This window comes from Eretmochelys imbricata, chromosome 9 (genome assembly GCF_965152235.1).
Source record: "Eretmochelys imbricata isolate rEreImb1 chromosome 9, rEreImb1.hap1, whole genome shotgun sequence".
In the NCBI taxonomy this organism is placed as follows: domain Eukaryota; kingdom Metazoa; phylum Chordata; order Testudines; family Cheloniidae; genus Eretmochelys; species Eretmochelys imbricata.
Window position 1 is genome coordinate 11,376,744 of NC_135580.1, and position 108,235 is coordinate 11,484,978.

General features: G+C 41.2%; 1 protein-coding gene across 2 annotated transcripts; it reads left to right on the top strand.

The window, feature by feature from the left end:
* The first annotated feature begins 19,836 nt into the window (after positions 1–19,836).
* On the top strand, positions 19,837–91,191 carry PEX5L (peroxisomal biogenesis factor 5 like). 2 transcript variants are annotated; one of them, XM_077826174.1, is made up of 14 exons: positions 19,837–19,899; positions 21,369–21,473; positions 38,432–38,543; positions 42,473–42,682; positions 44,953–45,076; positions 47,751–47,847; positions 58,895–58,990; positions 78,919–79,035; positions 81,049–81,192; positions 83,678–83,748; positions 85,034–85,231; positions 86,742–86,907; positions 87,282–87,439; positions 90,987–91,191. In XM_077826174.1, exons 2-14 carry the CDS (start codon positions 21,405–21,407, stop codon positions 91,189–91,191), a joined length of 1,767 nt encoding a protein of 588 aa, XP_077682300.1. In that variant the 5' UTR covers positions 19,837–19,899; positions 21,369–21,404. The 2 variants fall into 2 exon arrangements, with proteins under 2 accessions (XP_077682300.1, XP_077682301.1); XM_077826175.1 differs by lacking the exon at positions 42,473–42,682 and having other exon boundaries at positions 19,843–19,899.
* The last annotated feature ends 17,044 nt before the right edge of the window (positions 91,192–108,235 follow it).

Sequence of the window (108,235 nt, forward strand, 5' to 3'; positions counted from 1 at the left end):
TGTGCATATGAGATGATCATATTCAAGAAGCCTTGAGACTCCAGAACAAATCTATGCAGAAATCTTTACTAAGTTCACACCATTTTTTATTTGAGGCACTTAATTATTTTCATAGTCATCCTCATTTTTCATTACCAGATCAAAAATCTCATGCTGCAGGTACTGATTCATTAATGCATTCTTAATGAAGAAAAGCACAACTTTTACTAGCCAAACTAGAATGGTTTATTTAAGGCTGGTTTAGTAGTGTGAATTTATTTTTCTGATTTAATCACACAAAAGGGCTCTCTTAGGATTTCAACTGCATGTCTAATTTTAAAGAGCTTTTGTTTTATAGACTAAAATATGTCTAGGAGAGATATTAATCACCAAACTATAAGCTAACTTTTGAAATTTAGTGATTTTGCTGGGTTATAAAAAAAGAACGTAAATTCTCTCTCTTTGATAGGGAACTGCATGCATTTTGGCCCTGCAAAAACAACAGTAAAAATTAGAAAAATTATCCTGGTTCCTGACTCAGAGCTCCTTGGTGCTCCAATAATAAAAGATCTCAATAATTATTTACACATAAGACTAAATTTCAGCAGCATGGACCAAAACTGAGTGAGTAATTGCATATTTTTGTGCACATTTTTAAAGGCCTAGCCTCAGCAGGACATTTTTATTGATAACCTGGTGACTTTTTAAGAATGCAAAATATAAATGTACTTGGGAAAAATTCAAACTGATTTGTCAAAAAGGGTTTTGTTTGTGCTTATTGCATTACATCACCTTACTTACATTGATTTTAACAAAAACCATTCTGGTGTTCAGTGCTGTGCTGGCTGAAGGGAAGTTGAAAAGGAACTATGGGCCAGGTTGTAATCTCACTTAGTGTAAATCTGGAAACCTGGCCCTTTGTGTTTAATTACTACCTAAAGTTATTAACTATAAAAATAGTTTTTGTGTTACCTGGGATAGAACTAAATCTCTCTCTAGATCTGGAAGGTATCATCTAGAATCATAGAATATCAGGGTTGGAAGGGACCTCAGGAGGTCATCTAGTCCAACCCGCTGCTCAAAAGCAGGACCCATCCCCAATTAAATCATCCCAGCCAGGGCTTTGTCAAGCCTGACCTTAAAAACTTCTAAGGAAGGAGATTCCACCACCTCCCTAGGCAACGCATTCCAGTGTTTCACCACCCTCCTAGTGAAAAAGCTTTTCCTAATATCCAACTTAAACCTCCCCCACTGCAACTTGAGACCATTACTCTTTGTCCTGTCCTCTTCCACCACTGAGAATAGTCTAGAACCATCCTCTCTGGAACCACCTCTCAGGTAGTTGAAAGCAGCTATCAAATCCCCCCTCATTCTTCTCTTCCGCAGACTAAACAATCCCAGTTCCCTCAGCCTCTCCTCATAAGTCATGTGTTCCAGACCCCTAATCATTTTTGTTTCCCTTCGCTGGACTCTTTCCAATTTATCCACATCCTTGTAGTGTGGGGCCCAAAACTGGACACAGTACTCCAGATGAGGCCTCACCAATGTCGAATAGAGGGGGACGATCACGTCCCTCAATCTGCTCGCTATGCCCCTACTTATACATCCCAAAATGCCATTGGCCTTCTTGGCAACGAGGGCACACTGCTGACTCATATCCAGCTTCTCGTCCACTGTCACCCCTAGGTCCTTTTCCGCAGAACTGCTGCCTAGCCATTCGGTCCCTAGTCTGTAGCTGTGCATTGGGTTCTTCCGTCCTAAGTGCAGGACCCTGCTTTTATCCTTATTGAACCTCATCAGATTTCTTTTAGCCCAATCCTCCAATTTGTCTAGGTCCCTCTATATCCTATCCCTGCCCTCCAGCGTATCTACCACTCCTCCTAGTTTAGTATCATCCACAAATTTGCTGAGAGTGCAATCCACACCATCCTCCAGATCATTTATGAAGATATTGAACAAAACCGGCCCCAGGACCGACCCCTGGGGCACTCCACTTGACACCGGCTGCCAACTAGACATGGAGCCATTGATCACTACCCGTTGAGCCCGACAATCTAGCCAACTTTCTACCCACCTTATAGTGCATTCATCCAGCCCATACTTCTTTAACTTGCTGACAAGAATATTGTGGGAGACCGTGTCAAAAGCTTTGCTAAAGTCAAGAAACAATACATCTACTGCTTTCCCTTCATCCACAGAACCAGTAATCTCATCATAGAAGGCGATTAGATTAGTCAGGCATGACCTTCCCTTGGTGAATCCATGCTGACTGTTCCTGATCACTTTCCTCTCATGTAAGTGCTTCAGGATTGATTCTTTGAGGACCTGCTCCATGATTTTTCCAGGGACTGAGGTGAGGCTGACTGGCCTGTAGTTCCCAGGATCCTCCTTCTTCCCTTTTTTAAAGATTGGCGCTACATTAGCCTTTTTCCAGTCATCCGGGACTTCCCCCGTTCGCCACGAGTTTTCAAAGATAATGGCCAATGGCTCTGCAATCACAGCCGCCAGTTCCTTTAGCACTCTCGGATGCAACTCGTCCGGCCCCATGGACTTGTGCACATCCAGCTTTTCTAAATAGTCCCTAACCACCTCTTTCTCCACAGAGGGCTGGCCATCTATTCCCCATGTTGTGATGCCCAGCGCAGCAGTCTGGGAGCTGACCTTGTTAGTGAAGACAGAGGCAAAAAAAGCATTGAGTACATTAGCTTTTTCCACATCCTCTGTCACTAGGTTGCCTCCCTCATTCATTAAGGGGCCCACACTTTCCTTGGCTTTCTTCTTGTTGCCAACATATCTGAAGAAACCCTTCTTGTTACTCTTAACATCTCTCACTAGCTGCAGCTCCAGGTGCGATTTGGCCCTCCTGATTTCATTCCTACATGCCCGAGCAATATTTTTATACTCTTCCCTGGTCATATGTCCAACCTTCCACTTCTTGTAAGCTTCTTTTTTATGTTTAAGATCCGCTAGGATTTCACCATTAAGCCAAGCTGGTCGCCTGCCATATTTACTATTCTTTCGACACATTGGGATGGTTTGTCCCTGTAACCTCAACAGGGATTCCTTGAAATACAGCCAGCTCTCCTGGACTCCTTTCCCCTTCATGTTAGTCCCCCAGGGGATCCTACCCATCCGTTCCCTGAGGGAGTCGAAGTCTGCTTTCCTGAAGTCCAGGGTCCGTATCCTGCTGCTTACCTTTCTTCCCTGTGTCAGGATCCTAAACTCAACCAACTCATGGTCACTGCCTCCCAGATTCCCATCCACTTTTGCTTCCCCTACTAATTCTTCCCGGTTTGTGAGCAGCAGGTCAAGAAAAGCTCCCCCTCTAGTTGGCTCCTCTAGCACTTGCACTAGGAAATTGTCCCCTACGCTTTCCAAAAACTTCCTGGATTGTCTATGCACCGCTGTATTGCTCTCCCAGCAGATATCAGGAAAATTAAAGTCACCCATGAGAACCAGGGCATGCGATCTAGTAGCTTCTGCGAGCTGCCGAAGTGAATGTTTGTTTTTTGCACTTTTATAATCAAATTTTCAGTGTCATATTAGAACAGAAAAATAAGTCCTGTACCCTGGTAGGTAGCTATGAGACAGTAATTTTTTAAAATGTGTTTATGATGTTTTTAAACAGTAGAGTCATTATAATAGCTCACTTTTAAACACTTACTTCCTGAATGGTTCCAAAAATGTGTAGTAAACCAGGAGCCAGATGCTGGCCAGTACAGGGAAAATAGCATAACCATTTACCAGATTGTCATACACATATGCTGTAAAAAACAGCATGAGAATACACCAGTGTTTCAGATAAGATCATTCCAAATTCAGGAAGCTGAGAGTAGAGGCCATTTCTGGGTCAGGAACCAAACTTGCATTAACCTGCAGACAATATTCCCTTGCCCCTTATTCCCAAATATCCCCTCTGTGATAGGGTTACCATACGTCCGGCTTTTTGGTTCTTAAATCGCCGTCTGGGAGGAATTGTTAAATATCTAAAAACGTCCGGGATTTTTCCATTATTATTTTTCCCCAAAGATCATTCAAGAAAGAGAGTGAATGTTGATCATTCGAGAAAGAAAGCGAATACTGATCACTCGAGAAAGTTCCCGCTTTTTCCCCCTAGCTCCCAGCGCTTGCGCTGCGAAACAGCTGCGGCTGGAGGGAGGAGGGGGAATGTGGCACGCTCAGGGGAGGAGGCAGGGCTGGGGCGGGGATTTTGGGAAGGGGTTGTAATGGGACGGGGAAGGGGTGGAGTTTGGGGCGGGCCTGGGGGGGCGCGAGCAAATACCCCCCCATGGCGTGTCCTCTTTTTTGAATGTTCAAATATGGTAACCCTACTCTGTGACAGCTGTTGTCTGTAGAATGGCAGTCTGCTGCTTTTCAGGGAAAGGTAATATTGGAGTAGACATCTGCCATTGTGTGGTGTTGAAACTGAGTGTTGTGTTCCAGAATATACATAACACACACTAAGACTCAGACAACTTTACAGACAAGCAAACACTGCAGAAGAGAGATAAGGGGAGATTTTAGGTCAAAGGCACTGAAGCAAACCCCTACACTTTTAAAAAGTGCAGTAGGATCTTTTGTGTCCATGCAAAGCAGAAAGAACTTTACATTTTAATGTTTTGGCTGACAATTACATTGCATGGCACCAGATGTATCCACCATGCAAAATTGAATGGCTAATTCTACCCTGGCAGGATTCAAATGTGATTCCAGCTGTTCATCTAGACAAGCCCTTAAACTTCTCCTATAAAGGCAACATTGCTTGCCTGCCTTGAGAAAATAACAGAACTTTAAAGCAAACTCAGGACCACCGCCTCTACTCACCCTGCACACCTGTTCTTTTCTTCCATCCATCCTCCAGTTGCCCATCTTTCTGTCCCACTATGCAATATACTGGTATTACATTTTTATTTTGTGATTAAGCTGTTTTATATTTTGATGTCAGGGATATTTTCCATTATTTGTGCATAGTATTTGAATGAACCTTTTAATAAAAAAATATCTGGGAGGAATTATTAAATCATCATTATGCCAAATATAAAAAAATTAACTAAACTAGATTAAACCATTCTCTGAGATTCTTGTCCTGAAATTACCACTAAATGTAATGGGCCAAGATTTTGATCAGGTACTCTGGATTCACATAACTGAGATCAGAGTCTGGCCCTATGTCTCTTCAATAAGTGTTAGTAAATACCAATGACAATATATTACTCAACTATCCTGTCTTCCAGTGTAACAATAGTGAACAACAATTGAAAGAGATCACAATTACTTTAGAAGTTGTAAAAAGAAAAGGAGTACTTGTGGCACCTTAGAGACTAACAAATTTATTTGAACCTAAGCTTTCGAGAGCTATGCTCAAATAAATTTGTTAGTCTCTAAAGTGCCACAAGTACTCCTTTTCCTTTTGCGGATACAGACTAACACAGCTGCTACTCTGAAACCTGTCATTATGCTTTAGAAGTTGTGTGTCTCTTAATTGGTTTTGAAATTAGGTGTCTAGCAAAAGGCATATATAATTCTATTTGTGTCAAGGCTTGAAAACTTGTCTCTCTCACCAACAGAAGTTGGTCCAATAAAAGATATTACCTCCCCCCCACCTTGTCTCTCAAGGCATATACAGATATTCTAGCCAATGCTGCAAAGTTTTAGGGTCCATATTTAACTGGCTTTTGAAGCACCGTACTCTAGTGTGAAATGTGCTTCTTAGTCAATGTTAAGTTTCTCTCTCCTATAGTCTAATCAACAATCCCTTCCATGACTGCTTAGTATAAAACAAGATTTAGGGAGACCTAGGTAGCACATGCTGTGTTAGTTAATCTGTAAATAACAGAACCACAGAAAGAGCTACAGGATCTGTCTGTGTCCAGCAGCTTCAGTAAACAATTCCTTTTATATTCATTACACTTGAGATCTGCCCCTTCTCTACAATGAGGGATGCTACATGTTCAGGACTGAAATTTTTTTAAAAGACACTTATTGTAGGTCCTAACTACAAACGAAACTGTGCATATGCTATATGATTAGATTAGAAGGCATCCTCAGCTTTGTTTAATATTTTGGGCCCTTTGATTTTATTCTGTTTTACGTACGGTCTTATGGGGTACAGATCACTGAGGGGCGGCCTAGCTGGAAGCTCCAGCTCTGGTTTAAATGGAGATTGGAGTGAAAATATTTACCTCTGCATTGTACACACATTTAACAGGATATGTCTATGGTAGTAGGAATTTTAGCAGCCTCCGCACAGGTGGGAAAAATGCAGTTGGAGATGGAACAATTAAACTGGATACAGGAGCCAGGTTGATCCTAGCTCACTGTACTTTAACACCCATTTCCAGGAACAGCCAGGGAGAGCAGCCAGAGATGAGCGAGAAAGGTATTAAAATGGTACTTTTAAAAACCAGTAATGATTTCTCACTGTGCCAAGCCCCTTTACTTCTCCTTTCCCCTTGTTCTAAATGTTTGATGACTCAGATGGCCAAAACTGGGTACACTTTGCCTGCTCTCCTTAATTTGAGCAGCCACCACAAAAGAAATAAGAAATAATAGGACCTGATTCTCCTCTCCCCTACCCAAATGTACAACCATGAAGTGAATGGAGTTACACCTGTGTCAAACTGGAGTCAGAGCAAAGAGTTCAGATTTGTAAAAGTAGATAATAAGGTAAATACATCTCCTACACATCGCAGGGAACTAGGCCTTGTGATTTTAACAGCTTAGGAGTGTACATCACTTTATTCTTTTTAAAAGTATATTTCCATTTACAACATACTCTACTTGAAAGAGTATATCCTGGACTCTAGGCATTTTTACACCGATTTAGAAGTAGGTCAAAGAACAATAAACCCAGCAGAGTCCTCTTGCTTCATAATTAGGAAATAATAACAAAACCAAACAGCAAGACACCCTTCCCATAAATACTAGCTCTTTTCTTTCCTAGAGGGCCAAGAGCTTGAGATTGAAGCCAATGCTCCTCAGTTATTTGAAGATAGCCCCTCTGTGCATAGACAGCCACTGGAACATTTCTGTATTGCCACACCAACGTGCATATTTTTGCCAATAGCTCAGAGCACCACTCACATATTATCCATTTTCTGTAGCAACTGGCTTTATCTTTTCCAGGGTAACCTGTGTGGTACTTAAGCTGTTCATTGACTTCCCCTCCACATCACTGTAGACCAGACATGTGTTTTGTGATATTGACAGATCTTCTGCTCAGGACTGGTCTGTGTGTGTTATCGCTTGTTATGGCAGCCATCCCAAGCAACAGATAGTCCATAGAAGTTAGAGGCCAGTTTTATAACAAGTTGCTTCACTTGTCAGGACTCCCAAACTTTGGCACATATGATCCCCACAGTGCAGAAAGCAGAGTAAGAAAGTTATATTGATATAAAATAAACATGGATCCAGACCAAAACCCAGATACTGCATTCCCCTCCCCACCCACCTCTCCCTGAACTTTGAAGTTTGACCCCCATAATGGTACTGAACTTTGCAACTCAGGCCATTCTCTAATGTAAAATAAGTGGGAAAATGTATTCACTACAGTTGAAAATGGCTATCCTGACATACCAATGAATTTCTAATTTACAGACATGTCATATAAAGCAGACTTGAAAAGTATAGTTACCCTTATAGTCATCAGGTCAATCAGAATGATGTGGGTGCTCTATAAACCGTTAACAAGACTATTTTATATTCTGGCTCTTTGATAAACCTCTCTGATCTTAATAAAGAACTTGAAAAATGCCATCTTTTTCAGCTCAATTTCATTCATAGCAAATACATGCCTGGAAATAAAATATATTCATGCTTTCTCTATTTTCACTGTCATAGTTACTCACTATAGCATCAATTCAGTGCTTAATCTAGCTATGGCATTACATCTTGAACAGCATTAGCACTAATACAAGATTCCAAATCTCCACAGATTACATATAATCCAAATTGATTTTAGCAGTATTAAACGGTTTACTCATCATTCTGGTTAATGGCCTGCCTGTGTAAAAGCACTACAGTTTAATTCTCATTTGTGGCTAAAAAGAACAAACTGCATTTAATGTCTTTTACTAAAGGGAACAAAAATGTTTCAAGATACACGTAAGGCCAAATCCTGAAATACTGAGTGTTTACCCAGGCAAAATTGCCATTGATTGTTACTGAGGGCCAAATTTTGATCCTCAGTGTGTCTGGAAAATGTACCTAATTTACTTACTAAAGTGGCAAACATGCCCTTCCCCCCGTGTTTCTTCATCTAAATCCCCGGGGACATGAACAGCAAGCAACCAGCTCTGACTGGCTTCCATTGTTCTAGACCAGTGGTTCCCAAACTTGTTCCACCGTTTTTGCAGGGAAAGCCGCTGGCAGGCTGGGACAGTTTATTTACCTGCCACGTCCGCAGGTTCGGCCAATTGCGGCTCCCAGTAGCTGCGGTTCGCTGCTCCAGGCCAATGGGAGCTGCTGGAAGCGGCGGCCAGTATGTCTCTCGGTCCATGCCAGCTTAAAATGATCAAGAAATGAAAGCAGCAAATAAGATTGCTGGAGACAAACTTGACTAGTTTCTCCATACTTCCTAACAGTTTTTATAAAATGCCAATTTAAAGTGTGGTTCTACTCCAAACCCTAACTACGTAAAAAATGGCACCATTGTACTCAATACATCTCTTCCCTGTGTTCAGTCTCAAATCTGCTGACTTGAGAAACAAAAACAAGTTTTTACTGCATCTTTCTTCTGTTAGCCCTACAGCAGCCAGCACACCTTAGGGAATGAGCTAGATTCTATATGTGCATCAACAACAGAATTGTTTACTAAATTTCAATCAATTAAATATATTTGCACATGTGTAAGACAATGGGATTGCACAGGGATCAATGAAGTCAGAATTTGGCCTACAGAGTTTTTATTACTGGTGATGTGAAAAGAACCTAGCTTGACTCTCGGAGTTCAGGATTAATCTGCTTTGATAGCAGTTAGGAAACCTGTAAAGGCAGCCCATTTGAGACAGCAGTCACTGAGATAATAAACGTGGAACTTCACAGTGCCACTTTGACAAAAGTCACTTTTCAGAGTAGAACTGCACTTTTTCTGTGCTGTTGGATAGTTATATATACATACTGTACACACAAAACACATACTTCAGTGGAAAAGCTTGTGCAATTTCATTACTTTCCTGATCGCCAATTTTCTTTGCTGAACTTCCATACACAGGGAACAAAAATTGTGTCCTTGCAGTCTGGATGACATGGATTTATTTAGGCAAATATTAGAAAGAGAGAAGAATGGTTAGGGCACTAGCCTGGGACTTGGGAGGTCTGTGTTCAGCTCATGGCACTGTCAAAGACTTTTTCCTCTGTGACATCGGGCAAGACCCCAATTATGGGGCCATATAAGTATCATGGAGAAACAGACCAAACAAAGTTTGGAAGTTTCAAAGGAGAGGCGCAGGTGCTATTGAAATTGGATTTAGGTATCTAAATCCCTTAGGCTTTTCTAAAAATCCTAGCTCAAGTCTCCCGGAGAAGGAGAATGCACAGGATGATACTTGCTGTGGAGCAGCTATCTTGAATTGGCTCACAGCTCTGCCTGCCAGCAGGGATTCTCCTTATTTTTTTAAGAGATGCAGGACCAGAAGACAGTACAAGAAGAAAGTAACTGGGGAACAGGTAGATGATGGAAAGAAAAGGGGAAGGAGGCAAAACAGAACAGAAAGGACTGAGGAGAAGGGCTGCAGGGAAGAAAGTACATTTAGACTCTATAAAAGAACTCAAGATTTTTCTAATGTTCCATAGCCACTGGAATTCTGTTGGCATCACCGTCCAGTTGTGCATTCATTTTGAGGAGGGAAAATGTTAGCACTGCATAACTTAAACAATAGAGCCATGAATGTCTCATCTCTTATTTTTAAATTCTGCAAAATACAATGATTTGTGGCACATAAATCCATTTTGAATAGGCTATTTAATTGGTACTGTAAGTCTAATACATCAGCTGCCTGGGGATCTGGACAGCAGCCAAGCACCCAGAGTGCATCATGTACAGTAGCTTGTTCTGTTCTCTTTCTTAGCACAAATGACCTTAGTTGCTATAACTTAAAGCTACAATTATGTTAAGCTTTCTATCAATTAAATATATTTTCCATAAAATCTGCCTTTAAAAAAAACAATAAAACCCTCTCAGTTCTGTTTCAGAGTAGCAGCCATGTTAGTCTGTAGCCGCAAAAAGAAAAGGAGGACTTGTGGCACCTTAGAGACTAACAAATTTATTTGAGCATAAGCTTTCGTGAGCTACAGCTAGCTTATGCTCAAATAAATTTGTTAGTCTCTAAGGTCTCGGTTCTGTGTTGCCATTTAAAACTGATTTTCTTTTCAGAAAATGGTGTACTATTCTACAGAACTAAACAATGTTTAGGCATTTTAATCTGAAAAATGGAATATGCATCACAGTCAATCACCTTTCAAAGCAAAGAGCATGAGTTGAATACCTAATGAAAGACCTATTTTAAGCTCTGGGGTAAGTCTGGCTGGACTTCCTGTTTATGCACAGCAAAGATGTCACTAAAAGTTTCCTGGACCTGACTTTTCCTATCAAACATTTGCAAGAGCTCAGTAGAGTTTGACCTTTACTGAAGTAACCACACTACACTGGCAGATGAGATGAAAGGAGGATCTGTGCAAAACCATCCTTAAAAAACCCAAACTAGGTGAAACTTGCCTAGTTGTTTGAGTTTATTTCAAACCGGAAACTTGGCAAGGTTTCCAGATGCTCACCAACCTTTGGGCAAATCTTAGCCACATTTTTCAGAAGACCCAGGCTGAGTTGCGGTTTCAGGAATTGACCATGCAAAGCCACTCTTGAGTTTTGGAGTTGGTTCAAATGCAAAACTTAGTAGGCATGGAGCCATGTGGACTTAAAGTAGGAAAAGCATTTGCCCAGAGTCCTGGGAACCCAAAAGCACTGTGTTTCATACAGCTCTAATTAAAATATATAAAAGTAAAATATGATCTATGGGGTGGATAGAAGTGTGTGCCACAGATGAATCCAAACCAGATCACCAGATGCAAAGCCACCAACATTTTTGGAAATTCATACTGGTATCTATACAGGAAATTCTACAATATTCAAGAGCTTTGGATCCAGTATATCCAGTTTGTGCTTCATGATTGACATTGTTCTCCACTGAGAACAGACTTTTCTAATAGACATCACATATTATATGAGTAACCTCTCTGCTTTGCTAAACTGTGCTCTCGGGGCCAGGCTCTGCCCTCAGTGACTCCCATGTATCCCCACCAGTTTCAATGAGGCAGTACAGATATAGGTGAGGGCAGAATTTGGCCCTCAATAAATCCTTCTCCTATTAACTGAAAATGTGTATCTGCTGTGCTTTTTAGAATAAGGTTCAGCACGCCTGATTGTAAGTAATTACACATCTCACATACATTTTTGGAAAGATAGGTTATATTTGCTCTTCCTCATTAATTTTTATGTCTATAAGTAGTTTTTTGAAGAATGTGTTTGTAGATTATGCATAAGATTCTCTACTGCTCCCAGTTTCTGAGACCAGTGGTATGCCTGCCCTGGTCCCAATGTATTTTAGCACATCATGCCAGGGTTTGATCCATCCCTCTTTGCAGCTGGGAGGGCACAGTTACTTTTACATTATCTTGGCTGGGCATTGGGGAAACGCAGTGAGGGAGGAGGCAGGGTTTCAGGAATCCTCCTCTCAAGGCCTAATGGCTAGAATAGACTCTGCCCCCCTAGTGTGCACCCTCCACAGAGGACCATGATGGGAATATCCCTCTAGGGATGGAACTCTGACAACCCAGCTCAACCCTTCATATCACCAGCATGCTGCCATGCAATGAGCCCTAGCTGAGCTGGGTTCTGTGCCATGCAGAAGTACTTAGAATCATAGACTAAGGTCAGAAGGGATCATTATGATCATCTAGTCTGACCTCCTGCACAACGCAGGCCACAGAATCTCACCCACCCACTCCTGTAACAAACCTCTAACCTATGTCTGAGCTACTGAAGTCCTCAAATCGTGGTTTAAAGACTTTGAGGTGCAGAGAATCCTCCAGCAAGTGACCCATGCCCCATGCTGCAGAGGAAGGCAAAAAAAACCCATGGCCTCTGCCAATTTGCCCTGGAGGAAAATTCCTTCCCGACCCCAAATATGGCGATCAGCTATGCATGTGCGCAAGACTAACCAGCCAGACACCCAGGAAAGCATTCTCTCTAGTAACTCAGATCCCACCCCATCTGACATCCCATCACAGGTCATGGGGCATATCTACTGCTAATAGTTGAAGATCAATTAATTGCCAAAATTAGGCTATCCCATCATATCATCCCTTCCATAAACTTATCAAGCTTAGTCTTAAAGCCAGATATGTCTTTCTTAAACATGGGAAACCAGAACTGCACACAGTATTCCAGATGCGGTTTCACCAGTACCTTGTATAACGGTACTAACTCCTTATCTCAACTAGAAATACCTAGTCTGATGCATCCCAAGACCGCATTAGCTTTTTTCAAGGCCATATCACATTGGCGGCTCATAGTCATCCCTTGATCAACTAATACTCCGAGGTCCTCCTCCTCTGTTACTTCCAAGTGATGCGTCCCCAGTTTATAACAAAAATTCTTGTTATTAATCCCTAAATGCATGACCTTGCATTTTCCACTATTAAATTTCATCCTATTACTATTACTCCAGTTTACAAGGTCATCCAGATCTTCCTGTATGATATCCCGGTCCTTCTCTGTATTGGCAATACCTCTCAGCTTTGTGTCATCCACAAACTTTATTAGCACATTCCCACTTTTTGTGCCAAGGTCAATAATAAAAAGATTAAATAAGATTTGTCCCAAAAACCAATCCCTGAGGAACTCCACTAGTAACCCCCTTCCAGGCTGACAGTTCACCTTTCAGTGTGACCCATTGTAGTCTCCCCTTTAACCAGTTCCTTATCCACCTTTCAATTTTCATATTGAGCCCCATCTTTTCCAATTTAGCTAATAATTCCCCATGTGGATTTGTATCAAATGCCTTACTGAAATCGCGGTAAATTAGATCCATTGTGTTTCCTTTGTCTAAAAAATCTGTTACCTTCTCAAAGAAGGAGATCAGGTTGGTTTGACACGATCTACCTGTTGTATTTTGTCCCAATTACCATTGACCTCAATGTCCTTAACTACTTTCTCCTTCAAATTTTTTTCCAAGACCTTGCATACTACAGATGTCAAACTAATAGGCCTGTAGTTACCCGGATCATGTTTTTTCCCTTTCTTAAAAATAGGAACTATGTTAGCGATTCTCCAGTCATATGGTACAACCCTTGAGTTTACAGATTCATTACAAATTTTTGCTAATGGGCTTGCAATTTCATGTGCCAGTTCCTTTAATATTCTTGGATGAAGGTTATCTGGACCCCCAATTTAGTCCCATTAAGCTGTTCAAGTTTGGCTTCTACCTCAGATGTGGTAATATGTACCTCCGTATCCTGCTTCCCATTTGTCGTCCTGCCATTATCCCTAAGCTCCTCATTAGCCTCATGAAAGACTGAGGCAAAATATTTGTTTAGATATTGGACCATGACTAGATTATTCTTAACCTCCACTCCATCCTCAGTGTTTAGCGGTCCCACTTCTTCTTTCTCTGTTTTCTTCTTATTTATATGGCTATACAACCTTTTACTATTGTTTTTAATTTCCTTTGCAAGGTCCAATTCTACATGGCTTTTGGCCTTTCTCACTTTATCCCTACATGTTCTGACCTCAATAAGGTAGCTTTTCTTGCTAATCCCTCCCATCTTCCACTCCTTGTAGGCTTTCTGCTTTTTCTTAATCACCTCTCCAAGGTGCTTGCTCATCCAGCTTGGTCTACAACTCCTGCCTATCTTGGGATGCAGGCTTGCTCATGTTGGTGATAATGCCAGGGAGCTTATTATGGTTGGGAAGAGATATGGCTCACATTGCAGAAGTCAGATGAGGTGGAGTTGAAACTATATTTCAGAATAATACGATTTCCCACTCCAAGAGATTCACTGTATTTAATAGCGTGAAAGGACACAGATTCTGTACAAAGGAGATCACAGACAACAAACATGGTAAATGTTTTATTTAAAAAGATATAAAAACATTGATCTGTTGGCTACTGGGCTCCTAAGCTGATAAAAGTCATTCTTTTCCCATTTACTGTACCAATCTAGAATCAGTGTCAATCTAGTTGACTATCAGGATCATGGTGTTGCCTTTATCTTAGCAACTAAAAGGACATAATTCATTATTTAACAGCTTTAAATGAGTTCATTAACATTTAAAAGAAATTCAGCCTGCAATCTACTCAACTGCATTTCTGAAGGTTATAAAAATAGAAGGTTGGGGGTTAATGCTGAGTCAGTTTCTTATGTGACTGTTTGGTGAACTTTCACAATGTAACTGGAAAAAATATTTTCTATAATAATAAATAATAATAATAATAAGCCTGTTTAGAACTTTGAAACAGACATGCAATAGGAAAATATTTTCCATGTGGAATATGTAGGTACTTATGTCCACCCTTTTGGTGATGCATTTAATTACATGCTGTAAGGGCTTTATGAAATAAGTGGCTTGTCAGCTGACTGTGGAGCCATGGGGCAGAGGAATGGGTAGGAACAGGATCTATAATTATAATTTAACAGACTCCCCCGCTTTGGGAAACAATTGGAAATATCTTGGAGGAAATCTAACAGCCCTTTCTGCATTAAAACATACCTTAATATTATTGTGTAATACTTTCTGTGTGTAATGGCATCATTGTGCTTTATACCATTACTCCACCAAGGAAAGACATTGGAATACAACTGTATCTGTTTGAGTCTTTCTTCTAGCTTACATACCTGTCAAGGCTGTAGGTCTGAAAATATGGAAATGTTATACAAACGAGCAAATGCCCTAACATGCATAATTGATGCATATGCATGACTTTATTAGCATCCCCCAGCTATCAAATTCATCAGTTTTCTTCCCTTCATCAACAGACCTATCAATTCCACCCTCATTTTTTCCCTCTTCTCACCCTCTCTCTGACTCCTCTTTCCTCCCTCTAATTTCACCTTCTTCTCTTGCTCTCCGCCTCATTATCTCTGAATCACCCCTCAACCCTTGTCCCCTGCCCTCTGAGTTTCTCTTCATTCCCACTCAAGTTTCTGGTCACCCCTGGTACAGCAGTACCCATCCTCCTAAGCTCTGAGTCTCTTTCTCCCACTTTCCTAAGGGTTATGTGCTGAGAAGTGGGTGCCAGAATCTTGCTTGCTTTCCTAGCCTCCTGTGGAAGGTTTCTTGTCTCCCTTCTGCTCCCTGCTGCAGGCTGCAGCTCCCCTCACTGAATGCTGCCTTCAGCACTGGCTCTTTCTTGTGAATAGCCACAGCTTCTGAACATCTCTTCAGTGGTAAGGGAAGGGACAACCTGCCCACTGCAGGAGTGCAGAACTTGAGCTGATTTCAGGTGCCCCTGCCTGGGTTCCTAAAAGGCTGCCCCAAAACAGGAGATTCAAGCAGTCACTCAAGAGCCCAGAAGAAGGTGCCTGAAATTGAGAGACTCCCAGAAGACTTAACAGGTCTAAGCTCACAACTTATTCTAAGTCAAAACTTTCTTGTTTAAATGTAATTTCATTGAAATACATTGTTTCAAAGCTGAAATGTTTTTAATTGAATTGTCTCGTTAGACTGACCTCACACTTGGTAAGGCAACTCTCATCTTTTCATGTATTTATACCTGCTCCTGTATTTTCCACTCCATGCATCTGATGAAGTGGGTTCTAGCCTATGAAAGCTTATGCCCAAATAAATTTGTTAGTCTCTAAGATGCCACAAGACTCCTCGTTGTTTATAAAGGTTTCAATGAAGTTTTTGTCCAGAAGTTTTCTGAGAACCAGGGCTCTCTGGTCACTTCTGATTAGAGAGAGAGAGAGAGAGAGATGCTAATCAAAATATTTGGGTTTTCAACTTGAATACAGCCATTTCAACACAAGTCCATGTTGTGAAAAGAAATATATAGGTGGCCAGAAGGGACCATTATGATTATCTAGTCTGAACTTCTGTATAACCCAGACCACAGGACTTCCCCCAAAATAATTCCTAGGGCATCTTTTAAAAAAAAATCCAGTCTTGATTTAAGAATGGTCAGTGATAGAAAAATACACCACAACCCTTAATAAATTGGTCCAATGGCTAATTACTTTCTGAGCATTCAAAAATATTCAAAAGGCTTTATCATCATGCCAGTGCTGAACGAAACAAAATTTCAAAAGTTGCAACTTTTGTCATCCTCTTGAACTCTCTACCTAATACACACCACTACCAAAATAAGCAACTCATCAGAGAAGTCAAGCACTGAGTGGACACGGAGAGTGAAGTACCCAAAATATTCATACAGCTTTCTCTAGTGGCTGAGCCACACAGAAGTTAAGAGTCTGCAACTGTTGCTAGCAGAGGAATTGCTACTTTATCTCAAATAGTAGAGGTAAGTACTTTTGGTGCAGGAAGCCTCCAGTTCTGTCCCTGTGGTGATTCATGGATATCTTCAAGTGTCAGACAGCAACTATAAGCCTCACTATAAGCCAATGAATTTATAAAATACCGAGCATTTTTCAATACAAAACAAAGTCTGACAATGAATGCAGGCATTCAACAACAGACATTTTGGATTCAGTCTTTGTGAGAAACGAATACCTGTAGCCCCTTCTAGTGCCTTTAAAATTTCATTTTGGAATGAGAAAGTATGTTTCTAGCATTGCCGATACACAAACATGCTTTTTCAGTTTAAGACAAAAACGTTTTTGGTGTTTAAATGCAGCCAAGGGGACTACATCCTCAGAGAAATAATCCAAATTGCCAGTCCAGTGGTTTTTTAGCTCCCTTGGGACCCCTAAAACACTGGCACTTTGTCCTATGGGGCCATTACATTTGAATGCAGTGGCACTGTTTGAAGAGTACCATATGGTTGATCACTCCTTTCACATTTATCTTCACAAGTAAGGGAGGAAAGTTATTCCCTTTCTCCTCAATAGGCAAGAAAAATTGCCATAAGAAATTACTAGCAGGTATTATATGTGCTTGTATTGGCCATGTCTGTATTTTACCTTTTTTTCTATAGTGTTCTTCATTAGTGAAACTGCTGTAGATTCTAGCTGTCGCAAAAGAAATGAGTTTAGGATGTATCGACACAGGCAGGTTGTGAATATTCCTAATATATCAATGAAACAGCACACAATTACTCTAGAAAAATATAAGAGTATCTCCCTACACCATTCACTGTAGACCAAATACTTCTCTCAAATAGACTGGTAGAGCCTTCCTGACTTCAAATAGAATTGCACAGGTCTAACGCAATGCTGGCTATGTGTGTGTATGTACTAGAACATAGAGAATAGTGGGGGAAATGTCTATGAACACTAGTTGATTTTGAAAATAAAACTCTCTCATGCTCATTTTTATGCAAATTCTCATACTCCAACTTCAACAGCATGAATATTCATGAAAAAAGTGAATTTTAAGCTCAAATGCTTCAATATTTGCCATAAGTGAATTTCAAAGCCCACATTAGATTAAAGTTCTTACTATGTTACATTCAACATCCAATTAGGGAGTAGACAAAAATATCATGACTTATGTAACTCCAAAGTTCAGGCTTCGTTGAAGTTAGACTATCAGATATTTGCAAAGAACTGATCACAAGCTCTTCAGACACAATTTTTTTTTTCAAATTTCAAACAAATCAGTTTATGAATTTCACTGTCTTCTCACTAACGGTAAGGCCTTTACGAGATGGCCATGTATTTGTAAGAATCATACAGCTGTCCCAGGCACTCAGGCCTCACAAATGATCTGTAGTAGAAAATGATCATGTGCTCAAATATTAAATGCTGGAAAGAAGTTTTATACAACGTGAACAAAGTTGCTAAATTATATGTTTTCACTCACTGAAAAATGCTCATACTGTCCTGAACCTTAAATTAATATTCTTTTACAGTAGCTTAATTAAATCCTCATTTAACAAGTATCACATTCTTTGTAAGTAGTGTGACTTGTACTGAATTTAATTTGGCGCTATTCAGAAACACCAGCTGCTAAACCAGTGCATTTCCCTACAGAGTGAGTTTGCAAAATCTGCACACTCCTGTGGAAATGTCTATTACCATCCATTCTCTCAGCCTGGGAGAACCTGCAGAAATCATTAGCAAGTTTTTAGCTGATCCTATTACAATATGCAAAGTGCTGTGGAAATACTCTTAGTGTATTGTTTATCTTGTTTTGGAGATATTTCCTAAAAAGGAGTGGTTTAGTCTTAATTGTACCAGACAATAAAACACTGATATACTCGTCAGTTTTACCGCTACAGTATATTGTATGAAAGCAAATCATATCTTTTCCCTGCACCAATTCACTCAAGACAGTATTCTTGCTTTATATGCAGGTTTGCATGCTTGCATCACGATCGTTAAATCTGCACATTGCTGACAAAAGAGGTATTTGTGAAACTCATTCACTGAGTGATCAAAATGCTGCATAGATGAGAAATTAATTTACCTCAGGTCGCTGAGTTATGATGAACTGTTCATTATTAGGAGCTTGCAAGTGTAAAATTAGCTTTCCAGAAGAACTATAATGCTTATCACCAAGCTACTGTAACAGACAATATGTACAGCAATCCAATATTGCTAAGAAACAACACTTAACAATGGAGAACAACTTAACAATGGAGACAGCCAAATAAATAAGTACACATTTTAAAGCAATTCTTCCATGATTATGTAAAGGGCTGGCTCTACGTTTTTTGCCGCCCCAAACAGCACAAAAAAAAAAAACAACAACCTGCCGAATGCACCGCCAGCGGAGAGAACAGGAACATTAGAGGGAGCTGCTGCTGAATTACCGCTGACGGTGAGATCCAAGTCAGAAGAGTCGCCGCCGAATTCCTGCCATGGGAAACAATGGAGAGGAGCTGCCGCCGAATTGCTACCCCATGAACAGCGCTTCCTTAGCTGGTGCCTAGAGCTGGCCCTGATTATGTATATAATAATCTCTGTGTTTAAAATATTGTAATTAGAACCCAACTGATTATCATTTCAATTATAGCTAACGAACTGCAGTGTATTAACCATTTCTGTGCCCTAGATACAGAGACTAAAATTGTTTGGCCCCTCCTTTCTACAGGAGAGGGGAAAATAATTGATTGTGTCCCGCAGGACATAATCAAACTCACTCATGCTCCTGCAAGCTGCCAGAGGTGCTGCTGCCAAAAATTTACAGACAGGCAAAATTTCAAGTATATACAAGAATGCCCTGAATACAGTGACCAAAACATTTAAACTTGGACACCTAACATTAGGCACTGAAATCCATATTTAAGCACCTAAATATGTGGCCAGGTTTTTAGAGGTATTGAGCACCTGCATCTCCCTCTATTGAAATCACTGGGAACTACAGCTGCTATATTCTGCTCCGCCTCTCCTATCATCAAATATGTCGAAAAGCTAAGTTCTGATTCCAAAATCTTTATTGTATGTCATGAGTGTACCAGTCAGAAATAAATCAACATGGTTCACCCATGCTCTTGTGGGGTTGCAGTTCAACTGAATAAATTGTGTTTTGACTTCCAAACATAGCAAATGTGAGATGAAAGTCACTGATGGAAAAGCAATACAGTATCCTAAGATGTCATTTTTACTGAGTTTCTATTCTGACTATTGCCACACTTTTAAAGTGATGAAATATGTGGTGTATGATATCAGCCATTCACTGGGCTATTTTTTTAAAAAGTTGATAGCAGGCACTAATGTGAGTATCATGACTCTTTTCAGGCAGTAGGTGAAACCTTGAAGAAAAAGTGGCTCTGTCTTCAAAAAAGTGACCTGACCTTTGCTTTGGTGGGTTTCTACTGTGCAAGAAATAAAAAGCACTGCATGCTTTCTGATGCATCCTTTTTGAGCTAATAAACTACTTCTCTATAGCATTCAACACAAAAGGATTAGGTTTCTGAAAGTCAAATAGCATGTTACTAATGCTAGCTAAATAGTAGCTCCACATATTAAAGAAAATATTTTCATGGATTTGTAACATATCAAATGAATCATGAATAAATAAATGTTTGGACAAGTACCTTTGATATGCTTAGCACTTAGAACTCTCTTCTCATCAAATAAGAGAGAATAACCTAATCTGAAGTAAACTTTACAATGCCTTTTGCAGTTCTTTGGATATCAAAGGAATTAGAAATTGAGCATGCCTATGTTTTATGACACGTATGGTATGAGAACTTCTTGCAGCATGCAAAGAACTCTCTCTAGGTTGACTGCAATGTGTTGCACAAATATGTTAATTTGACCTTGTTTTCCTCATAAACATTGTTTTAAAATTGCGATAGTATTCATGTTTTTGAGCTGTGAACGATTATATGGTATTTGTGATATAAAAATTACATCACATTGGTATCAATAAGCAGTATCCTTCTCAGGACACAGTATACAATGATATTTTAAAGTCATTCTTATTATACTGTACTGTAGTTAAAAAATACATTCAATAGACTCTTAATGAAATGTATGTAAGCTTATGGCAAAATTCTGAAGTCATGGAGCCAGATCCTTCAGTCTTTGTACACCCCAAACTCCCATGGACTTCAATGGAGTTTTGTGAGTGTAACTCAGGTCCACTACTCTTCTCTCCCTATGCCCTCAAACATTGACTGACACTTACAGAAGTTCTCTACATACAGTGAGAGCAGAGTATCAGAGACTCACGATCTACAATGTAGATCCAAGAGGAGAATTTTGCCCTTATATTTAGAGTATTTAAAGGAGAATTTAACTTTCATTTTACGTAAGCTCTAAATCTTCATAACAGTCTGATTTCTTTTTGTCTATAATCTGATTTGAGTAGAAAGCATGTATATTTCAGCTGTAAAGTTGCCGGTAACTACAATTAACTAGTGGTGAAGAAATTAAGGGCCTGATCCTCCATATATTACTCATATGAGGGCCAAGTTCTGTGAGATTCTCAACTTCCTTCACTCCTGCTGATGTACTCCTGCGAGGCCTCACAAGACGAAGGCAGTTTGTAGTCCTATTGACTTCAGTGGAGTGATTCATATGAGTAAAAGCTGCAGGACGGGGCCCCAACTTTGTTATCAATTAAGTTGTTGGGTTTTTTTGTTTGCTTGTTTGGTTTTGGCATTTTGTTTTTAACAGTATATGTGTATTTTATTTTCAACAACAATATACTTTTACTTCCAGCGTAACACCGTCATTTAATTACTGGATTGTTCTGGGGTGTATATTTTGTAACCAGTAACAAAGATTCCTCCTGACACAAGCCATTGTTGATTTCACTGTTGTAGGGGAAAGGCTCTAGGGCGGCAGATAAGGCTGTTGCCATGGTGATGAAGGAGATACCGAGGGAGGAGTCTGCAGAGGAAAAGCCCCTCCTTACTATGACATCACAGGTGGGCAGAATGTTAGGATTCCAGTAGGCAGCTGACATATGTTAATCTAATGAAGAATGTAATTTAACTAGCAGATAAGCATTAACATTCTTGAGTCAAAACTTAACAGGCAATTATAGTTTTCCCAAAAGAAAAAGCTATTATAAAATGCCACAGATATATAAAAAAGGAAATGGGGAGAAATTCATTCATTGTTTAGGTTTTCAATTGGTGTATATTAGTTTTAGTAATTCTGCTTGAGCTTGACCCTTCAGAAAATATTTTATACAAAATTAAATTTTGTGTCATCATAACGTAATATAGAAAATAATAGCTTATGGTAAATAAATTAACTGCTTGTGCTTCGGAGCTTTCGAACAAAAAATGCAAATTTTCGAATAAATTATTTGTAGTAAGCACAGTATACATATGTCAGTTACCAGTAGAGTATTTTAAATTGATTTTAAAGGGTCAAATATTATTCATGCTGTCAATATAACCTATCATAATATATATATACACACATTCATACGTACAGTATGTATATATAAAATCATATATAACAACCACTAGATAGTGGTATCATTTATAAACACATAAAATCCCTTAAGTTTTCACTAGAATTTAACTCATATTTCAAATTAGATTATTTTACATACTTCATTGTTTTTATCTTTGTAAAGCCAGTAAATGCAAGAATACAGGTCCATTACCTGAAACTTGATAGGTGGTAGACTATAAGTAATGAAAATGACACAAATGTATAATACATCTGAATTGGACAATTTAAAAAAAATCCTGTGGATAACCAGCATCTTTGGCTTAAATTTAGCAAATTTTCCCCAGCAACATACATAGTAATAGAATTTAATACAATTACTTGGTTTGATGCTTACTATTTAACATATAAGTATACAAGCTTATTCATATTCAACAATAGGTTTGATGTATGCATCACATGGCTTTTCTTACATAAAAATAATCTTCAACAAAATCCAAAAAACCTTTTTTCTATTGTAGGGTAATAGATATTTAAGCACAAGCTTACCTTATAGCCGGTATAAAATGTATTACACTAAGTCAATTAATTAATAATAGAATTTTTGATCATTAACATGTTCTTATACATTGGAAAACATTTCCGTCAATTTCCTCCCAAACCTCTGTCAAATGTTGTATTATACTTGTGATGTACTGTATTAGTTAAAACATGATTGCATGAGGGAATAGGATGCTTTGTTTAATGCATCATATTCCAATTTTACACTAACCAGTTTATGAATCACAAATATTGAAACCAGGGGTGAAACCCTGAGCCCCTTGAAGTGAATGGCAAAACTCCCATTGACTTCAATGGGGCCAGGATTTCATCCCAGGTTCATAACATGTTTGATGCACTATTTGTATTGGTTGTTTGTCAAATTCATTCAGCAATAGTTGGTGACCGTTTTTCTAAGTAAAATGCTTGTGTTTATTAGTCAGTGTAATTTTTTCCACTACACACAAGTACCTACTTCCCTGCTATGCACTATTGGGGTGCACAAGCCAAAAGGAAGCAGAATCAAGTGAAAAAGTGAGTATTTTCCATAGCCACCTCTGCATCATGTATGTGTTATGTACAGTAAATGACCATATCATATTTATCATTTGTATCCTAACTTTCTGGATGTGTTTCTGTTTTAAGATTCTTGTGTCTTTAATGTCTCTGTGCAAACCTCTTGTTCAGATCCTTCATTCAGAATACTGTGTTGCTATATGGCAATATACATTCGGCCTCTACTAATGGTATACAGATATTTGTCCTGATTCTTCACATGATGAGAGAGATGGATGTGGCTGCAGCTCACGGGATATAATATGTATATCAAATGGAAATAATTACTAATTACCACTGGCCAAACTTTCCAAGTCAGGTCAAATTTAGGTCACAAGAGTAAGGTCTAGTCTTTCAGAGGTCATCTACTAGTCACACAGAGTCAGCACTGAAGAATACTGTGTAGCTGTGTATTTTTTGTAACTGTAATGGTTATCTCAAGATGTCATTACGAGCCTGGTCTTGCAGCCCATCTCCTGTGCAACTCCCATTGAACTCAGTGGGAATTCTGCATGTGAAGTAGCTTCCAAAATATATGCAATTCCTACTTAAATAGACCCATTTGTTTTCATAATGGACAAAGTGCTCAGTGAAACTAGGACTTACCATGCTTGATTTGTGAAGAAAACTCAGATGAGATCAGTGGTGTCTACAGTATAGATATGAAACATACAGTCCCTGGATTTTGTGAGAAATTGCCAGTTATAACGTGTGAAGGTGCTTTAAGTAAAGCTTCAAGGAAGCTCCCTCTCTCCTCTTCTCCCTGGAAAATACCATATACATTCACTGAAACACAAGCTGGACACACATTCACGTTCAATTATTTTTATGCTCCTATCCAACCTCTCCTCGGAAGAGGTGACACTTATTTGTTGAGAGAAATAATCACTGTACATTTGAAATATTTTTTTTCAAATTCATGGATACAGCAAATATCACTTTACCATAAGTTACAAAATCAAATATAATCACAGATCCTCTGCTCCTATGTATTAGCATAGCTATGCTGATTTACACCACCTGCAAATCTGGCCCATCATCTCAACATTAAGGAACATACTACACTAGCAGTAGGATACACTAGATGATTTAACAGGTCTTTTCAGTCTCTACTTTCTGTGAGTCTATCTCAATTTTTTCAGTGAAAGTCCCTTTATTGGCATAAGAAGGCATTCAGAAGTATCCAAATTTAATATATCAAGTATCAATCCAGAGAGCAGGGTTTTAGTGTTAATGGGATTTGGTAGAACGTGTCTCCATTTTATTTTACTGTCTCCCTTTCTCTTGGTAAGAAGGTTCAAACAGAGAGAGAAGACAAATTTTTTAAAAGTGCATTTGTTATTCATGGAAGCTAGAAGCTAGAAAAGGGGAGAGAGAGATGTAATATATTTACAGAAAATCATATATTACTGACTGCAGCTGAGTGAATAATGGAGAAAATTGTTTATGAATATTCATGTGAATTCAAAAGTAAATTTCTATTGACCCTCTTTGCAAGTTTTGTGTGTTCACTTTTTAGAAACATTTGAGCACTTGAGAGTTATTTACTAGCAGGAATAACCATGAAAAGTTCATTTTACACTCAAATATTTTTTGTAAGGCACATTTTGAATTGTACAATCAACAGTCAGACTCACAATTCACTCTAGGTCAGTTAGAGATTTTGGCCCTGACTCAGCAAAGCACTTCAACACGTGCTTAATGTTAAGAATGCAATGAAGTGTTTTGCTGAATAGGGAAGAAGTTAAGCACATGCTTAAGTGCTTTGAGGCCTACCCTAAGTGCTTTACTGAACTGGCAGCTTAATTCACCCAATCAGGGAACAGAATCAATACCACATGATTAACTAATCAATACAATGCAATTTTTGAGTAGTCACAGTCAAGTGATTATGAACAATCTACAGATCTAGAATTATTTTTTGAGGAAATTCACTGATGGTTTTGAACAGTGAATAAATGTAACAGTCATAGAACTGGAAGGGACCTCGAGAGGACATCTAGTCCAGTCCCCTGCACTCAAGGCAGGACTAAGTATTATCTAGACCATCCCTGACAAGTGTTTGTCTAACTTTCCTTTAACAATCTCCAATGATGGAGATTCCACAACCTCCCCAGGCAATTTATTCCAGTGCTTAACCACTCTGACAGTTAGGACGTTTTTCCTAATGTCCAGCCTAAACTGCTCTTGCTGCAATTTAAGCCCATTGCTTCTTGTCCTATTCTCAGAGGTTAAGAAGAACAATTTTTCTCCCTTCTCTTTGTAACAACCTTTTATGTACTTGAAAACTGTTATCATGTCCCCTCTCAGTCTTCTCTTCTCCAGACTAAACAAATCCAATTTTTTCAATCTTCCCTCATAGATTATGTTTTCTAGACCTTTAATCATTTTTGTTACTCTTCTCTGGACTTTCTCCAGTTTGTTCACATCTTTCCTGAAATGTGGCACCCAGAACTGGACACAATACTCCAGTTGAGGCCTAATTAGCATGGAGTAGAGCGGAAGAATTACTTCTTGTGTCTTGCTTACAATACTCCTGCTAATACATCCCAGAATGATGTTTGCTTTTTTTGCAACAGTATTACACTGTTGACTCATATTTAGCTTATGGTCCACTATGACTCCCAGATCCCTTTCCGCAGTACTCCTTCGTAGGCAGTCATTTCCCATTTTGTATGTGTGCAACTGATTGTTCCTTCCTAAGTGGAGTACTTTGCATTTGTCCTTACTGAATTTCATCCTATTTACTTCAAACCATTTCTCCAGTTTGTCCCGATCATTCTGAATTTTAATCCTATCCTCCAAAGCACTTGCAACCCCTCCCAGCTTGTATCTTCCAAAAACTTTAAAAGTGTACTCTCTACGCCATTATCTAAACCATTGATGAAGATATTGGACAGAACCACACCCAGAACCCCCACTCGTTATGCCCTTCCAGCATGACTGTGAACCACTGATAACTATTCTCTGGGAACAATTTTCCAACCAGTTATGCATCCACTTTATAGTAGCTCCATGTAGGTTGTATCTCCCTAGTTTGTTTATGTCACAGACTCTTTGTGAACAATTTGCCAACAAGAAAAAAATGGCAAATTATTTGTTGAAAAATAATTGCTCCATTGTGTTCATAACTAAAGGAGATGAGGTACGCAGATGTAGTTCATGCAAGTTTTGCAGAGACACAGCTATGTATCATTTTATTATCAGAGTGCAACATACAGCTGAAACACATATGCAGATTTTTGCACAAATAAACCTATGGAAGTTCAGCATAAAACCAGAGATAACATAATATCTAATGCCAAAAGGCCAAAACCTGACCTGTATAACCAAAGAAAGCCTTAGTGGTTCCCCCAGTGTCCCCTGTCAGCTGTTCATATAAGGTATGATCCTGTTCCTGGGAACTCACAGGCAACACTTCCATTGGCTTCCAGTGGGTGCGAGATTGAGCCCATACAGAGCCTTGAAGAGACTCTTGCTGATACATGCTCTGCAGAGCTGAACCTTTCCATTGTTATCACAATGCACAGGAAGGGGAGGAAATTTTGCCTTCCGAAGGACAGGTTGATCCTGGAACAACTAAATCACAGATTTCTAAATTTTTGCTGAATAGCACCCATAAGGCCACATTCTAGTTCATATGAGGAAAGTGAAATATCCTTCCCCATTTCTTAAAAGGGCACACACCACATATTATGCATACTCTATAAGCAGCATTAGTATGTGATTTCCTTATTTCCCCTGAGAATAGCCCTCTGCACCGTCCTCTCATGGGGCATTCTATTACCACTAAGAGTAGGAATAATTTTTTGGACAAAACTACACATAGACATAATTGCTGGTCTAGTCATCTTTGTATATGTTCTTGGGTTTATATGTAGACCACACCCACTTTCTCTGTGGCTGTCCCATTATGCCTTTCCATGTTGTCACCCCCAGGTGACTTGCCAGATGGTTTGTGTGTGTCTTTTTGGAGGAAACAGAATTAGGGTTGTCCGCTTCAACTATAGACTCAAACTGCTACTGATAGGTTTTCTGCTGTGTGTACATGGCTCACCAGGAAGAATCTATCATATAATCATAGTTTTCTATTTAAAATCTGAGCAATCCCAGCTGTTCTGGATAACTCAGAACCTCTTATGAGCTTCTTAACTTTTAGATTTGCAGAATGATTTGTAGCATCCCTTGTACGAAGGAAACCACAGCACTATGGAAGTATTTAATTAATATACATTATTAACCGGCACTATGTAGAATGGCAAAAATTAAAGTCAGTAAGACTAGTTATATTGGGGTGGAGTCTCTTCTCTTACATTGGTGTAAACCAGGAATAACTCCATTGGAATTAATACCATAACAGTACTGGGATTGTTTTCACACTACAATCAGGCCTATTTACATAATCATACAGAACAAAAGTTGTCTTGAAGTGGCCAAATCTGTTCTCTTTAGAGTCAGTGGTAATTTTGCCACTATTTCAGTGGGAGTAGCATTGGACTCATATAACAGACCTTTGCAATATGCTCAATACTTATTTGTATACGATGTTTTAAAGGACTAATGACATATAGAAGATGCTATTAATGAATTTAGTACTTCAAAGCTATGTAGTCCTATCTGTTTTTAAGTTATCTACTAGTAGCAACACATTAAAAAATTAAATTAATTTTCCCCTTTATATTGTTTCATATAATATTAGCCACATAGCATAAGCTATATAACTTTAAAATGTTGTGAAAACAAAATACGCAAGTGTATGTTAGGCATAAATATTAACTGATCCTACTTTGTATCTCTAAGTTAAATATTATTACATTTATTTTAGTATTATTGTTTTTAGGCAAATATGTATGATTTCAGCACAAACATTCTCATGAGAATAATAAAAAAATGTTGCCTTGACAACATAGTTTAAAACTCATAAATTGGCTGCCTGCCTAGTTAAACAGACTTTTCCATCACAAATTAAACAGACTTTTCTGTCACATAACTTAATTTTACGTTACCAAGGGAAATAATGAGACTTTAAGATCATTTATAATATATCTTTGTATGGGACTCCATTTAACAAAAAAGGAAGAGATAAAAATAGAATGTTATGAAACAATATAATTATGTTTAAAAATGTCCTGACTGTTATTCTGTGGTCATAAAAAGATCTGAGAAAGCTATATGCAGCAAATAATATATTAGATTCTTTTAGCCTCTTTTTCTGTTCATGAATTATCTGTGAATAGGAATCAATTTTTACAGATTTGTTTGTTGATTTATTTTAAATAACAAATACTTTATGCAAGCATAATTCAGTCTCTGGGATATTGCAAACTATTTGCTATGGCTATTGCTTTGAGTATTTCTTATTTCTAACTTGCTATTTGCATTGTGCTACTGGTCACCTGAGTTGCATGGTGCAAGTAGAAAGACCCACAGAGAACTTTCAAGTTAGCCATATGACCATTTCCACTGCCAATACCTGTGCAAAGCCATCTCCTCTACGGAGAAGGGCTGTACAATTTAATAGAAAATGACAAACCTGCCATCAGTTTCTATGACAACCCTACAAAATTTAACAGAAAAGTATATTCCTGCTATAGAATTCTACAGGATGGTTAAAAAGAAAACCCATAGAAAGGGTAGTCTCTATTCATTCTATGGTTTCAGAGTAACAGCCGTGTTAGTCTGTATTCGCAAAAAGAAAAGGAGTACTTGTGGCACCTTAGAGACTAACCAATTTATTTGAGCATGAGCTTTCATGAGCTATAGCTCACTTCATCGGCTGTAGCTCACGAAAGCTCATGCTCAAATAAATTGGTTAGTCTCTAAGGTGCCACAAGTACTCCTTTTCTTTATTCATTCTATGGTCAACATTGTTATAAATGCTATACTTTACACTCATTTTGCTCAGGTGTAGATGACAACACAAGGCGCAAGACAATGGAAAAATCAAACCCGATGGGTTTTTACAGCAATTTCTATAGATGCTATTACATTGCCATAGAAACCAATTTAAACAAGACCTGTCTTTTTTTTTTTTTCTTTTTTTTCTTTTTTTTTTTTTTAAGGACCACACTGTTCCAGCTCTCCTGCCCCACAATTTTTATACTGTGGGTGCTGAGAGCCATTGAACGAAACTGTAAAAGCTGTATGCAGTGGAAACCACTTCAAGCCTGGAGATATGTCAGCACCCCCCAGCACCCTTAGTTCTAGTCCCTATGCTGTGGGGGCTACTCCAGTCCTGCAGGTGGGGGGAAGGAACCAGCTATTCCACCAATGGTGAAATTACAGTGATAGGTACATGGTTATAAATACCATACATGAGCTAGAATGAGTACAGGATAAAAGTGCCTGTGTTTAAGGAATTCACTTGCAGTATTAGCAACATTGTGAAAGATCCAGAAGGGAAAAATCTACAGCCTTTTGGAGCATTATAACAGCTGGAAATCCATGTATGTTGATTCCATAACACAAAGAACAGAATATTGTAATGTAAAGTTTACAGACATAGGTTCTAAACTCGATTGCTGGACTAAGGAATCAGCTCAGGTAGTTTAGGCAATTAAAGGAACTATGAAAGTTCCTTTAACTAAACACTAAACTGGGAGGATGACACTAAACTGGGAGGAGTGGTAGATATGCTGGAGGGTAGGGATAGGATACAGAGGGACCTAGACAAATTAGAGGATTGGGCCAAAAGAAATCTGATGAGGTTCAACAAGGACAAGGGCAGAGTCCTGCACTTAGGACGGAAGAATCCCATGCACCGCTACAGACTAGGGACTGAGTGGCTAGGCAGCAGTTCTGCAGAAAAGGACCCAGGGGTTACAGTGGACAAGAAGTTGGATATGAATCAACAGTGTGCCCTTGTTGCCAAGAAGGCCAATGGTATTTTGGGCTGTACAAGTAGGAGCAGATTGAGGGATGTGATCATTCCCCTCTATTTGGCATTGGTGAGGCCTCATCTGGAGTACTGTGTCCAGTTTTGGGCCCCACACTACAAGAAGGATGTGGAAAAATTGGAAAGAGTCCAGCGGAAGGCAACAAAAATGATTAGGGGGCTGGAGCACTTGACGTATGAGGAGAGGCTGAGAGGACTGGGATTATTTAGTCTGCAGAAGAGAAGGATAAGGGGGGGATTTGATAGCAGCTTTCAACTACCTGAAAGGGGGTTCCAAAGAGGAAGTATCTAGACTGTTCTCAGTGGTACCAGATGACAGAGCAAGCAGTAATGGTCACAAGTTGCAGTGAGGGAGGTTTAGATTGGATATTAGGAAAAGCTTTTTCACTAGGAGTGTGGTGAAGCACTGGAATGGGTTACGTAGGGAGGTGGTAGAATCTCCTTCTTAGAGGTTTTTAAGGTCCGCTTGACAAAGCTCTGGCTGGGATGATTTAGTTGGGGATCGGTCCTGCTTTGAGCAGGGGGTTGGACTAGATGACCTCCTGAGGTCCCTTCTGACCCTGATATTCTATGATTCTATGAAAGGAAGTTGGCTTCATCTTTGCTGAATTTAGATAAGTGAGTACCGGAAGGTTTGAAGAACCTTTGCACCTTATATGGTGCAAACAAAGAAAACACTAGCTCTTTGCCAACAGCATAGTTAGGAGTTCCAAAAGAAATGTACCAGATATTTCAGTATCTGGGCTGTACAAACTCATTATAAAGAAGAAAAACACCACCTTTGGAGTTTTGATTTCTTCTACAGAAAATGCAAAGCTCTACAATTAAGACACAGCACTGAATAAAAAGAGAAGAGATGAAAGAATGTGTAATTCATATTGATATAAAACAGTTTGAAAGGAAGCAGAATGCATCTATTCATCTGGGAGAAAAAAAACTCCACTGTAGAAAGAATCTAAAGTAAGTGGCCAGCATAACTAGAAAGGGGACACATCTCAACATTTAAAGTTTACAACACAACCAACAACTCACTGTCACTGCACATTTACTTTGAACATAAAAGGAGTTTCAAGGTCTGGAAAGGAAGAAAGAGTTAAGAGATACTGTAGAGCAGAAACAAAACACCTTTGCATAGTAGATATGTTACACACTACATTAGACACTTGAATTTAAATGTCCATTATTGTATCTGTTGAAATCCTAAACACACACACACACCTATCTGCTGTCAGCACTAAATTACTGGTGGCCACCATTTCACCTTTGATGTAATTTCTGGTTGTTTTGGGAACAAGGTACATAAGATAGTAGTAACCATTGATCAAAGGCAGATTGTGCAGGCTAAACGTCATTTCTACCTGCAAACATCTGACTGTTGATAAGAAGCTGGTCTTTACTCTGGTAATTTACCTGTGGATATGGGAAGTTCTCAGGGTTCATCTACCTACAAGCCTTCAGGCACTCTCAGATTTGAGCATTTCCTCAACAAACAGAGCCTTATTATAGCCATATTTTTGTTTGGTTGCTGCCTGGATGTTTTAAAACTCTTTTTATTGCAGTTACAGTAAACTGTACATTGTCAGCAAGGCAAAGCCAATTGTTTTGATATACAAGATCCTGCCACCTTTACATTCTCATCAGGCACTGTAAAATATAAGTCTGATGCCACTAGACTCACAAGAGGATCCTATATCAAAAGCAAGAACTGAAAGCTACAGAAAGAACAGTACTGGGAATATTTTTAAAGGGCAGCATAGCTGCCCGTTTTATATAGTATGTGACATTTCCAGTCATTGATGATGCTTCACTGATTCCCCTCACAAGGTCCCCAGGACTGGAGACAGCAAATATTCCCTGGGTTTGGGGAGGAGCCAGGAGTAACTGGAGGAGCTTGCTGGGAGGGATGGAGCGTGGCAGGGGTCAGTGGAATGCATCTAAGGGGGTGTCTTTACAGGATGGGATGGGCCTGTGGATGAAGCTTTGTTGGGAGTGGGAGAGCTGGAGCAGTCCAGGCAGGAGTACTGGAGTGAATCTGGGCTGGGCGCCACTACAAGGTGAGAGAGATGTGGTTGAGTGTGGGTGGGAAAGCCAGGGGTTGGTGATGGGGGGAGAGCCTGGAGCAGCCTGGGGGTTGTTTGGGGTGAGTGAGGGAGCCTGGTGGTGGCTAGCGTTAGGTGGGAGAGTTACAGCAACGTCCCTCGTCCTGCCCCTCCTCCACATTAGCCCCCCTCTCCATTCAGATAGCCATGTTCAGGTCCTATCCCACCCAGTTTGGCCTCTGGCCCCATCCTCTCAACCCCTGCCCATTGCCACTAGACCCTGTTCCCCCAGAGCTCCAACCGCAGCCCTCAACCCCACCCCGTCACCCTCCATTGGCCTCACACCTACCCCAGTGGTAAGTCACTGAGGCAGCCAGTGCATCCTCTTGCTCCCCAGCCAGCCCTCACCACAGCTCAGAGTGCCACGCAGGCTGCAAGTGAGCGAGCAGGAGTCTGGTCCAGAAAGCAGCCAGGGGGGAGGCAGAGGGGCCGCCTGGCTGCTCTTGTAACTACAGCCCAAAACAGCTCCCATTGGCTGGGAGGAGTAATTGCAGGGAAATATGGTACAAGAAGCGTCCATCGCTTCCCAGGGTTGAGAGGCACCTCACTGCTGCCTGCCCTTAGCATGAGGAAGCCTTGTCTGTGCCTGCCATCAGTCAGCTCCACCTGCCACCTGGCAACACAAGCACTCTCCTATAAAAATCTCAGACCCCACTGTTACTCTGCAGGTTGGCACACCCCAACCCTTGAGCCCTTCAAGCATCAACCTGGTCCACAGGACACTTGCAGTATTCACAGATTCACTGCTTCCAGATACACTGCTTCCAAAGAAACAGTATACCACAGTTTACCAGCTCCACCTCAGGTCACCGCTCCACTTAACACACAGTACTTATATTTAGTTTCACTATAAACATATTTATTTAACAAAACAGAGATTCACGTAGAAATATTAGAAACAAATGGTAACATATAAAAAAATTATAACGTGCGTTCTAGAGCTTAGACTTAATAAAGCAGATACTCGAGCAGACATGAGAATATTGCTCACCCAAAATTCTTGCTACACTTTACAGCCAGATTGGCTGTGACACCCTTTTAATGAGACAAGCAAATGTCAGTTGCCTCCTAAGTGAAGGATCCTGTGTGTTTTCTTGTACCCCAAGATATACAAAATATATGTCTTTATTCATAAACAGATTGCCTCCTCCTATTTGTTTCACCCTCTATATTTCCTTTCTTGTAGACTTCACAGTCTCTTATTTAGCCTTGGCTAAGTATCCATATAGGCATACATGGTGAGACATACAATATACAAACAGCCAGACACGGAGATAGGTAAAAGGAACCTTTCTGAAGTATGTCACCTCCTGGAGACCTGTCTTAACTCCAAGACCTTAAGAACCTATATCAGTATAGAGACAAACAAATATTATCTGTATACACATTTTGCAATGATTATGCTGACAAGTGAGCTACTGGTTCTCAGTAGAGATTTGACATACCACCCTTTGATGAAGTATTATGCATATATCTGACCGAAGGGATCTCTGTGCAACCCTATGCACCCCATGCCCTCTGCCAGGTGGCACCAAGTTTTTCCTGGGTCAGAGAGAGTAAAGCTGAAGTTAAGGGTGAAGAAGGTAATCAGAGGGGAAAATATAGGAAGTCAGGAAGCGAGAGAGTATAGAGCCAAGGAGCACTATCGTGCAGCAATGACAAGTGATAGAAAACTGGAAACCAGTAAATTCTATAAAAGCACTTGGTAGCTATATAAAATAATACTGTACACTTGCAGATGGGAATGATGGCACAAACCATAGCTGTTCTCCAAGCCCCACAAGCCAAAGTCCTGCTGGACATTATGGCAGTTAGTATAGCAAGATTGGCAAGAGTGTCTGAACATGGTGAATGATAGCAAGTCGTAAAATGGAAACAAGTGGATTCCATCTGTGCACTATGAAACTGCATCTGTTGTATACTGAATGGGAGCATATACTGAATGGGACAGAGAAAGGCAAAAGCACCACATCAGGAACCTAGACTCTATTTACAAAGGACTAATTTCTCATCTCAGATCGGTGCTAAAGATAGGTAAGTTATACAGTACGTTAGAGGGGCTGATGTCTGCCTCTAGACAGATATTTGTACCACTAGTACCTTCCCAAAAATACGAATATCCACACCCTCAGTCATGATTATGACAGTGGAATAACAAAAGCAAGCACGTTTTTGAAAAAAGAATTCCTTGCGAGGGGAAAAACAAGTTTTTCTAGTCTAGTGTCTGATAGCATAAGTCAGATAAATGTGCATGAAATTTATTTCAATTTAGAAGGAATATTTCATGTTATTGTTGAGCCTCCTCAGATGTGAAGCCAATAAGGAAGTAGCGCACCAGACAAGTTTGTAGACAACTTTCAGTTGAGACTATGTTTCAATTAAATGAGATTTTGGAAAGCACAATGTAGCTGTCAGGACACTGTGAATTTGTGGCACCCACTGTCTGAGTTGGGATTCAAAAAACCAATTAATGATTACACACTGCTCTATAAATGTAGTTTTTGCATTACTGGCAAATACATAATACTGGAGCGGATTATACGGTCCCCTATTAACCTATAATACTACAGTGTAATAAGAGTGCATTATCTAGTTGTTAAAGCTTAGTAATGGAATTCAGAAGATCTGGGTTATACTTCCAGTTCTGCCACATAAATTATTGCATGACCTTGGTCAACTCACTTGATTTCTCTTCTCCTCTATTTTCTTATCTATACCGTGGGGGCAATACTTCTCTATCTCTACCTCAGTGGTGTTATGAGACTAAGTTCATTAATGTTTTAAAGTATTCTGAGAGCCTCAGATGGAAGGTGTCTGTGAACCATAAATCATCATTAATATTTTACTATGGATATGAACGTTTCAGAACACTGGTGTAACTTTGAAGTCAGTGGAATTAGATCAGGCATGAATTTGGCCCAACACATGTGGCAGTAATGGAATGCAAATTATATTAACAAAATGTGAGAGAGGGGGCCTTACCAAATTGCATGGCATACTTCTCAGGGTAGTCAGAAGTCTACTCCTATACCAGCTTATCAAGGGCGTGTGGGATTCCTTATAGTTGAAGAGTCTGATATGTCATGAAATACGTTCCCCACTGCAAAATAATTACTGTGTTGCTGATATGTTGTATTACTGGGCCATATGTAGTCTGTGTTTATTAAGGTGCAAGAATTAGTAGACACTTATCATGGTTGTGTTAGCTAGACTGTTTTGAGCCCAGATCTTTCAACTGAAGGTTGATCCAGTGTGCAGTCTTTATTATAAGGAGCTCCCGCAAGATTTTAACCCTTGAGGAAATCAGTGTGTGTCACAGGGGGAAAGAGCAAGAAGATGAGGGACCTATTTGTTTTTCCAACTAAACAAAAATGCCCAAAATTCAGGAGAGGGGCAATATGACTTGGCAAACAGATCAAGTGCATTTGCTGGAAATACACTCATTGCAGAGGACAGTGGTAGGAGAGATACTCCTCAGTCTTTCTTCATTTTGGTAGCAGAATTTTAGCAAGGAGCTTCTGAGCTGCCCCTCCATCACATCACTAATATGATCCTAGTGAATGACAGTTGCTTTGTTGTAAGAATAACAAAGAAATGACTTGGACTGTGGGAACCAGCCATCTGTGAGGGTGGAAAACAACATCTCTCAACTCTTATCTCCAAACAACACCTGAACTCAGATCCATAGAATCATAGAATATCAGGGTTGGAAGGGACCTCAGGAGGTCATCTAGTCCAACCCCCTGCTCAAAGCAGGACCATTCGGATTAGAATCCTCTCTTTTCTCCCCATTCTGATTCTCAACATTGCCATAGCTGCTTCCCCAAATTTCCGCTGCCATCCTTCCTTCCCAACTCCTCAGCATTAAGCTCCTCTCCTATCAACCTATGCCCCTCCAATAGACCTGCAGATCCCTCTCTCCCAACTGGCAATTTTGACTCTCCCTATTCCCATGACTGTCAATATCCCCTTCCTTCCCCCACCCTCAACTTCCATATTTCCCTTTAAGATAAAATTCCAGAAAATGTAATAACATTTTTAAACCATCCCACATAATTTAATGGTATATTATAATCCTATTCTATAGGATGGTTTAAAAAATTACAGAAATATTAGCATTTACTATTAAATCGTATAGATTTTTAGAAATCTATAGTTTCATTCCTATCAAATTCTGTAGGACTTTTCTAAGAACCCTAGCATGTCACAAACACACCTGGGAAGATCCCATTGACCTGGGAGCTCTGACAATCTTCTGGTTGGGCTTTTTGTTCACCAGGGCACATATCTTCAGCATTGCAAAAGCCCTGCAGAAAAGCTCTTTGAGATGCTGGATCCTATAATGGGATCCTTAAATGCAAGAGGGACGAAAGGATAGAGGCCTACTTGATGATCATGACAGATGATTTCTGGTGGCTGTTACATCATTAAAAAGAAGGAGAGCCTTAAAATATTCACATAAGTTTGGACAAGCATCAGCTAAGCATCCAAGCTGGTTTTCCCCACTGGTAATGACTAAGAGTGTATTATACCTGGTAAACTTTAAGTTATGTAGAGACATGTCTGACACACCAACAATATTTGCTAGAAATGTAGCTCTAGAAACTATGTGTATAGACAGGTCCACTAATGAAGATCAAAGATCAGCATCTGGAATAAATGCAGTTTACAGATCAAGTGCAGACATTCACCTAAATTAGGAAATTACCTGTATGTGTGTTCAAAAGAGAAGAATGTGGTGTTAGACTTTGATCCCTAAATTCCATTGAGTGAATAATTTGGAAAACATTGATGAAAACCACATGATTAACTCTCTTGTAAGGTGCACTTGTAATTTGGCTATACAAATATCAGGATTCTAGTGCATGGGAATCTGTTATTGCCAAATCTTCAAACCAGCATCTGAATTTCCACATACACCCACTGGCACACACAAATTGGGCACTCATCTCACTAACCCCTTTCCATGTGTACGTCTACTTGGAGTGCACAAATGTAGGATCCTGAGCATATGAGTGGGTGCACATGCCAAACATACATGCTCACATGTAGGGGCCAGTTTGAAAATTCGACTCTTTACAGAAATGGACATGCTCCCCCATATCTCATCAGCTCCAACCTATCACTTTGTGAAGCACTTTGTCTTGCAAATTGCTGAGCACTTCAGGGGTGCAGAGTCATATAGCCTTATAAGAACAGTGAAGCTGAGCAGTTCTGTTACTCTTCATAATTTGAGATTCTGTTGTCTGGGTAAGTGCTGACGCACATCGGTGGGTTTTTTATACATTATTTAACAGACACTAACTTTCAGGGCGGCTGTTGACAGAGGTCATACACTACAGGAATGAGAAAATGCCTTTTAGCCAATTCTGAACCATTCAAACATCCTGGGCTTGAAAGTTCAACTCATGTTAAAAATATTGTGGGGTTCATGTGCCACTTAATAAAAATTTTTGAAAAGGGGAGAATAGAAAAGGGAGAGAGCAAGGGGGAGGAAGGGTAAAAATGGAGATGAAAGAGACAGAGATAAAAGGAACAGAGGAGAAAACATTCTTAAAGATAAAATAAAGTCAAACCATACCATCAAAAGGGCACCCCATTGTGTCTGCAGAGGCCCTGCCGCCGCAAAGAAAACAGCAGAGTGTCAATTGCAGCACAGAGACAATAATTGTATTCTTTTCTCCTTAATTTGTGCAGTAGGTTTGCCTTTAGCTGGCAGAAAATCTGAACTGAATCTTCCTTAAGAAACACCAGACTCATGCAATGAAAATTACAGGAGTAAACAGTTCAAAATGCAGAGTAGATTTATAATCCCTACACAGCCAAAAACCAATTCAAAAGGTTCATAAACTCCACAGAGTTCACTCTATGTCATTCATAGGTTCTTGCATTCCACAGAAGTGTCTCACGTAACAAGTTACATTAAAGGGGCTAATGCGTATTTTCTAATATAAATTGTGTTAAAGTTCTGCGTGTGAATTATTAGTGGAAAAAGGATGCCTCCCATGCACCACAAAGAATCAATTAACTGGTCATTCCCACCCAGATGATATAAAAGTTAAATTCATCCATTCATGCCACCAGGCATTCATTAATTTGGCCTATAATCAATAGCATGTAACAACTGATATAGAAGAACCATCTTGGTACTTTACCAAGACATACGTCTTATGAAATTTGAGCATAATTTTAAGATGTTCAGAAAGAGCCATTAAAAGTCTATGTTCAACCCCAAAGCTGCCTGTACCTTAGAAAAAGGTGACAATCACTAGAGTCTCTCTCTTCTCCCACAAGCAGAAACTAGCCACATTCTGTTGTAAGGATGAATTTTATTTCTTTAGATTTTGCATCTCAACAAAGTTCTTTGACCCTTGTCTTTTTCTGTTGTCAGCTGGTGAATGAGCAACAAGAAAGCAGACCTCTCCTGAGCCCTTCCATTGATGACTTTCTCTGTGAAACCAAACCAGAAGCCATTGCCAGGCCGGTAACATCAAATACAGCTGGTAACTAATTTTCTTTATCATCCCTCATTAAAGGAAGATAATTAATTTTCATTTTAGCTTAATTATGATTCTTTTTCCAGATAACATATTTGTTTCTTATTTTTAAATCAAACAAGATTATTAATTATTTTTACAAAACTGAGTTGGTAGTAAGTTACAAATGGATTAATCTGAGAGTAGCCAAAACCTTGTTGGTCACGCTTTGGTTTCGTAAAATCAGAACTTAAATCTGGGGTTGTTAGGATCCAGGTCTCAAATTATACCAAAGCTTCAGAGTTAGGGGTTGAGATACACAGCTCTGATTTCAGTCCATTGGGACAGTGATTTTAGTTTGGTAACTCCTCAGCCTGACTGTTCTTTTGCAAAAAAATTAAGCATGGATGGGTTGCATCTAGTTCTCGTTTTATCCAAACTTCCTTAGTTTGGAGTTAATGTTTTTTGATAAAGGCTTAAGTAATGGTTCAGGGCTTTGTCTAGCTATTATCTTACTTCTACAGAGTTCATTTAGTCTATAATGCCGTCTTCACCACTGGGCTTTTGTAATGAATATGACCATTCCAGTTGTGAACTAAGATTCTTCCCAAGCACAGAGGGGGGTAACCCCATTGGTGAGTATATGTTACAGATCCCCCTCTGTGGCTGATCAATGGAAGATATGAGTCTGTGTCTGTTACAGTCCTAGTTCAAGCTGTAGCAGTTCGTGCCTAGGTGGTGGCCATCACATCCCCACAAAAATCTCTCCACCAATTATGCTAGGCTGGAGTGAATTTCATTTAATGACAAAAATATATATATGTTCATCTAAATTGTGGCAAAATTCCTGATGAACAGTATTCTGTCTAATACCAGTGCTACTACTGCCAAGTTTGTTTGGAAGGCTCATTATCATTGAAACCTCTTCTTGTATAGTTTTTTCTTACCCTCACATTGACACTGACCAAAATTATAGAACAGGATTTTACTTCCCTACTTTATTGGACACAATGGAGCATTAGGTGTTTCTGTAAATGAAGAAAGTTCCTTGATGAAACACATGAGCCAAATATTACTCCATTTCTGCTTGTCAAAACCACACTGGTCTTCCTGCCGCTAATTCTTTATTACTTACAGACATGCTTTATTGAAAACTTGGGGAGAAAAAAAAGAGATACTGAAATGTTATCCCCTTCCCACTAGGAAAAGAAGTGAAAACCCGCAGCTTCAATAAGATAGAGCAAGTAATAAAAATGACATGGTAATCCTGAAAGCACTCAAAATTAAGAAAAGTATACTGTCTTGCAGGATTGGTTTTTAAGATTTTAGTGTTGCTATTCAGTGGGTAATATGAATGGTTCAGAGGTAATATGCTACTTGCGATGTACAAAGGCTAATCAAAGTAAATTAATCCATCAGTTGAGGGACAATGTATTCAACACAACTTCCCATATTTTATAAACATTTCATAAAACATCTTGCCTTGTTACAAGCCACTGGAATGGCCAAGTGGAGAATTCTAATTTGTGTTCATACATCTTGCTTTGGATACCATTTATGAATGAATTTTTCACACTGAGAAAGAGTTTCAGACAGATGGCACTTGCCAGTTGCCATGTGAAACGTGCACATAATTTGTGTGCACAATACTGCATCTGTATGCCCAAATCAGGTACTTGATATATTTGTGTTTGCAGTTACCTAATTTTCAAAGGCAATGAGGGCAATTGCCTGCAGATTAGGCACACATCTGTACATGTATTTATATGCTAACTGGGCTGACAATTTGCCTCCGTATGTTTTAACAGCTTCAGAGCTGTAAGGGGAAAAAATGCTCACCATAAGCAGGACTGGCAGCAATATTACACTAAAAGAAAAGGAGTACTTGTGGCACCTTAGAGACTAACCAATTTATTTGAGCATGAGCTTTCGTGAGCTACAGCTCACTTCATCGGATGCATACCGTGGAAACTGCAGCAGACATTATATACACACAGAGAACATGAAACAATACCTCCTCCAACCCCACTGTCCTGCTGGTAATAGCTTATCTAAAGTGATCATCAAGTTGGGCCATTTCCAACACAAATCCAGGTTTTCTCACCCTCCACCCCCCCACACACACAAACTCACTCTCCTGCTGGTAATAGCCCATCCAAAGTGACAATTCTCTTCACAATGTGCATGATAATCAAGGTAGGCCATTTCCTGCACAAATCCAGGTTCTCTCACCCCCTCACCCCCCTCCAAAAACCACACACACAAACTCACTATCCTGCTGGTAATAGCTCATCCAAAGTGACCACTCTCCCTACAATGTGCATGATAATCAAGGTGGGCCATTTCCAGCACAAATCCAGGTTTTCTCACCCCCCCACCCCCATACACATACAAACTCACTCTCCTGCTGGTAATAGCTCATCCAAAGTGACCACTCTCCCTACAATATGCATGGTAATCAAGGTGGGCCATGTCCAGCACAAATCCAGGCTTTCTCAACCCCCCCCCCTCTTTTTGCACCATAAGAGTAGGCCACTGCAGGACTACACCTCCTCTTTCATCACATCAGATTCCCTCAACCATTCACCAGCAATGAATGTTTGGCCTCTTTCAAGATATTTCTTGTTTTCATTACCTCATCCCTTCCTTACTTGGTACCTTCCCTACTCAGTTATGATATCAAGTACACCATACCCCAAATATTTTTAGAATTCCAAAGTCAAAACTGAATTCACTGAATCAAGACTTAGAAGATGAAAAAGCAACAACCTAAGACTTCATCTTGGGCATTGGAAAACTGAATTGTAAAGGTTGCTGAAATAACACTGAGTCTGAAACTAAGCCATCAAAAGCAAGGACATTCAGAATTAAGGCGGGATTATTATTTAAAGTGCTAGCACCAAAAAGACACAACCAGGTTGGGCCTTACTATGCTAGGTAGTGTACAAACATAATAAATGAGAAAGAATCGTTCTTAATTCACTGGTTAAGGCTACATATAATGGGTATCCCCCCAAAAAACTACGCTGCAACATGTGCTGTTGGGCTAGATGAACCTTTGCAAGCCCAGCAAGCTGTGCAGGAGATCCTGCATATTAGGAAGGGGATTCAGCCAAGGTATCTCGAAAGTCTTTGTAATGCCTTTGAAAATATTGACGATGATCATACATAATTCATGCTGAATTCCCAGCCTACCCACACTTCTGTTCCTTACACATGCGCAAGAAAACATTAGCTAAATCTAAGCTCATGCTTGTACAAATGTCACAACTAAAAACCCAAATGCAGTTAACAAGAAGGCAGAAACCCCACCTCAGAGTGTTATTTTTCACTGGGAGAATTGTGAAGGGAATGTTTTCAAAGCGGTTGGCTAGAGTCAGTGTGAATCATTCCGGTAACTCCTCAGATGCTTCTTTGAAAACCTACCTCTGAACCCAAAATGATTGCAAGCTGTCAGGTAAAGCTGATTCAGTCTAAAATCTTCTCCCTAATAGAGCACAACACAGAAGTAATCTCATAAATCGCTGGTAATCAAATGGGTTTTAATTGCTTTCAGTACTTTAAACTGGTGAGACTGGTCCTAATCCCGTCTCAGAGCCAAATTGCATAATACTGGGACAACCAGATCATGTGGGAAACTCTGGGCTAAGACGTTCAAAAATGACTAGTGATTTCTGCTGCCAACTTGAAACAACTTAAAAGGGCCTTTCTGAAAATTGGGCCCTTTTAAAGGTGACTCAAGACCAGCACCCAAAAAAACAAGGCACCCAAAAATCACTAGTCACTTTTCAAAATCTTGGTCATAGTCCTTACCCAGTAACCTTGTAAATCTACTACAGTCAAATACAAATGTGTTTAATTTAACTCAATTTTGCCTAGTCAGTTAAAACAAATTTAAAAGAAAAATCTAATCAAATTAATTAAAACTGAGTTCTAACATTTTGCATCTCTGATAGTATTATCTACTGGTCTGGATCTCTTGGATCTGAGTGAACCTGTCTTACAAACCCAAAGCAAGACAAAGAAGTCAGAGAATGCATCAAGAGGTGAAAACGTAAAGGCTTCAACCCACAGAAAGAAGACAGACAACTCAGACCTTATAAATGTGGATGCTGAGCAGAAGGTCCAGACTGGAAGAGCTCCAGAGAAGTCATCATTAGATTTAGGTAAGAGCTGGTTATTTCATCACTGCCACTCAGCCATGCTTAACTTTACCAATTCCTCCTTGCTGCTATCACAAAAAGCACACTGGGCCATCTTCTCCATTGCCATGCATCTTCTGTAGACATTTACACCACTGCACAGTGCAAATAAATTGTGATCTAGTAGCATTTTATACCCTCTTTACTCTCGATGTGCGCTGGGGTAAATGACTACATAGGATGAAGGGCAATGGAGAAGCTGGCCCACAGAATGGAATGTCTTGGTAAGAGGGTAAAGTGTTTTTATAGTGGAGGGGAGCTGTTAAATGCAAATAAAATCATTCTTTTTCGAAGATGCCACTCAGGGCATGTCTACACTGCAGTTAGACACCCACAGCTGGCCCATGCCAGATGACTCAGGCTCGTGGGGCTCGGGATAAGGGGATGTTTAACTGAGGTGTAGACATTCAGACTAAGGCTGCAGCCTGAGCTCTGGGACCCTTCCACCTCACAGGGTCCTAGAGCCCAGTCTCCAACCCAAGCCCAAATGTCTACACCGCAATTCAACAGCCCCTGAGCCTGAGCCCCTCGAGCCCAAGTCAGCTGGCACAGGCTAGCTGCAGGTTTTAATTGCAGTTTAGACACACCCTCGGTGTCAATTGTGAGGGTCACTTTTATGATGTGGACATTTATCTATTATAGGAGCTGGGCTCTGTCCACAAACTCATCTTGCAATGCTGATCAGACAGCCATTAGGATAATACATTTCCAAGCTGGGCTGGTTTGAAAGTAATTTATCATCTCTGGCATACTCTCTCTCTCACTAAACATTTCATATTAGCTTTTAATCAACAAGAAGGTAGCTACCAGAGAGAGGCTTACAAATGCCAAGTTTTAATTAAATATAAACCAATAACTTATAAATGGTGAGCAGTGCTTCTTGTGAGGTGAACTCTCAGAACTTAAATAAAATCATTGGGGTCAACTTTCTCAAAACTCTTTCCAGATTGTGTCTGGGTGGGATCTTCAAAGCACCTGAATGAGTTTGGTGCCTAACTCCTATTGATAGGTGCCTAGTTAACACTACTAACTCACTTAGGCCTTGTCTACATTACCTGCTGGATCAAAGGGCTAAAAGGGAGGCTGGATTTTCAAAATCTGGCCCACAATCTACAGGATAAAAAACCAAAACAACCAAAAAGCTGCTACAATCCCTGTAATGTGTATAATTTACATTAAACTAACTAAGGCTAAGATTTAGTCACGGGTATTTTAGGTAAAAGTCATGGACAGGTCACGGGCAATAAATAAAAATTCACTACCTGTGACCTGTCCATGACTTTTACCAAAAATACCCATGACTCAATTCCTACTTGTGGGGCCCCACTGCTCTGGGGGGCCCTGCTCCAGTGCTGAGGGTTGACTGCCCCGCAGCCACTGCTCCCGGGGACCGCTGTCCAGATGGCCTCCAGTTGCCCCGGGACTGCTGCTGCTTGGCCGGTCCCCAGGGCACCCCCAGGACCGCTGCTTGGGCACTCCCCGGAGTCAGCCACACCGGCCGCTGTTCCCGCAGTCCCTGGAACCAGCTGCCTGGGGCCGCCTGAGCAGTGGCTGGTGCAACTGGCCCTGGGGCAGCCCCCCAGGACCACTGCTCAGACAGTCCCCGGGGCTGCCCCCAGGACTGCTGCTTGGGTGGTCCCCAGGACCAGCCGCACCAGCCGCTGCTTACACGATCCCTGGAGTCAGCTGCCCAGGGCCTCCTGAGCAGCAGGAGCTTGTGTGGCTGGCCCTGGAGACTGCAGGAGCAGCTGGCCCCGGGTCACTCCAGCAGCAGCCACTCTGGCCAGCCGTGGGGCACCTGAGCTGCTTGGGTGGTTCTAACGTCAGCCGCACCAGCCACTGCGGAAGTCATAGGGGTCGCGGAAAGTCATGGAATCCGTGACTTCCGCAACCTCCATGAAAGAATCACAGCCTTAGAAATAACTGAGTTCAAGCACAGTCCCACTTATTTCCTGAACAAGAATCTTAAAATTTTAGTGACTATGAAAAATCAAGATTTAGGTAACTTATTGCTGGTTCTCAGATATGTCAGTTTTTCCCAGGAATTTCAACTGCCCTAAAGTTCAAGAGGATTGGGCCCCATCTAAAACATATGCTTTCCAATCACCATAGAAAACACAGGGTTTTAGTGATTTAAAGTGATTTAAAGGTGAAGTTTCCTCACCACCATTACATGGAGCTGTAGCCATAATGTTTTCTTAATTAGGTTCCCTAAAAGATTCATTTTTTTCCAGTAAATATTCAGACGCAGCTCGAGAAATGGGATGAATTGAAGTTTCATGGAGAGAAGAACAGCAAGGGTCATTCAGCTACAGAACAAAAATCTTCATCTAGAGCTCCATCAAAAGAGCTTTTATGGTAAAACACTTGATTTCCTGAGAAAATATTTCCAGCTCTGGTCTCTCAAGTCTCACTAATGCTGTGTTGATGGCGAGTCATAGTATTATTTCCTCAGTTAGGCTACATTAATAGTGCTCAAACATTTTGGACATAATGTAATAAGTATGTTAATTATAAGTTAACTTTTTTTCCCAACGATTTTTAGATGAGTCCTAGAATATAGCAGGTGGAGTTCAGCAGTGCCTAATCCTGCCTTGGAGCAGAGAGGACAGCTTGGTATGGGGGAGGCAAGCCCACCCCTCACTCACCCTGCAACGGCAGCGTCTGTGCCACGGGGCTGGACCCGGCTCCTTGCTCAGGCCATTGCCACCTGACAGAAGAGCGGCTGGGCCAAACCTCAGTGGCGCTGCAATCCAGCGTGTCAGGTCACAGTGCCTGGAATGAGGAGCCGGGCCCAGCCCCACAGGACACAAGCTGCCACAGCATGGGGAGTGTGAGGTGGTCTTGCTCTCCAGCCTCCCCTACACTAGGGCTTCCCCTCTACACTGGGCAAGGATTAGGGCTGCAGTGCCAGGGCAGAGGGTGCATGTGCGTAATGGTGGGTCACAAAAAAAGGAATAAATGGGTCACCTTTGTTAAACAGGTGGGAACCGCTGACCTAAATGATAGATTGTCACATAGCCTGGCAAAGCTCCTTCTGTCGAACACTCACCAAGCTGCTGTGTTAGGGTCCCAAAAGGCTAGACCCCTGTGCTGCAATGCTGCCCTTGGTCTGAGTAGGCCGCAGCACCGCTTCTTTCCTTGGCCTCTCTGGTACCCTGCATAGGCACAAGCTCTCTGTCTGTTACACTTTCATGGAAATGGGGCCTTCCGGCCCAACTGCCCTCGGCCATCAGGACCAGTGCTAACCCCCCACCCCAGACCTCCCAGTAGCGTAAGTGCACACCCTTTCCCAAAGCTCCAACCTTGAGGGCAGGCTGGGTTTACAGTTACCTCTTCAGGTCACCTGATGGTGAAGCAAACAAAGAGGCTTTGTAAGGGGTCCAAAAACCAATCATTCTTTAGAGAGCATGAGAAATATACAGATCTAGACAAAACAGGAAACACACCTGTACACATTTTCCTGCCTGTTTCCTCGCCACTGTTGGTCGTTTTTTGGGCATAGGCCAGAATCCTTAAGGAGTCCAGATCCCCTTTCTGCACATGGCTTCTCTTCTGAATCACAGAGTCTCTCTTTCACCTGTGTAGCCAGCTTCCTTCTTCCTCAGCTGGTCCTCCAGTTAAAAAAGGCCCCTTGCTACAAAAGCATGCCTCTTCTGCCCAAGCTTCCAGTTTCTCTGAGCTCTCTCTGAGCTTCTCAGGCTCTGGGGCTTTTAAGAGCAAGTATTAATACCTGACTTTGTTCCCCTCTATATGGATTTTCTGCTCTCCAAACCCTTTCCCTGCAGACATTCTGGTCAGACTGGTTTCCCTAGGCTTCAGGCCTCCTGTTGTCCTAAGTTACTCCCATATGAATGGGGGCCATCAAGGTGTAACAACCCTCCATTGTCCCTGATCTCAGGGTCCAGCAAATGGTAGAATCTGTGTACACTAAACCATTTGATGATACAGCAATTTCATATCAACCAGAATTCACAAGTTCTATGTAGACAGATTCCCCAAATCATTGTGTGGTTGGAGATACATGCCAGACTAAATGTGATCCAAAAACGGGCACAGGTGAATGAAAGTGTTAAAGTAATGCAACTTGTACTGCATTCAGTGGGCGTGGAAATGAGGGCAGCATACACACCAAAGGACAGAAGATGTATGTATGTATGTATGAGGAAAGCAACTAACAGGAGAATGCAAGATCAAATAGACAAGCCAAATTCTGCTTTCTCTTCTGCCCTTTGCAATACGACTGATTTTAGGTTCCAGGAGGTGTAAGTGAGGGCAGAATTGGGCCTTATATGGGGTCTTCCTTTTAATTGCTTATTTCTGCTGTCCTCCTGGCATGTAAGCGATACTCATTTTGCACACCTTCTGAATATCAAATCACTACATTATCATTTACATGCACCCTCACCAATTTTACACCACCGTTTACATCACTGCCAACTTTGCTCGGAGATTTCTGCTTGAGTTTCACTCACTCACACAAGGGCTGAATTTGGCTCAGTGTGTTTCATTTCTGCATTACCACTTGTCGAACTTAGAAAGGAAGGAAACTAGACTACTGGGCAAGGGGAGAGAGGCATGATCTGAGTAAGGGACTGGGAGCCTGGGGCTCTGGAGTGCAGATCCTTACTCACACTTTGACTCCCTCAGTGGCTTTGGGCAAATCACTTAACATTTCTGTGCCTCCGTTTACCTAGCTATAAAATAGAGAGAACAGTGCTGTGGGCCTGATTCTCCACTTCATTATACTAGGTCCATGACAATCTAACTCCATTGGCTTAACCTGTATAATGGCAAATCAGACCCCAGATCTCTTCTGTGAGTACAAGTTGTGTCGATTATTGTTTGCGTGGGGCTGAAATGTGTAACAAACAGAACCAAGAAGGAAGAACAGTCAGTGCACTATCACTATCCACCGATTAAAAACTACTCAGCTAACAGAATTAACCCAATTAGTCATAATGTATTTATTAAGCTGACAGATATAGTTTCTTGGTATACAATAATGAATATGTAAATGCATTATTTATAGGTCTACAGAGAACAGATCGCAGTCTGAGCTGACTAGTGTCAAAAGTGCCTTGGAGTCCAATTCAACATCAGATTTAGAATTAGTACCTGCAACACAGGTAAGCAATTTTATTAGGTCCAGTTACACAAATAAAACAAGCAGGTGTTGTTTCATTGTGTTATTCTTCACTATTGAGAGTACTGTAAATGGGGTGTTTTCAATGGGTTATCGGTTAACTCAGTGAGAATTATGCAGCTAAATCTTCACATACTGCATTATATTATAAAAGTAGATTATATGTATATGAAATACATTAGCATCTCAGTGTTCATTACTGCAATGAATAAGCATTGTAGCCTGAGGTTAACGCTTCTTAATTTATAAATCTCCTCAGAAGCATATTCCAGTAGACGTGGAGTATTGATGCATGACTATCATCCAAGCTATGACTCTCACCTTCTGAATAATGATAATGGTGCTGATAAATAAGAAAAATAATTAGATAAATAATTACTATTGAAACTCCAATAAAAATGCACCATTCCCTACAGATTGGGGAATTTCATAGTTACAAAATAATCATTGTCATCATCTTATAACATTCTGCTCAGGAGCAGCAAATAGAGTGCAATAATTAAAAGTGATTTGGGGAGAATCACCAGATTTCAAGAATCAATCCTTTACGTTAAAAGCATAATCCAAAAATAGAAACCCACCCCACCACTCATTACTTAACTTAACTTTTCCTTGTTTCTGATCATGCTTTTAACTATGTTGCAAAGGTCTATCTATCTGAATAGGGGAGTTAGGAATGAATGGTTTTTTGGAGAGTTTTGGAGAGGCTATTTTGTTAGAGTTGCTCTTCAGAGAGTTGACTTTTTGTTCTTGTTCTGTGGGATCTGCTGTTGCTTTCTTTTTTTTTTTTTTTAAACATTCATTGTACTTCAAGTAAAGCTCCTTGAACATAATTAGGAAGATTGTTGGCGTTATCAAGAAAAGGGGCCTTTGGAAAAACACCAGTTATTTCAACACAGTGACTTTCCATTAATATTCTTCAAAAAGCCAGACATTGCTGAGTATTTGTTGGCACACTAAAAAAAATCAATAGCACAGTAGAGCTGTTACGTTTTACTGTCACAACTACAATCAAACCACATATTGCCAACCCTTTTCTTAACTTGTATGATTTTAGGTTCTTTTATTTAAATCATTTTTGTCACTGGTAATAACCTGTGGATAAAATTCAGCCATTTTATCCTTTGTGAGCACTTTAAACCTCTCAGACTTAATATAATCCAATAAATGAATCATTTTTCCTTTACAAAAATAAAAAATAAACATAAAAGAATTACACCGGGTTTGCTAACATACTGAGGAACATTCAAAATCAACCATAAGCTCAAGGACATGAATAAGTGAAAGAGACCTATTTAAAAAAAACCAGCTATTTCCAACAAAGCCTCAAGTGAGAGAAGGAGGACTTGTGGCACCTTAGAGACTAACAAATTTATTTGAGCATAAACTTTCTTGAGCTACAGCTTACTTCATCAGATGCATTCAATGGAAATACAGTGGGGAGATTTATATACAGAGAGAACATGAAACAATGGGTGTTACCATACACACTATAACGAGAGTGATCAGGTAAGGTGAGCTATTACCAGCAGGAGTGGGGGCGGGGGGGACCTTTTGTAGTGATAATCAAGGTGGGCCATTTCTAGCAGTTGAAAAGAACTAAGCAGTTGAATAGATACGTGGACACAGTTGGCAACGGGCTTTGTTGCAAGGATAGGTTCTTGTCAACTGCTCACAGATCTTGGAAGACAGGCCAGTCCTTGCTTACAGACACCCCCCTAACCTGAAGCAAATACTCACCAGCAATCACATCAGCCACACTATCAGAGGCTCGTTCACCTGCACATCTACCAATGTGATATATGCCATCATGTGCCAGCAATGCCCCTCTGCCATGTACATTGGCCAAACTGAACAGTCTCTACGTAAAAGAATAAATGGACACAAATCAGACGTCAAGAATTATAACATTCAAAAACCAGTCGGAGAACACTTCAATCTTTTGGTCACTCGATTACAGACCTACAAGTGGAATTCTTCAACAAAAAAACTTCAGAAACAGACTCCAATCTGCATCCGATTAAGTGAGCTGTAGCTCACGAAAGCTCATGCTCAAATAAATTGGTTAGTCTCTAAGGTGCCACAAGTACTCCTTTTCTTTTTGCGAATACAGACTAACACGGCTGTTACTCTGAGACTCTAAGGAGAGACTGCTGAATTGGAATTAATTTGCAAACTGGATACAATTAACTTAGGCTTGAATAAAGACTGGGAGTGAATGGGTTATTACTCAAAGTAAAACTATTTCCCGATGTTTATACCCCCCCCCCCCACCCGCGCTGTTCCTCAGACGTTCTTGTCAACTGCTGGAATTGGCCCACCTTGATCATCACTACAAAAGGTTCCCCCCCCCGCCACTCCCACCCTCCCGCTTTCCTGCTGGTAATAGCTCACCTTACCTGATCACTCTTGTTACAGTGTGTATGGTAACACCCATTGTTTCATGTTCTCCGTGTATATAAATCTCCCTACTGTATTTTCCACTGCATGCATCTGATGAAGTGAGCTGTAGCTCATGAAAGCTTATGCCCAGATAAATTTGTTAGTCTTTAAGGTGCCACAAGTCCTCCTTTTCTTTTTGCGGATACAGACTAACACGACTGCTACTCTGAAACCTGTCAAGTGAGAGAGAGAGGCAATCTTAGACCTTAGGGCTAAACATGAACACTGCATACAGCTGGGCACATCATCAGCTGGTGTAAATTGTCAGAGTTCAGTGGAAGTCAGTGGAGCTATGGCAATATACACCAGCTGAGGATCTGCATCAGCATTTGTATTCTGTAGGGTTATTATAACATATTGCCTAATAAGGCCAATTACCACCTGGATTACTTTGGTTATATATTCTGCCCCGTTCCCCTACTCTTCATCTGGCTGTTTGCCTTTCATCTTGTAAGGTCTTTGGAGGTGGACTGAGCCTTCTTCTGTGTTTGGAGGTTGCCTAGCATATTGTGGGTGCTAGTGAAAACAAACAACAACAACAATCACCAGTAATTCATATGATTCACTTTGTGACCACCCATCCTCCAGGTAGGCAAGCTTAGTTTGGATCTACTCTGACATTTCCAAGGAAGTGGGGAGCAGCACAAAGGGCCTAATGGCCCTGAGAATCAGACTACAGGATTTGAAAAGTAAATGACTGGAAGAGTAGTCAAAAAGCAGAATGAAAGTGACTGGGAGAATGGGAAGAGACAGAATGAGGGAACTCACTGATACGGGGGAAGAAAAGAATTGAGTCATGTATAAAGAAGAAAGCTCCTGTCCTGTTCCACAGAACAGACAGATTTAAAGTAACTAACATCATTCACAAGAATGAGTCCATTCACCTCCTTCATACTGCTGCCCCAAGAATCTCCTCCCACAATGAGTTGCTCAAAGACATCAGTGCAAATTATATTCTTTACGTCCCCCACTAAATTACTGCTGAAGAAACACTAAATGTAGGTGTGCTGCAAGGATCCATTAATTTATATTTCATCTCACTTACTGCTTATGATTTAAAGAAATGGAATCCTCATTTTAGGATCCTTATAGCATCTCTTCGTTATTCAATCTGGGATCCTAGTATAGTTTTTGCAGCTCCTTGAAGGCAGTACACCCATTCCAGATGAACCTGGTTTTTAAAGCAGAAACGAATGTGCAGAAGCAGAATGGAGAGAGAGAATGAAAGCAAAGGAGAAGAGGGAAGAGCAGGATGGAAAATTCCAATGTGCAGAGAAACACTTCAGACCTCTAGCCTAAATCATTCTTCTAAATACAGTGCTGAGCATCTCAAAAGTCATATAGACAAGCCAATTCCTAACCCAGCTAATGTAAGAAGATGCTTTTACAGCCCAGCAAACACGAAAAGGAGCCAAACTTAGATACTCTGTTCTCAGCTTTTCAGCATTCTGGAATCCTATACAGTTCACTCTACCTAATAATAATGAAAAACAGTGAGAAATTTGTTGACCGAGCAGGTGAACAGATTTTTTACTTTAAACTGGATGCTTAGAATCAAATTCTGTCCTTATATCCACCTATTCAATAGCTTGGAAAGTAATGGGGTTGCATGGGTATAGTTGAGGGCAGAATTTGGGTAGATGTAATCCCTTGATTTCAAGAAGATTGCGCTGTTGTAGCTGAAGGCAGGATTTGGCCATGACACCCTGTTGTGCAGAGAGAGAGAGAGAGACTGCTGCTGTACATTATAGCTGTAGTGTCCCTCGCCCTAATCTCCTTTAGTTCCTGGGCCCTATAAGTTCCCTTCCCCTAATGATTCCTTTGCCCCCTCAAGCTTCCTTTTCCTATTAGCTTCCTATTATTATTGATAACTAAGAGGTGCTAAGAGGATCCTAAAAAGCTTCCTTTTCCCAGACTCTCCTATCCAAACTGGAGTCTCCATAGCTGAAGAACTTCTAGGGAATATAAGAGGGAATCCCTACTTCAGTGCTTATTAGCATATCCACAGATGGGTATAGCAGCCTGTCCAGTGGAACGATAAGTTGTGCTGGAGAAAGAGCTCAGCAATGGTGGACTTAGTTCTAAATTTAGGGTCTGCACCTCCATGGAGGAGGACCCGTTGTAAGATGTGTTGGACAGGGCTTTCTGGCAATGCTTAATTAAAAGATATACTAGGTAATGCATACATGCAATGTGTCAGAGGAGAGGTTGAGTGTACAACCTTCATTTGGCATTTGCTGGTTTTTGAGCTCTCAACTGCACAATTTCACTATTCTATCCAGGTCAGAGCATGGGTGGGGGTTCAAGGACACAGATAATACAGTTAATAGCAATAATTTCCCCTTATTTAGCACCTTTTATCCCGGGATCTCAAAATGCTTTGCAACACCCATGTCAGGTGGGTATTAATATCTGCATTTCACAGATGAGACACAGAGCCACTGAGTGACTTGTCCCAGGTCACACAAGACATATGTGGCAAAGCAGAAAATAGAACCCTGTTCTCCTGTCACCCATTCTGTGCTTTACTCACCAGATGATCCTTCTTTTCCTTACCAATTTTTACCTAACTGCAAAATCTGAAATTATTCTCCTGTTTACCTTAGCACTAATTCTAATAGAATGACACCTTCCGCTTCTTTATATTTTATACAATAGATTGACATGTTAGCGATAGAGAAGACCTGCTAGGTTGTGTAGTTCATTTCCCTGCATGGTATGTTGTCTACTGCTTTGGCCAGTCTAGCTTTATGTGCTTCCACACCCTCTTTTAGGAGAGTATTCTTCAGTTTAGCAGGTCTCACTGGCAGGAAGCTTATGTGTATCCTGGCAGACATTCACAGAATTTGTAATGAGTGGCATTCTGTAAGAACAGTTGCAAATTTAGTTTACAGTGTCTGTGGTTTTGCATCTGTTTCCTATTAATCTTCAAGCAGAGTACCTGCAGAAGCAAAAAAACTCCATTTTTTATGCTGCACGTGTTCAGTTAGACTAGTTTCCATAAAAGTAAAATGGCTGTAACATCAAAATAAGAAAAGGTTGAATTGACTTTGCCAACGTAAAAGAGAAATAAGGCTCGAGTTGCTGACCTGATGCCCTGTGTTTATTATTCCTGGTAAGTGGAAATTTTTTCGTCTTCTGAGTCATACTCTAGTGTGGTCAAGAAACATTACTGAACTGATGGCCAGTGACAGCCTTGGAGCTTTGTTACAAAGCATATTTCCACAAGTGTTGCAAAAAGCCTCATCATATTCACATGTGGAAAATTATCCCCAATAAAAGAAGATATTGTGGAAAGGAATTTTAGTCCCTTCTGTGGCTGCTCTTTTTCTGAAACAATTAAGAGCTCCAATACTTTATTATAGCACCAAAGTGACTGTGGAGGGACCACTCAGAGTAGTTTAATCTCCATGGCCCATTCTGTTTCATGTCCCATGTGCTGGGTAATAACATGAAAGGACTCCATGCTTGTAAAACTAGATTGGCTGTTTATTAAGAGAACTATTTACAGATGCTGCAACTGGAGGTAATAGTCAAGCCATGCGCTCACACACAGGCATACTGCTGCCTCCTCCAAATTTCCCTCCTGCAACGAGTGCTCATCCTCCAAGCTCCATGCAGGACACTGCACATTCAGTCCTGAGTTTCTCAGTTGACACTGACAAGATGTGCACTATGTCAGTTTCTGCATATGTGATGCAAACATATGTGATGTGTTCTACAAAGAACTGGACTGAGTCCACCAAACATAAATTAGTTTCAGTCAGTGCCAACATGGGTCAGGTTGCCACCAGTAGGTGAAAAGTTCTCTACCTCCTTGCAGGTCCCCTAACAGCCCTGGCCCTCTCCCATCACAAAGGTCTGAATACTCTTGTGGTAAAATAAATCTTATTGTGGCTTTTACCAGATGATACACTTGCCAATCTTGATCCACCACAGATCTTGACCTTCATATTAAAGGTCACCCCATGCATATGCAACATTGTCCAGCCACACACTGGAGGTTTTAACTTGTCAAATTTGCTACTGTTCGCCATCTGCAGCTCCTGAGAGAATCACCTTAATGCACTTCACTGTCCATCTCTGACAGTTCCAAAGCATACTAGCTTCTGTCCCCAGTGTGGAGCAGAGGGTTTCTAAAAGAATGGCTTGTGTTTTCTGCGCTTGAAGTTATTTAGGTAGAGTTACTCCATTTTCTTTACAAACAGAAAGTCCTGCATATAGCAGAATTTCAATTAACAGAACATTGTTAATATAAGTTACAATGGCACATTTTGGGGGGGTTTATTGGGTTTTTTTAATGTATCTGAAGGTCAGAATACACAACAACATTGAGGCAGTTATCGTTTGTCGACTTCTTCCTTCTCAGTATTCTACTCCTGTCATATGCTACCCAATTTTAGCTTTTGAAGCTCTGTCGCGCCAAGCTGTTTTTAGTGCCAGCTACCTTAGCAGATTCCCACTTGTGAATTTATCTGCCTGGAAATGTTCTACAGAATTTGGTCTTTTTACAATTTAGTTTTCTCCTCAATGATGAGAACTGCAAACAGAATATTTTTAATATATTTAATTTCAAATGGTACATAGTCTGCTTATTCAATAACCCAATAAACTCAATTTTCAAACTTTGGCCTCTCTTGCCCTAAACACTGGATATTGGAGCTTTCTATGTGACGATTTACTCATCCAAAGACTGACTAGCAAGACCCTGACATAAGTGCCCAGTCTTGGAAATTGGGCCTGATTCTGACATCACACCACTTTTACTGTTGGAATTTCGTGGCCCTCATTGGAATTACTACTGATTTACACTGACTTAAGGGAGATCAGAATTAAGCCTAAAACATTTATAACTCACAATTCACATCAGGAGTCCTGTGCATCACTATTTAGAATGTTTGTCAGGGACTGAATAAGGTGGTCTGGTATGTACCAGTAAGAAAAATGGGCCAGGTGAATCCATATTTGGTGTGCCAGTAACTCTAATGAGATCAAGAAAGTTACACCAGGCCTGGAACAGGCACATTACTTTGAACAGAGACCACAAAATTAGTCTATTATTTATTCCTCTCACCAACAGCACATACCCCGTGTAAACAGAGAGCGTGTGCAGAAAAGTGTGCACAAAATGATTGGTACAGAGAAATAAGACGTTCTACCCCAGAAGGTAGTCGATAGTGGGCAGCTATTGCACCTACCTCCCAACATAGAGTACTGACTTTATTGACCACATTGTGTGAAGACCCACTGGCCACTTCTCCAGTATGCCCATTCCCCTGTTAGAAAAAGCCACAGGAGAACTCTGCTCCTTGGTATGTCTGCCAGCTCTCCATTCCTGGTCCCTTTCTCCCCATCACTAATGAAATGCAGGTTTGGAAATTTCTGGAAAAAACAATAAGATTTTCCAACTAGCTCAACATAGGAGGTTTGTGCTAAAAGCAGAAGCAGAAGCCAGATGTCCTGGGTCCTAATCTTAATACTGCAGCAGCCATTGAGATCCCAGCCCAGTCATGGGTCACCATAGAGGATAATGGGGAGAGGACTACAACCCTCAGCAGGTATCTGGTCATTGTCAGCTAAATCTTAAACTCAATCCAGATGTCAAAGTCATCCAGCGCAGAGCATGAAACAGCAGTTAGGCAGAATCCCTGCTGCCCACAGCAATTGTGCCATCTTGTTCTGCACTAACAGCAGGCATTGGTTCAATATTCGGTAGCCAATACAGATTTCACTGCAGTAAACTAACCTCACCGGCACAAAGACGTGAAGAATATACACACAGTTGGACCAGACTGGAATGCATGTCATGATTCCAGTTTTTTTAAAAAAATCCCTCTGAACATGTAATCACAAGCGCAGGAATAGATTTAAGGGAGGCAAAGAAACATTCCAAACATAAGATTAGAATCTGACCCTTTGTCAGTATCCTTCCCCAAAAAGAAAAAAATATATATGTACTGAGACTGTGCATTAAGAATACTGCAAAGTGCTGCTTCTCCTGGAGATGAATTCTGTACATTTGCTTATAGGTATACTTCTGAATATTAGATTACTTCATCACAACACTGCCCATTACAGCACTTGCTGATACAACACATCGTGTCAGGTTCAAACCTGAATTTCAAAGGAGTGAAGTTACACCAGGGATGAATTTGGTTCATTGTAATTGAATATCACCACGTACAACCATCAGAAATATAATGATGTAAATTAATGCAGTTGGGACCATGTGCGGACAAATAGCTAATGAGTCTTAACCTTAGACAAGTGTGGAGGTAAGGGATTAGCGGAGTTAGAGAGCAATTTCTATTTGGCAAGGCTAGAGGTCACCATGTGGTTTTCCTTGCAGTGAATTAACATAGTTCTTTGCACTGTGCCTTTTGTACAAAAGCATAAATAGTGGAGGGACATAACTAATGTGCTTCCAGTGGGATAGATTGGAGAGAAGAGTGTGCTAGGGATGTCAAAAGAACTATCCATTCCTTCAGCTCAATCTAGGTAATAATGTAGACCAAGCTCTGGAATGTGCAAGTAGAGACAAAGAAGGAGTTATGTTTTCTAATATGTTGTTAAGACACACAAAGAATAATCTACTTAAAATTAGGGTAGCATATGCTGTAGGCAGGTCTAGTGGAAAGGGTCTTCAGGGGAAGAACAATGAAGAGGAGAATTAAAGTATGCAGGATGCTCAGGCAATAGAGATTGTACCTGTTGAACATAAAACATGGGACAGGATGTTGAGATTAAAGATACCCCAAACCTAATCCTACAATTCAAACTCCCCCACATCCCCCCAACTTTGGGAAAGTTCACATCTGGATGCAAAAATCCATGACTGGTCACTGAACCCAATTCACCATTGCATTCCTCCAGTTTCACACATTGGTGACTCAGGTCCATTATCTGTAGAGCTGGAAGAACACCCCAGAGCTCATTCCTCCAGCCTTTAGGAAAGCATAGACATGGATTTAGGTCTGGGCCCTGCATTTCAGAGTCATCTCTGATTATAACTGAAGTCTTCAAGGTACTCAAGGCTTAGAGAAAATCAATACAAAAGAGGTATTTGTATTAGTGATCCTAAACCTAAGGACACAGCCTGACAGATAGATACAGCAAGTGCAGAAAAAACAGGTACAACTTTCTCCTGCAGAGGATAGTCAATTAAATGCGCCTCCATTGTGAAAGAACAATAGTAGAAGCAGACAAAATAGCAGCCAAATACTCCCTCTATAGCCTAACTCTCACACTTTTCCTTTTCAAGATGGCTCCTTGCTCTCTTTGCAGTCCCCACCCAAATCCCAAGAACTGTCTAAAAATCCTCTTCTGCCCATTCTGAATCACTTAGATAAGAGTGAGAAAATTGTGCAGATTGTGAGGTTTGTATATCTGTCCCATGCATTTCCTGTGTGCCAACCAATCCCACATCCTTTTATCATCATAAGGAAAGTCCTCTCCACATATATTTACAACTCAGACCTCTCAAGCACTGATTTTTCATTGTAAAAGACTTGTAAAAGAGGCAGGGGTGTACTGTGTATTTTGGGTCTCTTAAAAAAATGTATGCAGTGGTATTGTAGCCATGTCAGTCCCAGGATATTAAAGAGACAAGATGGGGCAGGTAATAGTGTTTATTGGACCATATAAAAGATAATATATCATCCACCTTGTCTCTTTTAAATTAACATCTATTTGAAAATAAATAAAATACAAATTCAGTTAACAGAGTAACAGCTGTGTTAGTCTGTATTCACAAAAAGAAAAGGAGTACTTGTGGCACCTTAGAGACTAACCGTCTCTAAGGTGCCACAAGTACTCCTTTTCTTTTTGCAAATTCAGTTAAATGTCTCTTCAAGTAGATTGTAACTTACTGAAATGACTACAGTGAGATTACATGATAAATTCAGAAAATGAAGTTTCAGACAATCAAGGGGATTGTAAGTGTAATTAACAGGCACCAGAGAATGTGACCCTGTAGGGAGTTTTGAGTGATAACACAAGGGGTTCAGGTAATAGAGGCTGAACTGTACGGGATCCAGTTCTCAAACAAACTTTCAACTATTTAAACAAAGTATTAATCATGTTGAATACAGTCCATTCAAAAGTGAAATGGTATCTGTGAGACAGCTCTCCTTATTAGGAATTCCAGTAGCTAAATTTCTGTCTTGCAGAATGAAGCAAAATGAACTGGGGTGGGGAGGGGGGGAGGAGAGGGGAGATGTGAAGATAGCTTATTCAAGGCACAAGATTTTAATGTTGCACAGTCTTTTTAACCATTCTGAACTTCATTTCCTCTGAAGCTTCAAGGGACTATTTTCGATCTACTTTCACAACCAAAACTGGGATTGTTCATCATGTCTAAATCCCGAGTGAAAAGGAATCTCTAGGGAATGACAAGTTACTTTGCTCCACTGAAGCAGCGGACACTGCTAAAGCTGTGTCCGGAGTTGGTGGGGATTCACATAGGGAAACATACAGCATTGCACCAGATGAAGGTCACTTTCAGCACTAGTGAAGAAAGAAAGAGAAGGAACTTGAAAGTTTGTGACAAAGCATGTCATCCTTTCTTATTTATTCTTTATTTCTTTAAGGCACGATCGACCAAAGAGCAGCGTTGGGGAGGTTCATTCCTCTCCAGAAATCACTCCTTGGAGGAGGAATTTGAAAGAGCAAAGGCAGCTGTTGAGGTATCATTTTATTTTCTGCTGTATCTTGGCATAAGGCTGACATTCACCTATGAAACAAACCTGTTCCTGTAATGGGCCAAAGCATTCCAAATTAAATCCGTAGCACAATTAAAGGAACACCTTAGAATTCAATTACTCAAGGCAGAGGAGAGATACCTTTCATGAAATTACTCATTTAAAGTACCATTATCTGTCTTGGGAAAATAAAAGCTTAGCTGTATGTGGAGACGGGCCTGAATCAAAACTCACAATCCAGATTGTCTCTCCCCATAATGAGCAAGAAAAACTCCCGTGAATTTAAACATTTCTAAGCTTGTGAGTATGAAAATTAAATGCAAATTTTCCCAGGGATTGAGTATTTGCAACTTGCGTGCATGTTCAGTCCATTATAGGCAGGTCTGTGCTATGAATTCACATCCAAACCTAGACCAGATCCAGGGTTAAAATCTGGTGGAGTTTGTTCAGAGCCATCTCTGTACAGAAGGATAGCTTGCTGCTAGACACTGAATGCGTAATTATATGTACTTACAACAGTAACCCTGTACTAAAGCAAGTTAATAAAAATCAGTGATTGCACTTTAACATATAAAGGATTCTCTGTTTTCTCCATGGTGGTTTTACTAATGGCTTCAGTCCAGAAAACTGCAGCCAAGTGATGTGCAAGTTTCTTCAATGCACCTCAATCCTGTCCTGTAACATCTTTGCCTTTCCAGTGCTGACCTTGAACACTTTTGACTAATGCAGTCCTGAGCCTTGTTGGACAAAGACAGCTCTTTACCAAATGACATGTGTTTTATAATATGAACCAAAAACGATTTGGATGGCATCATTGATTCCTAAGCTTTAAACCTCTCCACAGGGTCCCTCAACAGCCCTTCAAACCCCTACAGCCATGATCCATCATTCCCCTGGGACAAAGCCCAGGATGAAATATGTGAGAGCCACAGATAAGTGATCTTGGTTGAGGAAGTCTGGCTATGACACAAGCTTCCAGAGACTGAAATCACCTCCTCTGCAAACACATCTGAACTTTGGGGATGTTTGGATCCAGATCTAAATGTTACCATATAGGTCCCAATTCTGCTCTCACGCCAGTCTTATGCCTGTGTAATTCCAGTGACTTCAGTGGAGTTATTCTGGGTTTACATTGGTTTATGTGAGAACAGAATCAGGCCTTATGGCTGAGCCTGGTCTCTAACTACCAATGGAGCTCCTAATACATCAGATACATTTCATTGGTGCTGTTTATTATTTATAATAAGATATGGCAATTTGTTCCACAGTGTTTTAATGCATATAGGAAAAATTTTTGCCTCAGTTTACAAGGCTAGATAAACAGAAGGAATTAACTAGAGTTCAGTTCTACAGACCATACACTGAATGCATTTCTCTTTTACCCTCTAAAAGCATTGACTGTTTGTGCCTGATCCAAGATTGTTTATTAAGAACTGCTGAAAGGTTTTCCATGCGTTCCACATCGAGCAAGAGGTGCTTTCAAACCTCCCTTGCTCAAAATTCTCTGTATATTTTCAGTCACTTCATGAGCACAAGGTGGGAGTCAGGCGCATGGAATTGGGTGATAGAGTTCTCAGGGATGCCATCAGTGTTAAAGTCGCTGTTGTAAAGTCAGCTGCTCTTGCAACTGGTAGAAGCTAAGCATGGTGGGATGCAGCATAAAGACCAAGAGCAATGGGCTGAGGCAAATAAATTGCAAGACACTACTGAAGTAGTTTACAAGATGCGGAGAGGAATATTATTGTAAAAGGTGCCTGCATATTAACAAGGTCATTCTGAGGCAACAAGGACAGATTATTAAAATGCCTTAATGTATTCTGGAAAACAGTTTTTAAAAGGGAATCTAATTAAAAGATTCTTTAACTGTAAAACTGGCAAAGTAACTTTTTCTGTTTAATATACCAAGTTGTACCACGTTTTTAAAATGTAAAGGAAAATATGCTTCAGGACCTTACAAGGCACATTTTCCTCTGAAGATTTTTTTTAAAAGGTTGAATTGCCATTCTGGCCAGAACAAAGCAATAAGGAAGCTAGAGCGGTTGAGAATCATTTTCCAGCCCAGCTCAGAAAGATTAGCACATTTATAGGGCGAAGCTAGACACTGTCCAAAAATTCATTTTTTATGCTCTTGGTGTTTCTATAATACCTTTCCAGTGAGAAAGCTTGAAATGGTAAGATTAGTTACAGAACTGATCATGGAGAGAAAGCAAATTTCAGGATCTTATCTTTGTGAAAAGGATTTAATTAATAATCCAGAGAGTGAAGATGCCAAACCATCTCCTACCCAGGGTTCACCTTGGGAATCATCTCCAGTTGTCCAACCTTCCGGTGAAATTAGGTCTGTGCTGTAATTTCTTCTTAAAGAGGCTTAAAGAGAATCATACCCTCAGAGAATCTTTATATAATAAAAGATTGGAGTGAATTACTTTTATAGAGATGTTAGGGATACACTTGCAGTAACTTGGGTGCTTGCAGGCTTGGGTGCTTGCAGGTTTGGCTACATTTTCTGTCTCTCTGGAAATTAGATTTGATTGCTGCCTTATCCATTTGTTATTTGTATGTGCACAGAAAGAGAAAGAGTCAAGAGAACACCTTATGTTTTCACAACTTTCAAGTACTGTACCAAATGTTTGCTTTTAAAAAACCGGATTAGCTGCCTGTGTTTTTCCCTCTAGAAAAGGATAATTTTGGTACTCATGACTACAAGATGATGGTTGGGATCCACACATCTGTATTTGCAGAATCACACAGAGGTTTTTGGGGGTCCAGGGCAAAAACCTGAAACTGAAGCCTTCCATTAGGGTGACCAGGTGTCTGGTTTTCAGCCAGAACACCCGATTGAAGAGGGACCTTGGCAGCTCTGGTCAGCACTGCCAACCAGGCCATTAAAAGTCCGGTCGGTGGTGCTAAGGCAGACTAGTCAATACCTGTCCTAGCTGACACTGTGCTGCGCCCCAGATGCAGCCAGCAGGTCCAGCTCCTAGACTGGGGGTCCCTGCGTGCTGCCCCCGCCCCGAACACCAGCTCTGTACTCCCGGCCAATGGGAGTTGGTGGGGGGCAGAGCATGTGGGCAAGAGTGGCGCATGGAGCCTCCTGGCCCCCCTGCCTAGGACCCATACCTGCTGGCTGCTTCCGGAGCATGTGCAGCATGGTGCCAGGACAGACAGGCAGCCTGCCTTAGCCCCTGTGCTGCGCCACTGACCGGAAGCCACTCGAGGTAAGCCCACAGCCCAAGCCCCAACCCCATGCCCCATCCCTGAGTCCCCCCCCCGCAACCCGGAGCACCCTCCTGCACCCCAAATCCTTCATCCCCAGCCACACTCCAGAGCCCGCACCCCCTCCTGCACCCCAACCCCCTGCCTCAGCCCAGAGCTCCATCCCACACCCTGAACCCCTCATCCCACCTCCCCAGCCCAAACTCCCTCCCGGAGCCCGCATCCCACACTTCCTCCTGCACCCCAAAACCCTCATCCCTGGCCCCACCCCAGAGCCAGCACCCCTTCCCACACCTCAACTCCTTGCCCCAGCCTAGAGCCCTCTCCCGCACCCTGAACCCCTCATTTCTGGCCCCATCCTGGAGCCCACACCCCAGTTAAAGCCCTCCCGCACACCAACCCCCTGCCCCAGCCCAGTAAAAGTGAGTGAGCGTGGGGGAGAGTGAGCCACTCAGGGAGGGGAAATGTAGTGAGCGGGGTCGGGGCCTCAGGGAAGGGGCAGGGCTAGGATGTTCGGTTTTGTGCAACTAGAAAGTTGGCCACTTTACCTTCCATCCTTCCAAAAAAATTATCATGGAGATTAAAGAGTTTAAGAATGGGGTGGGGAATTAGAGAGGGCCCAGGTCTGAGGGGTTGCTATCCTCTCTGAAGGAATGGGGGGCCAGGGAAGAGATGGGAGTCAGAGAGGGCCCAGGCCTGTGGGATCTCTGACCTTCCTTTTGAGGGGGCTTTGCCAAATGTGCAGCCAGGGGGCTGCTCCTATTCCTGCCTCTCCCAGAGCTTTGACCCCACTACTACACGTACAGGTTCTCGGCTTACTAGGTCACTTCAGGTCCGGCGCAATGATGTCAGTGGTGGCAACAGTTGGATCTGGGCCTGGCTGGGGCAGGCAAATTGCTTCTCTCACTATCGTTGGCAGTTTCCAAACCTGAGTGACAGTGCAACTCCAGAGCCAGGTCGCAACGCCACTCACTCAAATTTGGCCTGGCTACCCCTCTATCATTTTGGGGGCCCTCTCAAAACAGTGGGCCTGCTGCAAATTCCCACCATCAGGCAGCTTTATGTACTTGCAGTTTGTTACAATGGCAGTTTTATCGTCCAGTATGATTTATCCCAACTGGCTAACAAAGTGAATCCAGGAAAGTGCAAACATTTACAGCTTGTGAGAAACTTCTCAGAACTGAAAAGCAACAGTGAAGCTATGGCATAGCACATTCACTAGTTTACAGTAGGGTCGACATTAGGTCACATGTCATATTGCTTCACAAGCTTCAAGAGAAAATTCAAATTGTGCACCTTGGTATCATTCTGTTTGCATCACAGTGTTACATAAACATGTTCCAGTGCAACATGGGCATGACGAGGCATCAAAAATTAGTAAGTAGTAGCAAAACAATATGACAGTGGAGTACCAATATGTGACATCATAACAGCGTGTGACACTCATGCAGGACGTGGGATCATTGAGAAAATAAGGCTGAGTCTGGAAATATGAAGTCCAGTGGTAACTTTATGCCCTCTCCCACAATTCATAGCCACAAAGGGACTATAATAAAGATTGATGAGAACGACAGAACTGACGGCTTTAGATTATTGCCATGGGCTTTAATTCCTTAGTCCCTCTTTTCCCTGACTTCACACTGTGCATTCCCAGTTGAGAATGAGTTGGGTATCTTTTGGGGAAACTCCCTCATTTAAACAGAATGGGTACAATTTTCAAAAGCACCTAACTAACTCAGGCTCTTAAGTCCAATTTTCAAAAGTGACTTTGGCGCTTAGGAGCTAAGAGCTTGTCTACTCTTAAAATGCTACAGCAGTGCAGCTTCAACACTGCTGCAATGCTTCAGTGTAGCCTACTTATGATGATGGGAGGAGTTCTCACATCAGCATAGATAATCCACTTCCCTGAGAGGCAGTAGATAGGTTGGCAGAACAGTTCCTCCGTCGACCTAGCGCTGTCTACATGGGTACTTAGGTTGGCTTAACTATGTTGTTCAGGGTGTGGGGGAGGGTGGATTTTTTACATCTGAGCAATGTATCTGGGTCGATGTCATTTTCTAGGTTAAATCATCCCTAAGTCTCAGTGAAAGGTAACGGGATTTAGGCTCCTACAGGCCAGTTTTACAAAGATATTTAGTCACCAAAAGATGCAGATAGGCATCTACTGGGATTTTCAAAAGGACCTGAACAGGTTAGACACCTAAACTGCAGTTGATTTCAATAAGACTTAGGCACCTCACCTGCTTAGGCACTTTTGAAAATCCCATTGGGTGCCTATTTGTATCTCTAGGTGCCTAAATACTTTTGAAAATCTGGCCCTACATGCCTAAATCACTTTTGAAAACGGGAGTTAGGAGCCTAAAATACTTAGGCACTTTTGAAAATTTTACCTAATATTCCCTGTAAATACCTGGTGGGAATCCTATATTTGCCTTTATCTAAATTAATAGCTGTAGGTTTTACTAAAAAGTCAGACACCTCCCTTTTTCTTTCAGCAAACTGTCAAGCTAAGATGACCTTAGGTAGCTGGAAGTTGCAAGCTTTAGTTATTTCTGTGCCTTTAAAGAAAAAATTCTCATAGTATTATGAAGCAGTAATTTTTTTTAAAAAGTAAACCCACTTCATTTTTTTTAAGCACTGGTCAAGAAGAATATTCACAAATCGATTTCATTCTGATTAGCTATTTCTTTAGGCAGAGCAGCAGAGTCAAAATTCATATCTCAGAGAGCATGAAAGGTTAACAGAGGCAAGTTTAGACATCTGTCAATAAGCAAGCTGCTTTCAGGGTTTTGGGTGGGTTTTTTTTTTTTTTTTTTTTTTTTGGTAATTATACATCAGGAAATAGAGAACCTGAGGAATATTTTTGCTGTCAGTTAAACTGTTTCAGTGTTTGTGCAATAAATTTTTTTTTAATTAACAGCAATAATAATAGCCGCTTAGATGGAATACCATGCATTGTACATGTAAAGAGCCAAATGATAAAATACATACTTCATGATTTTGTGTAACTCCACATAAATGTTCCAAATGGTTTGAGACTGTTAATGTAGTAACACATCACCCATGACATTACTATGAAAGCTTCTGCTCACCTTTCATACAAAGATCTTCCCCAGCATTAATTAACTCTGGCAATGCACTTGTGAGATAGCTGTTGTTTCCCCCATTTCATAGGGTAACAGACAGAAAGGCTAAGTGACTTGTATGAGATCACACAGCAAGTCAGTGGCAGGGACTGGAACTAAGAGCAGGAGTCCTGATGTTAGGGGTGAGAATTTCAAAAGCACTTAGCATTAGCCTTGGGGTATGTCTGCACTGCAAAAAGCCAGTGCGTTCTTAGCTCAGGTTAGCTAACCCCCATTAGCTAACTTGAGTTAAAATATCAGTGAAGATGTGGCAACTCAGCTTGAGTTCAACTCCATGCTTGAACTGGAGCTGCTAATCCAAGTTAAAAGCCAAGTTACCACGTCTTCACTGCTATTTTAACGTGAGTTAGCCAACCTGAATTAAGAACACAACTATTTTGGCAATGTAGACATACCCTAACTCTGCTCCCATTGACATCAATAGGAGCAGAGTTAATTCAATGCTGAGTGCTTTTGAAACCGCTATAACTAGAACACGTATTAAATATTGATCCACGTCATTAGAGTCGAGTCACTGCCGATGAACAGTGTTTCTCAGGGTTCAGCATGTCACACAGCAGTTCCCTAAACTGTAATGCGTGGCATAACAATAGTGTGTTGGCTATGTAGCTGTCAAGTGGCTAGGGTGTTTTCAGTATCACACAGAGACTGGTTAAAACAATGAATTTAAGCAGATTAGAGTGGTTTTGAACAGCTATAGCTATGAAAAAAATCTACATTTAGAAAGTATCCACACTATTTGATTCCTGTTGAGCAGCAGATCTTTACATGTGCTCAGCAAAGAGTGATTTTGCAATATGGTGTGAATAGCAGCATGGATTTAACATTTCCAGGATGCTGCAGAACTGTTCCAAATACAGTTTTCCTCTTCAGAATTAATACAATGCCAGTGGAACTCTCTCATGCTGTAGATCATGGTTCTCCGCCAGGGATATGCGAACCTGTGTGAGTACGCAGTGGTCTTCCGGCGGTATATCAACTCATCTAGATATTTAGCTAGTTTTACAACAAGCTACATAAAAAGCACTAGCAAAGTCAGTACAAACTAAAATTTCATACAGACAAAGACTTTTTTATACTGATCTATATACTATACACTGCAATGTAAGTACTATATTTATATTCCAATTGATTTATTTTATAATTGTAATGGTAAAACTGAGAACGTAAGCAATTTTTCAGTACTACTGTGCTGGGACACTTTTGTATTTTCATATCTGATTTTAAAGCAAGTAGTTTTTAAGTGAGGTGAAACTTAGGGTACGCAAGACAAATCAGGCTCCTGAAAGGGGTACAGTAGCCTGGAAAGGTTGAGAGCCACTGCTGCAGATATCCAAAGGAGTGCAAGCATCCTTATATAATCCCCTTGACATTTTAATGACTTCAGGCAAGCACCTGTGATGTCATTGTCATTCAGATGAAAAAGTGCTTGGTACATTTCTTCACCCTCAGTAATAGGAGTCTGCCATTGATATTAACAACAGTCAGATCTATTGCAGTGTCATGGCCAGCTTCCCAGACACGCAGTACTGATGAAATGAGCCTGGGCCATATATTTGGTATTGCCATGCCCCACTTGCCCTGAAACATTGTTTCTTTGTAAAGGATCAAGCAAGGGGAACTCACAACAAAATAAATATGTCTCCTTTAAGAAGGTCTCTGGAAAGGAGCAGTCTTCAACTTCCTAGGGGCCTTACCTCAAGGCCCCAGTTCAGAGCTCCCAAAATTTAGGGTCAGCAAATAAAGCCTCTGGACCCAGTCAGGCTAGTCCCCTGGAGCCTGAGAGAGACCGCAGTTTGCCTGGCTTCTAGGGCCCTCACTCCTGTTCAGCTCTTCTTCCTGTTGAAACAGCCCCGCCCCGGGGCAGGCTGGGGGATCCTTGAGTACACAGGAGCTTACTTCAGCTGCCAGCAGTAGACTGCTCCTTCAAGAGGTAGTGTACCTTGCCTCACACTTCTTCTCATGCACCCATTTACTGGTACCATAGCAGGCCTGGGGACTTAATCTGTTTGTCTGATAATTTTCCCCACAGAGCCCTCCACACACTGGGATACCCATTCCCCTTACCGTCAGCAGAGATCCCAAAGTTCTCTCACAGGCAAGAGTGGATTCTGTGTGGGTCACAATGCTGATATTGCCAACACCATATAACATGCCTATTCCCCCAGTACTCCAGCCTGGCTCCCTGTGAAACTCACGGGGTATCCATGGAGTTTTTCAGGGCAAAGTGGGTAGCATGGTGCACTTCTGCACCCCTTCGTCCTAGATACCCCCAAGCTGACTTCCCTCTGTGAGCAGCAGCTGAGGAGATCCATAAGAATCCCAAAAGCTCCATTATTTTTCAGTTTCCCTAGAAACACAGAAGCAGCAAGAAAAAGAAAGGGAGAAATATTAGCAAATATCTGCAGTGGCCAGAGATGGGACACTAGATGGGAAGGATTTATTACACAGAATTCTTTCCCGGGGTCTGGCTGGTGGGTCTTGCCAACATGGTCATCAATTGCCATATTTGGGGTTGGGAAGGAATTTTCTCCCAGGTTAGATTGACAGAGAGCATGGGCATTTTTTACCTTCCTCTGCAGCATGGGGCACGGGTCACTTGCCGGTTTGAACTAGAGTAAGTGGTTGGTTCTTTGTAACTTGACGTCTTTAAATCAAGATTTGAGATCTTCAGTAATTTAGCCAGAGGTTAGGGACCTATTACAGAAGTGGGTCAGTGAGTTCTAAGGCTTGTGATGTACAGGTCAGGCTAGATCATCATGATAGCCCATTAAAATCTATGAAACTAACAGGGTTAATGTCAGTACCATATGTATCATACAGAATCTGTTCATATCTGAAATACATTAGCTGGTGTTATGTATGGCACAGGAGCTAGCAAACAGAGCTGTAAACAGGGGAGTTTGAGTGGGAGTTTGTCTTGTGGTGCTTGTTCGGGGTTTTTTTTTGTTTGTTTGTTTTTTCTCTGTGGGTGGTGGTGTTTTGGGTGTGGTTTGTGTTTCCCAGATTAACAGGGTTTAGGTGGGAAGGCTATGACAGATACAGAGGCAGCAGTGGGAGTGACCCATGTAGTGGAAGACACAATGAGGATGACTGGATGTGGAAGCTGTGGTATATACATGATCCTGGAGGTGCCACCTGGTAAGAGTTTTGTCTGTATGAAATGCCGTCTGATAGAGCTGATGGAGGAAAAGATCCGAGGTTTGGAGATGCAGGTGGAAAGTCTGGTTGAGTTTAGGAAGGGGTTTGAGCAGATTATGGAGCAAAGACATGAGGTATTTGAAGGGAAAAGCTCAGACTTGCAGATGGAAGCAGGACTGGGGAATTCTGAGGGGAGACTGGGTGAGGAAAGTGGTCAGTGGAAGCATGTGACTAAAAGAACCAGGCAGAGGAAAAGATGGGCTAGTGAAGGAGAAATAGAGCTCAAGAATAGGTTTGCAGAGTTGGAAAATGAAGAAGGGGCTCAGCAGGTAGTCACTGAAGGTGGAAGGGCAAGGAAGAAGAGAAGAGCAGTTAGTCCTATAGGAAAAGGGGAAGAGTTAATGGAGACTACACCAAATATGAGCCCCAGGAGGATACAGGATGGGTTAAAGAGGATTACAAGGGAGAATAGGAATGGAAAGAACTTGCAGCCAGAAGGAACAGGGGATAGACTGGAGAATAGCACTGTCACCAGGAAAAGGCAGGTCCATGTGATTGGGGACTCTTTACTGAGAAGAATAGATAGGCCTGTAACCAGAGCTGATCCAGAGAATAGGAGGGTGTGCTGTCTTCCAGGTGCTAAGATATGGGATGCAGACCTGAGGTTGAAAAGGCTTCTAAAGGGAGCAGGAAAGAATCCCCTAATTATCCTTCATGTGGGAACAAATGATACGGCTAGATTCTCGCTGAAAAGTATTAAGGGAGACTATGCTAGGCTGGGGAAGACGCTTAAGGAAATCGAGGCTCAGGTTATTTTTAGTGGGATTCTGCCTGTTCCTAGAGAAGGGCAACAAAGGTGTGACAAGATTATGACTATCAACAGATGGCTTAGGCAGTGGTGCTATAAGGAGGGCTTTGGGATGTATGGCCACTGGGAGGCATTCATGGACAGAGGACAGTTCTCTCGGGATGGACTTCATCTGAGTAGGGAAGGAAATAGACTTCTAGGATGGAGGCTGGCACAACTGATTAAGAGAGCTTTAAACTAGGAATTTGGGGGAGATGGTTGGGAGATGTCCAGGTAATCTCCACGCCGGATTTTAGCATTGAGAGGAAAGAAAACGAAGTAAGAGAGGATACAGCAGTGGGTAGGAGGAAGGGCAGTGTAGATACCAGTCTAATAGGTTATACTGGCTGTAGAATGACCGTGCCTAATAGGGTACAGAATGTGAGTGAGGCCAAACAGCAAAAATTAAGATGTTTGTACACCAATGCGAGGAGCCTAGGTAACAAAATGGAGGAACTAGAGCTACAGGTGCAGGAAGTGAAACCAGATATTCTAGGGATAACAGAAACACGGTGGAATAGTAGTCATGACTGGACTACAGGTATTGAAGGGTATGTGCTGTTTAGGAAAGACAGAAATAAAGGTAAAGGTGGTGGAGTAGCACTGTATATCAATAATGAGGTAGAATGTAAAGAAATAAGAAGCGATGAAATGGATAAGACTGAGTCCGTCTGGGCAAAAATCACATTGGGGAAGAAAACTATTAGAGTCTCCCCTGGGATAGTGCTTGGGGTGTGCTATAGACCACCGGGATCTAATTTGGATATGGATAGAGCCCTTTTTAATGTTTTAATAAAGTAAATACTAATGGAAACTGTGTGATCATGGGAGACTTTAACTTCCCAGATATAGACTGGAAGATGAGTGTTAGTAATAATAATAGGGCTCAGATTTTCCTAGATGTGATAGCTGATAGATTCCTTCATCAAGTAGTTGCTGAACCGACTAGAGGGGATGCCATTTTAGATTTGGTTTTGGTGAGTAGTGAGGACCTCATAGAAGAAATGGTTGTAGGGGATAATCTTGGCTCAAGTGATCATGAGCTAATTCAGTTCAAACTGAACGGAAGGATTAACAAAAATAAATCTGCAACTAGGGTTTTTGATTTCAAAAGGGCTGACTTTCAAAAATTAAGGAAATTAGTTAGGGAAGTGGATTGGACTGAAGAATTTATGGATCTAAAGGTAGAGGAGGCCTGGGATTATTTTAAATCAAAGCTGCAGAAGCTATCGGAAGCCTGCATCCCAAGAAAGGGGAAAAAATTCATAGGCAGGAGTTGTAGACCAAGCTAGATGAGCAAGCATCTCAGAGAGGTGATTAAGAAAAAGCAGAAAGCATACAGGGAGTGGAAGAAGGGAGGGATCAGCAATGAAAGCTACCTTATTGAGGTCAGAACATGTATGGATAAAGTGAGACAGGCTAAAAGTCAAGTAGAGTTGGACCTTGCAAAGGGAATTAAAACCAATAGTAAAAGGTTCTAAAGCCATATAAATAAGAAGAAAATAAAGAAAGAAGAAGTGGGACCGCTAAACACTGAGGATGGAGTGGAAGTCAAGGATAATCTAGGCATGGCCCAATATCTAAACAAATACTTTGCCTCAGTCTTTAATAAGACTAAAGAGGATCTTAGGGATAATGGTAGCATGACAAATGGGAATGAGGATATGGAGGTAGATATTACCATATTTGAGGTAGAAGCGAAACTCAAACAGCTTAATGGGACTAAATCGGGGGGCCCAGATAATCTTCATCCAAGAATATTAAAGAAATTGGCACATGAAATTGCAAGCCCATTAGCAAAAATTTTTAACAAATCTGCAAACTCAGGGGTTGTACCGTATGATTGGAGAATTGCTAACATAGTTCCTATTTTTAAGAAAGGGAAAAAAAGTGATCCGGGTAATTATAGGCCTGTTAGTTTGACATCTGTAGTATGCAAGGTCTTGGAAAAAAATTTGAAGGGGAAGGTAGTTAAGGACATTGAAGTCAATGGTAAATGGGACAAAATACAACATGGTTTTACAAAAGGTAGATCGTGCCAAACCAACCTGATCTCCTTCTTTGAGAAAGTAACAGATTTTTTAGACAAAGGAAACGCAGTGGATCTAATTTACCTAGATTTCAGTAAGGCATTTGATACCGTGCCACATGGGGAATTATTAGTTAAATTGGATAAGATGGGGATCAATAGGAAAATTGAAAGGTGAATAAGGAACTGGTTAAAGGGGAGACTACAACGGGTCCTACTGAAAGGTGAACTGTCAGGCTGGAGGGAGGTTACTAGTGGAGTTCCTCAAGGATCGGTTTTGGGACCAATCTTATTTAATCTTTTTATTACTGACCTCAGCACAAAAAGTGGGAGTGTGCTAATAAAGTTTGCGGATGATACAAAGCTGGGAGGTATTGCCAATTTAGAGAAGGACAGGGATATCCTACAGGAGGATCTGGATGACCTTGTAAACTGGAGTAATAGTAATAGGATGAAATTTAATAGCGAGAAGTGTAAGGTCATGCATTTAGGGATTAATAACAAGAATTTTAGTTATAAGCTAGGGACGCATCAATTAGAAGTAATGGAGGAGGAAAAGGACCTTGGGGTATTGGTTGATCATAGGATGACTATGAGCCACCAATGTGATGTGGCCGTGAAAAAAGCTAATGCGGTCTTGGGATGCATCAGGAGAGGTATTTCCAGTAGGGATAAGGAGGTTTTAGTACCGTTATACAAGGCACTGGTGAGACCTCACCTGGAATACTGTGTGCAGTTCTGGTCTCCCATGTTTAAGAAGGATGAATTCAAACTGGAACAGGTACAGAGAAGGGCTACTAGGATGATCCGAGGAATGGAAAACTTGTCTTATGAAAGGAGACTCAAGGAGCTTGGCTTGTTTAGCCTAACTAAAAGAAGGTTGAGGGGAGATATGTTTGCTCTCTGTAAATATATCAGAGGGATAAATACCAGAGACGGAGAGGAATTATTTAAGCTCAGTACCAATGTGGACACAAGAACAATGGATATAAACTGGCCACTAGGAAATTTAGACTAGAAATTAGACGAAGGTTTCTAACCATCAGAGGAGTGAAGTTTTGGAATAGCCTTCCAAGGGAAGCAGTTGGGGCAAAAGATCTATCTGGCTTTAAGATTAAACTCGATAAGTTTATGGAGGAGATGGTATGATGGGATAATATGGTTTTGGTAATTAAATATTCATGGTAAATAGGCCCAATGGCCTGTGATGGGATATTAGATGGGGTGGGATCTGAGTTACCCAAGAAAGAATTTTCTGTAGTATCTGGCTGATGAATCTTGCCCATATGCTCAGGGTTTAGCTGATCGCCATATTTGGGGTCGGGAAGGCATTGTCCTCCAGAGCAGATTGGAAGAGGCCCTGGAGGTTTTTCGCCTTCCTCTGTAGCATGGGGCACGGGTCACTTGCTGGAGTATTCTCTGCTCCTTGAAGTCTTTAAACTACGATTTGAAGACTTCAATAGCACAGATATAGGTGTGAGGTTTTTTGCAGGAGTGGTGGGTGAAATTCTGTGGCCTGCGTTGTGCAGGAGGTCAGACTAGATGATCATAATGGTCCCTTCTGACCTAAATATCTATGAATCTATGTAATCTTTAAAAATATTCTACATTTTCTATTCATCCAAGGATTTCAAAATACATTACAAAAAACAATTAATTATCAAAACTCTTGGGAGGTAAAGCAGGGATACATAGGGATCACTTTACCTACCTCTAAATTGCAGCTAGCTCTGGAGTGGAGCATTAATATCCCATAGCAATACTACGAAGGATAAATAAATTATGCCATATTTCATGTCAATATGTGAACTTCATAGGGAGTTACAAACATGTAAAGAGAGCAGAATTTGGCCCATTGACTTAGATTTTAAAAATACAGTATCTTTGCTAATTATATGCAGAGAAGAAAGACAAGTGGATTTTTAATATGTTTTTCCCCCAATCATCGGGTCATATGAATGACTTTGCAAGAAATAATACTAAAAGCAGAAATTCAGAGCTATAAATACTGAAAATCAACATTTGTCACTGGTACCCTAGATTACGTGTTGTTCAAATGACATCTTGTATAATGGCTATATTAAAATTTACCTATATAAAGGAAATATTTACACAACCCCTGAACTAAACTCAGAATCCTTACCAGCTCCTAGAGTGGATGAAACACATGGGTATCCTGATTCACAAGGAAATATGGCATGTACCATCAATGATCAGTAATTGCACAGTTCAGACAGGTCTGAAGCTGTTGCTTACAATTATAGAGAAAAATACCAGATATTGGCATCCAGATACTGCAGTGACGGGCCCATGAGAAATGCCTTGTTAGCCCTCTAGATAGTGCATGTAATTATAGGCTATATAAACAGTCCTGTAACTTGTAACAATCACTTGTCTATGAGCACAAGCCTTCCTATCCCTTTATATCTAGTGTCAAATACTTGCACTGCTGACTCAACCTGGATTTAGTCTGCACTTTCCTCTGTAACTAAACTCCTTTGAGAGGAAGTGTTGTTGCAAGTCACTTAGAACAGATGAGCTTTGGCCAGACTCAGCACTTTGCTCACAATACCTCTGTGCATATCAGGAACGCATGTAGGGATGAGCCTTGCAGTCCTTTCAAGACCATCAGTACCTCTCTCCTCAAATACTCCTATCAAACTCATTGAGATTATTCACACTAACACCTTACTGCCAAAGCAAACTCAGGTACTGAGCACTTAGTAATTTCAGTGCAATGAAGATTTGGCCATCCAGTGAATTTTTCCAGCAAAAGGAACTGGAGCATATCTCCAAAGGCTTAGAGATGCACTCTTCTTTGGGATTACTTGTCCCCATTTTCCCCTAGCACATGGATAGTGAGAATGTGGCGCCTTAACTTGGAGTCTCTTTTTTTCTGCTGAGGTGCTTGCATTTCTCAGCATGATTTGTGGCAACCACAGTCATTGCTTCACTCTGTTTATTACATCCACTAAATCTCAGTCTCATTTCAGACTCTTATTGTGCTTGTTCTGTAGTTGCCTCTTTTCCTTTCCTTTGAACTTTTCTCTGTTCTCATTGCTATAATATTTAACCAGCTACTACAGGTCTTTCTCTGATGCAGCATGTGATCCAATGTTATGATTTCTCTGCCTGTGTCAAGGTTCCTTCCCCACTCTAGGGTACAGATGTGGGGACCTGCATGAAAAACCCCCTAAGCTTATTTTTACCAGCTTAGGTTAAAACTTACCCAAGGTACAAATTATTTTACCTTTTGCCCCTGGACTTTATTGCTGCCACCACCAAGCGTCTACCAAATATATAACAGGGAAAGAGCCTGCTTAGAAACGTCTTTCCTCCCCAAAAAATCCTCCCAAACCCTACACCCCCTTTACTGGGGAAGGCTTGATAAAAATCCTCACCAATTTGCATAGGTGAACACAGACCCAAACCCTTGGATCTTAAGAACAATGAAAAAGCAATCAGGTTCTTAAAAGAAGAATTTTAATTGAAGAAAAAGTAAAAGAATCACCTCCGTAAAATCAGGATGGTAAATATCTTACAGAATAATCATATTCAAAACATAGAGAATCCCTCTAGGCAAAACCTTAAGTTACAAAAAGACACAAAAACAGGAATATACATTCCATTCAGCACAACTTATTTTATCAGCCATTTAAACAAAACAGAATCTAACGTGTATCTAACTAGATTGCTTATTAGCCCTTTACAGGAGTTCTGACCTGCATTCCTGCTCTGGTCCCGGCAAAAGCAACACACAGACCAACAGAACCCTTTGTTTCCCCCCCTCCAGCTTTGAAAGTATCTTGTCTCCTCATTGGTCATTTTGGTCAGGTGCCAGCGAGGATATCTTAGCTTCTTAACCCGTAAAAGGGTTTTTCCTCTGGCCAGGAGGGATTTAAAGGTGGTTAGCCTTCCCTTTATATTTATGACAGCCTGTATCACACAGCCTCTTTTACATTATTCCACCTGAGTAAACATCCTGACTCTAAGGGTATGTCTACAATGCAAAACAAAACACCACGCCCCCCCAAAACAACCCCACAGCCGCATATGTCAGAGCCTGCATCAACTGACTTAGGCTTGTGGGCAGGGATGAAAGTAACTTAAAGGACTTACCGGTACGCCAGAGTCCTGAGCGGGGGCGGGGGCTCAACTGGAAGTGGCGTGGCCTCAACCGGAAGAGGTGGGGCCTTTAAATCAAGATTTAAAGGCCCCAGCTCACCCCGGAGCTACCAGCTGCAGAGGCAGCTGGGAGCTCCGGCAGCATTTTAAAGGGTCTGGGGCTTCCCGCAGCGGCCAGAGACCTGGGCCCTTTTAATCACTGCCGGAGCACTGCCGCTGCCCGGGGTAGCGGCGGCAGGGCTCCGGTGGTGATTTAAAGGGCCCGGGGCTCCCCACAGTGGAAGGTGCACCAGGCCCTTTAAATCCCCTCCTGAGCCCAGCTGCCAGAGCCCTGCGGTGATTTAAAGAGCCACTCGAGCCCCGCTGTCGGAGCTCCGGCGGTGATTTAAAGGGCTGGGGCTCCCCACAGCAGCTGGAGCCCCGGCTCTTTAAATTACCGCCGGGGAAGTGGTCCGGTACGGCAGCTGGTACGCCGTACTGGAACAGCTTACTTTCACGTCTGCTTGTGGGGCTCTCACTACCGGGCTAAAAATAGCTGTGTAGACATTTCTGCTCAGGTTGGAGCCTGGGCTGAGACACCCCATTTCTCCCCCTTGCTGGGTTTCAGAGCCTGGGCTCCAGCTCAAATGGAAACATCTACACTATTTTTAGCCCCGTACAGCAAGTTTGAGTCAGTTGACCCAGACTCTGAGACTCGCTGCCACAGGTTTTTATTTGCAGTGCGGACATATCTAAGCTTTCTACCTCCTCCTCTATGAATTTGAGAATTGATGTTCAATACACCAAAAGTCATGCGATACTTACCCTCTGAGCGGTTTTGTCTGCATTCTTTAGCATACTATGTGCTCAGCTGGTTTTTTGGACAGGACAAACTTTACTGCATTCATTTTATGTAACAATTTGCTTCTGTTGCCAACAAGATGCAGCCTAAGCTACAGCAAGTCCTGCATCACCGAGAACATATGCTACCTATGAGATAAGGGTTTCATGTTAGAAGAACACATCTATGAGAGATGAAATTTAGTTACATAAGGGTCCAAACCTGCCATCCTCATTCACTCCAAGTAGTGGGATTATTCATGGAGAGAAGTACTGCTCAGTGTGAGAGAGTGGCAGAATCAGATCTGCGACGGAAAGGAACTGAATGTTTATTATGTATTTGAAATTACATCAATGGCCACAGAGATTGGGGCGGGTGATGTGGGAATTTTATAAATCTAAATTAAATAAAATATATCTCCTTATCCCAAGAGTTAAGGTCAAAATTGTGTCTGAATAGAATCCAGCTACCACAAGGGAAAATATATTATGCCTTCTCGCCAGATTTCATCTCTTTACAAAGAACAAAGCAATGGTTCAGATCCTCGGCTACAACCATAAAGTGCACTCCATAGCTCAGGATGGGAGCTGCAAACGTAGCTTTTGTGTTTTCCCAATCCTGGCCCTACTGCAAAACAAGATGATCCCCTGGCATAATTTAGAGCAGGCTGAGGGCTGCTGCAAATTACAGCCACTGCCAATGACCACAAGAGGCCAGTACTACAACCAGAGATGAGTGGGGCATAGCACCATCCAGTCCATGCCTCCTATTCCCAGACATGCCTCCTCAGGGAGGATGGGCTGCAGAGGAGCTCCAATGCTGGCTCTACACCATGATCCTCCCATGATGAGGTATGATGTCTCCATGTCCAAATTCTGCTGGGAATATGGTACAAAACCTCTGCCTCGCTCCCATGGACCTGGGCCTATATGTCAGAACGTCTGCAAATGAACAGCTGACACATCCAGCCACTTCCTCACAGCCATATAATCACTGATCATGCGTAATCACCCCAACTGGCTTGCACTGCCCACTCAACGTTAACTCCCAAGCTCCCCATGGCAGTGGGAGCTAGGGTCAGGCATGGACCGTATTCATCTGCTTGATATGTGGTGGAGTGAAAGGAAACCCATGTATGGCTAAGCCACTACAAATTTAAATGAATAAATTAACATTTATAAACACACGAGCGCTTGAGTAGCTCACCTATCAACTACAGAGCCTGGTAACTTGCCAAAACTTTGGAGCTAAACATGCTCATTGCCTCCACTGAGCTCCCAGTACCTAAGTTCTCCAGGGTAGTGGGAGTGAAGAGGCAGGCAATGACTATACAGCTCCTTAAAGTTTTGGGGGGGGTATCCTGAAACTCTGGGTCTTAGCCACGCCGAGGAAGTGTTTATGCCTTAAAAAATTGTAAGGGCTGATGGTGAAGGTAATTTCAAAATTTAAATTAGTAAGTAGCTAAGAATTTTAAGCATTCTAAGTGCTGATGGATTATCACCAGAGCTGCAATTGATGAGTTAGTGCTATAAACACCTGTTTATGACTCAACTATTTTTATTTTAATCAAGAAGCAATATGGCAAGCAGAGCGACAGACAAGAAACATGTCCTGAATATAATAGTCTTGAGTTTATGTAGCATCTGATAACATCTCTCCAAAGCTCCCACCACTGCCACTGCACTGAGCTTGATTGTATGGGCTTTCTTAGGGATGAAGTGATAAGACCCTGATTTTTTTCCCTACAGAAACATGGCATAATTCACCAGTCTATCATACACACTATTGTGACTTTAGATTTAAAGGGATAATGTCAAGTAGTTCATAGTCAAAAATATGACCTCCCTTAAAATTCTTATCTGCTGGTAATCTCTGGTTTGGTTTTACACTGGACACTGATTTAGCAGTGTCCTTTAGATACTGTGAGCTACTTTGTAACACTAGATGCATGGAAATCAATCTCAGATAAGAACCTTAACTGAAGGATTTTCTTAACAACATTTTAATTCTTTCAGTTGATAACCTCACTGCATTTAGACAAACATTAAGATTCACAACCCTGCTCTGAGGTAGGCAAGGATTAAAAAGCTCAGAATATCAGGATTTAGACTAGACAGACAAGGGGGAGATAGTAACTTTTATTGGACCAGCATCTGTTGGTGAAAGAGACAAGCTTTCCAGCTCCACCGAACTCTTCTTCTTTAGAGATGAAAATCTGTGATTTACCTAAAATCATACAGTAAATTAGGGGAAGAGCTCCTAGTCCTGGGTGCTAACAGCTAGATCATACTTCTAAAATGTCACTGAAACTTGAAACTAAGGAGTCTTGCCTAATCCAAACAGGGTTTTTACACCAAACGGGCCTCAAGATGTTCTGAAAACATGAGTTACTCCTCATGTCTGTCATTGTTGCCTTTCACCTTTTGTCACTTAAACTTACAACCTTGAAAATTTAACACCAACTGAAGTCATTTGAAGATGATCCTGTATACACATTTGCATTTTTGGAGGACCAAAGCAGGTGGCATTTTCTTAGAAAGTTTCTTTAATTTCTCTCTCTTCCCCTTGCCCCTTTTCTTTTTTTCCTAGTCAGACACAGAGTTTTGGGATAAGATGCAAGCTGAATGGGAAGAAATGGCTCAGAGAAGCTGGATTTCAGAGAACCAGGAAGCACGTGGCCAAGTAACTATCTCGACCAGTGAGAAGGTAACCTCAGTAACCTGTTAACACAGCACATCCTTTCTGTACAGGTTTTAGAGTCACTCCCCTCAGTGTCTATAAGGGGAAAACAAGGAAATGCCTCCCCACAACTACACGCTACCTGCCACTAAGGTGAGAATTTCTCAAGAGCTCAGCTCCCATGTAAATACCTGAGTAAGGGTCACATTTTCACAAGAGCTCAGCACTTCGAGAGCATGTTGGGATCTGAACTCTTTGGAAAATCTGGCTATACGTGTCACAATAGGAGCTGTGAGGTGCTGAGCACTTTTGAAATCAGGCCCTAAATCAAGTGTGTTGGGCATTTGAAAATCTGGCCCTATGTGTTCAAAAACTTCCCATCCTAGGAATGAATTTCTCTCTCCCGACTCCCCATCTCCTTTATGTATTTTTCTTTGATTTATATTCTCATTTGCTACACATATTAAAACACTCTTTACCTTGCATTGGCAGGAAGGTGGATTGGACAACCCTAAAATTCTGATCCCTAGGATTTATGACCCAGTTTCTATAGTCCTTATTCAGGCATTCATTTCTCTCCCTCAAAGCACATTGCCTGAGAGCACATCCACTCCAGGCAGAGATGACCAGGCTTCATTGGCTGACACAAACTGGGTTGCAGTCACAGAGTAAGGCAAACCCTGTTTCAAACCTAAAACAAGCTCAAGTGCTTGCAATACTGAGCTGCACCTTAGGTATTCATTGAAGGTTTCAGGCTATGTCATAAGTGCAAGCACTGAATCGACATGGAGTTGAAAGCACTGGGGGAGGCTAGTCCATGCAAGACATGCTCTTTTTGCCAAAGTTTGATATATTTGGTGCACACTGGGACCAATCCTGCTCCCATTGAAATGGATGGGGTCTACTGTGTAGGAAGTAATTATCTCCTAAAGTATAATACTTTTGTGAGGGGTTCCCCCTGGGAGCCTCTTCCTCAATGTGAAGAGAACAATGCACACTTGTGATAAGCCAAGATTTTCCCCAAGCACTCCAGTCAAAGCTCACTGGTTTGGATTAAAACATAAAATTAATTTATTAACTACAAAAGATAGATTTTAAGTGATAGCAAACAGATCAAAGCAGATTACCTCGTAAATAAATAAAACGCAAACTAAGCCTAAGATACTAGAATGATAAGATATGAACTAGCGAATTCTCACCCTGAGTGATAAACAGGCTGGCAGATTCTTAAGGCGCAAGCTGTCTTTCCTTTGCAGCTTGGGTTTCCCAGGTTTTCATACACAGGCTAGAAACCCCTTTAGCCTGGGACTATCACTTCCCCCAGTTCAGTCTTTGTTCCTCAGGTGTTTCCAGGTGTGTTGTTGTAGGGAGAGTGAGGTACCATCAGGATGTCATTTCCCCCTTTTATATCTTCTTCCCACTTCCTGGAAAGCTCTTTTGCTGTGACCTGAGTCAAACAGTTCCCATTGGGTAGTGCTATCTCTGAGCGGTTTCTATTGTATACAGTTCCTGGGGAAGTCTTTGTGCTTGTGTGCATTTCCTCAATAAGCCGTTAACATTGTTTGGACGTTTTACTTTTGTACCCGAAAGGCTGCTTGTGGGTGTTTTCAATCTCACAACATGTTTCAATAACACATACCTAGCCAAACTGCATAACTTCACATATGATAGAACATACAATCCAACAAAATATTAATGTCTAGCAGATCAAGACTTTTAGAATGATACCTTAAAAGGCATATTTTGTGCAAAACATATCCTAATTATATGGCAGTGGTGAATAAGGGGGTGCCAGGGTGTCACAACTTTCTTGGAAACTAGGGTAAATATAAAGTGCCAGTAACAAGTGCCCCAGTCTGTTGGATCTGAACCACACAGTTTTACATTTTTTTTATTGAAACTTTGCAAGGGAACTCATACCATTTTCATGCAGCAAAGAAGTTTTACACCTAGCTGGGAAATGATGAGCTATTTAACTGTATGTACTTAATGTTCCTTGCTACTGTGTTTCATCACTGAACCATTAACTGTCTGCTCCAGGGCTATTATTTTCATACCGAAAACCCTTTCAGAGACTGGCCTGGTGCTTTTGAGGAAGGATTGAAAAAACTGAAAGAAGGAGACCTGCCCCTCACTATCTTATACATGGAGGCTGCCATTCTACAAGACCCCAGTGATGCAGAGGTATTCACTCCCCTGCCTTTATCTAAGGAGGGGAAGTAGCTACAAGTGTCTCACTTCACCTAGCGTAGCAAGGATGGGGAGGATTCAAGGTCAAAACCTTTGGCAGTGGTGATTACGTGAAACAAAGTGGAAGGTAACAATGTGTATGGAGTATCACGTACTTTGAAATGAATTAAGCAGAGCTGATCAAACAATGAAAACTTACTTATTTTTCAGTTTCAAAATTTCCAAGCTTTTATTTGAATATGTTAATCAGTTTTTTTTAAAATTATTTGACATGACCATCAAAATGTTTCAGTTACCAAAAATTCTGGCAAATGAAAAATGTTTATAACCATTTTCAATCAAATATATATATATTCAATCAAGATATATTTTTAAAGTATTTCTTTTGTTTTGTTTGTATTTTGGGGGGGAGGGAACATTTCAACAGTTTTTCACAAAAAAATTCCATTGTAGAAAAAGACCATTTTTCAATGTAAAAAAATTTCCACCCCGCTCTAGAATTAAGATATTCTTCAAATCTGTATTGCAGGTTCCTAGCAAACATTACAGCATTTTTATTTGTAAACAATAATCTCAGAAACACATAGGAATACTGGCTAATAGGTAAGGAAATGGAAGGTTCTGAGATATGGCAGAGAAAGTTAATTGTAGTTGATACTAGCATACAGCAAGAGCTAGGACTGTAATATATTTGTAAGGCTGCATGTGCTCCATCTGCTGTGTGTTTCGGGTATCTAATGTTAAAAGGCAGTGTGAATTATTTGAATGTTAGAGCTGAAATTGATGTGTGGGATGTGGAAGCAACAAAAAATAGCCTAGAAATCAGGTGTGAAGAAAGGAGGAGCCAAAGACCGAGTCCTATAGGCCAGCAAGAGAAAGGATTTCACAATTACCTGACTGACATGATGCAATTTACATGAACCTGTCTGAGGAGCAACATGAAGCAGAAATAAGCCACTTACCACGGGTGCCGTGAAAATACTGATGTTTACTGTACTGCAGTATTTGTGGTATGTCATACGTAGAAATCATAAAGATAATGGAATGTCAAGAATTTAATAGGCCCACTGAACGTTTATTATTTGCATTAAAGGCTGTGTTACAAGCACAATTTCAGCCTGTATATCTGTCACAGGGTGGTCTACTCACTGCTGTGTGGCGCATCCTTCTGGCGATTAGCTCCGCCCAATTCAGTGCCCCCTTTCTTCTCACAATATGGCCACCTCGTGACTCAGCCCTCCGGCCAAGTCACTCTCTGTTTTCCCCTTTCGGGCAAGTTTTTTCAGAGTCCTTCTCCACTGGCATCCTCACCCACTGCACTGACTACATCACTCCCACAGTGACTCGGGCAGTCTTCCCATTCACTGCCACTAGCAATCCCATTCTGCAGGGGATGATAGGGGAACCCAGACCCGTCCTCTACAGTGGGTTCCAGTCCAGGGCCCTATAGCAAGCAGTTAAGGTCTGCAGCTACACTAACCTTACTGCTCTCACCCATGGACTATTTCTACTGTGCTTCTCCAAGCTTTTCATTCTTCAGCCTTCCTAGTTAGACTCCCCTTTCTCAGGCCTACTAAGGTTCTTCCTGCGTTCCTATGCCCCATCCTTCTCCCTTACCTCAGGGGGAGAGATTGCAGACTTCCTCTCTGCACTCTCCCATGTTGCTTCCAGCCTCCTGGCTTTATAGAAGTCCCACCTGTTCCTTCAGAAGTGAGCTTCCTTCTAATTAGCTCCCTCCCCACAGCCTAAATCTTATGCATTTGCAGCTTAATTGGCTGATTGGGACCACCCCTCTTAATTCAGCTCTTCCAGGGCTGGCATGGAGAGTACACCACATCACAGTACTTAAAAGCTATGACTTTTTGGGGAGAAGGGCATTCCTTTCATTGTGCCAGGGTGTATGGGGCAAAATATTAGAGGACCAGATCCTCAGCTGGCATAACATGCTATAGCTTCACTGAAACCAGTGGAAAAGAAAGAGTGGGATTCAACATAATACTGTAAAGTCTGTCTTCAGATATGCACAGGCCACTGCACCTAAAATCAACAGGAGTGGTTGTGTATGTGCGTCTGAGTCCCGCTGTGTCTACTGCTGTATGTGCCTGATGCAACAAAATGATGGTGTCGAATCTCCCTCACATTGTAGGGGCGAAACTATTTTCTTCCGCGTTTTCAGATAAAAGCCATTTAGAATGTGCAATAACTCAGCTGTGAGAAAACAGTATGGGATCTGACAGTGTAGAATCACCATTGACTTCAATGGGAACTTCACATGGATAAACGTGGCCTAAAGATATCCAGAATCACTTTGGTTTGTACTGTTGGTGTATTGGCAATAGAAGTACTGTAGTTAGGCCAGTGTTGGATACATGCTGCTGTCTATATGTGTCCATTTATTTAAGCAAACCATAGGGAGATTGCTCTGTGATTCCAATTGCACTTGGGGACATATCATAAAACAACAATTATTATTTTGCAGGCCTGGCAGTTTCTTGGTATAACACAGGCAGAGAATGAAAATGAGCAGGGAGCTATTGTCGCCCTCCAAAGGTAGATGAAGATATTTGAAAAATAATGAATCCCATCAATATTAGTTAATGGATGCCTGTGTGTATGTCATCTCACACTTGTGTTCTGACCTTTTATATTTAATTGGGGGGGGGGGGAATGAGTGGCATACAGAAGAGATATGCTACCTCTAGTCTCCATAGCATGATTTTGCATTCCTATGGAGTTAATGGCAATATTAAATATTATATTTAATTAACTAAATGGAAACACAAAAGAAAACCTGTGTGTCACAACAAACCTGAATTAGGCACAATGCAAATAAAATGTCTTTTCAATATTCTAGACACTTGATATATTTTCTAAAGGGTTTCTGTCTTAATGAAAATGTTTCCTTAATTGGATGAGGCTCCTCTCAACCACTGAATACTAATTGATGGAGAACATTGCTAGGTTGATGGGAATTTAATGAGCATGCTACACCTGTTAAGTAAATGCCTATTCCTAAATATCAGTGTTATTATTCTGCCTTTATCTGTAGCGAGTGTTGCTGCACTATATTCCGTTTCCACTTGTAGCCGAGTATACACTCCAAACTTAATTGCATTAGCTATGTTAACATTCAAGCCAATTTACCTAAGGATACTTCAATTATTGTAACTCATTTATATGTAATGTAATCTTTTCCTTACCTGCACAGAAATCCAAAAGATTTCCTGAAAAAGTTTGTCCCTGATAGGCTGAAACGTACAACAATGCTACTCACAGATACAGTGGACCAGATTCCCCTGTGCATTATGGTGGTGTAAAGCTGGAGAAAGTCTATGGAAGTTCATGGGCTGACTCTGGCTTTACAAAGGTGTAGCTGAAGGCAGAATCTGGCCCAGCAGTTCTATTGAAAAGGATGGGCTTTGGTTTCAATCTTCAAAATATCTTTTTACATAGCTAAATGCTTTCTACAACTGCCCACTTCTAGAGTACTCAAAAATCTTCTATTTGTTTATTAGGCAGGTGCTATTAAAAAAAGGCTTCCTCCCAGATTTGCTATGCCCTGCTGATAACAGAAAGTGTGGGGAGTATTAGCTTTTTATTTATATAACACCGTAGGCAAAGATGGCACATAACACACACAAACAAGGCAAGGTCCCTGCTCCAAGATCCTGCTGTCCTTACTAATGTGAGTGGTTCTTTACGCACACAAGCAGTCCCAAGGAAGCCACTAGCAGTACTTTTATGAGTAAGGGTTGCAGGATCAGGCCCTGAGTTGGAAGAATTGATGCACTGCATTTTGCTAAATGAAAGTAAGATATTTTTCTTCTCTGTTTAGGTGCTTGCAGCTGCAGCCAAACAACTTAAAAGCTCTGATGGCCTTGGCTGTGAGCTACACTAATACTGGCCATCAACAGGAAGCCTGTGAAGCTTTAAGAAACTGGATAAAGCAAAACCCAAAATACAAGTATATAATGAAGAGCAAAAGAGGGTCTCCGGCACTTACCAGGAGAATGTCTGAGCCATCAAAAGAAAGGTAAACCTGGATTAGCATCCTGAAGAAGTTAGGCTCAGATTCTCGGCTTCTAACTTCCATTGATTTCAATGAAGTTTCTCAAATGTACAGTGCGCTGCTCAGATATTTTTAAATTAGATAGGAACATAAGACCCAAGGTCCATCTAGTCCATTATCCTGTCTCTGACAGTGGCCAGTACCAGTTGCTTCAGAGGAAAGTGTAAGAGTCCTCCAGTAAGCATCGTGGGATAGTCTTCCCCTTATTGGGTCTCATTCTGGTCTCTAATAGTTGGAGATTAGTTTAAGCCCTGAAGCATGAGATTTACTATCCCTTCAACAAAATTTATCATTACATTATAACTCTGGGTGTTCTTGATATCCACATAAATGTCCAATCCCTCTTGGGGAATCTTACTAAATTCATGGCCACAATGACTCCCCAGTGTCTTCCTAAACAATCCCAATCTTTTAAATCTCTCTTCATAAGAGAGTTTTTCCAGACCCTTGATCAGAGCCCTTCTTTGAACCCCTCTAATCTTGCAATATCTTTTTTTGAGATGGGGTGACCAGTACCGCACACAGTATTCCAGGTGAGGCTGTATCACTGATTTATAGACATTATGATATTCTCCACATTACTGTCCAGAAAGAGTAAGAAAAACAATTGCAGTTAAAGTGATTAAATCATTGGATTAGGAAAATCTTTTTTAAATATGGTATAGTATCCGTGCGAACACACACAAGCACATAGTCCATTCAGAACATTTAGAAGTTGTGCGGCAGTAGAAGGTAAACTTTCCCTTTACCACCAGTTCCTATTGTTATTTTGGTAGTCGATCTAAACATTAGATTTCCACTTACATTGGTGGTGAGACATATCTATTTCTGAACTTTTTAAATACCTTCAGCAACTGCTTCATAGACCCAAAATGCTGGGAAGATTCCATTTAATGCCATTTTGAAATGGGGCGTTATGTTTATTATTATCAACAAGCCTTGTGCTAGCAAGATCATTTTGACTGAGCAACAATAAAATAGGGAACTTCTGTTGAATGATGAAGTGTGTTATATTGGGCTTAATCCAAAGTCTGTGAATTTAGGAATCTAAATTTTGGCATCTGTCTTTGAAATCTTGGCTGTAGATTTCAAAATCTTTATCTAAGACTCTTGAGGATTGACCACCATTTTTGCCAACCTGGTTTCCTTGCTTTAACCCTGAGAGAAGCCCCTAATCCATTTTTTAGGGTGCCAGAGAGAATTGATCCAGCTTCAACAGCTCTTATAGCCCATATTTTAGATATGCCTGAGTTTTCAGCAGCTCTTTGGCTTAGTGACAGTAAACCTTTGAACTCTAATGGCCAGTTCTCAACCAGAGTTGGAATAAGTCATTACAACAGTTGCGCTGAAGATATCTGTTTGCATATGTTTTAGAGGAGTATAAAGACTTGAATTGCTGGCTGTGCAGTGGATGGTGCAGCATTTACAAAGAACTGTAAGATGCAGCGTGGTGTTATTTTTCACCCTTTTCTAGTTCATTACTTGAAGAAGTAAAGGAATTGTACCTGGAGGCAGCTCACCAGAATGGTGAGATGATAGACCCAGACTTGCAAACAGGACTTGGAGTGCTCTTCCATCTGAACAGAGAATTTAACAGAGCTATAGACGCATTTAATGCTGCCTTAACTGTTCGGCCAGAGGTACCTATTATGATTTTGCATTAAAAAAAAGTATCATTTTACAAGCCACTCTCTTCCTTTCCAACTTGAAGCTGACCAGTATTAATGAGATGTCTCTTCAGCCATTAAAATTTTAATACCTGAAATAGAAATGTTAATTGCAAGTGAGCCCTAATGAGAAACAGATTTATGCATGTCCAATTTTTGGCTGCACACTGATTCATTGGAGTAATTTTATGAAGTTGTCTAGAATCATGAGTCAGATCCTCACATTCCACACCAATTAACAGCGGGTACAAGTATTTTCTGGACTGTTCATTACTTTCAAGGGCCGGGGGAGGTCTCATATCCTTCTGTCTTAAACCAATAGTAGAAAACTCTCATTTTGTTATCAGGACTATTCATTATGGAACCGCCTTGGAGCAACCTTGGCAAATGGGGATCGAAGTGAGGAAGCTGTGGAGGCTTATACTAGAGCATTAGAAATTCAGCCAGGCTTCATTAGGTCCAGATACAATTTGGGAATAAGCTGCATCAACCTAGGAGCTTACAGGTGAGTTATGAAAAGAATATCAACATTTAAAGCCAAAAGTAAGGTGGGCTTCTAAAAACTGAAAAATTATTTTTGAGTTAAAAGTCTATAACATGTATTCTGATCTTTGTTTAATTTAAGATATTGTTATAATGTTTGGATGAATGTAAAGCATTTTGGAAGATGGGATAATATATATGAATGTATCTTAATGAGCCACCATTTCTGCCAATTGACAGTACAATATAATAAAACAATTGAAGAGTATGTTATAAAAAGTTAAGGCCCCAGTTCAGCAAGGTACTTAAGCACATAGAATCATAGAATATCAGGGTTGGAAGGGACCTCAGGAGGTCATCTAGTCCAACCCCCTGCTCAAAGCAGGACCAATCCCCAACTAAATCATCCCAGCCAGGGCTTTGTCAAGCCTGACCTTAAAAATATCTAAGGAAGGAGATTCCACCACCTCCCTAGGTAACGCATTCCAGTGTTTTACCACCCTCCTAGTGAAAAAGTTATTCCTAATATCCAACCTAACTTCCCCCACTGCAACTTGAGACCATTACTCCTTGTTCTGTCATCAGCTACCACTGAGAACAGTCTAGATCAATCCTCTTTGGAACCCCCTTTCAGGTAGTTGAAAGCAGCTATCAAATCCCCCCTCATTCTTCTCTTCCACAGACTAAACAATCCCAGTTCCCTCAGCCTCTCCTCATAAGTCATGTGTTCCAGTCCCCTAATCATTTTTGTTGCCCTCCGCTGGACTCTTTCCAATTTTTCCACATCCTTCTTGTAGTGTGGGGCCCAAAACTGGACACAGTACTCCAGATGAGGCCTCACCAATGTTGAATAGAGGGGAACGTCCCTACCTCTCCTCCCAGTTTAGTGTCATCTGCAAAATTCCAGAGGGTGCAATCCACACCATCCTCCAGATCATTTATGAAGATATTGAACAAAATCGGCCCGAGGACCGACCCTTGGGGCACTCCACTTGATACCGGCTGCCAACTAGACATGGAGCCATTGATCACTACCCGTTGAGCCCGACAATCTAGCCAACTTTCTATCCACCTTATAGTCCATTCATCCAGCCCATACTTCTTTAACTTGCTGGCAAGAATACTGTGGGAGACCGCGTCAAAAGCTTTGCTAAAGGAGACTCAATGGGACTAATCATGTGCTTAAAGTTAGGCATGTGCTTAAGTGCTTTGCTGAATCAGGGCCTACGATCCAAATATCTCAATTTGTCAGAACAAATGTTATAAGGCAACAAAGACAGAGCACTGGGCTGGGAGTCAGGAGACCTTGGTTTCAGAGCTGATTGCAGGAAAAAGTTCCCCATGAATAATTTCAACAAAAATGAAAAATTTTTTCATCTAAATTTTTCTCTGACTTTTTTGGAGTTTTTGTAAAAAAGAAAAATGAAAGTTTGGGGAAAAAATATTCTTCAGTTGCAGAAAGTAGAAACTATTAATCAAAAACTGACATTTCACTTGAAAATGGCTACTTGTCAGAAAGGAAATTTCCATTGGAAAAACTTTAATGGAAAAATTTTGACCAGCTCTCCTGAGGTCATTTCTGGCTCTTCCACTGAGCTTCTGTGTTTCCTTGGGCATATCCCTTGATCTCTCAGACTCATTTTACCATTTAAAATGAGAATAACATTACTTACCCTCCTTTGCAGAGTGTTTTGCAATCTATGGATGAAAAGCACTAAGTATCAGTTGAGAATTTCAAAGCAGTGCAAGTGATTTTATCTGCCATGAAACTTAAAATCAATAGAAATATTTCTGTAATTAAAAAAATCAAATGAAAACAGTTGATTTTAAAACATTAAATGTTTCTTGCAATGTGTGAAACACTAATAATGTGAATATGAAAGTGAAATATGAATATGACTATTGATTTGCACTGCCCAAACTGAACAAAATGTGAAGTAAACATTTATTATAATTACTACATTTTTCATCACTAATGAGACATAACATGCTGTATCAAGCTGGCAAACTGGGTGATTCCAATGGCTAGCAACACTATTCCTCTTCCCACAAAGATGAAATTAAAAAAAAACCAAAGAAATGCAGATGCCCACTTGAAATGGTTCAATCTACATGTTAGTTTTAAGTCTTGTTTATACATGAAAATTAAACCACAATAAAGTAGGGTGTGAATTTTAAGGGGATTAACTATTCCTGATTAACTCCATATGTGGACACTCTTATTCCAGAATAATAGTACCTCATTCCAAAATGGATTTCTCTAATTTGGAATAAGGCTCTCTTATTCCAGAATAAGAACATCCACACATGCAGTTAATCAGGAATAATTACTCCAGAATAACTCCCCATCTAGACAAGCCCTTACTAGGGAAGGGATGTCTTAACAGAATGGTACAGTACCTAATTTTCTGTAACACCTACACACTCAGTGCAGACAGCTTTCAAAACAGTGATTTCAGGCCAGATCCTGGAGTATGTTCAAAGGCAAAACTCACAGATCTTCAGTATTTTGCCAAACCAACCATTCAAAAATCATGAGTCAGATGCCAAAAAAAATCAGATAAAAAAAAAAAAAGACACGTTGGGTTCTATTTGTTTGTCTTCTGGTTTTTGAGCCTTTAGGTCTACTAAGTTTCTTTTTGTAATTATTCCAGGAAGAAGCCAAACAGTTTGGTGTATTTCCTGGAAATAAAGTCCCACATACCCATTTACCATTAAATGCATATTCCAGGCACTTGGTTTATTTGAAAGTGGGGGTTTTCCCCTTTAGTGGCTCATTTTCCACGCTTGCCATCAAAATGCCTAGCCACTGGACTGGTGTGCCAGCAGCCAGCCTTGTTCGCTTCTATCTTAGGGTTTTATATGGCCCCCATCAGCACAGTCTCCAAGCACCTCACAGTCATAAAGTATTTATCCTCACAACACCCTTGTGAAGGGAGGAAGTGCTATTATCTCATTTTACAGAAGGGCATCTGAGGTCCAGAGAGACTAAGTGACTCACCCAGAAAATCTGTGATGGAGCAGAGAATTGAACTTGGGTCTCCCAAGTCAGTTCTCAAACAACTGGACCATCCATACATGCCTATCAGATCATAAGACAAGATGGTCTCTCTCCATAAACCCCTTTCCTGTAAGTCTATGGCTCAATGCACATTTCATACACGGATCAGGTTCTCTGTGTGAATCAAGGGTAAAATCCAGGTCTGTGTAAAAAGAGTCTCAAGTGTCAACAATACAATTAAGATAACAAGGCACGTGTATAATGGAATTCATAACCACACTAAGGAGAATTTCCCCAGGCACTCGAGTAGGTTCATCTCTGCATCACTATACAAGTGCAGCCTTTTTGATACATAACAATGAAGTCTTGCAGCAACGCTTTTGTCCGGAATTGTTAAAGGCAGATCAAGCAAGAATACTACAAAGAGATCGTGGTCTCCCATGTTGTCAGATAATGTGTTTGATTTTACTGTAATGCCTTAGAAGAAAGACAAAATATACTTTATTTTTTAAACAAAAGAGATTAAGTTGTAATATGTGGATGTTGCCTTTCTTTCCTCCCCACACAGAGAGGCTGTCAGCAATTTTCTCACTGCTCTCAGTTTGCAAAGAAAGAGCAGGAATCAACAGCAGGTTCCCCAGCCGGAAATTTCAGGCAATATCTGGGCAGCTCTCAGAATCGCTCTGTCTATGATGGACCAGCCAGAACTATTTCAAGCCGCTAATTTGGGTGATCTGGATGTTCTGTTAAGAGCTTTTAATCTAGAACCGTAAAAAAAAAGCAGCCACGTCACGAAGATGTATTAGGAAATGCAAAACTCTTTCATTACCAGTTTCAAAATGATTACGGACACTTTCCAAAAGATCCTGGGCCGTAGAACACTAGGGGAAGTTCTACCAGACATCAGCCAATTCCTGGAAATCTTCAAAAGCACAAAACTTTGTAAATACTATTGAACTCAAATCAAGGATTAAAATGAACAGCAGCTAATCTGACAAAGACCTGACCTAGATGAAGCAGTCATACCCGAAGAACCTTCATCCCATGCAAGATATGCATATATATATATACACTCACACCTAGACAGAGAAAATACATTTAAGACAAAACCTAATAATCCTTGTTGCACATTAGAGTGGGAAGCAGCACATCCAAGGAACCTTATTGCTCATTGCACTAAATTGACACTGCATGCCCCTACAATGTGGAGTCCCTATACTTTTGTTTGTTTGTTGGCCATTCTCTTCAAAGTCCTACTTCCACATAGCTCTGACAGGAGGTACATGTATGGTAGATATATTTTGTGGTGAATATATTAGCTTGCAATCAATGAGGGCTTTGTTTGTAAAGGTACCTTGTTTCAATTTTACTTTTGGACCTAATTCACAGGCCCTCGGAGATGGAATTCAGGAGGAATTCTGCACATGGAAGATTTACAGGGTTAGGCCCTTTATTTACTAGAGGGATGAGCTTTGTAAGCAGAAGCAGTAATTTGTATTAGAATTTTTGTTGTTTGTACCAATTACGGCCCCAATCCTGCAAAGAGCAGGATTCTGCCTATGTGGAGGTCCTGGTAGGCGTCAGGCCTGTGTATGTGCGTAAGCACTTTAATCTTTTGTAAATGTATGCTGTGCTTTTATTTATTTTTAAAGTAGGAACGAAAGATTTAATGAGATATATATATAGCCTTGTTGGCATAAAGGACCAAATATAACTTCTTGACACTAGATAGAGAGCTTTCCAAATCCTAGTGTTAAAAATGCAAATAGGGTATCAGTTATAATCTCAAGTGAATAGAATATTTATTATGCATGTACCAGTAGTTTCACACACACACAAAAATACAGATTAATTGGAGGTAAATGTCATCTTAGAAAAAAAATGAATCTCTTCCTTCAGCTTTCCACAGAAACTAAAGAAGAATCTGTTTAGGAGCAGATGTCTACAGACCATACTCTGGGGGAAAACTTCCACTGAAGTAAAAAGATTTGCCTGAATAAGGACTGCAGGACAGGAGCTATAGAGGTTGATCCTGCTCTCACTGAAATCAATGGCAAAACTCTGATTGACCTCAATGGTTGCAGAATCAAGACCTTAGTTTTCAATAGTGTTTAAAGCTCCTAAAATAAAGCCTGCACCTACATGGTTCCAAATGCTTCCTATGAAGTACTGAGCACCTTCAACTCTGACTTCAGAATGAGTTTTTCAGCACATATTAGGGGTTGGGTACAATGCACATGTATAGCACAAAGGGCATCCATCCACCCAAGACAGATCTATAGAGTTGTACAGAGTTAATTTTCAAGTACTGTGGTTTAGGGTTTGGGTTGCGGGTTTTTTTTAGTACTTTCTCTAAATAGTGAAAAACATTTTTACATTAAAGATATACTGCGTTGGTTTGTGTTTAGGAATGGACAGGACAGGGTAGCTATTGCAGGTGAAAGCGGAAAAAGTAATACAGTCCCTTTAAATGACATTTTACCCTCCCCCCACTCCCAAAGAGCTGTATCAAAAAAGCCACTGCACAGATTGTAGGGCAAGGGGTCTACTTCATTAGTACAAATAAAAATTTTCTTGCAATTGTCTCTTATTTTGAGCAACCACTTAAAGGAAAAACCTTGTTTAGCTATGCCAGAAGGTGGACATTGGATGTGGTTTAATTAGGGCACAATTTTATTCTTGAATGTCTGGGAATACCCCGCAGATAAAAGTGTACAGTGCAGGTGATTCCATAAACATTTCAATATATACCCCACAGGGTTTCCATCAGCCCTGCCCCTTACCCATCCTGGTCCCCACCCGAGCTGCTGCTGGGACCTCACCATTCCCCACACACACCTCGAATGAGGGTGGGGGGGAGGCTATGAAGGCGGAGAGGTCAGCTCCCTGACGTACCAGGCATAAGAGCCCTGAAACCCCCACCCTGTTTCTACTCCTTTAAGGAATACCTCCTTTAAATCCCTGACCAATCCATTTTATCTCACCACTGTATCCCTTCTCTATAGAATACTTGCACTGGACATCTGCCCAATGTTTACATAATGAGTTGTAACACCATTCTCCTTTCATGTTTGCTCAGCTAAGCCCCCCTGAACCTGCAGTGGCAGTGGTCCACAAACTGTGGGGCGTGCCCCCTAGAGGGGCACCGAGGAACATCTGGGGGGGGTGGCAGGGCTCTGGCCAGGTACCACGGGTGGGGGAGGGAGCACCACCCTGCCCTGCTCTGCCCCCAGTTCCGCTTTGGCCCCACCCCTGCTCCTGACCTGGGGAGCGTGGACACATTCCATTATTGTTAAGTGGGGGGTGAAAGGAAAAGTTGGGGTACCACTGTGCTATAGGAAAGGTGAAAAATACACTTCACCTTGGCCAATCTGGGAGTGAGGGGCAAATTCCTTTGCAGACACCCACCTGAGAAAGGAGTGACTAGTGCAATGCCCACAGGGGATCCTGACAAAACCCAGTATTTCACTACTTCCATGAGTGGGAGGGTAGGTGCTCCTCCTCTGCTTGGTTCAGATAAAAGAGGACTTTTCTTGCACCGGCAAGGACCTATATAGTCCCCCACCTCTTTGAGTCACTGTGGGGAGGGGGTAAGTTAGCTGACCTGATCTGTGGCAGCAGCTGAAAATAACTGGCTGGGTTTCTAGCCCTTAAAGGGGCACACACCTTTTCCAACAAGCCAGACAACAGTCCCCACTGCTTCATGTGCAGTGAGATCATTATCCGATATTGTAATCACAAAGTCAGTAACTAAAAATCATCAGTTAAGAATGTATCATTAAAATAACAGCCCCACACAGAGGCGCACCACAGAATGGAGAAATGCTGAAACAGGGGCAGGTATTTGTAAATAAATAAGGGTATAACAACTGACAACTGCAGTTTTCCTTTAAGCGGTGAATACCAAATGCTGGCTGGGAAATTTCATTTTAGCTGAAGCAGGCTTGCTATATTCATATCAGCTGACAACAGTTTGCTCTTTTGCTTTGACAGTGATGTATGATGACAATTCTCAGCTATCAATGAGGCAGAGCAGCAATTTCAATGTCCTGCAATTGAAATCTGGAAAGTGTGGGGTTTTTTGGGTGGTAAGAAAGGAAGGAGGCAGCTCTGGATAGAGGCAACAGAGCAAAGGCATAAAAGCTCAGATCTAGCTTTTTGCTCTCCCATCACACAAGTTCTTTCAGAACATCTCTGTACGGATAATTATATTACTACAAATCTGGTAAATCTAGCCCTGCTAAAGTTTTATTTTTATGCCATCCAAAACAACAGTTTAACTGCCTGAATTTTCACAGATAAAATGACAAGGTTGATTTTCAAGACTGACAGTAGTTCACAATACCTCTGGTTTTGGACCATCTATTAGTAGAGTGGCTACTTTATTAGCTTGTTTTTAAATGTAGGGTCCTGGGTACACCCCATGATCACCACCACCGAAAAAGGAGGAGGAAAAGCAGATGTCTACTGATTTAACAGGGGAGACATAGCTCAACTCTGTATTCCCCTGTTTATATACACACACAATTGACATTGAAGAGACTTGCATGCACAAATCTAGAGTAACCAAACCTGCCTCCCATAGGCATGGAAGGACCCCAAATTAGCAGAAGCGCTGCAGTTCTGCCGTACATGGGGGTTATAGGCTACTGAGTGACCAGCTAAGGGAACTGAATGGCCCACTGAGCTGCTTCTAAGAGGCTCAACCCCATGAATGGTCTCCAGTTACGTATGGCCAGTGGATGACCAACTGCATAGATCCACTGTCCAAAACTGTGTAGGTGTTGGGGGTAAATTGAAGCAGGAATAAATGCTACCACAGCACATGGATTGTAGTAGTAGCCACAGAGCAGTAGAATTGACGCCCCATGCCTTGCCAATAGAGTGTTTGGGGGAAGGGACACAAAGAATATTCAGGCTGTTTACTCAAATTTTGCATTTGGGCCTTAATACCACAGAACATGGTGAGCAGGGAAATAGAGGAGGAAACTGGAACTACCAGAAAACAAAGGGAAGCTCCACAGAAAACATAGGAGAGATCAAATAAAGGAGTAAGAAAGGGAATGGGGGGAAAAGATATGCAGAAATATACACAGAGTTTAGGCAAATCACAGCCTCCTTGGGTCCCTCATTTACCCCCTGCTGTGAAAAGGGGGACATAATTCTCATCCACCTTTGCTCTCTCCAGAAAAAAAGCACTAGGAGTGCAGAGTATTCTGTTATCATGCTGCCTATTTGGTCTGTTGTGGGGCAGTTCAACAGTTGGGTCAATTCTGAGAAAGCTAAAAATAATTGTTGAGTGTGCAGTGAGCTCAGCTGCAACACAAAATAGCAATTTCACACTGTGACCATTGCCTCTCTCAGCAGGATGGAAAAGGCAACCTAAGACACCTTAGGGACAGGGTCAAGAAACTGGCATCTGAGCCAAAATGGCACTGCTTCTTTGGTTTTTCTTAATCTCACTTTCCTGCTTTCCATTCTCATTACTTTCCTGTTTCTCCAAAAGAGATTTGTTACCTAGCTAGGTAATTAATTTATTTTAAGGTTTGGAGTCTTATATAATGTGTATTTCATGTCATTTAAACCACATTCCCGGTTGCAGAGCCCTTAGGGCAGTGGTTCTCAAACAGAGTCTGGGGTCCACTGGGGGGCCGTGAGCAGGTTTCAGGGGGTCTGCCAAGCAGGAATGGCATTAGACCTGCTGGGGCCCAGGGCAGAAATCCAAAGCCCCCACCACCTGGGGCTGAAGCCTGGGGCTCCAAGTCCTGCCTCCCAGGGCTGAAGCTGAAGCCCGAGCAACTTAGCTTTCTAGGGCCCCCTGTGGAATGGGGCACTGGGCAATTGCCCAGCTTCCTACCCCCTAATGCTGGCCCTACCTTTTAGATGCAGAAAAACAGTTGTTGTGGCACAGGTGGCCATGGAGTTTTTATAGCATGTTGGGGGTCCTCGGAAAGAAAAGGTTGAGAACCCCTGCTTTAGGGTATTGGTGACCTTACGCCAGATCTGCTCTGACAAGGTGCTGAACAGCCTCAAATCCTGTTGTCTTCAATAGGAGTCAAGGGTGCACACTATTTTGCAGGATCAGATCTAGTGCATGTATTCAGGTACTGATCCAGGGCTGGATTGTGATACCCTTGCTCATCCTATGTTACGCCATGACTAGCCCCACTGGAGTCAATGGGAATACTGTGGAGTACAATTACTCAGTGAGAGTAAGGGGCTCCTTTCTAGTTATGTCTATACATTGCAAGGACTCCAAAACAATTTGAACAGGGTCTCTTGTGTACTCAAGTTGATGTGCAGTTATCTTCAGTGGATGCCCTTTCCCAGTAGAAATGCAAACGTAGTATTTTATGTAAAAAGTTATTAACGCTTGTTTTTGAACCAACCCCATTTTTTCCTGTTTCTTTTATCCTCTCTCCCCGTCAAGAAACTATTTTTATGTCCAGTTAAAAATTAAATTAAGGTTTCAAACAGATCTCTCTGTGTCTTAATTAATAGTGTTTTCTTATGATGCTGTTAGATAAAAGGTTTGTAAAAATGTGAATTTATTTTCTTTTAAAGAAATGCGTAGCCTCAGGTACAAAAATATTGCATGGAACAGTATTCACATATGAACATACCAAAATATTAACCCAAAGCATGCAAGATACATAATTTGAATGTAAATTTACAGCCTGCATGATTAAAGCTCAAACACAGGTGATTTTTAACTATTAATTTCTGTAATGGGCTATTTTGAATGGGATTTTAAAAAGTATTGGTCCAGCTCTAAAGTGGGAGATTTACTGTTGACATAAGTGGGGGCAGAATTAGACCAATGCTGACCATTTTTGAAAATCCCATCCTTATAGCTTACTTTGCACTGTAGATTTCACATTTGCTTTTAATATTTATTATATTAATTGTAGAAATCCTTGGAATAAGGTTTTTGCAGCCGCGTCTTTGAGATATTGATCTTTACAAGTGTTAAAGAACCGTGAGACTGGGGGATGGCCTACCCCTCTCGAAAACTGGCAGTTTGGATTTTCAGATTCAGATTTTAAGCTTTTCTTGACAGACTTAGAACAGATGCCACTAAACCAGAGCATCTGATTCCCAGAACCATCTCAAAGCAGACAGTAACCATCATGGCTTACTGCTATTGTGGCCATAATTTTCAAATGTAGCCACTTAAATCCGGGGAAGTTAATTTTCAGGCACCCAGTTTGAGAGACATAGGCCCTGAATTTCAGAGGTACAGAGTTTCTGCAGCTGCCATTGACTTCAACTAAAGTTGTGTGGGCACTCAGCATTACTGAAATCTCAAACCTCAAGGCTGGGCACTCAGAAATAATGGCCCCTTTGGAAAAACTGGGCCTATATGTCACACAGAAAGACAGTGACTAACACTGACTGATTAGATAGGTGATCTTACTACCATTCATAGTACACGGATATCCATACCACAATACAACTGGCACTGACTGACTGCCTGACTGGCAGCCACAATAGAGATGTCGAGAACTGAGGTCCCAGTCCAATCCCCATTGGAGCCAATGAGAACTAGATTGGACCATAAAGTAGTCCTGGAGCAATCTCACTCCAGGTCCATTTAAGAAATGTTTATAAGATATAAACGAGTCACATGGGAACAAAGATTCTCATGGATACACCGTACAGTATTAACTACTCTTCAAATAACATCTAGGCTGGAAATAAAATATCTTATTATAGCCCTCTTCTACTCTCTTTTTCATTGGAAAGAGAAAATATATTGGGGACAGAGAGCTGCATGCTCTCAGAGAAAACATTCTAGAAGAAATGCAAGTTAGTTACCTTCTTAGTTAGCTGATCAAATATGGACAATATGAAAAAAGAACATGTGACAACATTAAAAAGGAGGAAGATTACAGGGTCTGAACACAGAATAGCAATAACTGCTGGGGGAGAGGGGATGGAGGAAGAATCAGAAGGAATCTGAAGTTTACTAAAGTAGGCCCTGATCCTCCAAAAGCTCTCACATGCAAGCAGTCCCACTGAGCGAGCTTGCCAGGTGAAGACCTTCATATGCTTTGATCTCCCCTGCCCCCGCTCCCCACCTCTTTTGCAGAATTTGTCATTTACATTGGCAGAAAAATATCCTTAAGTTAGCAGCCTTTTTAATATCAGTACTCTATTGTAAATTGTAAATTTAGAAAAATCAAAATGTTTATATATATATATATATTTTATATATCTGAGTACAACATATCTAGACTAAACTAAAAATATATTGTTCTGAAAGACATTCTATGCTGCTTCTGCCATATGCTGCATACTGTTTTTTAAAAGTCCTTACATCTTGCACCAGGTTTTGGCTTTATTTTTAAGCCAATTTACAGCAGACAGGAAAGAAGAGATTATAAGGTCTGTTCATAGTTACACCTGGACAACCACAATGACTTCACAAATGCCATGATCCAGCAAAGACTTATATGCATACTCAACTTTCTACACTGTAGACCCATGGTTAAGTACACATGTAAGCCTTAGAAGGATTGGGGCCTAAGGATGCAAAGGTGTGAACTAAGGCCGAATTTAACCCTATATTTGAATATTTACATTCTGTTTCAAATCGACCTAGACTGAGCAATCTGTGTCTATATATAACTATGGGGTGACAGGTTAGTCTCTCACAATAGGTAACTTTGCCTCTGTATACTCAGTGCATTACTAGCCGTGAATAAATATTAAAACACAGAGCTGTAGTTTACTGATGCTTCAGTTTGATGTTCTCTTGCACTGCTCTTTAAAATAAACTGTTTCCTTAAAAATGAACTGTATGTATATTGATGTGTTTAATTTATTAAGCTTATAGATTTCAATTTGCAGAGCACCACAGTTAATGTAGTATTTTTGTACTGTGTTGGAAGCATGCCTTCCTGTGATTCTTTTCCACATATTAAATTGTATTTATAATTGTGCAATTTTTAAATATGTTTTAAAATAAACTTTGTCTGTGGCTTCAAATACTTGACAGATTTCTTGTGCAGTTGAAGATGGGCTTTGGTTGTTACTGTTTAAAATTAAATGGGGAACTTACTTCTCAGAGCAGATTCATAAATGACTTTTTTTTTTCTTTTAAATCTGAGGTTTTCATTCCTAGCTATTTGAAAGCAGAGATGTGTTTCTGTGCTTAAAGTTCAGACAAGACAAGGTTGTTTTGTTCATCACAGATCTGATCCAAAGTCCATTGAAGTCAATGGGAGTTTCTCCAACTGATTCAGTAGCCTTTCGACCAGCTCCCATAAGGTTAGAAAAACAAAACGAAACACAAATGAACAATGCTTTAAAACAGGAAACCCTTAATACTTACAATGCAACTGTAAAATATAATTAAAATAAAGATAAAGGGCCTGATTCTCCTCCCCATTTTCCTTGCTGTAAATCAGGAGTAACTCCGTTAAAGTCCATGGAATTAACTAGTGCAGGGCCATTTTAAGTAACAGGGGAATTGGGCCACATCTACTTAGGAGGCAGATCCTCAGCTCATGTAAACTGTTATAGCTCCTCTGAAGTTAATAGAACAATGACATTTACACCAGCCGAGCATCTGCTGTGAGGCATTTTCTGTCCCCTCAGAATTGCAGGTGTATTGAAATATTCTCTGAGTTTTTATTGGAATCATGGAAATTGTATCTTCAGGAAACTCTAAAGAATTAAGAATATTATGTCACAGGATCTTTGGAAAAGAAATCGGTAGGGGTTTTAGTGATTAAAAGTCTTCCACAAGGAAGATGCCTATATATTTAGAATAAACTTGTCAAACAAACTGTAGAATACAGATGCGGGGAATTCAGATTTCAGAATTCTGTTCTTCAAAATGTCCCTGTTTGTGAAATTAACAACTGATTGTCATCATAATAATATGCAGAGAAAGCTTTGGGAAGGCTTTTCCTTTTTCCTTGTACACTGTAAATTGCTCAGTGCATGGTAGCACTGAGAAGCCTATGATCTGAAGGGAAAAGCCATAAAGAACATGAACCTCATTCTGGAGATAATCAGTTTTTCCTATGTTTTCACTCAAGCAAACTGTCATAGACTCCAATGGGAGTTTGCCAGACTAGTGACCTCAGGATTTAGCCTTGATGTGAACCGAGCAAACGGTTGTTGGAGAATACATTTGACACTGAATAAAGATCACAGCGATGCATCCTCACAGCACAACCACTACATGGCACTGTGAACACTAAAATTAGATAAGGGATGGAATATATGTTTGTAACAATGTAACAAAACATGATCTGCAATGGGGTGAGAATTAGAACTGACATTAATACAGCCACCCACCTATTTCAGCCAAAGTTTGGATGAGTCACATGTTAAAGACACTTGTCATGAAGGAACTAAGGGCTGGATTCTACAGTCCTTATTCAGGCAGAAATCCCAGTAGACTTACAGGTTTAGCCCTAAAATGTAAAAATTGAAGCCACACTGTGTTTATGGTTACAGAGCCCTCTAACAAAGTGCATTTACAGGAAGCCAAGTGAACCAAGTCACAGGCTGTAGCTTCCTTTAGCCACTCCATGTTACAGGTTCCACAACAGAAGTGAGTGGCATTGTCGTCATTTAACTAACATTGCTTCACTGGAGCCGTGTTAACTTCTCTAACAAATCTCTTTTTCATGAGTTAAGGCTACTAAATAAAATGTTATGCCATAAGGCACCTAAACCATATTTCCTTCCACACAGCACCAACTTCTCCTCCAACATATGCCCAACAATACTGAAATAGTTACGGTTTGAATAACAAATTGATTCTTTTCTTTTAGCCTTTTTGCTCCAATAGGAAGCTACGGCCTGTTTTTTATTTAACTGACCAGTTACTTCAGCAGTGCCATCATTTAATGAATCTCAGCAGCCACAGCATTCTCTATTACTTTTTTACTTTGCTATTTATCAAAGAAACCTGCATCTAGGAATTTAAATAATTTTCTCTTGTTGCAATTCCATTTGCAGTTATATCAGACAGGCTAACATAACTGTTATAATTAAAGAATATAAAAACCATTCATAGTTTGGGGCATAAATCACCCAATAAGAGTCAGATTTTCAAGCCCCCAGCAACCCACATTTGGAACCAGATTTTCAGAAATGCTCAGCTCCTGACATGCTGAGCTCTTGTAAAGATCCGGCCCTAAGTGACTGGGTGTTAAAAAGAAACTATCCTTAAGGAAAGGTTATTTCACAATTGCCTGCTACTAGTTTCTTGCACCTTGGTCTGAAGCATCGTATACCAGACACTGTCAAAGTCAGGACTTCAGTCTAGATGGAATTCTGTCTAATGCCCCATCGCCAGTTGCTCGGAAAACTTGGTGGTCTGTTCCTTCTTGCAACTCAGCCCTCTGGCTTAGAGCCTCACCCCTTTCAGGGTAAAAAAGTCCAGACTAAAACTCCAGCATCTTAGTGATAATGTACCAGGCCTTCATCCCTGGTCTGGGTTCAGTTAGGGGGCCAACTTTCTAATCACACAAAACCGAACACCCTTGCTCCACCCATGCCCCGAAGCGCCACTCCTGCCCCTTCTCCAAGGCGGGGCCTCCCTCCATCCCCACCCTCCCTCCGTCGCTTGCTCTCCCCCACCCTCACTCACTTTCACCAGGCTGGGGCAGGGTGTTAAGGTGCAGGAGGGAGTGAGGGCTCCAGCTGGCAGTGCGGGCCCCAGGGTGGGGCCAGAAATGAGGGGTTCAGGGTGCAGGAGCTCTGAGCTGGGGCAGAATGTTGGGGTGCGGGAGGGGTTGACGCTCCAGGTGGGGGTGCAGGCTCTGGGATGGGGCCAGAGATGAGGTGTTTGGGGTGCAGGAGGGAGTGTGGGGTGTGGGCTCCGGGAGGGAGTTTGGGTGCAGGTGGGGGCTCCGGGTTGAGGTAAAGGGTTGGGGTGCAGGAGGGGGTGTGGGATATGGGTGGGAGTTAGGGTGTGGGAGGGGGTTTGGGGTGCGGGCTCCAGGTGGCACTTGCCTCAGGTGGCTCCCGGAGGCGGCTGGCATGTCCAGCTCCTAGGCCGGGGTTCTCAAACTGGGGGTCGGGACCCCTCAGGGGTCATGAGTTTATTACATAGGGGGGTCGCGAGCTGTCAGCCTCCATCCCAAATGCTGCTTCACCTCCACCATTTATAACAGTGTTAAATATAAAAAGTGTTTTTAATTTATAAGGCGGGGGGGTCACTCTTAGAGGCTTGCTGTGTAAAAGGGGTCACCAGTACAAAAATTTGAGAATCATTGTCCCAGGCGAAGGGGCCAGGGGTCTCTGCAAGCTGCCTGCACCTGTAGGCACCACCCCCACAGCTCCCATTGGCTGCAGTTCCCAGCCAATGGGAGCTGCGGAGCCGACACTTGGGGGGAGGGACTGCAGAGCCTCCCTGATTTCCCCCTGTGCTGGCCGCTTCCAGGAGCCGCACGGAGCCAGGGCAGGCAAGGAGCCTGCCTTAGCCCTGCTGCACTGCTGACTGGACTTTTAATGGCTCCTTCAGTGGTACTGACCAGAACCGCCAGGGTCCATTTTTGACAGGGTGTTCTGGTCGAAAACTAGATATCTGGCACCTCTAGGCGTGGCCCCTTTACCCTGAGGGCCTACAGCTCCCCTCCAGTAGGGGAACCCCAGCCTGCCCACTCCTCTGGGTTCCAGCCCAAGGCCCCTCTGATAAACTGTTAGGGCCTGTTTCTTATGATCCCTCGCTGATTTCCTGGGCTGCTTCCTACCTTTGCCTGTTCGCAGGAGTCTGTCACGGAGCTGTGCTCTCCAGTCCTCCCTCCCTGAAGTTTCGTCTCTCCCTGCAGCTTTTCCCAGTCTGTTGCTGAGGAGCTTTCTCGGGGTGGCTCCTAGACTCTCTGGCAGCTGCCTGGAATCCATCCCTGTTGCTGATTCTCCCTTCAGGGCAGACCCAGGGATAAGCCCCTTGATGCTCTCTTCTCTCAGCCCCCTATTGGCCTTGCAGTCCTTCCTTTACATGAACTACCAGGTCTGGTTCTCTCCACGTGGGTCTAATCTTTCTCCCCTCTAGGTGCCACATAATAGGCTAATAGGGTTCTCCGGCTCCCCTTAACCCTGTCACTGCCAGGCTGGAGTTTACACACCTCATCACACGCCCAAATTCCAATGCTGTGTAAGGTATACTCAGTAAGGCCCTGTGTGGACCATAGTTATGTATGTCAAACCTTTTGCTCTTTGTTAGCCAGGCTGTCAAAAAACAAGATCTCTGTTTGTGTCCCAGTTGTCTCCTCCCAACACCAAAACCCGACCATAACAAAGGAATCAGTGGTTTATTTCTAGAGGTTAAAATACCTTGTGCCATCACCACAGCAACCGCTGTATCACTTTTATGAAATGCTCAGGATGTGTCCTTACCCCCTCTAATACTTTAAAAGCACGGATCAAGGTCTTGTTACATCCTTTCTCAGCTACTCAGATTTCGGATCCTAATCGCTGCAGGAGGCATTAACGTATTTATCCTCACAACATCCTTGTGAAAGGCAAAGTGCTATGATCCCATTTTACAGATGGGGAACTGAGGCACAGAGTGACTCTGGTCTGGGTCTACACTTAAAAAATTAAATCAAATAGCTATGTTGCTCAAGGCTGTGAAAAAGTTTGCACCCTGAGGACTGTAGTTAGGTCAACCTAACCCCCAGCATATAGACAGCTGGACTGACAAAATAATTATTCTGTCCATCTAGCTCTAGCTACCATCCCAGAGAGATAGATTAACCACACTGACAGAAAAAAAATCCCTCTGTCCACATTGGAAGTAGCATAGACATGGCCAGTGGGATTTGTCCAGGGTAACACAAGAAATCTGTGATAGAGCAGAGAACTGAGCCCAGGTCTTCAAATTACCAGACTAGCACCCTAACCCCTGAACCATCCTTCTTTTTACAGTAATGGCAGCCATCCTGCACTCCTCACATACTTAAGGGGCTATGGCCAATCTGTCCACAGAATTATAGACCCACTGGCCATGTCCGTGCCCTAATTTGCCCTCAACCCCTATGCTTCTGTAGAGAAAGCCATGTCAGAGTCCTCTTTGGAATGCTATTTCCTCCTGCAGTGCATCTTTTTATGGCCTAGCCCCATATTGAGCATCAGAAGCCCCCCAAAAAGCATGTGTAATTTGATGAAAAGCAGGTCTAATATCTAAAGATGGGATTTGAGAGGTTACAGACAAACATTTACAAAGGCCTAACCTAGAAGAACACAGTAGAAACCTATGTACGAATGGAGGGAGCTTGCACAGATCAGTATTGCCAGCCCCAAGCATTCAAAAATCAGGTCAGGTCTCTAAAAATCATAAGAGTGGCTTAAAAATAGTCAGTTTTTTTAAAAAAATACATTTTAGGTTCTACTTGTTTGCTTTTTGAATCTTTAGGGAGCCCGAGGTTCAGGTTTTCAATCTTTTCTCTGCAACTATCAAGGCTAGAAATTACCTTTTTCCTTCTTTTCTTTTTTTAGTTGAGAGTGGAAATTCTCATGTACCTCCTCTGCTCTAGTTGTTGGGGCTTTAAGGAAAACACCAAATAGCACAAGGTTCACAACTGTGCGAACTCGCACCACCAAAAGCTGCTCAGTTAACTTGAGATTTCAAAGAAAAGAAAGAGGCAAAAAAGACAACATGATCCCCAAGATGTGAGAATATTTTTTAATTTAAAACAATTGCAACAATATTTCATTCATATCCCTTCTTATCTCAAACAAATACTCTCCAAAATGTTACCAGTGCTTCAAGCAAACAATGCTGAATGGTGCAAAATAAACTATTACAAACACTTCCAGTACACAACAGAAAACCTCAAAAGATGTGGCAGGAATCAGAAATTGATCTGATCCATTAATGAGGGGGGGCTGGGAATGGGAGGGGAATAAAAAGGCATTTCCAGTTACAACATGTTTTGCATAGTCGTTCAATGCATCTGAAGTCAGATAGCAAAGAAAACAGAGATGACTGCCACAGGGATGGAAAACAAAGATATTAGCTGGATGTCTGTTTCTAAAAGCTACAATGAAGACCTAATGCATCCATGTCACAAGTTTTACTGCACCCCCATGAAGTTGAAAGTTCCTACGAAACAGGGCCTGATTCAGATTTCATTTACACTAGTGTAAATCAGGAATAACTCAGCAGAGGTACTCCAGTGTGGAACTGGTAGAAGGGAAAGGAGAATCAGGTCCAAAGACTCCCAGACTGGCTGAAGGCTTTATTATTTTTTAATTAAGATTATATCCTAATTACATTTTAACCAGCAAGATAAAAGGATTTTAAGAACCACATTCTACTTCTGCTTTGGAGAGAGGACACCATGAATCACAGTGGGTTCTAGACTCCATTAGAAATAAAGCAGGATTTAAAAAAGAGGGGGGGAATTGTCAAACACTTCCCCTTCCTCCCAAAAGTTTCATAATTCAGAAATTTATGATTAGCTGTAACAATAAAACAGCTGTTTACTTTGTGCCTCTTGATTCATGGTATTCAGCTGATTCAATAACTGGCATTTTTAGTTCAAAGGCATTTAGTGACCTTAATCCCATTGATATCAACGGGAGTTAGGAATTCAAACACCTTTGAGGATCTGGGCCAAAGTGATTCTTTTTCTCAACCTTTACTCCCAAGAAGCTCACAAAACAAATAAAAAAAACCAACAACTTGAAACAGTTACTGGAATCCAGCTGAACCACAAGTCCTCCCATCACCCATTGGTCAAGTCACTCACTATTGCCCTGATCCAGCAAGGTACTTAAGCATAGGGAGTAGCCATATTGACATCAATAGGACTACCCACCTTCTTGAAACTTATCATACGCTTAAGTGCTTTTCTAGATCAGGGCTTAAATGGATCAAACAGGTGTACCTCTCACTCTAGGTTCCAGAGTCAGATGATTGCATCCTAAGGTACCAATGTCACTGTTCACCTTTAGTCATATCTTTGAAGAAAAAAGAGAAGAAAAAAAGAATTTACAGTAAATTGAAAATTTGAAGGAGAAAACTGATGAGGGGACAAAATGCACAAACAGCTGGAGAACTTCAAGGTATTTTCAAATGCTGTATTTTCATGAAAGGTCATTCAGCCTTTCCCCTTTATTGCACCCTGCACTTTTGCCCACTTGTAGTGTACGCAGCACAAAGGGCTGAACAATACTTGCACTAAAAGGATTTCAGAAATGCAGACACTAAAAATGCACCTATTACAGCCAGCTAATTTTTTTCTTTTAACTATCACTTTCCAGCTTCTCACCTGCTAGATTTTTAAGTGTGCCTGATATTTTATTAATATCACACACACGGTTGTTCCAGTTTTAGATATCTCTATATACAAGTAAATGGTTTGTGAGAGTTCATGCTCCATCCTTATTCCTAGGAGCTTTGCCATGTTTCCAGTTTAACAATGAGCATGGTAAAGACCCCATGATCTGTAACTTAGCCAAGGTCTCTAAATAAAAAGGTTATGCATACCAGACCTTTCCAGTTTATAAATAGCCCTTTAAGTTCATGAAGCAGAGGAGAAAGCTGTTGTTGCACTTCTTTGAAATATAACTGGGTATGAAAGTGATCTTTTCCTTTTTTACTGCCAAAAGCAAAAATAAAAAAATAAAAACTATCTGAAAGTTCAGCTTCTTCACTTTAAATATAGGATGTGCCACTGCATACTTTCCTGATTCAATTTTCACAATAGGCAACTGCTAGTGAAAGACACAAATAGCTAAAATACTGTAGGAACAAGTAGATTTGCTGGCAATTTTTATTTTGTCTACAATGAACTACTTAAGAATGACAAGGCAGACTAATCTTATGGGAGCCACTTCTAATGTGGTACACCACCATTCTAGTGTGCCTGGAAGGGTGTTAAATAGAGGAAGCTTTCCCAGTGATTAGGCATCAAATACACTACTACAGAATTATTGAACTAGAATTTCTCTCTACATCTAGTACCACTTTTCAGATCGAATACTGATAAGGAAAACTAGGCCTATATTACCATGCTTAGTGATCTATACCAGGCTTTGTTACATTACGGGAACAGTTTTTAGTCAGACTTTAAAAAGAGGCCCCAGTTGTAACCAGAATCTTTAAATTCAGGTTCCCTTTGGTTGTACAATTGCCTGCATTTTGCTATTAAACTTGCAGACATTAAATGCAGAGAAGACATAATTACAACTCCCTGCCTCTCCTGCACTCTGCATGGATTCTTTTGACTGTTCCAACTTATTCTGAGGGATCAGTAATATTATAAAAGGCAATTTTACCAACGGTCTCTCAGCAGAAGCCAACATACTGTGAACTTTGTTTTTTTGGAAACATAAAAGATTACACATTCACCATTGTAATTTTTTCTAAAACAGAACTATTCAGCAACAACAATTTAACACCCCGCCCTCACACACAGGCCCCTTCTTGTTTATGACTCAAATTGAAATAAGGAAACAATACGGGGGAGGGGAGGAAATGGGACAAAAAGTGGCCAGAAAACCCCAGAAGCCCATGTATAAGGGGAGCATTGTGCAGATCAAATTATCAATGTGTTTGCAAGTTTCTAGAAAGTTGATATGTTATAAATTAAAAAAAAAATCAATAAATCAGCAATTTTACCAAGCAATTTCCTCCATCCATGGAAGAAACTTAAATAATTAAACAACCTTTGGCAAAAAGCAGAATTGTACTGCAAGCACTTTGTCACGGAGCCGGTTTCAGCTGGTATGGGCACAAAATCCTTTGCAACAGTTAAAGGGACATTGCTCCTCTTTTTTAATGCCTTTGGAGGAAAATGGTGGTTGTTACTCCTGAGTGGTAGCGTTACTTATCAAATCAGC

Excerpts from the sequence above, each read along its gene's own strand:
- PEX5L (XM_077826174.1), top strand. The coding sequence starts at position 21,405 with ATGGTGATGAAGGAGATACCGAGGGAGGAGTCTGCAGAGGAAAAGCCC. Across the intron at positions 79,036-81,048 it reads CTATCTCGACCAGTGAGAAG|GGCTATTATTTTCATACCGA; the intron begins GTAACCTCAGTA and ends TGTCTGCTCCAG. Across the intron at positions 86,908-87,281 it reads CCTTAACTGTTCGGCCAGAG|GACTATTCATTATGGAACCG; the intron begins GTACCTATTATG and ends TTTTGTTATCAG.